This window comes from Cibotium barometz, chromosome 26 (genome assembly GCF_041138505.1).
Source record: "Cibotium barometz isolate CiBa-2024 chromosome 26, ASM4113850v1, whole genome shotgun sequence".
NCBI lineage: Eukaryota > Viridiplantae > Streptophyta > Polypodiopsida > Cyatheales > Cibotiaceae > Cibotium > Cibotium barometz.
In genome coordinates, this window is record NC_141071.1 from 39414345 (window position 1) to 39539951 (window position 125607).

General features: G+C 41.4%; 2 protein-coding genes across 3 annotated transcripts; one reads left to right on the top strand and one right to left on the bottom strand.

The window, feature by feature from the left end:
• The first annotated feature begins 48208 nt into the window (after window positions 1-48208).
• Window positions 48209-51248, top strand: LOC147623950 (Peroxidase superfamily protein). Its single transcript, XM_086820909.1, has 4 exons — window positions 48209-48486; window positions 49118-49306; window positions 50040-50205; window positions 50444-51248. The coding sequence occupies exons 1-4, from the start codon at window positions 48268-48270 to the stop codon at window positions 50842-50844; spliced, it is 975 nt and encodes a 324-aa protein (XP_086677035.1). The 5' UTR covers window positions 48209-48267; the 3' UTR covers window positions 50845-51248.
• Window positions 51249-52358: 1110 nt separating this feature from the next.
• On the bottom strand, window positions 52359-105920 carry LOC147623951 (KH domain-containing protein At4g18375-like). Of its 2 annotated transcripts, XM_086820598.1 has the most exons (7): window positions 105344-105920; window positions 103787-103891; window positions 103475-103672; window positions 103294-103352; window positions 73905-74076; window positions 53015-53077; window positions 52359-52834 (listed from the first exon to the last, which is right to left on the bottom strand). In XM_086820598.1, the coding sequence occupies exons 1-7, from the start codon at window positions 105845-105847 to the stop codon at window positions 52775-52777; spliced, it is 1161 nt and encodes a 386-aa protein (XP_086676724.1). In that variant the 5' UTR covers window positions 105848-105920; the 3' UTR covers window positions 52359-52774. The 2 variants fall into 2 exon arrangements, with proteins under 2 accessions (XP_086676724.1, XP_086676725.1); XM_086820599.1 differs by lacking the exon at window positions 103475-103672 and having other exon boundaries at window positions 105344-105909.
• Window positions 105921-125607: the final 19687 nt, after the last annotated feature.

The following is a 125607-nucleotide window of genomic DNA, read 5'->3' on the forward strand; positions in this document are numbered from 1 at the left end:
GCAAGCCATCTGTTGGCCATTTACGTGTTTTTGGTTGCCTGGCATATGCATTAGTGCCTGTGCAACATCGCAGAAAATTGGATGACAAAGCTGTCAAATGTATTTTTGTTGGATATAGTGCTGAGAGCAAAGGCTATCGTTTGTATCATCCACAGACAAAGCGCATTTTGGTTAGCCGTGATGTTGTATTTGTGGAAGATGCAGTTCAGCCCTTGGTTTCATGTACTAAGGAGACAGATATCAGCTCACGTGATGTCTATGATACATTGTTGCCTCTTTTCAGTGGTGCACAGTCAAGTGCAATACCTCATGAGGCAGTTTTTCAGCCTATGCAGGTTTTAAATGATGGCACAGATCAGCCTATATCTGATGCAGATGTGCATGATGCACTTGAGGATGAGAGACAAGAGATTGAGGGCTCTAGGAATATGCCTAGATGGCTGGTGCAGACTTTGCGTGACAGCAAGTTGGATGCCCCTTTGTCTAGTCACACTCGTTCTGGCTCTCATGGTGCCTCTTATGCGTCAGATTGTTATGCATTGGCTATTTCTAGTATGTGCGATGAAAGTGAGCCTGTTTCATTTGATGAGGCACAAAGTTCAGAAAATTGGATGGCTGCTATGCAAGCAGAATACGATGCTATTATGAAGAATGGTACATGGTCTTTATGTGACTTGCCCCCTGGCAAGAAGGCCATTGGCACTAAGTGGGTATACAAATTGAAGCGTAAGCCTGATGGCACAGTGGATCGCCATAAGGCTAGGCTTGTTGCAAAAGGTTATGCTCAAGAGAAGGGCATTGATTTTGATGAGACTTTTGCTCCCACATGTCGTATGACCACTGTTCGTAGCATCTGTGCATTAGCAGCTCATAATGGTTGGAATGTACATCAGCTGGACATAAAGACTGCGTTCTTAAATGGAGATTTGCATGAGGAGGTGTATGTATCGCAGCCTCGTGGTTTTGTTCAAAGAGGGCAGGAAAACAAAGTGTGCAGGTTAAAAAAGGCTTTATATGGTTTAAAGCAAGCTCCACGAGCTTGGTATGAAAAAATACATGCATATTTGACTGCACATGGGTTTCAGAATAGTCCAACAGAAAGCACTTTGTATGTTAAACGTGTGGATGGTGTACATCTAATCATTGCTCTCTATGTCGATGACATGCTGCTCACAGGACCAAATAAGAGTCATATTGCTGATTTTAAGGCTGATTTGAATGCCTCTTTTGAGATGTCAGATTTGGGGCATTTGCATCATTATTTGGGGATACAATTTAAGCAGTGTGATGGAGGTATTGCTTTGTGTCAGACAAAGTATATTGAAACATTGTTGCAGAGATTTGGCCTTGAAGACTGCAAGCCTATTGCTACTCCAATGGAGACAGGTTTGAAGTTGAGTCTTCATGATGCTGGAGATCACTTTGATGTCACACTCTATCAGACAGCTGTTGGTTGCCTCATTTATGTATGCATTACGAGGCCAGACATTCAGTTTGCAGTCTCACAGGTGAGCAGATTTATGCATAGCCCAGGCATTAAGCATTGGCAGGCAGTGAAGCGTATCTTTCGCTATTTGAGTGGTACTCGGCATCTTGGGTTGTTTTATCCCAAGGGGGGATCATTGCCGCCAGATTTACATGCTTTTTCAGATTCTGACTGGGCTGGTTGTTATGACACACGCGTGTCCACGAGTGGTTTTTGCTTCATGCTTGGAAGCTCATGCATATCATGGTTGAGCAAGAAGCAGCCTACTGTGGCCACTTCTAGTTGTGAAGCTGAGTACAGGGCAGCTTTCACAGCTACGGTTGAGTGTGTGTGGCTCAGACGCCTTATGGCTGATTTGGGTGTTGGGCAGCCATCTGCCACCACCATCTTCACTGACAGTCAGAGCGCATTGGCAGTTGCGCGGAACCCAGTGTTCCATGCTCGTACGAAGCACATTGAGGTGCACTACCATTATGTCAGGGAGAGACTCTTTGCAGGAGAGATCAGTTTGGCTTATGTGCCAACACAGGATAACCTTGCAGACCTTTTCACAAAGGCTCTGCCTCGTGAGAAGTTCGAAGCTTTTCGCAAAGCTTTGGGCTTACTCCCTTTTGTGGATTCGTCCACATAGCTAGACACTTCCCTATACATGAGTGCTAGCTCTTGTTCACCGCATCACTCCAGGGGGGATTTGTTACCATATTATAGTAGTGATGTGTGTGAACACACTTAGGACCGCCGGGGCACTTTTTCCCTCACTAGGAGGTTTTTTCCCCCGTGCATTGTATATACGCCCATTATCTTCTAGGGCTTGTTATCTTTCATTTTTGGCACTCATAATACACTACTGTGTTGTGCTCAAGCTTCCTCATCTTCTTGAAGTTGTGTGTGCATTCCTGCAACCCTAATTCCAACAGTTGAAAGCTCCACAAGTTGTTGTCTCCACGAGGAGCTGCTAGAGCTCCTCCACTGGCAGGAGATTCAACTCCACAAAAGAAAAAGGGATAAAGTTGACCTATTCTACACCACAAAAGTGACCTAGTCTTGCCAAGCTCTAGATACCATGTTACAATTCGTGGTGCTCATGCTATATCAACTATGTGGAGGAGAGAGACTCACAAAATACAAGAAAATATCTTGCTTATTAAGTTGCTCAAATACAACTAGACTTCTTGCTCCATACAAAATGCCTTCTAGCTCCACCTTTAAATAGATGAGCTAGTGGACCTTAAGTCCCTTCACACACACACCCTTCTCCTCCCCTTTTACATAACCTTAGTCTCTTAATACTCTTGACCCCGTTAGATAAATTTTTGTTTAGAAGATTTTCTTGGAGGAATCACCCGTGCTTTCTGGGCAAGGAAAGCTTTTTCCGGTCTCGATTTCGGAAGAACCACCCGACTAGTCTCTTGCCTGGACATCCGTGGGGTGAGGCCCCGAGTGGGAAGCTCTGCCCTATGCAAGAGGTTGCTACTTCCACTACTAGCCCCGAGTGGGAAGCTCTGCCCGCCGATGCACAGAGGGGGCAGGGGTCTCACACTATATATGCAAAGAAGGTGGCATCCAAAGTCTCCTCCCAATCCGCAAGGTCATGCCAAGTCCACTCTCCCGGGTCCTACTATATGTGCGTGAGAGGTTGGCACTCCCATACCCATAGTCGCAAGAATCTCTCCCTGGCCACCTTGAACAGTGGTGGGTCTATGTGCCACTTATGTGCCCAAAAACCAATCACCCTCACCATCTGCAAGGTGCAGCCACTGAAATACTCTAAGGGAAGCTCAAATCTCTTTAGTTTGCCATGGAATCTAATAGAAAAAGTGAGTAGACCACTGTCTTCATCTGCTCCATGGATTGCCACGAGAATGTCATGTCTTGTAAACACACCTAGCCACACTGGGGGAGTCAAGTCTAGGATAGGGGTCAGCCACTCCTCCTGAGGGATAGCTGAGTCAATGTCAATGTTGAGCCTAGTTCTACCCCAGACCCCTGCCAACCCTCTCTCTCCTGCACCTTCGAGGGTAGCTTCCTATGTACGCTCTAATCTCCAAGGGATCTGGTTGGTTCTATGCATAAGGCTCCCCATGATACATTAGGTCGGACCCCTAACATGTGGCCATTGGGTAAACGAATCAGGGGGTTCTAGACCAAAGGCTGCCGAAGTCACTCCTCTAAGGCTGTCCGAGCTATCTACCTAAGGGCCGACCTGAGGTGATTCTAAGCTCAAAGCAAGCTGCTGCAAATCTGTCCCTCAAAAGTTGGGCTAAAACCTCGGGCCTGCATCTATATGAAAATCCATTTGATCCAAGGGCCCTAGACTCAAGGTGCGGGCTGAAATCTGGGCCAAGAGGAAATCCTTCTAGGGCTCACCATGAGGAACAAGTCATCTAATGATTAGCTTGCCCAACAAAGCACGCCTTTGAATAGCGGGATCCATGAGGCCTAGCCTCCCTCTACTATGTGGCTAAATGATCACTCGCTATGCCACCTTGCTAGCCTCCCATCACTGTCTGCCCATAAGAAGCTCCTGATCAACCATTGTACCTAGCCAATACATGCCCAAGAGAAGGCCTAGCACAAAGTGATGTACCACATGGTGGCAAGAAGAACTTAGTTTGCCACCACCACTCTACCTGCTAGGGAAAGCCTCAGAGAACTCCAATATAAAAGTTTCTTCCAAATCTTCTTGATCATGAACCAAATCATGGAATTTTTCATTGCTTCCCCACTAATTCAGAGTACCCCCATCAACTACAATGCCATGTCATCATCTGTCCATATGACTGTACAGACATGTACGGACTTAAAATTCAAAAAACCTAAAACTGCTCCAAAAATCCTAAAATTTTTCTTTTGGAGGTTTTTATTGCCCAAAAACCATTTTAAACAGGTTTTATATCAGTTTTCTTGCCAGAAAAAGCTTTTCCATGGTTTACTTCATCGACAATGATGTAGGAGGTGTGGAGATTACTCATGGGATAAGCAAGTGATTCTTGGACTTGGATTTGGACTTAGACTTGGACTTGGACCTGGACTTGGATATGAACTTGGACTTAGACTTAGACTTGGACTTGGACTTGGACTTGGATTGGATTCATTGGATTTGGATATTGGATTTGGACTTAGACTTGGACTTGGACTTGGACTTGGATATGAACTTGGACTTAGACTTGGACTTGGACTTGGACTTGGATTGGATTCATTGGATTTGGATATTGGATTTGGTATGAGCCCGGTGAGAGATACTTGTGGGTGATCCCCATGGTGTGCTTGACATCAGAGATCTTGTGCCTCGACATCGACATTGACTTGGATATCCTACATTAGCATATCTATTTGTTTTGTATTCAATAATTGTTTTGATCCTGGCCAGCATGCCGGTGGATTTGGACTTAGACTTGAACTTGGACTTGGACTTGGATATGAACTTGGACTTAGACTTGGACTTGGACTTGGATTTGGATATTGGACTTGGATTTGGATATTGAACTTGGACTTGGACTTGGATTTGGATTGGATTAATTAGATTTGGATATTGGATTTGGTATGAGCCCGGTGAGAGATACTTGTGGGTGATCCCCATGGTGTGCTTGGCATCAGAGATCTTGTGCCTCGACATCGACATTGACTTGGATATCCTACATCGGCATATCTGTTTGTTTTGTATTCAATAATTGTTTTGATCCTGGCCAGCATGCCGGTGGATTTGGACTTAGACTTGGACTTGGACTTGGACTTGGATATGAACTTGGACTTAGGACTTGGACTTGGACTTGGACTTGGACTTGGACTTGGATATTGGACTTGGACTTGGACTTGGATATGAACTTGGACTTGGACTTGGACTTGGACTTGGACTTGGATATTGGACTTGGATTTGGATATTGAACTTGGACTTGGACTTGGATTTGGATTGGATTAATTGGATTTGGTATGAGCCCGGTGAGAGATACTTGTGGGTGATCCCCATGGTGTGCTTGGCATCAGAGATCTTGTGCCTCGACATCGACATTGACTTGGATATCCTACATCGGCATATCTGTTTGTTTTGTATTCAATAATTGTTTTGATCCTAGCCAGCATGCCGGTGGATTGTTCCTGAATAAATTCTTGAAAGGGGGTGGGGCGTGTTCCACTGCAGTGTGGTGTATTGTGTGCAAGATCCCTATTCCCTTCTCTCTCCCCCCTCTCTCTCAATATATCTTTATCTTTTGGACACGTGGTTGAGTCTATCACTGCACGCCCCACTCAGCTTACAGTGGTATTAAAGCAGGATTTCTCTCGAAGAAACTTTCTTAGTGAAAGATACATGTCCCCTCCGCGCAATGAACTCAGGGGTGCTAGCAGCGGAAGTAGCACTTCTTGCACGGGGCAAGGTCCCTCACTCGAGGCCTCGCCCATGGATATCCAAACAAGAGACTAATCCATCGGTTCCTCCAAAACCGAAACTGAAAAAACTTCCCTCGCCCGGAAAGCACGGGTGATTCCTCCGGAATAAATTTACTCTAATGTAGTCAAGAGTCTTAAATAACTGAACTGATCTGACCGAACCCGTAAGTCCCATAGTCAGATCAAGGAAAAGACTTGTACTTGGATCATAAAGACCAACGCTTTTTTCCTCATTGAGAGGCACAGCCGTTGATTCTTTTCCATAGAATAATTTTTATCCGGGATTTACTTCATCTATCGTACCATAACAGAATTGAGTCTCATTTTAGGGATCCATCAGTCCAGCCTCACTCCCGTGGGTTAGCCAACCGCCCAACCACTGTAGTGATGGGATCCATTTAAGAATTTGGTTAGGTTTTGTCGCGGGTGTACCAGGGAAAAGAGTTCCCAGGTCCCCTAGTCGGATATTCATACAAATTTAAAACTAGTCACACCACTTACACACCCAATATGAAATTACCTTTTTCACAGATTCAGCTGTCTTTAAAATAATCATTTAATGAAACTATAGTATCACTGATTATAATCCTCCAAAATATCCGGTTGAATCCTAATTTTCAATTTTTCCTTCATCAGTGTACCTATGGCATCATTGGCAACTAGAACGCTCCACCACTTGTCCACTCAAGGGCCTTTTCGATAGTTCCTAGCTCATAGTACCCAACAATATATTCACTTATAAAAATTAAAATTGAATCTCTGTTCAAGATCAGCAAGATAAACCAACAGATCCATATAAAACAGCCATGGACTCATCCGTTGATGAGGACCAGCAAGGTCAATCAACCAGATCCATGCCCGAATTCAGAAAACAACTCTTACTCCTTGTTCCAATATCTTCCACGACATACATGTGGGTATCCTCGAATGACTCAGAGCTTAGCACCCTCTAGGATCCTTCGCACGTTACCTAGCACTTCACTCATAGGCCGCTTCCTTAGTCCCTCATCCACCGTACTGGAAGCTCACCATTTAAATCGAACCGAGGCTAGTCAAGACCTCGTCTCTGATGCAAAGGACAGGGCTAAAGGAAATGCTACGAGTAAAGACGGGGGTGAGGATGGAGGAGGAGGGGGCGAGGGTGGAGGCAAAGGAGGACAGGGGATTGAAGAGGCCGGAGAGGAGTGCTACTAGGAGAGATCCATCAAGGCTGCTAAGAGAGGCTCACCAGGGGCACAGTGGGGTCTACTGGCCTCACTAGGCACTGAGAATTTGGGGAGGGATCTCGACGGGGAATCCGTCCGCCAAAATGAAGGGGGCCGGAGGGGCCCGCTCCACGATTGGAGGGGGCCCATCACCAACGGGTGGGTTCTGCGACGATAAATGCTCATAACAGTTCTCTGACACAACTGAATCCTCTTGGGCTTTGCTAGCCTGGTGCACACGGCGATGACACTCAGCCCTAGTAGTCAGCTGATGCCCCGAGCATGGGCCAACTGTCCCCCACTCTCTAGCAGCTATGTCGTCCACCACAGTCGGGACCTAGTGTTTGGCTGTTTGAGAACCTCCCTCTCTCTTTACCCCCCTGGTGAGGATTTGAATGGGATATGCCGCGGGGGGGGTTGGGACTTGAGGCGGTCTCCAACATTGATGGTGGTGAGGGAAAGCTTTGGCTAGATGGCCCATCTGCTTACAAATGAAACATTGGCCTAGAAGGCCTGAATACTCCACTCGCTGAAGGATGGGGTCTCCCCAGAGGCATGGGATAAATATAACATGTGGCACCGAATCCAGCAAGGCAACACAGATGCGGAGGGAGGGAATCCCAGCTGCTTGCGCAAGGGCCTAGGAGTAGTGGGGGGATTCCATCACTCTCCCAATGGCACCACCAATCAACCAGAGGAGAGGAAGGGATTCCTTCCTAAGGTGTGGGAAGCAAACTATCACACACGCCAGTAAGTGGGTCAGATGCTGGGTCGAAGCTGTGCTGCCACCATAGCACAAAGATGGCATGCGTCGTACACAGTGCTAGGGGGCTCAGCTAATGACTCAGTCTGACGCCAATGGTGGTGAGTCGAACTCCACCTGGTAGTATCCATGCCCCATAGGATGAATGTTTGTGATCTTTGCAGGCTCACCAATGAGGCTCTCTTGTAGTAAAAGATATCTGAGTTGTCCGTGCATTGGGCAACTACCGACAATTTTGCAACACAGGGTAGAGGCCTCTAAGGTTGCAAACGGTGTCGTGTGGCGAGAATCTGAAGGTCTGCTTTGAAAAAGGATAAGCAAGCAACAATGGCCTCAATTAGGGATGATTGAGCGGCTGCCATGGAGTCCTCCTCTACAGGTGAAGACCGGAAAATGCCGAAAACTTGCCGAAAAGAGAAACACCCCAAGATCCTAAAACTCAACCCATGAAGAGAGAGAGGAAAGAGAAAAAGAGACAAACACTAAGGCGAGGAGGCGGGGAGATGGGAAGAAAAAAGGGGAGGGGGGGAGGTGGAAAGAGAAAGGCAAGGGGGGGCTCAAAGAAGGGAGGGGGATGGGGGGCAGCAAAAAAGGGGAATGGGGAGGGGGGCGAGGCAGCAGACACAAGGGGAAAAAAGGGGTGGGGGCAAGGCAGCAAAAGGGGCAACCAAGGGGAAGTGGGTGAGGGATGACAAGGGGGGTAGAGGAGAGTCGGGTGAAGCTGGTGAAGGGCGGGGGGTGAGGATGGCGAGGGGGGTGGGGTAGGCATAGGGTAGGAAGGGGGGCAAGGTGGCAAAGAGGGAGGGGGAGAGGGAGGTGGGAGAGGTTGGCGAGGGGAGGCGGAGAAAGGGCAAGGAAGGGCGTAGAAACAAGGGGGGACATAGAAAATGAGAGCGAGGCGGGGAGGGCACAACGTGAAAACGAGGGGGGGAGGGGGGGTGCAAGAAACGAGCAATGAAGTGGGGGAGCTCAGAGAGCGCTCACAACTTATGGGCTTCTGACTTGTATGGGATAGATTTAGGTTTATCTTATGGAGTAGAAAAGGATATTTATCTTTAGTACCAATGATGTTACCGGAGGAAGACTGGTTATGTAGATATGTGTACAGATGTGTAGTATACATAGCATGACCTGCATGCTAGGTAGCATGTGGTATAGCATGATAGTATGCCCTATGCTAGCTTTTCCGAATGCCTTTAGCTCACGTAGGTACTCTAGCCCAGGATCATAGCAAGTGTACATGATTTTTGCTGTAGGATCTTGCATGCTATGATGATAGCAGGATTTCTTAGGCCACATTTTGGATGCACCTTTGTTTCATCTCAAATTTTGAGATGAGAGATGCTATTACTTATTGTATGAGCGATAGAGTCCTTTGATAGAACTTGATCATCGAGAGATTTGATTTGTTGGATGGGCCCTATGTTTCTAGTTTGCAGGTACAAAGGTGGAAATGAGTGTATGGTTGATTCCTTGGTTGAGTTTAGCATCTTCATATTGGGATTATGGTCGATTCCTTGGGTGAGTTTAGCAACTTCATATTGGGATTATTGTTTCTTCATGAGATGGTATGATTATAGGTAAAGGAAACATTCCTTGAGAATATCCTTCAACATTGTGTATTGAGGTTCACAAGATTTAGTTGTGGTAGCCATGCTCAGGATCTGGCTAGCCTTATGTAGGTATAAGTTTATGCCAGTGAGTTGCTACAGACATAGTGTTACTTGAGGGAGGATTGTTATGGATGAGTTTTCCACACTTATAATAGCCTCAAGAACTTATTTGGGGCAGGATTGTTGTAGACGAGTGTTTTATACTTACGATAGCCCTAGGAGTGTGGGGGGAAGTAATGGGAAGTGTTATGCAGGGTAGATTGGTGTGGTGGGCTAACCTTAAAGTCAATGTCCTTCAAGTGAGAGTCTAGTTGTGTCAAGGCAGGATTGAGAAGGGTTTGATCACTCCGACAATCTTATTTCTAAAGGGGGTCTTGTATAGAGTATACAATCCTTCTTATTTCTAAAGGGGGTCTTGTATAGAGTATACAATCCTTCTTGCCATGCCCCATATGATAATAGTAAAAATATATGTTCTCTGCTTGGTACCGCTTCTGCCTTGACTTGCTGAAGGTAACCTCTTGTAATGCCCTCCTTGGCCTTCTCCTATGGTGTCTTCCTATTCTTAGAAATTTGGTCCTTCTTACCGCCCAAGTTGGAGCTACTTTGGCTGTCCTTCTTATTGTCTTTATTGGTGGCTAATTCCCCCTTACCTTACTGGGGGGTTGAAGGTTGCTCTACATGGGGGATGTATGAGCGGTCTTGGGCTTTCCTCTGTCATCCTCTTGTGATTCCATGCAAGAGTCAAAGCCCATCATAAGACTAAGGCTTGAAGTTTTGAACGGAAATCAGAGCTAACCCTATGATAAATTGTTTCAACTTTTCCTTCTTTGACTTTCCCAATTGCTATGCTAAGGTAATGACTTTGTTGGAATGTTAGCATGGGAGACCCATTTTGAGTGAGTTTGTAGAACACATCTTTAAGATTGGTTGGGTATTGGGGAGGGAGAAATCCGGTCTTGAGGTCCGACAAAAAGGTATCCCATTCATAGTTGAGCGTGTTTGTGAGTGGATACATATAAATATGTGACCAATGTTGCCACCAGGTAATGTTTAACCGCTAAAAGGAGGTTGGTTTATAGATTAGTCAGCATATTGATTTACATATCCTCTTGGTCTTGATGGCATGGGCTTCTTCCTCCTCATGTTTGGCTTTCTTGGCTCATTGTTTGTCATCCGGTTCTTACCTTTCCCGTTGTCTCTTCGTGAAGTACAGTCTTTTTAATATTATGGTTCTCTTTCTTTAGGCTTCAAGGCCTCTTGTTCTTGTAGTTGAAGCATGTGCATCTATGATTTGATGCTTTGCTTGAGATTTCTAATAATGAAAATGATAAATGAATGGACTACTTATATATGGTGTCATGTGCATCTATGATTTGATGCTCATGGACATGCTTATCCTTGTTAGCAGATATATGGGCAAGATAAGAGATAGAATATGGTCCGGTCTAAGAAGTTTTGGTATGCCAAATGATGTTGAAAGTTGGACACATTATAAACATGAAATATGAAGATTTGGACACAGAAAGGGGATGGCCAACTGGATTATGAATTTCTCTCTTTTCCTTATAAATAAATAGGATCATCGAGCATTCCTTAGAATCATCAAACAAAGATTAAGAAGATCCATTTGTGAGAGTCTACAAAGGCAGCAAGGACACAGTGGTGGATAAGCAAGAGCTTCTTTGTTTGTTGCAAGTAGAGGATTGTAGGGATCTTTGGTATGTATCACAAAGCTGTGAATCAATAAGGTCATTTGCACAAAGCTATGAATTAGCAAGTTCTTTGTATATGTAGCATGTTTTGGCAATATACACTAGATTAGATCTTTCTCTCCTTCCCTTATGTGTGTTTGCTAAATATAGGATTAGTATTAAGCTTTTTTGTTTAACGTTAATCTAGTGCACATTTCTGCACCACATATCACATATGGACAAATGTTCTTGATGGGCCATGTATGAGGTTGTCGGCCTGCTAAAATTACCCAATAGTGACATAAATTATAGCATTTAATGCTAGGTGAGCTGAGCTTGACTGCTGTTATATTTGATTGACTAGCATTTCTTGCCCAAAACAAGCTATCGAAATGATATGTGCTGACTTCTATGCAAGTGTGATGACCCAATGCTTATAAGCATGGGTATGGGTTGGCTATGGTGCTGGCCCATGGGCTATGGCATAAATAAACACTTATTGTGCCCATGAATTCTCTACATGTACTGAATGCATCTACAAACTTGACACTTAGCCTAGTATGGCCTACATGCCCTGTTGTCCAAGTAGGTTAAGGGACTGACACTACATAGCTCGTGCCTGACATGTCCCTAGATTAGGGCTCACAATGGAGTCACGACATACGACAAAATATGTCCTATTGGGTACTAATATTGTACATGAGTTGCACTAATGATGATGAGCCATTGCCACTCAACAACAAAAGCGGACTCATAATAAATCCTTTCTTCCTTGGCTACATCATAGTCAAAAATCTCTAACCTATAACTACAGGCTACAGCTATCTTAATTGGGGCTAGATTATGTTCAAGATTTCTTAGAGGTGAAAAAGCTTGACCTAGAGTCACTACTTTCCTACCAAAATCAATAAGAAAGTCTTGCATGTTATGCTAAGAATTATGTAATAGTGGAGTAAGGGTACATGCACAAGGCACATCTCAATCTCTACATCAACTTTGGAGGTTTCTAAATTGCCCATGGAGATGCTGGTCACCTTTTCCTTCATCAAGCAAGGAAAGTCCACCTGTGTCAACAACACTAGAGTAAGAGTACATGCACAAGGCACATCCCGATCTCTACATCACCTTTGGAGATTTCTAAATTGCCCATGGAGATGCTGGTCAGCTTTTCCTTCATCAACCTCCTAGGACTCATTCTCTTCAGAGTGCTCAAAGATCTCAAAGATAGGGATTGCTGATCCAAAATTGTGTATTAGAGGAAGATCAATGGTCACCCTCCTTGACTGAAAGATCAAGCATGTCATGTTATCAAAAGATTAAGACACTAACAATAATAAAGACATAGTTAAGGGTCATAGCACCACCAAGAAGTATTTTGAGAGGGGAGGAGAGACAGACAAATAGACACACTTTTGCATGGAATTCTGTAGCATCTTTGAATTATTGGTATGAAGATAAATGGTCTATCACACAAGCATGTATTTTACGTGAGTTAGCTCCTAGCCATATCTAAAAGCGCAACGCTGAGAGGATTAACCAATACCTTACTTGCTGCAAGAAAACAACCACATGGGCGTAAACAACATAAGGACTTATACCAACTATTCCAAAGCACAAATTCTAACGAGACTTGGCATAGGATCTAGGAACAATACCCACCCACCCCCATCATAGACACACATATTTGACACTCATATGCACACTCATTATACCACATACACCACCAACCCCCCTTCCCACATCCACCTCATGTACTCTCACCACATCCACCTTCTTCACAATAGACATGGTAGTAGTGAAGGCTATACACAACCTTCAAAATGGCCGATCACACGATCATGAGAGACTTATAGGGGCTACTATGCACCTCTCTTATGCAGGCAACACCCTGGCGCCCCTCCTAGTCCATATGTTTATAGGGCCCTCTCAGAGGACTTTCCTCCACTTGGTCATCACACACTATTGCACCTATCCATAAGGTGGGAGACTCCATGGATCCTAATAGCTACAGAACCATCATGATCACCCGTATCTTGGCCAAACTCCATGGACCTATACTTGAGTCTGAGCTGAGTACATTGGCAAGGAGAGAGGATATAGGGCACCAGGGAAAGCAAGATTCAAGAGGACCTTCTCTACCCTAGATCACATCTTCACACTTCATGCTATCATCAAGTAGGCTAGACAAATAACCTCTGACTATATTGTTGCTTTGTGGACTTCCACAAAGCTTTTGATATATTGCCTCGAGCCAGTCACCCTTGATTGAAAGATCAAGCATCTCATGTTATCAAAATATTAAGACACTAACAAAGACATCGATAAGGGTCATAGCACCAAGAAGTATTTTGAGAGGGGAGGAGGGACAGACAGATAGACAGACTTTTGCATGGACTTCTGTAGCATCTTTGAAGATCTTCATCATCTACATAGACTGCACCCATATCTACGTCTATGTCGCTAGATGAACCTTCTTCCAAAAATTCAAAGCTCTAGTGTGAGATCCCTGTCCCCACCATGCGACGGATTCGGGGTACTAGCAGCGGAAGTAGCACTTCATGCGCGGGGCAGGGACCCACACTCGGGGCCTCGTCCACTGATATCCGGACAAGAGACTAATCCGTCGGTTTTTCCAAAACCGAACCCGAAAAAACTTCCCTTTCCCGGAAAGCACGGGCGATTCCACTAGGATAACTTTTTACTCTAACGTAGTCCAGATCACGCTGATCCGACTGCACCTATAGAGATACTCGGTCGGATCAAGGAAGAAACTTGCACTTGGATCATTAGGATCAACGCTTTTTTCCCCATCAAGAGGCACAGCCGTTGATTCCTATCCATGGAACAATTCCTATAGAGATACTCGGTCGGATCAAGGAAGAAACTTGCACTTGGATCATTAGGATCAACGCTTTTTTCCCCATCAAGAGGCACAGCCGTTGATTCCTATCCATGGAACAATTACTATCCGGGATTTATTTTATCTATCGTAATAACAGAAATTGAGTCTCGATTTACGGATCCATCAGTCCAGCCTAACCCCATCCAGTCCCATGGGTTAGCCAACCGCCCAACCACTGTAGTGATGGGATCCAATTAAGAATTTGGTTAGGTTTTGTCCCGGGTACCAAGGAAAAGAGTTCCAAGGCCCCCTAGCCGGAAGTTCATGCAAACATAAAACTAGTCACACCACTTACACACCCAATATGAAATTGTCTTTTTCTTAGCATCAACTAACTTTAAAACAATCCTTTAATGAAACCATTATGTCACTGATGACAATCCTCAGTCTCTGGTTGAATCCTTATTTCCAGTCATTCATTCATCGGTATACTTATGGCATCATTGGCAACCAGAATGCTCACCACCTGTTCGCTCAGGGGCCTTTTCCATAGTTCCTAGCTCATAGTAACCGACAATATATTCATATAATAGAATGGAATCTCCGTGGAAGATCAGCAAGATCAACCCATAGATCCATATAAAAGAGCCATGGACTCATTCGTTGAGGACCAGCACGGTCAATCAACCAGATCCATGCTCGATTTCAGAAAACAACTCTTACTCCTTGTTCCAATATCTTCCACGACGCACGTGTGGGTATCTTCGGTGACCCAGAGCCCGAGCACCGTATGGTCAGCACCCTCTAGGATCCTCGCAGGTGACCTAGCGCTTCACTCATAGGCCGCTTCCTTGGTCCCTCATCCACCGTATACTGGAAGCTCACCATTTAAATCGAACCGAGGCTAGGCCGACCTTGCTACACGAGACGTCCTCCATTGACTCTCCGTCCGCAGTTGCAACTTTATCAGTTAGGTCTCCATGACCTTAGACGATCAAAATGCTTCCCTAGCATTCTTGACATAAAACAGTCATTTACAAACAGTCACAAAATACAGATTCTATATCAAACTCTCGTCTTTCCACATTATCCCTCCTCGGTCCACATTACTTATTCCACATTCCATTCATATGTGTACTCATTCTCATCCATTCACTCATATCGACAACACATTATTTCATATACACATTCACATTCATTATTCTACATACACATCCATGTTCGTACATCCACATCATACATCCAATCCCATATCTGCATTCATACATACACATCCATATCCACATCCATACATCCACATCCACATCCACATTTACATCTATACATCCACATCCACATCTACATCCACATTCACATTCATACATACACATCTACATGCATACCTCCACATCCACATTCATACATCCACACTTCCATTTCCACATCCACACATCCACATTCACATTCATACATCCACATCCACATTCACATTCATACATCCACATCCGTATCTACATCCATACCCACATTCATTCATACATCCACATCCACATTCAATTTCATACATCCATTTCCACATTCCCATTCATATAACCACATCTACATGCATACATCCATTTCTACATTTCCATTCATATTGCCTCATACGCCTTCACATCTATTCTTTTACATCACATCCATTCTCGCCCTATCACAACCCATATACATCTTATCTCATCTCATACACTTCTTATCTCATCCCATACACATCTTATCACATCTTAACTCATCTTATCACATCCTAACTCATCTCATATGCATCTTGTCTCATCACATACACTTCTTACCTCATCCCATACACATCTTATCACATCTTAACTCATCTTATCACATCCTAACTCATCCCATAGGTCTCTTATCACATCTTAACTCATCTTATCACATCCTAACTCATCCCATAGGTCTCTTATCACATCTAACTCATCTTATCACATCCTAACTCATCCCATAGGTCTCTTATCACATCTTAACTCATCTTATCACATCCTAACTCATCTTATCACATCATAACTCTTCTCATATACATCTTATCACATCTTATCACATCTTATCACATCTCATACATCTCTTATCGCATCCAATCCCTTCCCATATCTATTTATAGAATATAAGGAAATTCTTATATTTGATATAAAATTTCTTTACGCATCTAATTATACATAAATTCCATTTAAGAATACTAACACTTTCGAAATAAAAATCAATCTTTTATGCATCTTCCTATGCATAAATTCATTTTAAATGAGAATGACACTTTGAATTAAAATTCAATCTTTTATGCATCTTCCTATGCATAAATTCATTTTAGATGAGAATGACACTTTTGAATTAAAATCAATCTTTTATGCATCTTCTTATGCATAAATTCAATTTAGATGAGAATGACACTTTTGAATTAAAATCAATCTTTTATGCATCTTCTTATGCATAAATTCAATTTAGTAAGAATTATACTTTTAGAATAAAAGAATTTCTCTTATGCATCTAATTTATGCATAAAATCTATTTATGATGAAAATCACACTTTTAGTATAAAAATATCTTTTATGCATAACTCTATGCATAAAAATATCTTTTATGCATAACTCTATGCATGAAATCCAATTATGATAAAAGTAACATTTTTACAATATAATAATCATCTTTTATGCATACCTCTATGCAAGAATTTCAAATGTGATAAAAGTAACACTTTTACAATAAAATAATCATTTAAAAAAACATTTTTATAATAAAATAATCATTTTTTTTCATATCCCTATGCATGAAATTCAATATGCTAAAAGTAACACTTTTGATATAAAAATTTATCCATTATGCATACTTCTATGCATGAAAATAAAAATGATAAAAGTAACACTTTTGATATAAAAATTTATCCATTATGCATACTTCTATGCATGTAAATAAAAATGATAAAAGTAACACTTTTGATATAAAAATTTATCCATTATGCATACTTCTATGCATGTAAATAAAAATGATAAAAGTAACACTTTTGATATAAAAATTTATCCATTATGCATACTTCTATGCATGAAAATAAAAATGATAAAAGTAACACTTTTGATATAAAAATTTATCCATTATGCATACTTCTATGCATGTAAATAAAAATGATAAAAGTAACACTTTTGATATAAAATTTATCCATTATGCATACTTCTATGCATGTAAATAAAAATGATAAAAGTAACACTTTTGATATAAAAATTTATCCATTATGCATACTTCTATGCATGAAAATAAAAATGATAAAAGTAACACTTTTGATATAAAAATTTATCCATTATGCATACTTCTATGCATGTAAATAAAAATGATAAAAGTAACACTTTTAATATAAAAACTTATTCTTTATGCATAATATAAAAATTTAATTTCTCCATGATTACAATGAAATTCTTTCAATTAATCTAGGATGATAATTCCTAGAATATGGTAGGAAGTCCTCTTTTTATGCTTTGAATGAAATTATTTTATGTGTAATTTTTATAAAAATTTTGCCATAGCTCCGCTGCTATGACTGATAAATCTCAATTTTTCTAAGGGATAAAGCTTATCATTAAGGAAATAATTAGAATGGTCTCTAATTGGATCATCAATCCATAATGGATTGAATCATCAATATACATAAACTAAAAGCATAGAAAAAAGCCATTATTTTGGCCTCAAGCATAGCTTAATCTTGGATTAAGGAAAAGCTTTATGAAAAGCTTCATTTGGATTGAGAATGTGTCATGAGTATGACCATTTCTTGAGTGAGAGAGAGAAATTACATAAAAACCATTAGAATTAAGCATAAATGAAAATTTATGCAATTCTTAACTATCATTAATTAATTAACTTCAATAGCATTCATGAAATTATGTAACTCTTCACTAACATTCATCAATTAACTTCAATAGCATTCAAAAACCATTCCAATTAAGCTTCTCAAGCTTGAGAGGGGTTGAGAAGAGAGAAACATTGAGGAATTATAGAAAAGATCAAAATTCACCATTTACCTTACAAATTGCTTGATTCTTTATTCACGGTAGAGGCCCCCAACCAATCAATTGGTTAAGTATGTTGATGGAGCCACTAATGGGGATTGAAGAAAGAGGGAAGCTCCAAAAACTAGTGAATTATTAATGAATTCACAGTTCTTGGCTGCTTAGGTGGAGTAGAGTAACGATGCATAAACACTATATATCTTTTCAACAAGGGGGAGGCTTCTATTTATAGGAAAAAGTGAGCTCCTAACCAAACAAACTGATTCTAGAATTTTCCAACTCAGTTTGGTCAATTTTTGACCATTTTTAGGTCAGTTAAGCTAACTTTTTGGAACTAGACTTGAATGAGAAGAGAGGAGAGATTAAATATCTCAATTTTTATGAGTTTAAAACTCATTCAAGCATGTGAATTATGCACCTCCTTTAAAGAACTCCCCTTCCTTACATATGTGTCAAAATGGAATCATTATACCCAAAATATCTCATATTTTTAATATTGCTCATAGTTTTTTACTAATAAACCTTGTACATTTTCAACTCTTCATCTTGTGTGAGCATTTACTCATTTTTGGATACCCAAAATATCTCATATTTTTAATATTGCTCATAGTTTTTTACTAATAAACCTTGTACATTTTCAACTCTTCATCTTATGTGAAATATGCACCTCCTTTAAAGAACTCCCCTTTCTTACATATGTGTCAAAATGGAATCATTATACCTAAAATATCTCATATTTTTAATATTGCTCATAGTTTTTTACTAATAAACCTTGTACATTTTCAACTCTTCATCTTATGTGAGCATTTACTCATTTTTGGGTATCTTCTTTTACAAATTGGATTTATCTCCTCCCTACACATGGATTGATGCTATTGGTCCATAAGAACCTTAATTGGACCATAATCCAAAAATTTCTGAAAATCTAGACCCTTAGGCTAAGGTCCTTTATACCCATTTCCAATTAATTCCAATTGCACATTGGAAATTTCCTTTTGAATTTTTGTTTCAGGGGAACTTATTTTAATAAGATGAGATAATTTTCTATCCAAAAATATTAAAAATCTGAATATTCTCTCTCTAGAATATTTTCTCTCTCTAGGTTAAAACAATTAGAAACAAGTCTTTTATATTTCTGAAGAGGGATTGATTACAGGGGAAGATGCTGGACATTTTGAGAGGCTGGGGAGGAATCTTACATTCTCTCCCACTTGAAAAATGCGAGATGCCCTCATCTTGCAAACTGGGGGTAATTTCGCAAGATGCACAAGTATGAGACTGAGAGAAAATTTTTAATTAAGATTAACCACCAAGAAAAGTCTCAAAGAGAGTAAGAGTCAAGACAAGAACAAGATTTAAACTTTATTCATTCTTGGAACATATACAGTAAAGATAGAAGAACTCTTTACACTTCCATAAGCCCGTCCATCATATGATCACAAAAGCAGCCCTCACAAGCTGCGCATGTATAAGGTAACTCATCTATGGAAATAATTCTGTTGGTTATTGCCGCACCTATCTCAGTGGTATGAGGTGATCTAACAAAAGGACCTCTGAAAGGCAAGCCAAAAACGGGGTAAAGGCATATCTTCTGATGAGGAAGAAAACATGCCAGTAAGAAGACTCGCTCAGAAAACCCAAGATGTCTTGATCTCATGACGCAGTAGTATCGGGGACCCAAACCCAAGGCTGCAATAACCATGGCCAAGCGGACATTGTTACGAAAGTGCTGCTGACTCCAAGGTGTTACCCTAGTTATGTCTTGATAGGTCCGCCATTTGGTCTGAGCTACAGACGTTCCCAAGTAAGGAAAAAGTGAGCGCTCATACTGTTCTATAAAATCCTTCTTCACAGACTCGCTTGCATCTTGAAGGTGAGAAATCATCATGGATAAAACTAATTCCTGTTGCCAAGCCATGAAGGAGATTAAGAAGAAGGGAGATCGTCGATGGAAGTAAGATTACTGTGAGCGATAAGTAAAAGTTACGACTTATATAAAGGAAGGAGTTATCGTAACCTAGAAGCCAACGGTATCTTGCCACTGAAGTTTTACCGTCTTTCCATGATTTGGTTTTGGCACATATTTGTATAAGAGGCATTAAGAACTTTGAGATGAGGAGATAAAAGAAGTTCGTAGGCTAAGTCACCTACTTTCTTTGATCCACAATAGCTGGGGGATAACTACTTATACTCCCCTAGAGATAAAGAAATTCTTTTGGTCCGTATTAAAATGAAGACTATAACTGCTTCTTTGAATTCTCTGACTGTCCTCTTCTTATCTGTATATTATCTCTGTCGATCCTGGGCAGCGTTTATATCTTTATGAATTGCCTGCATCTGTTGCTCTAAGTCGCCAAGCATTTGACTGGTCATCTCGACCCTAATCAATGGGTCGGACCTAGTTAATGGAGTTAAGCAATCTTGTCCGAGAGAGACGAACCCTGATTAGATTGGTATGAAGGAGTTGGTCTCTAAATTTGGGTTCTAGACTTCCCTGTGCCCTTTTTATGGTAGGAGTCAGGCAGTCTTTTAACTGATGGTCAAAACCTTGGCATCCAAAACACTGGTTCTCACTTCTGAACTCATCGTTATGAATCTTTAAAACAGGTGGGCTCTTGAGAAGGTATTCTGGGTAAAGTGTCTTCCCTTTTTAAACAGAATCTTTCTTTTATTTAGAGAGGGAATAATTATAAGATCAGAAAAGGAGATTCTTACTCCTGTATACCTCGAAGGCTGGGGGAGGAATCTTACATTCTACCCCACTTAAAAAAGTGCGAGATATCCTCATCTCACGAAGTAGAGGACAACTCTTTTTCTTAAGATCCAAATTTATTCTGGGGTTCCTAATATTCTGGTCAACCCAACAGAATATGGGGATAAATATCCCTTATATAGAACTCATCATTAAATAACAATTCATTCAGATCATATCATTCATATCTTTAACACGATAATGGTCCATTAGACTAAAAAATTTCCTTCTCCACGGGAATTTCAGTTAAACAAGTTCTCAATTTGTCATCCCTTAACTTGATCTACCGTGTCAAGTATGAATAGTAGCAATTTGACAGCACAATCCACTAATCTCATAGTGATTTTCTGAAATCATTATCATCATTTATCATCACAGGGACTCGTCCCAATCATCCACATTGTGGTTTCGCTCAGCTTATTACATTTCAATCCATTTTCAGGGATCATCATTTTTTTCAACTAGAATCCAAATCAATTCATCAGTTCCCAAACAGAATTAAAAATCATATCAAACCATATTCGAATTCATCAACTGGATAGCATTAATGCTTATAATTTCAAGTCTTAGATTTACTCGTATATACTGCCGGTAAAGAGCTGCAGTTATACCCTCGGTATATACGGATAGTCATGAAACTCGAAACTATAAGGTAAATACCATCATGTCTAGGCCTTAAGCAAGTCAGGGTTCCATACAATTGCGGTACTTCCAATTGAAGACCCAATTACTAATTTATGAATTTCAATTTGAATTAATAATTTGTATGAATTATATCACACAATTACAACCTTTTTGTGCGTCTTGATAAGCTTTTGACATAATTGGCTCCTCAGTTGATCTTATTGGAGATCTATGACATAAGTCTGATAAACACATTTTTCTTTATCCGATCATCCGTAAACACTCTAAATAAAAAAACATTTGTATATTTATATACAAGTGGCAATAAGTACATAGAGTGGCTCGGTTTCAAAATTCAAAATCTCCTCGAGAGACGCATAAGACGACGGTACTGGGCCATAGTCATGCCCTGCTATATAATTTCTCTAATTGCGAAGGGAGCTATTATTTTCTCCTTAGGGATAAATCGACTAAAGAGTCTATAAACTCGACAAGCAAGTCTGAAATTTTGAGGCGTTGAATGATATAGAATGACACCACGCGTCATTTTCAGCTTTATCAAAATCATGGCCAATGAGAGGTTCTGCCTCAGCAAGAGGCGTGGATATATAGCCCTGCATTCCACTTATGCTGTTGTCTCTCCACTAGGTTAGGAAAATATAATTCCTCGAAATGGCGTGCGAGTCTTGCTCGGCTTGTTCGAGTTGAAGCGGAAGAGATGAGATGCTCGAAGACAAATGCAATCATATCTTGAGACTGGGTGAGGTCGGGAATACCAGATAAATGGGAAACTTCCATCTATAAAAACAATTTCTTTGATTAAAATTTCTTCATTAAAGAAGCTTACGGAATGAAAATACATTATGAAAATGCTATTTCTGAATTCTTATTACCAGTTTCAGATAAGAATTTAATTATCTTTATTAGCTTTCAATTTCGCTCTGATACCAACTATGAGATCCCTGTCCCCACCATGCGACGGATTCGGGGTACTAGTAGCGGAAGTAGCACTTCATGCGCAGGGCAGGGACCCACACTCGGGGCCTCGTCCACCACTGATATCCGGACAAGAGACTAATCCGTCGGTTTTTCCAAAACCGAACCCGGAAAAACTTCCCTTTCCCGGAAAGCACGGGCGATTCCACTAGGATAACTTTTTACTCTAACATAGTCAAGATCATTACTGATCACGCTGATCCGACTGCACCTATAAAGATACTTGGTCGGATCAAGGAAGAAACTTGCACTTGGATCATTGGGATCAACGCTTTTTTCCCCATCAAGAGGCACAGCCGTTGATTCCTATCCATAGAACAATTACTATCCGAGATTTACTTTATCTATCGTAATAACAGAAATTGAGTCTCGATTTACAGATCCATCAGTCCAGCCTAACCCCATCCAGTCCCATGGGTTAGCCAACCGCCCAACCACTGTAGTGATGGGATCCAATTAAGAATTTGGTTAGGTTTTGTCCCGGGTACCAAGGAAAAGAATTCCAAGGCCCCCTAGTCGAAAGTTCATGCAAACATAAAACTAGTCACACCACTTACACACCCAATATGAAATTGCCTTTTTCTTAGCATCAGCTAACTTTAAAACAATCCTTTAATGAAACCATTATGTCACTGATGACAATCCTCAGTCTCTGGTTGAATCCTTATTTCCAGTCATTCATTCATCGGTATACTTATGGCATCATTGGCAACCAGAACGCTCACCACCTGTTCGCTTAGGGGCCTTTTCCATAGTTCCTAGCTCATAGTAACCGGCAATATATTCATATAATAGAATGGAATCTCCGTGGAAGATCCGCAAGATCAACCCACAGATCCATATAAAAGAGCCATGGACTCATCCGTTGAGGACCAGCAAGGTCAATCAACCAGATCCATGCCCGATTTCAGAAAACAACTCTTACTCCTTGTTCCAATATCTTCCACGACGCACGTGTGGGTATCTTCGGTGACCCAGAGCCCGAGCACTGTATGGTCAGCACCCTCTAGGATCCTTCGCAGGTGACCTAGCGCTTCACTCATAGGCCGCTTCCTTGGTCCCTTATCTACCGTACCGGAAGCTCACCATTTAAATCGAACCGAGGCTGGTCAAGACCTTGGTCGACCTTGCTACGCGAGACATCCTCCATTGACTCTCTGTCCCCAGCAGTTGCAACTTTATCAGTTAGGTCTCCATGACCTTAATCCATAAGATGGTCAAAATGCTTCCCCAGCATTCTTGACATAAAATAGTCATTTACAAACAGTCACAAAATACAGATTCTATATCGAACTCTCGTCTTTCCACATTATCCCTCCTCGGTCCACATTACTTATTCCACATTCCATTCGTATGTGTACTCATTCTCATCCATTCACTCATATCGACGACACATTATTTCATATACACATTCACATTCATTATTCTACATACACATCCATGTTCGTACATCCACATCATACATCCAATCCCATATCTGCATTCATACATACACATCCATATCCACATCCATACATCCACATCCACATCCACATTTACATCTATAAATCCACATCTACATCCACATTCACATTCATACATACACATCTACATGCATACCTCCACATCCACATTCATACATCCACACTTCCATTTCCACATCCACATATCCACATTCACATTCATACATCCACATCCACATTCACATTCATACAACCACATCCGTATCTACATCCATACCCACATTCATTCATACATCCACATCCACATTCAATTTCATACATCCATTTCCACATTCCCATTCATATAACCACATCTACATACATACATCCATTATCACGTCCTCATTCATATATCCACATCCACATCCATACATCCATTTCTACATTTCCATTCATATAGCCTCATACGCCTTCACATCTATTCTTTTACATCACATCCATTCTCACCCTATCACAACCCATATACATCTTATCTCATCTCATACACTTCTTATCTCATCCCATACACATCTTATCACATCTTATCTCATCCCATACACATCTTATCACATCTTAACTCATCTTATCACATCCTAACTCATCTCATATGCATCTTGTCTCATCACACATACACTTCTTACCTCATCCCATACACATCTTATCACATCTTAACTCATCTTATCACATCCTAACTCATCCCATAGGTCTCTTATCACATCTAACTCATCTTATCACATCCTAACTCATCCCATAGGTCTCTTATCACATCTTAACTCATCTTATCACATCCTAACTCATCTTATCACATCATAACTCTTCTCATATACATCTTATCACATCTCATACATCTCTTATCGCATCCAATCCCTTCCCATATCTATTTATAGAATATAAGGAAATTCTTATATTTGATATAAAATTTCTTTACGCATCTAATTATACATAAATTCCATTTAAGAATACTAACACTTTCGAAATAAAAATCAATCTTTTATGCATCTTCCTATGCATAAATTCATTTTAAATGAGAATGACACTTTGAATTAAAATTCAATCTTTTATGCATCTTCCTATGCATAAATTCATTTTAGATGAGAATGACACTTTTGAATTAAAATCTTTTATGCATCTTCTTATGCATAAATTCAATTTAGATGAGAATGACACTTTTGAATTAGAATCAATCTTTTATGCATCTTCTTATGCATAAATTCAATTTAGTAGGAATTACACTTTTAGAATAAAAGAATTTCTCTTATGCATCTAACTTATGCATAAAATCTATTTATGATGAAAATCACACTTTTAGTATAAAAATATCTTTTATGCATAACTCTATGCATAAAAATATCTTTTATGCATAACTCTATGCATGAAATCCAATTATGATAAAAGTAACATTTTTACAATATAATAATCATCTTTTATGCATACCTCTATGCAAGAATTTCAAATGTGATAAAAGTAACACTTTTACAATAAAATAATCATTTAAAAAAACATTTTTATAATAAAATAATCATTTTTTTCATATCCCTATGCATGAAATTCAATATGCTAAAAGTAACACTTTTGATATAAAAATTTATCCATTATGCATACTTCTATGCATGAAAATAAAAATGATAAAAGTAACACTTTTGATATAAAAATTTATCCATTATGCATACTTCTATGCATGTAAATAAAAATGATAAAAGTAACACTTTTGATATAAAAATTTATCCATTATACATACTTCTATGCATGTAAATAAAAATGATAAAAGTAACACTTTTGATATAAAAATTTATCCATTATGCATACTTCTATGCATGAAAATAAAAATGATAAAAGTAACACTTTTGATATAAAATTTATCCATTATGCATACTTCTATGCATGTAAATAAAAATGATAAAAGTAACACTTTTGATATAAAAATTTATCCATTATGCATACTTCTATGCATGAAAATAAAAATGATAAAAGTAACACTTTTGATATAAAAATTTATCCATTATGCATACTTCTATGCATGTAAATAAAAATGATAAAAGTAACACTTTTAATATAAAAACTTATCCTTTATGCATAATATAAAAATTTAATTTCTCCATGATTACAAGGAAATTCTTTCAATTAATCTAGGATGATAATTCCTAGAATATGGTAGGAAGTCCTCTTTTTATGCTTTGAATGAAATTATTTTATGTGTAATTTTTATAAAAATTTTGCCATAGCTCCGCTGCTATGACTGATAAATCTCAATTTTTCTAAGGGATAAAGCTTATCATTAAGGAAATAATTAGAATGGTCTCTAATTGGATCATCAATCCATAATGGATTGAATCATCAATATACATAAACTAAAAGCATAGAAAAAAGCCATTAATTTGGCCTCAAGCATAGCTTAATCTTAGATTAAGGAAAAGCTTTATGAAAAGCTTCATTTGGATTGAGAATGGGTCATGAGTATGACCATTTCTTGAGTGAGAGAGAGAAATTACATAAAAACCATTAGAATTAAGCATAAATAGAAATTTATGCAATTCTTAACTATCATTAATTAATTAACTTCAATAGCATTCATCAAATTATGTAACTCTTCACTAACATTCATCAATTAACTTCAATAGCATTCAAAAACCATTCCAATTAAGCTTCTCAAGCTTGAGAGGGGTTGAGAAGAGAGAAACATTGAGGAATTATAGAAAAGATCAAAATTCACCATTTACCTTACAAATTGCTTGATTCTTTGTTCACGGTAGAGGCCCCCAACCAAGCAATTGGTTAAGTATGTTGATGGAGCCACTAATGGGGATTGAAGAAAGAGGGAAGCTCCAAAAACTAGTGAATTATTAATGAATTCACAGTTCTTGGCTTAGGTGGAGTAGAGTAACGATGCATAAACACTATATATCTTTTCAACAAGGGGGAGGCTTCTATTTATAGGAAAAAGTGAGCTCCTAACCAAACAAACTGATTCTAGAATTCTCCAACTCAGTTTGGTCAATTTTTGACCATTTTTAGGTCAGTTAAGCTAACTTTTTGGAACTAGACTTGAATGAGGAGAGAGGAGAGATGAAATATCTCAATTTTTATGAGTTTAAAACTCATTCAAGCATGTGAATTATGCACCTCCTTTAAAGAACTCCCCTTTCTTACATATGTGTCAAAATGGAATCATTATACCCAAAATATCTCATATTTTTAATATTACTCATAGTTTTTTACTAATAAACCTTGTACATTTTCAACTCTTCATCTTGTGTGAGCATTTACTCATTTTTGGATACCCAAAATATCTCATATTTTTAATATTGCTCATAGTTTTTTACTAATAAACCTTGTACATTTTCAACTCTTCATCTTATGTGAAATATGCACCTCCTTTAAAGAACTCCCCTTCCTTACATATGTGTCAAAATGGAATCATTATACCTAAAATATCTCATATTTTTAATATTGCTCATAGTTTTTTACTAATAAACCTTGTACATTTTCAACTCTTCATCTTATGTGAGCATTTACTCATTTTTGGGTATCTTCTTTTACAAATTGGATTTATCTCCTCCCTACACATGGATTGATGCTATTGGTCCATAGGAACCTTAATTGGACCATAATCCAAAAATTTCTGAAAATCTAGACCCTTAGGCTAAGGTCCTTTATACCCATTTCCAATTAATTCCAATTGCACATTGGAAAGTTCTTTTTGAATTTCTATTTCAGGGAAACTTATTTTAATAAGATGAGATAATTTTCTATCCAAAAATATTAAAAATCTGAATATTCTCTCTCTAGAATATTTTCTCTCTCTAGGTTAAAACAGTTAGAAACAAGTCTTTTATATTTCTGAAGAGGGATTGATTACAGGGGAAGATGCTGGACATTTTGAGAGGCTGGGGAGGAATCTTACATCTAGACCCTTGAGGAGTGATCCATGGGAAGAGAATACCCCTTTAAAAAAATATCACATTATACACATCAAAGCTTAACAATGTAATTGATGTTATGGAAAGAAAAATATTATGCCGCCTACATAAAGTGTCTAGAGACTAATGTCCTTGATAAAAGATCACATTATAAACAAATCAAAGCTTAACAATGTAATTGACGTTATGGACGGACAAACCTAAAGTGTCTAGAGACTATGTTTAGAAATTAAGGATAGAACTGTTATAGTGACAATAGCACATTGTTGTTGGAAGAATAGTAACAGGGATTACTATACTACCTTTAATTCTCTCTCTTCTACCAGACAGATGTCTGCAAATCAAAATTGCACGAAGGTAACTTTAGCAAAGGTTATGCATGGAAGGGCTCCTCTATGAATGGTAGTCCATGCTCTACCCATGGAGATACCATGGATGCTACCACATTGCACATTGACAATGTGCATGGAAGGCGGCAGTACAAAGGTCCAGTTTTCCAGAAAGTAGTACTATTCCTCCTTCCAATGAGCTTTCCTTCCCAAGAAGTTTGGTAGTGGTATGTCGATTGTTGTGGGACTACTTTCCTTCCCAAGAAGTTTGGTAGTGGTATGTCGATTGTTGTGGGACTGCTTTCCTTCCCAAGTAAGTAATAGTTAAAATGTGCTATGTTCCATTGTTTTTTACTTAATGTTATAAGGTTGTGGTCTATTAATCATAATCTATGGTTTTCAGAGTTCTTAGATGTTTTGAGATCCCCAAAAGACAATGCCAGAGAGAGAATATTCAACTAGTACAAAATGGGCTTTAAGGATTGGTAGAAATGGTAAGTTTTCATGTTTCTTTCTTACAAATACATTTTTATGAAGAGAGTTAACAATTGTGTTTTCGATAGCTTGCTGTTGAAGAAAGAAATGAGGGGGTCCCTATACAAAAAAGTTTATCGATCACTCGCAGTTTAAGAGCATGAAGCAAATGCTTCATAAAAAGATTAATCAAGTATTGGAGGACACTTTCATTAGATTTAGTACTGGTCAATTGGCTTGCAATATTGAGAAGTGTTGCGTGACGAGTGGTGATCAATGCAAGGATGCAACAAAAAGATGCAAGCAGGAAAACAAGTGACATTCTTATTTAGGGCTCTTGTAAAGAGTTCCAAGTTGTAGATGAGTGTGGGAGTGGGCTTAAGAATAATCCCACATGGGAAGTTTTGGGAGTTTTAGAGTTTTTGTATAAAAAGTGGCTCATTTGAGAGCTTATGTACACTTTGGGCTAAGTTCATGCAAGAGCTCCTTTGAGAGAGCTACTCTCCCTCTTCTCCATAGAGGTGAAGACTCTTCTCTCACCCCATCTATATCTTTGTATGAGATAAATCTCTTCATTGAATCAATAGCAATGTCATGAGTCTTTCTCATCCTCTTCTCTAATCATTTTACTCTTATGCATGCTTTTAGTATTTCGTTTTTATGTATGTGGGCTGATTTGAAGCTTTCATGGAAGCTTGATGCTTGAGTGTGTGCATGCTTGTAGGAAGATAGGAGTGGAGTGAGGTCTTTCTCTTTGCTTGTGTGCATAGTGATTGTGTTCCTCTTGCTTGTATTTGTGAATGAATGGGTGTGTAAGAATGAGGGCAAGTTGAGCTTGTGTGTGTGCTTAGTCTAGTGTCATGTGATGGTAGCTATAAGCATTCTCTCCATTTGTGGATAAGCTTTTGTGCACCGATACGGGTTGAATCCCTAGCTTCGAAAGGGATGCAAATCCCATTGGATTGAGCTACACACGGATCATACTACTCATGCTACAAGTGAGAGAGTTTCCGTCTCTCCATTGGCGCCGCTGCCGGGGAGAAGACTCAAAACCGATTGAGAAGCTTGCATTACTACCACTATTTCATTTTATTTTTAGGTTTAGGGTTAGCATGAGTGTGGAATCTCGGAGCTAGTGATTAGAAGAGAAAAAATAGATTAGTACTTACTTGTGCGGTTGAGATCTACTCCGGCTAATGTTTTCTCATTCATGTATATGCTTTCCATGGTTGTTTTCATCGTTGTGTTCATGTTTTGTTCATAGAATAGAAACGAAATTTGCATAATACATTAAGCTCAATGCATTATGTGTGAGCTTATGTATTATGCATTAAACTTGTGCTTAATGTAGTAATGTGTTATGGCTTAAGCTTAATGCATTATGCAATAATGCAATAGATTAATGCTTAATGCATTATTGCATAAGCTTTATCCTTATTACATTATGCATTCATGCTTTCAGCTTATGCACATTACGTATTATGCATCAATGCATTAAGTGTATGCTTAATGCAATATTAGCCGCGCGGCGGCTGCGAAGGTGGAGAACTAGCCGAAAAAAGAGAAGCGAGTGGGCTGGCTGTAGCAAGAAAAAGGCGAAGGTGACGGCAGCAAGAAGGCTAAAGCGAGAGCACATTGCGAAGGTGAAGGGCCGGTAGTAGGCGGCCGTGTGGAAGCGTGGAGGCGACTGGCCGGTGCAAAGTTTTTTTTTTTTTTAACACACAACCGGAGTTGACTGGCGGCTAAGAGGTTTAAAGGCGGCTATTGGGCTGACTGGTTCGAAGGCGGCGAGCTTCAGCTACTACTGGCCGACGTGGAGGCGACTAGCCGGTGCGAAGAGGCTGGCTGCAGCTGGGAGGAACGAAGCGCGAAGGGCCCGTTACTGGTACGCACGCGAAGAAGAAGGCATAGGACATGCGTCGCTGACTGGCCGGTGCGAAGGCAGTGGTGGCCGGGCCACAGCTGAAAGCGAAGGAAGCAGTGGTAGAGGGCGGCTGCAGCGGTGAAAGGCCGCGTGGGAGGCGAACACGTCAGTTCACCCACGGGCGGTGGCGCAACCACAAAAGAAAGCGAAGGAGGGGTGGTTGTATCTGAGGCGGCATCTGAAGAAGCATTGAAGGCGATGGGCTGCAGAGCAAAGTGGAGGTGTGAAGGAGGCGAGCGTGCGGAGGAGCCAGCTCTGGCGGTGAAGGCTGCAGAGAAGACGCAAGGAAACGTGCGACGCAGAAGGAGCCGGCGCACGATCCGGACACGATAAGGAAGAAAAAGGTTAGTATTTTTTTAATTTTTTATTTTTTATTTTTTTTTTTGTTAATTTTCATGTTTTTTATTTTTTTTTAAAAAATAAAAAAAAGAAAAAAAGAAAAAACAATAAAACAATAAAAATAATTAAAAATAATTTTTAAAAAAAGAAGAAAAGAAAGAAAATAAAAAAAATTTATAAATTATGTGTTTTATTTTGAGTCCATATTTCCTGCATATTCTGTAATTTTTTTTAAACTTTTGTAATTTTTTTTTGCATAATTAGTGTAACTTGCATTTTTTTAAAATTTTTGTAATTTAAGTGCATAATTAGTATTTTTGTGTAATTAGTAAAAAAGTAAAAAAATAAAAAAATAATTTAAAAAAAATAGATAGTTACACACATATTCATGTTAGATGCATTTAGTGGTTAGGTAGGGTTTAAATATATATATATATATATATATATATATATATATATATACATAAATATATATATATATATATATTTAAAAAAAACAAACAAACCTTAAAATTTGACCTTATGCACTTGCAGTCGGGACGTCATATAGACACTGCCATAGGGCCTAGGGCACCTTCTAGAGTACCTACGCAGGAAAGTGGGACCCAGTCGGTAGGAAATTTGGCAGATATTGCTGAAACCTTTTTCGAATCCCAATCTGATACCCTTTCCAGTACAACTAGCTCATTGTCCATGGACAATCTAGGGCCGTCAAATAGTCATCCCTTAGCCCCAAATAGGACACCCACAAGATCTTTTAATCCATTTTTGAAGCCGACACCATGGGGTTACCACTCAATGTGAGACTTCAATATGTCTACACGAATGCTCAAGGAGCTGAGATCTTTAGGGATCCATATCTTGTTAAGATCGCAGACTTTTTCTCAGAACTTAATAGAGCACCTCTAGTCAATGACCAGGGTAACATGTACATGGGTGGAGATGGTGTTCGCTACGAAGTCACCTATCATCCAGAGAATGTAGACAAATTAGGGGAGCTCTCTAAAAGCGAGTTCTTAGATCTATCAAAGCTTTCCAGAGCAAGGGAGTCTAGAGATGATTGGCTCATTGAGCCGGACATGCTTGGACCATCCAATGCCCAGTCCTCAAAGCCATCCACCATAGATGATTTACTTCTTGTAGATCTAAATTTGGAAAGGGATAGGAAAGGCAAGAGCAAAATGGATCAGGGGGCTGAGAACCAATGGGAGTTTGTACGACAAATTCCAGTGACAAAGGTCTTACAGGATGACCCACTTCAAGAGGTCTATAAGGACTCTTTAGAAGGATATTATGCCACAACTAGATTGCCAGAGCTAGATCTTCCTCTAGCACTTGTGGTGGTAGTCGAGAAGCTTGCAGGACACATGAACCAAATCGTTGATAAATGGGCCAATGAATACCGAACCTTAGATTGGAAGGAGATTCAGGAGCTCACGTGGAAAGGACAACCATTATTCATGGAAATGTTCTCAACAAATACAGCTAAACCAGGAGAGACGGCCTTTCCTGGAGAAACTGCTGCTCCTCCCCTACGAGAGTTCATTAGAGAGGGACCCTCAACATCAAAGTGGACCACTGCAAGTAGCCCAACTCTAGCACCAAGATATTATCCTACACCAAAAGTGCGACCATAGATCACACCACAACAACGTTTCTCTCACTATGACAATCGGAGGGTAGGGGAGCCAACTCATTCTCCCATAAATGCACCTCCTGAAATGCGGGTAACAAGATCTTTGGAGGGGGTTGGTGAGGCAAGTAATAGGGGACCCACACCAATTTGGGATGCATGTGGACCATCTTACCAAAGAGAGGAACAATTCCCACTGAGAGTGAGAGGCCGTAGGCCCTATGATGAGTATTCAAGACAAGTAAGGCCATCAACTCTTCAGAAATTGGTAAAGAAGTACGAAGGGTCGGGAGATCCATATGACCATGTAGCAGCATTTAGACAAGCAGTTCGAGCTGACAAGCATACACAAATTGAAGGATTTGGGTTCACTCTTGAGGGAAAGGCCCTTGCTTGGTTTCAGGCACTAGAGGCTTCAGACAAATCTTCTTTACGAGTTCTGGAAGAGAGATTCATTGCTGCTTTTTCCTTGATGGGGATTCAACATGACACGGTAGCAAACATCTACTCTTTCAAGCAAGGCGAGACTGAGAGTGTTAGAGATTGTGTAAATAGGATGAAGCAGTACATTAATCGTTGCCCAGAAGATGAGAAGCCCACCCAGAGTCGATTAATTTCTCTCTTCTTAAAAGGACTCAAAAATTCAACACTGCCAAGTTCTTATGCTCTCGAGTGGTAGTTATCCCTAGTGGTAGCTACCTCTTAGGTATGGGCTAGGTGCTAGGATTAATAAAAAATTTACGAAAATCATGCCCTAAAAAATATATACAAGTGAATCGAGACATGACGTGTCTATAGCCATGTGGAATGCTTGGTAGGACCTGGGGTTGCCTTAGCACCTTGGGGCTGATGCCTTGGTTTCCATGGGGTGAACACTGACGTCTAAAAGATTCAGAAAAAGACCTTCAAGGACTCTATCGCCTTGATAGATGTTGGTAGGACTCTGGGGTACATTATGGGCCCTCGAGACCGATGCCCTCATCTTCATGGGGTACTCCTTATGTCAAAAAGAAAGAAAAGGGTCTGTCACCCTTGAGATACTTAGCGGCCTTTAGATTCTCTTAGCGGAGGTCTCTTGGCCATTGCTTGGGTCTCATTGGGATGGAACCTTCCTCTTTATCATCTTTTACACACACACCAAAAAAAAAAAAAGAGAGAGAAAAGAAGCAGAGGTCCAATCACCATTGCTCATATTTAGGAGTAGGTTTGCCACTTAGGAATAACTTAAATACTTTTAGGACATTGAGACTACGGTCATAACCTGCGGTGTACAAGCACACTTGTCTTTGCATAGCACTATCTACCACCTAGTCTCACTTTGACAAGTCTTTACTCACCTCTTTTAGCACTCTTTAAAACTCTAATCAGCCTTTCACTTGTATGCTCACGTGTGAGATTGTCATTGTTGCTGGTTTTTTTTCAATAAAAGGCTTTACTTGTATCCATTGTTTTTTGCAGCTTTTGCTTCTACCGCGCTCGAGGACGTGCGCAAAATAGGAAGGGGGGAGTGTTGCGTGACGAGTGGTGATCAATGCAAGGATGCAACAAAAAGATGCAAGCAGGAAAACAAGTGACATTCTTATTTAGGGCTCTTGTAAAGAGTTCCAAGTTGTAGATGAGTGTGGGAGTGGGCTTAAGAATAATCCCACATGGGAAGTTTTGAGAGACGGAAACTCTCTCACTTGTAGCATGAGTAGTATGATCCGTGTGTAGCTCAATCCAATGGGATTTGCATCCCTTTCGGAGCTAGGGATTCAACCCGTACCGGTGCACAAAAGCTTATCCACAAATGGAGAGAATGCTTATGGCTACCATCATATGACACTAGACTAAGCACACACACAAGCTTAACTTGCCCTCATTCTTACATACCCATTCATTCACAAATACAAGCAAGAGGAACACAATCACTATGCACACAAGCAAAGAGAAAGACCTCACTCCACTCCTATCTTCCTACAAGCATGCACACACTCAAGCATCAAGCTTCCATGAAAGCTTCAAATCAGCCCACATACATAAAAACGAAATACTAAAAGCATGCATAAGAGTAAAATGATTAGAGAAGAGGATGAGAAAGACTCATGACATTGCTATTGATTCAATGAAGAGATTTATCTCATACAAAGATGTAGATGGGGTGAGAGAAGAGTCTTCACCTCTATGGAGAAGAGGGAGAGTAGCTCTCTCAAAGGAGCTCTTGCATGAACTTAGCCCAAAGTGTACATAAGCTCTCAAATGAGCCACTTTTTATACAAAAACTCTAAAACTCCCAAAACTTCCCATGTGGGATTATTCTTAAGCCCACTCCCACACTCATCTACAACTTGGAACTCTTTACAAGAGCCCTAAATAAGAATGTCACTTGTTTTCCTGCTTGCATCTTTTTGTTGCATCCTTGCATTGATCACCACTCGTAATGCAACAAGAAGGTTTTAGCCTTCAATGAAACGAGCATAACCTTAACTTATTCTTGTATTAGTGCCTCATGTGCAATAATGGTAAGTATTGGTTGTATTCTTCTTTTTCATGGGAAGTTATGGTGGTATTCTATTTTATCTTGCATGTTCATGTATATATGATTTGGTTAGGGTATTTGATAAAACTCATTGTAATAAGTTCTAGTGGTATTCTTTATTCTTTGTTATGTGTATGTGTGCTTCTTATTATGTTAGGGCTTCTAGTGTAATTCAGTCAACATGTGTTGTGTTAGATTGCTCCAGATATAGAGTTTTCAAGAGTGTTTCTTGGAGTCCATAATGGACCTCTGGAACGTGAGGTGCATATAGTTAGTCACTCCACACTCTTTCATTGTTTTGTTTTCTTTAGTCATTAGTTAAGTTTAATCTCTTCAAAGCAAATTTTTACCAAATTTGGAGAAATTTATCATGATTATAACATTACCACAAGTGTGGACAACCAAGATTTTGTGAAATACTATTTCAAGAATGTACTTCCGATCCTTCCACATCCGTCTTCTTTCAAAGAAGATGATAAAAAGACATTAAGAGTATTTTCCTCATTGTTGGTAAGCTCTATACATTCACTATTTTAGATGATAACTTGCACATGAGTTTGATATTGCATACATTGGATTTATCTAAAGTTTTGTCATGTCAAAATTGTAGTTGAGACATTTTAGTCTCATTATCAATTCAAACATCGGCGGATGGCAAGTGGGGGGAAGAATAAGGAAACTGGCTTGATTTTATGCACAAACAAATGGACAACCAAAAAAAATGTTTGCTTCTGAATTGTAGATACGAATCGTTTCTCTTTGTTTTCTAAGTTTATAGATTTGTTCAACGCAAGTTTATGTTATCTAATTTTGTCTATCATGGTGTAGGATTATGAGTTTGAAAAATTTTCTACAAAGTGCATGCAAATAAGCAAGGAATTATTTACACTTAGCATGCACTATACCACCGAGAATGGCTACACATTGCCTATTAACATTGAGGTACATGCCTAATTGATTGTTCTTGTATTCTCTCTCCTTTCTGGTATCCTCTCTCCTTTCTTGTATCCTTTCACTAGAGGAGACACTAATGCTTGATTTTTTTTTGTCTTGGATCTTGAGGATAGACTTGTGGATTCTCTCCATTTCACCCTCTTTTTAGATGTTATAAGTGAGACCGTACGTAGTAGAGGGTTGAATATTATCTCATGGAGTTTTCCTAAGCATTTTACGGTTCACAACATCAAAGTACTAGTGAAGTTAGCCTTAACATTGTAGTTACACACTTTTGGATTCAATTTTTGGTTTAATTTAAAGAGAATCATGTGAAAGTTTGTGAGCTTATAAAAACTAGAACTCCTAAATCTATGTGAAATCATCTTTTAGGCTAGATCAAGGAGGGTTAAGAAATTATTTTAGAGAGTAAAAGGAAAATTAATGTGAAAGAAGGACACACTCATGTAAGAAGGATCTAAAGCATGCCTCGGGTTATGACCTTAGTCTCGACACACTATCTTTTGGTGAAACCATCTCTAGCTAATATCTAGCCTCCTAAATGGAACCTCTAAGTGATTATTATAAGGTTTCTTTTTAATTAAAAAATATAACCCAAGCAATGGTCCAGAGACCTCATACAAGAGCATCTAAGGTATCTCCACATCGATGGGTTTTGTTTTTAAAGACCTTTATTGATAGATTTTTAGCCACAAGGTTCCATCCCATGGAAATCAAGGCTATGGTCTCAAAGGCTCCATCACTAAGAGCCAAAAGTCCTACCTAGATTGCACATGGCGATGGTTATCTTCTTGTGTGTTTTTTTTATTTAAATTATTTATGGTTTTTTTATAACCTCGTGTCACCTTACAATTTACCTAGGAGGCTCTATTCTAACTAAAGAGGATACACTAAGGAAGGTGGTTGGCATACTCTAAGGTCAATCTCAAGATAAAAGGAAGTAGGACCAATCCCTAAATGTTACCACGTAATAACTAGAAAATGGATAGACTAGAAGATAACTAGCAATGCATGCAAGCACTCAAACAAAAAGTAAATGGAGAATCACAAACAGTAAACAAAAGGTGAGGATGGGTTAGAATACACCTTGGCAATGAGGAAAATTATGTCCATAGCGAGGTTTCATATCCACTGCATGTTGTAATTATGGATTTGGTCTACATGATGGCACCTCAATAACATGTAAATCATACTCTTTAGCAAGCTCATCTCATTAGATAACCATAGTGTATAAGCATGCTCTGATTCATCATCATTTTCTTCCTCACGAGGGTGTGCTCCATATATATATATATATATATATATGCATCCTCCGGTCTAAAGGGTAATGGTCTGAGTTCCCCCTCACCGAAAAGGCATGGTGACTATAGGCAAGTTAGCTAAGTAGCTACCGTGAGCTAAGCTATCTAGGAAATTAGACACTATACCCGAGAAGAAACAAGGAAGTGGAAACGAATATGCCATATCTAATGGTGTAAGTCCATAAGTTCTCGGCCTCCACCACTGCTCTGCAAGCTATTCCTGTTCAGTTCTATGTTGCTGGGGTCCTCCCATTGGGTAATGAACACTCTTGTGAGCTTGTCGCTATGGTGTTTCTCCTACCATGGACTATGATAGTCCTATCCTATAGTGCCTAAAATAATTTCTACACTGCCAACATAAGTGGGACACTACGCACAACATGCGATGCCTACAGGTAATGCATAGTGCAAGGGGATGAAATTGTAGGTAAAACAGGTCCACAAAGGTGGTTCTGCCAACATCTCTCCCCTAGTGGTGCATAAAAATAGCATAAGTGGGTTTGGAAAGGGGGAATACTCAGCTATCCTCGCGCGATAGTACCATTCCTAGCAATGTGGGTCCAGGATACTCGTGTCGGTCCACAAAAAGTCCATGCTCATGGCCTGTAGTCACAGCAGAGTCGATTTCATTCTTCTATTTGGTATGTGCCGCCATTCTCATCATCTCTTTTTTTCTTTCCCTTTTTTTGTATGGTTAGTTGGTTTTTTAGTATGTGTATAGTTGCTATATTGTTGTACACTATTGGTTCTAGCTAGATTGTCATGGGCTTTTTCCAACAGACTCTCTCTTGATATGGACATAAACTTTGTTGGGGAGCAAAATACGAAGAACAAAAGTAATGATATTAAGAGAAGTCACCCCTTCCTATTGTTGATTATACCTTGACCTCGCGGAAGGTATTGTAGGTTTTTTACAACCATTCCTTCCAACTTTGCTTCATCAATTTGTTGGCTAGGGCTTCCTTTTGTTCCTTGGTGTGTGGTGGTAGGTCAACTTCCAGCTTTAACAGCGGTAAAGGGCTCTCATAAGACTAGATGGAGCTTATGGTTTCACCAATGTTGAGGAGCAATGGGGTTGACACTTGCATAGTGGGTCGCTCATCTAGGGAGACCGATGGGGTTGGGACTTGGATAGCCATTAATGGTTTTGTAACCTTTAGCGATGTAGAGGCTTCACCATCAACAATCACTGTCTTGTGTGATATGGTTTCTCTTTGGGATCCAGACCGTTTTGGGCATTGGTGGTGAAGGTTCTATTACAATATCTTTTCCTTTGTTGGCATTTAAGCTATTGAAGCCTTTATCCATCATTGATGAGGAGTTTTGGGAATTGGTAAGTGGTGTAGTGAGACTAGGGGTATACTTTTATGTTTTGGTATCCAAATACAATGGCTACCCTCGTACTAGCCTTGAGCTTTTAATAAGCGTTTGGGGATCCATTTTGGGGTAACTTGTAATTTAGACATCCTGTGCGTCGATTCTTATGTTGTGGTCCTCCTTTCTTGGTCGGTTGAGGTAGTATGGATTGATAATTTTTGGGAACCCATTTCTAGGTAGATTTGTGTTGCCACTTTGTAGCTCATTGACTCTGCTCGTTCTTTTCATATGCAGGTGTCTACTGTGTGGAGGTAGAAGGATTGAGAATATTTTGGATATTGGATGCTAAAGTGGAGGGAGTTAAAACTTCCATAGATTTTGTGGATGTTGAATCTTCCTCCTCTTTATATATGACCCTCAAGAATAGTGAGATGTGGCAAGGGTTTATGAGTAGATTGTTCAATTGTGGTGTCACCCACAGAGACCCTCCCTGTCAACCAGTCAATCATACATCCCACAGCCTTCATCCATGTACGACCAAGTATTATTGGTTCAAGTAATGTTCTAGTAGGCATAACCAGGATTTTTGCCCCCACCAGTTGCTTGCTTCCATCGTAGCATATCTCTGTTTGTAATATCTCAAGAACCTATTTCTACCATGGATACCTTTCACCTTTAAGGAGGTATTTTGAGTTGGGGTTTTCCCAATTGGTTCCATGCATTGAAAGAAATTAGATTGTGACTAACCCCCATATCAAGTAATGCATTATAAAGCACTTTACCATAAGGGCTATGCAATTTAATGGATGTTCATAGGGGCGCTATAAGCTCCTCTGTGTCTCCTTCAGCTTCACCCACAAAGGCTTGTGCAGTAGGTGTAAGGTTTCTTTCTTGTCGTTTTTGCAGTTTGGCTCATCTTTCTCTTGCTTCCTCTTGGGCTTATGTCTTCTTTTGAGCAGCCCTTTCCTTGGTGGCTTTCTTGTCATGTGAAGCATGTAAGGATTCTTTGATAAGAGGTCCATAGTATTTTTTGAACTTACTTCCATTAAGGAAACCAACAGTTTCAACTCCATCAAGAGTCTCAACACATATATTACCTTGTGGAGTAACTTCATAAACCTTGAATGGTCCCTTTCCAATACATTTAGGCTTTTTCTTCTCACTGCAGACTCCATACATAAGTACAAGATCCCCTACCTCGATCTCCTTGTCCTTGAGATTTTTTTCAAACCACTTCTTTCTTCGGTCCTTTTCTATTAGCATGTTTTGCACTACAATTTGTCGCTCCTCCGTGAGTTATTCTAAAACAAATATCCACTCAGCCAATTCATTACCATCAATCTTCTCACTTACAGCTACTCTTAAGCTTGGGATCATGAACTCCCAGGGCATTACTGCTTCAAGTCCATACACCATCTTAAAAGGCATGCAATTAATTGCAACTTTGTATGATGTGTGATAGGCCCATAAAGCTGCTGTGAGTTTAGACTCCCAATTAGTGCGTAGAGCTTCAATAGTCTTTGTCATTATTAAAATAAGAACCTTTTTTGTGCTCTTTTCTTGGCCATTTTCTTATGGGTAATATGGCGTTAATTTACGATGAGCAATCATGAATGTGCTAGTGAGAGTTTTGATTACATCATTATGTGTAGTTGGTCCATTAATTTTAAATAATAGGGATAGTTTTGTTTTTAATGGTCAATTGATTCAATCTCCTTTATTTAATACATAACCCAAGCATCTCATTTTTTCCTTTTGCAAGACAACGGGTGCTCACCATGGTGGTATACATCGAGTTGTATGAACCCTTATTCTAGAAATTACCTCAATTGCCCCTTGAGTCCTATTGGTTTAGGAACATCCATTTATAAGCTTACTTGGCTGCTTTAGGTTAGGCTCGAAGTACCAACTCTAATTCATGGTCTACATCACAACAAGCAGGTGGCACCTTGATAAATTCTTCTAGGAACACATTTGCATATATTGACTTAACCATGCTAAAGGATTTCAAGCTTTTAATTGATTCTTGTAATACGTGTTGATTCATATTATGTGAATGCCTGTGCAAATTAGTTCTAGATGATTCAAACGCCCAAGCTATCAAGCTAATTTTAATTGATTATGGTAATTGATTCACATTACATGAATGCCTATGTAAATTAGTTTTAGATCAAAGGTAAGGAAAACCAATGCAATTGGAATTGGCTAGTGGGAAATTTCTTTTCACCTGCCATGAGACAACCAAGATTTAGTTCTTACTTGGATGGGAACTCTACCCAATGAAAATTCAAGGTCTTACCCTTAGGATTGTCTAATGATATAATTTGGAATGGATTCGCTCACTCGGAACCAAGCTAACATCCATTATCACAAGGGAACTATTTGCTTTCCATATATTAGTCGAAGGTGTAAGTGATTGGGAAATCACGATCTCCACTACTATAGTTGGTAAAGTATGTCAAATTGCCTGAAAGGAGTAATATTAAAATAGGTTAACCCAGTAGTAGGCAAAGAAGCACATACCAAAGAGGCCCCATTCATGCTACCATAGAGCACCAAGGATAGAAGCAACAATTCTAAATGATTCAAATGGCCATAAGCTATCTTCTTCCTCTACCTCATCAACAATGGTGATAGCTTTGGAAGTGGGTGATTGAATAGGTGCTCTTCCCCACCTTTGAGGAGCAGGTCCTTGATTTCTCTATGTAGAATTAGCGGATCCTAATTGATTTGGGCAATCCTTAATCTGATGGCCCTACTACTAGTATCTAAACCATCTACTCCCTTGAAAAAAAATTTCAACATTGCTCAAGAGTCAAAAAGGGCATATTCATGGAAGGCGCTTAAGAAAAAACCTCTCCTCCTGATCCAAAAAGAAAGGTCTCCCTCCTAGTCCAATTCTTCCTAATCCCCTCGAATCTAACTTTGACTTGGCCCTAACCCTAAACCCACGATTCATTTTAGGCATGGGAGGATTGGGTGCATTTCCTAAATCCACGGTTCCTCTAGGCATCGGAGGATTGTGTGCATTTCTTGAGTAAAAGGTCTCCCTCCTAGTCTTGTTTTTCTTGATCCTCAGATCTGGCTTTGACTTAGCCCTAAACCCACAGTTCCTCTTAGGCATGGGAGGATTGGTTGCATTTCTTGAGACAAGGGGCCTCTTTGATGAAGTTAAAGGGTTCACATTTCTCTGAGTTTCTTCCACCGAAAATACCTTGGCAATTCTTTTTTCCATGGGGTCATAGCTTCAAAGCACAAACATCTAATTCACTCCACCTTAGTAGCCATGAACCTCATTCAGAAAAAGTCAAGTCAACCTACCGCCCCGCCAGCTAAGCTATATGCCTACAACTAGTAAAATCCACATGGCATTCTCTGACTATATCAAATAGCCGACATATACATCGAGAAAATCCTCACAACCAAAGATTTGAACCATTACAAGACAATATAATAAAAATTTCAATATACATAAGAGAAGCATCATAATTTCAATGGAGTGTAAAATACAAGTTCACTTTAATGATGCAAACCATCAATACTCTAAGAATCATGAGAGACACATCATAATTTCAATGGAGTGTAAAATATAAGTTCAATTTAATACAAACCATAAATACTCTAAGAGAATCATAACATGCATACATGTTGTAAATTGTATATGAAAATGTGACTAAAGGGCCTAGGTTGTTTTTAAACTATGCTAAAAGATGTGCTCCAAGATATACACATGAGATTCACACACTTATGTCTACATTGGTCATATGAGTCATACGTTCAAAGCACCGAAGAATGTGAGTGGAATATACACACTACCCTAATTAGAGATAGAATGCACACACTAATCCGAAACAAGCACACCAAGGAACAAATGTGTTCATAGCACCAGAAAATATGCACAGTAGGCTAAAGATCGAGCATATGGGATGGGCTAGAATTTTCATATTACTCCATTACAAGACACGATGTGTAGAATATCCATCACAAGCATGCATACAAGATAGGTCTTATAGTATCCCTAAAAGGATTGGGCATATGGGACAGGCTAGAATATTCATATTGTTCCATTACAAGACATAATGTGCAAAATAGCCCTCACTAGCATGCATACGGGATAGGTCTCACACTATCCCTAAAAGGATAAATTACACACACTAACCTAAATGAATCAAATAAAAAAGATCCAGAATGTTCACGTTGTCCTATAAAGGGATAGAATATGCCACACTAGCCCAATACAATCAAGCACAACGGGCTAGAATATTCACATTGCAGTGCCAAAGTGTGTATGTTTGTAATGCCTTATTTTATAAACAGCTCCATTCCTATGGTATCCCTATTTTAAGTCGAGGAGGGATAGTTCTGAAAGCTGAAGAATCTTATGTGTGGTCAAGCAAGCTCCATTTGCAAGCTTGACTACAAATGGGGCTTGATTATGATTCGTTGAATCACGTTAGGTATGGCCAAGCTTCATTTGCACCCTTAATTGCTACAAATGAAGTTTGATTGTGATTTGTTGTATCACATTATCTTTTCATGACATAGTGCCAGTGAGCCCAAACCACCTTTATGAAGGCTATAACACCACCCAGAAGGGGGGATTGTTTAGGAAAATCGGAGTTCATGTGTGTGAAGACCTCTTAGAGGTGAAAGTGTGTAAGTGCATGTGAATAGGGGCTAATAGAAACTAGTGTGCTTGTGTGTGTAAGCAGTGATGTTATTGGTTTAGCCAACTTTCATTGCCTCATGAGTAGAGTGTTGAGAAAGATAAGGCATTCAACCTATAAAAAGGCATTATACTTTGAAATAGTAACATATCAATCATCTGCTGAGTTTATTTCATCTCTCTCCTACTCATAGCGTGGAACACTTCCACCCTCCATATCCCTTCCATCGTGAATGCTAACGGCTCACAGCTTCCCCCCCCCAAAAAAAAACACCATCAAACCTCTGGAGTCAGAAAATTAATGTTGTTTTAACATTGGCCTCTCCATACTTTAAGCCAACATCGTCACTTGCAATATTATGTTAATAAGATAAAAACACATAAAGCATTGCATATCCACAGTATCACATAAATTAAAGGTTTTGATTAGAAGTTATTCATTTATACTTGCTTATTTTGATAGCTAACACAAAATTTTCACACAAAACCTTATAGGGTTTCCTCTGGGAAGGGAGACATGGAAACCTAGTACATTATGTGCGTTCACTATTTGGTCCGTTAAAATCACATATTTGTGAATTTTAGTTTTTTATTATGGTATTTAAATGCACCCTTATGTTAATAAGTTATCCTAAGTAACTACCCATTGTTTTAGTGGAGCATCTAATATTGTTTATCCATTGTACTCTTCTAGTGCCCATTGAATAATGATGTATAAAGCTTGTCTTCAAAGCTTTTCATGAAACTTCTTTGTCTTGAAACTTTTGTCTCCAAAGCTTGTCTTCAAAACTTTTCATGAAACCTAAAACTTTTGTCTCCAAATCTTTTATTGAAACTCCTTTTTTTTTAACTTTTGAAGATGCTTGAAACTTCAAAAATTCAAAAAGAAAATGAATTTTTGGTATGCTTTGTCATGTGTGTATATGTATGTATGTATTCATACACACACTCATGCACTTTATTATAGATTTATTACTTATGTGTTTTCTTTAATAAGAATCAAATTTGTGAGGCTACTCTTGTAATTTACTTCACCCCAAAAAGAAATGTAGATGTAAATTAGGATAGACTATTGTGGAAAACTTTATATGAAGACTTGTGATATTAATAGGGACCACAACCATGATGACATTTGCATAATAAAGGGAGTGTGTGACACCAAATTTTCAACATCAAAGTGTGTGTGGTAGTTATTGGAATACTCAATAATGTATAATTTATAACTTTATGAATCTTGTCATTGTTCTCATGATGATAATTACATGATAAAGGGAGTGTGTGACACCAAATTTCAACATCAAATTGTGTGCTTGAGTTCCTAGGTAGTTATTGGAATCCTTAATAATGTATGAGCGACAACTTTATGAGCCTTGTCATTGTTCTCTCTTATTCCACTAGCTTATGTCTAATGTCCATGGTTGGCAATTTGTGATGAAGGGTTACCTATGGCTTTGATGGCTAAACTAGAGCACTTTACGAAAAGAAGTGGCACTTCAGTTTCTTGAAATAGCTGTTATTAATCTTTATGTATCCAAAGTTACTAGAACTTTTATGTACTTGTGAGATGGAGCATATAATTTTAATTGAAAACTATAAATTATTGGTTGTATACTCTATTAAATATTCAATTTTGATTGCTTTATTTAGACTGCCAACAGTACTCTACATACGATAAAGGCACCAGAACAAGTTCTTTTTTCACTTTTTGCATTTCGCAAAGGAGGTAAACATGTTTTCACTTGGTATTTTTATGTTTGCTTTAGATGTTTTTGAAGAAATATCCCATCATCACATAACTAATCTAGATTATAATTATGGTTCAAGGCCATAATGATGGTTCAAGGCCACTCCTAAACCACTAATTAGAATGCATTTTTTTGTCTTTTTGAACTGATCAAAATGCAAGAATAGTTTTTGGATTAATTTTCAATGGTATGAAAGTGGTTATGGTGTTCTAATGTTGGTGCATTCACTCTTACCATTTGCCTAAATTTTCTTTGAAATATTATAATCTGTTGTGAGTGAGATAATGTTCTATTACAAAAGTAGGGCAGTGGTTGTTTCTTGTTTTTTTTAATGTGTTTAGCCTACAATTGCAGGACTGAAAAAAAAATGCCATCATATAATAGTCTTTGCATCTTCCAAGTTTGGTGGGCAAGGATTGAACCAAGGACTTCAACATTCATAGCATTCTCCCTTAACCAACCCACCACAGCGTCGTGTGAGAAGCCATAATGTTGGTAACAAAGGTTTTTTTTGGGTGAGAAGCTTATTAACAAAGGTTTGACAAATTGAAATTTCAGCATGACGTGTGTAATGCTTCTTTTGTATGAGTGCATGGGTTGATGGTGGGAGGATCATGTATGTAATGCATGGTACAAGGCACTTGGGCAAGATAGTGTGTTTTGGATAAGCAATGGATAATGTGCTCACATAAACTACACTCTAAAAGTTGTAGATTGATTGAATTATGGTGGTGATGGTGGTGGTGATGATGATGATGATGGTATACATCCTCATCCTCATTTGAGACCCCCCACCACCATGTATCTTGCCATGTTGTGAAAGTCCATACCCTTCTGTCAAATCATCGTTGATACAAGAAAGTCAAACACACGCACGTGCGCACACACACACACACACACACACACACACACACATACAAACCAGTGTTTGGGAAACTATTTTTATTAAGCCCTATAGCAATCCTTCTCACCATGGATTGAAAAGGAAATTGCAAATTTGGAACAAGTTTTTTTCTTTGTATTTAAATCTATGAAATTTTGAAGAGGTATTTTTCCTTCTCCTTAAATTTGAGAAGGATTTTTTAGAAATTGAACAAGTTCTGCAACCTATCTTTTCCCTAACCTTTGACACAAATACACACTCTCTTTAGAACTTGCAAATTCAGTAGCTATATTTTAATTGCAATACTTTAAATTTCATAGATTCTTTCAAACTTGAGAAAATAACTTTTGTAGATTAAATTAAAAATATTGCAAGTCCTTTTTTTTGAGTACACGTCCACTTTATTTTTTTTATTTTTTATTTTGAGAGTTTTCTGTAAACAACTGAATATATATCCTTAGTATTCGGGGGAAAAAAAGGAGGAGGAAATTGTCTCATCACATTGTTGAGCCCAATTTGGAACAATTGAGTAATTCCATTGAGCCCACTTTGGAACAATTGAGTAATGGAATTAGTCAATGTTTCTAAGAACTCCAATTTCAGTCCATAGCTTAATCAAGAGCTTCTTCATGATGTCTCTAATGGCTGCTTAATGAAAATTAGAGGTTCAAGTAAGGTTGATGAAGCTATAAATTGAGTGGATGAGAACTAAAACAGAGCTTAATGGAAGCTAAACAAGCTCATCCAAGGATCAGAATTTTGTAACTGAAATGGGTACTTGATTAATTAACTCTAGTTAAAGCTAAAGCTAAGCAGGAGGTTGAAGATGAGGAAGGTTTCAAGTTTCAACTTGGAATTATTATTAATGGGTACTTGATTAACTCTAGTTAATCAAGTACCTTAATAATGGGTACTTGATTAACTCTAGTTAATCAAGGTTTCAAGTTTCAACTTGGAATTATTATTAATGGGTACTTGATTAACTCTAGTTAAAAGTGAGAGCTAGGGCACTAATTATAAAAAAGAAGGATACAAATTAAAGGGTGAGAAATAATACACTGTTTATTTATTTGTTTGTTTTTTTGTGCTTTGCCGGTGGCCCTTGGGCGTGATGGAAAAGCTGGGAAAAAAAAAAAAGTGGGCTCTAGAGTCTAGTCTACAGTTGCATGGGTTAGTTGCCACGTGCTAATTGACCATGGGTTAGTTGCCACCGGCCCTTGATGTGCGCCATTACAAGATGCCAGCCTGTTGCCTGCATCACACGTCTTGGCGTACACCTCCATAATTAATTAACCTCTAATCCTCTACTTACTATGCTTAATCACACTCCAAACGGTTCACATTGGAATCCTAAGCTCCTCTAGCTTCCCTTGTCAGCATCATCTATCCACACGTGTTGCATGAACTCTTTGAGCGTAATTTAAGCCCATATTTTGCTTACTTTTTGTCATTATGTAAGGGGCTGTTCCCACAGGACTGAGCTTACTAGGAGCTTCTTCTTCTTTTTTTGTAATGCGAGATTTTTATTTGTACCAAGCAGTGTCCTTACGGATGAGAGCTAGAAGTAAGACTCGATCACGAGACCTTACCCCAAACATACACACGCTTCACCAATTGCTCTACCACATTGCTAGTGAGTGTACTAGCTTCTTATGGCCACCACCTCTTCACACACACACAACTCCCCCACCACCACCACCACCCCATTTGGTTCATACAATGAGCTCAAACACAGAGAGTATGTGGAAGGAGACAATGGAGTGCTCGTTCGACTCGAGCTCCTCACATGACCATGTGATTTTTGAACATGGTTCTTGTAGTCATAAGACCTACAAAACACAAAAACTACTTGCACTTCTCTGAGATGGAGTTTTTTCACCTATAAATGAGAAACTTTATTTCAAGCATCGGACAGGGTGGGTGCGGCGGCAGCGACCGGATCAAGGGTAGGAACCCAACACCCCCATCTGACCACTACAAAGGGGGATGAGTCTAGAAAGTCTTGAGCCAAATTATCAGCCACCACCAAGAGCAAAGCACACACAACCCCATGGAAAACAACCCCAAGTGTGTTTGTTATAACCCCTGGGTAGGGTACACAAGTTCAAAGTTGACCTAATATGGATGGTAGGGTTTCATCAATCACAATCTAATTGATACATCAATTTACTCAATATAACATAAGGTGAAAGCACTTAACAATCTATTTGAATGGTAGGGTTGCATCAATCACAACCTATTTAGTAAACAGTGGGCCTTGCAAACATGATCCTATGTAATAGTACATGGGATAGTACTGTAGGTGTGCAAAAGGAGGGCCCTTAATCAATTATAAAAGGGCAATCAAACATCAAATTCAAGACACCATCCAAAACATTCCCATTGATATAGTTAATCCTTCTGCTTTCCTTTCCTGCTCTCCTTTGTGGACTAATGGCTGGATTAATGTCGTTAAGTATGCTTATGGGCATCTTGGCTTGCTCTCTGTGTGCGACCCACGTTGCTGCAGCAGGCCTTAGCTATGATTATTACAACGGGACTTGCCCCAGGGTTGAGGAGATTGTGCAGCAGGAAGTTGAGAGAATCTACTACATCCATGGAAATGCTGCTATCTCCTTCTGTAGAAACATCTTCCATGACTGTGCAGTTCAGGTACAGAATTTTTCTTCATTTTCTGTTCAATTTGAGTTTGCAAAGGTTAAATCGATGCAAACAAGTGTGCTTTTCTTTAATTCAACACTCTAATTTCCTCTCGGCTCTGTTTAGATGAGCGTAGAAAGCATGGATCAATGTACAAAATCTCTATTTTCAATTTGATATGTCTTTTTTTTTTCTTCCAATTTGCTTCTAATCGATTGACGCTTAGATAGATCGAAAGCATGGATTAGAATATAATGCTAGACCTTTAGAAATTCATATAATCTAAAATGGGTTCTGTTTGTAGTTAATTAAACTGCTGTTATGGTTCTCTACAAGGAATGTCAGTATTCCTAACAAGATAGAAGCATAATTTGACGCGAAACAGTTACAACATTGTTGATTATGGCACTTAATTGGGATAATATGCGTTCCAACGCAAGGCTAACTGCTAATTAAGGGAGCCAATTATGAATGCCGAACGATGTTTTGCACTAATGGAGCTTATATGCAAAGCTAAATGATGTTTTCTGGCAAGCTAAGTGATGAAAATGCTCGTGTAGATGACAAACGGCGTCGTTGTTAATTATTTCTCATTGGGCATTTAGTGGTTGATTATGGTGATTAATTTCTGTTTTAATGGCAGGGATGTGATGGGTCACTCTTGCTCGATTCCACACCTGGGCACCCAGGAGAGAAGGAGTCGGACAAGAATTTTGGGCTTCGCAACTTCAAGTATGTGGAGGTGATCAAGGCCGCTGTGGAGAAGGAGTGCCCGGGCGTCGTCTCCTGCGCCGACATCCTCATCCTCTCCGGACGTGATGGTGTCGCCATGGTATACTTAATCCCTTTCTTAACCCACCTCTAATCACCCCTTCATTCATTCCGCTCTCCTTAATCATCCCATGCATGGTATACTCTATCCCTCTCTTAACCCACCTTTAATCACCCCTTTACTCCTTAATCATCCCATGCATTGTATACTTAATCCCTCTCTTAACCCACCTCTACTCACCCCTTCATTCATTGCGCTCTCCCCCTTCATCCCATCCATGGAATTAGTACCACTAATCAACTCACTCATAACTCTTCTTCTTGAATTATAACCACCAACTAAACTATTGTATACCACTAATCTTTCAGTTCCTTATCAGTTCTCTTTATTTACAGCCTTTAATCATCACTGTTAGTCATCCCCCACAACGACAAAGCCCCAAATTATTGTTTCTTCTGTATTATCTTCACTAACCATTAATTATCATTGATGTTTTCTTGAACTAGCATCACTGCTCATCCCCATAAATCATTGTTTCTTCAGTATCAACCACTAATGGGCATGCCATCACTATCATCCCACACCTTATTGGGCTGTCTTTTTATTGGTAAATAAATTTGTAAAGTATTGTACCATATTACCCATCAGATGCATGCATTTCATTGGTATATGCACGCACGCGCGCACACACACACACACACACACATAATAGAGGTGTGCGCGCGCACGCACACACACACACATAATTGAGCTCATTTCAGTTGGTTAATTTGGTGGCCTTCTTTTTCTGAAGCTTGGAGGGCCGCAATTTAAAGTGAAGACTGGAAGGAGGGACACTAGGCAGTACAGCGTTGCTGTTGCAGATGCCAGTCTCCTATCACAGGATGCAGATATCACCACCTTCCTCAACACCATGGCAGCCCTCAACATCAACACTCCTCAAGCTGTTGCCCTCTTAGGTGTGTATAATTATCTCTACAAAAGCTTCCCTTAAATCTCTGATTACTGCCTTCAATTTGGATTGTTTTGCTTAATCCTGAATTATAGTTTGCCAAGTCCATGTTTGGTCATTTTGCCATGGTGCAATTTTGTTGGTTTTGATGTGATTTTGTTGGTACATGTCACAAGCGAGCCATTAATTATCACTTAATAACCCTTGAGATAACGGTTGATTAAATTGGAGTTTACTTAATGCAGGAGCTCACACAGTGGGTAGAACCCACTGCAAGCATTTAGTGGAAAGGCTATATCCAACTGTGGACCCTACATTGAATGAAACCTACTCATATTACTTGAAGAAGAGGTGCCCAACACCCCACCCAGATCCGAAGGCAGTCAAATACTCAAGAAATGATCCAATAACCCCTATGAGGTTTGACAACAATTACTACAGGAATGTGATGCAAATGAAGGGGCTGCTTACATTGGATGATGCCCTCTACTTGGACCCAAGGACTAAAATCTATGTGGAGAAAATGGCCTTGGACAACAACTACTTCTTTGAGCAATTTGTGGAGGGTATGTCTATCTTAACTGAATACAAGGTGCTCACTGGCTCCCAAGGAGAGATTAGAAAGCATTGCAAATGGGTCAACTGATCGATGGATTTGCTTATCGATGGATCATGATTTAATCATGGGGAAATAACATCACAACTATTGCTTTCTTGAATGATTATTTCTTAGTGCTAGTGAGCTCAGCTTTAAAATGCCAATATTACAGCCTGCTCCTGCTTTCCTTATATTGGTTTGTATATATAGTAGTAACTACTGAAAATGAATAAGGGCATCTCCACAACCTGATGGCACATTGCCATCCCTTCAGTATCCTCCATATCAGAGGTGTGTTAACCCCTCTCTTTGTTATTTGTCCAAATAAATTGAGTGTGTGATCAGGGAGCAGTCCAACCGAAACACTATTATCAGACCATTACTGTGCTTTGTTAACATTGTATTTAGATGTGGTGGTCTTCTAACCATGGTAAGGGCTTTAAGACTTTTTTTAAGTACATGCTCAATTAAGTTTCTCTAAACATGAAATTAGGTAGCTTGAGGAGCAAAGATGCTTGATTATCATAGGTTTATACACTAAATCCTCACTTTGATGCTTCTTTGCATCTACATAAAATTTTAGCATTGGCATGTCATAATGACAAGCACTTGAATATATCAATATTAACACCCAATCTAAAATTTGATAAATAACCTTATCCTTCACAAGGCCTCTTGATTTCACAATTTTGCCTCCATGCAACCATTAATGAATTTTAATTCAACGTCTGCAACCCCTTTGCTATGATTGGCCATACCCACCAACACCACTAAGAGAGGTTATTAATTATAGCTTTAAACTGTTCTAGGAGTTAACAATAACTAATTGAACAGTGTTTGTATGCACTCAAAGAAATGTAGAAGCTTAACAAGACACAAAAACTCTTCTGCAAGGAAAATCAAAGAGTACTTATTATGCTTCATCTCCATGCAACCTCTTACTTTCCTTCACCAATCCATCCATCATTCCAACATGCATCTACACAATTCAGTTTTTCTACTAGCATAACTTACTTGCAACCTCATTGACGGTTAGCTTTCATAGCTCACTTAAAATTTTTTGACGATAATTATCCCTATTCTCGATTTAATGAGCGAACAAAAAGATTAATTAATCCATCACATTGCATCCTTTTACTTCCAGAATTCATACCTACAAGGGAAGCGTTGGTTCAATCCAAGGACTATATATACAATTTCATGTGGATAAGTGCATGACGGAACTCGTGTGCCTTTTTGTGTTGCCTTTTTTTTTTTGCATCCAAGGACTATATATACAATTTCATGTGGATAAGTGCATGACGGAACTCGTGTGCAAGAGTAGATGCATATTCTGCTTACATCGTCTCTTCCTAGTTTCAAGCAACATGCTCCAAATTCAAAACACTTCATCAATGACTATGGACTTTGATTTGGGTGCTACTAGAGGTTATCAAATCTTTACCAGCAGGACTTAGGATGCTAGAAGTTCTCGACACTTCACTATTCACTCATTTGATTCTACAGAATTCTCTAAGCTTGTATGCAACTTCAATAAAGCTTATTGAGAACACAAGCAAAAGATCAATGTGCTATCATGGAAGCATCACATTTTTGTTTCTGTAAACGAAGATACAAAAGCCCCTCTCAAATGAAAAGGATCGAGGAAGAAGCCTCCATTACATAAAGCTTCATAATCCTGGCATTTAATATTGATCTCACTGATTTTGTGAACCTTAAGCATCCATTAAGCATCCATTAAATTGATTGTACTTGGGCAAAAAGCATTGTATTACTCACAATTCAGTACGTTGTATCCAAAATGCATTCATGCATATACTTATCAACCATCTGGCTGGACCAAAAACATCACTAAACAAGACATGGAGAAAACCCACTTTGCGATCTATTTAAAAAAGAAAAAGAATATATAGAAAGCACAGGTGGATTTTCCGTGACTTCATCTGTAGCATGCATGTGGATCAAACAGATGCAGTTTTCATCCTGCCTTCTGTCTTGATACCAAAAAGGCCTGCATAAGCGTTTGCGCCGCTGTTACCTGCAGCACCCACTCAAGAATTAAAACAATCAGGCAAGTGGGTAGTGAGAACCAAAGTAATATTATGGTCTGCTTGTGCTCAGAGAACTGATATTGAAGGAGACACCCCAAGTTCTTCCAATCAGTAAGCGTTCATTTCTTTCTAGACTGAAGGAACTGCTTTCATGAATCACACCAGACCTGGGATAATGTGCCTTTCAAAAGGACGGTCCCCACCTGAGCACCATCTTCTGATTCATTCAGCTGCCCAACAAAAAAATAGCTAAGCAAAATTCAGTTTACAGTAGTAGACCAGTGAAACAACAATCTATCTTGCATCAACCAAGAGAAGTTTATGTTCTTTGAAGGACCAGAGGAGCAACATAAATCCCACTTAAGGTCAATCAAAACTGATCATTAGGGCTTTTAAGTACTTTGGCAGGCCAACAAAGTTACTAGATAAACAGATGAGTCAAGTAAAATTTCCTATGCATATTTCATTTTCAAGTGCTTTATAATCCTTGCGGTAGAAACGCAGCAGCTGAAGCTCTTTCTAGGAGATAAGTTCATTCAATGATAGTGGTGTATCATCACAACCTTTCTGATATGAAATTCCTATCATCTTGATGATGGCTTTTCCCTTGTATACACAGCCAGCAAAGAGTGAGAACCTCATCTCACAAAACCAAATGTGGTTAGCTTCAAACAGAGGAACCCAAGAAGTTGGGCATCTTGCTCACCGCCCAACCATAGAGTTCCTCAGGCTCACCCCCCAACTAGAGGTGTAGAAGCATGTAGGGACATAGCTCACACGTGCAGTAAGCCCTGGTATCCCAAGACACCCCTCCGGTATCGTCACACAGAGTAGTCCCAAATAGGCCAAATAGGCCCCACCAGTCCATTACTCATTTGATCAGTCCCCTCAACTAGCCTCAATGACCAACTTGTATAGCCCCACCTATAACGAGGAGCTATTATTAGCCCAATGCCTTTTTTCATTTCTGGACCTCCCCTTTAGATGCCAGGTCTCACTCCCAAGTTAGCCTAAACTAAAGTTATACATGTTAATCTATCTCTAGCCTTGAGGCATACCATACTTCCACCCTAAAGAACCATTGATGTCCTCAGCAATGAATCTAGAGAAGCGACTCTTTAGACTCTGCACACTTTCCCAAGTAGCCTCAAGGACAAAACGACCTTTCAATTGATCAAAATAAACAATATTTCTAGACCCTAAGCTGCTAACATCAACAGTAGCCTCCCTCGAAGCCTCAACATTGATTAACAAGATTGTCACGCAGCCAGCTTCATGACTTGCTCCAGGCCAGCCTCCTTGGCAAGCCGAGCAAAACCATAGATATCCATACCCTCAGGCACAGCTACTACCAGGTGGAGTTCGACCCCAGCAGCTTCGGACCAGCGGCCAAGAAGGCCTGAGTACTCCACCTTCTGAAGGATGGGGCTCCCCTGGAGGCATCGAAGAGAGATGATGTGCGGTATCTATCGCCGGAAAAGGAATTGCTGATGTGAAGTGAAGGAATCCCAGCCACCGGCGCAAGCATCAAGGCGGCTGTTTCCGGGAGTGTTCCATTTGCCATCAGCTGGGTCACCTCACCAGAGCTTGCCCTCGTTGCCAAAATAGTCGAGCTCCGCACCCCCCCCCCCCAATAGGTGAGAGAGCGGACCGAGCGCCACCTCCCCCCTCCGGCAGACACAGCCCCAACACTCTGCCCCTGAGGACAAGGATGGGGGTAGGTGAGAGACAACTGGGCAGAGGCAGAGCTCATGCCCAGCTAGAGCCGCTGGCCCAAAGGGACCCAGACAGAGATGGTTGTGTCAAACACTGTTTCGAGCATTTATCTCAAGATCATCCATAGGCTCCACCCGCCCCCGGAGTGTCCCAGCATCAGGTCCAGCTTGGAGACCGTTCCCACGCAGTGGTTTGGTATCAGTCTTGTTGATTTTTCACAATCCCCCCCCCCCCCCCCCGGGGCGATGCCTCCAGGGGGGCCCCATCCTTCAGCTGGTGGAGTACTTAGGCCTTCTTGGCCAGTGTTTCATTTGCCATCAAATGGGTCACCTCGCCAGAGCTTGCCCTCGTTACCAAAATAGGCGAGCTCTGCACGCACCCCCCCCCCCTCCCCAATAGTCGAGAGAGCGGGCCGAGCGCCACCTCCCCCCTCTGACAGACAGCCCCAACACCCTGCCCCTGAGGACGAGGATGGGGGTAGGTGAGAGACAACCGGGCAGAGGCAGAGCTCATGCCTGACCAAAGCCGCTAGCCCGAAGGGACCCAAGCAAAGATGGTCATGTCAAACACTGTTTCGAGCATTTATCTCAAGATCATCCGTTTAGAGTGGAGGCTCCACCCGGCCCCAAAGTGTCCCAGCATCAGGTCCAGCTTGGAGACCAGTCTTGTTGATTTTTCACAATTCCGCACGCACATCCCCAACACCCTGCCCTTGAGAACTAAGATGGGGATAGGTGAGAGAAAACCATGCACAGGTAGAGCTCATGCCCAATCAGAGCCCCTGGCCCGAAGGAACCCAGGCAGAGTGTGACCGCTCCCTACAGAAGGCCTACAGATCGGAAGACAATATACACACATTTAGAACACTTAATCTAACTGATATTAATCAATGGAACAACATAAGCAACACAAATACTGGAAATACTGAAAAATACAAATGACACCAGCACTGGGGCCGGAAAGGGTCAGCCCCCCACTCAATACTTATTGTATTTCTTGGAGTATTTATATTTGTACAAGTGTCACGCGGGCCTGAAAGGCCAGATTTCTCCATTAGGGAGTGAAAACAACCAAACAGATTTGGTTCAAGTCGATGAAGAAAGTGTTGGTCGGAGTAGCCTCAAATCACAAGCTCATTCCCACCTTCACTGGGTGCACACTTGCCTTTCACTGGTCTTCTGGGACCGTGCACAAACGGGCACGCCCGTACTAACGCAGGCAACAATGTTACACCGCAGTGGGAACGTATCCCGGTTCTCCCAATTAAGCTTTGTACCTGGTTTTTCCTCGTACTCTCTTGACCTTCACTGGCTGATTAGGGCAATCATGGGAGAAACCACTTCCCAATGATCTTCTAAAGTGTATGCAACTAGAGAAAAAACTTGCCTACACAAAGCTTGAAATAACAGCATTTAACTTTAATTGTTATCTGAATTTGAGATAAAATATTGAAATAAATACCTGGCATGGATTTTAATTCATATCTCAGCAATGAAGACCATTTCCCTTTGTATTATACTCCAAATGGAAGCATTCAGCTGCTCTAAACAGAGCAACCAGCCGGTACACGGGGTAGGTATAACAGGTACACGTGGACAAGTACAACAGGTACACGTGGGTAGCCAACAATCCAAATTATCCATACACCTGGAAAGAAGAATGTGGTTGCAGATGATGTATCAGGTACATTCAATGACCATTGCCTATCATAGAGAGTTGGAGTCCATGAGAGATCACTATGTGCATGATGAAACTTTGGTGGAATTATGCGGAAGCTAGAGGATGGTCAAACACTTAATCACTATTCCTTGAAAGAGGGATATTTGACGATGGATACACAGTTATGCGTAGGATTTGAAGTAACAAGTGAATGAAGACCCGGACATAGAGGTATTTCTTCTACTACGCAAGCATCGGAACGGTACTTCTATTGGCCTAGCATGAGAAAGGATATTGACAAGTATGTATCCGTGTGTTTGACTTGTCAAAAGGTTAAGTATAATCGTCAAAAGACTCCAGGACCGCTTATGCCTCTCAAGCCCAAGTAGAGGCGATGGACTTCATTTTTAACTACCAAAGTCAGAGTTTGGGAATGATGGTATTTGGACCATCACAAACAGGTTCAGTAAGCAAGCGCATTTCTATTGGGTTGGGGAAGCAACCTTGCATACGCACACACTCAGAGAGCTTGAGTGACAGATACGTGAGGAAGAGTCGTGCTACTGGAAATGTACTCACTTAATGATAATGTAAAAGTACAAAGGATGAGCACTAAAGTACTCTAGGGCAAAGTGCCCACACACAAGAGTGTGTTCCCATAGGAAAAAAACCCGTGTCCAGTCACGGTAAAAAGTGCCCGAGGATAAAGCGGGTTCACACCATAAACGGGCCAAGCAGACATGACCACATTGTATATGGTCGTGATAACTATAAAGAAAAAGAAAAGATCAAGTTTGTAGCTCTTCATTTGATCGAATTAGCTCATGAATGGGAGAGTTAATTAGGGTTAGAGTTCATGTGGGAGACATACACAGAGAAACAAGAGAGAGAGAGAGAGAGAGAGTTGTGGGGATAAGTCAACTCAAGCATTGAGTGTGTGACTCCCCTATCACACATGTATATTGCACTAGTACACATAGTGCACTTAGTACATTAAAAGTACTAAGTGTACTATGTACTATAACTTATGGGCTTGTACACACTATAAGGGTGGGCATAGTGCCTTTACCCCAACCTAGGCAAAGTGCCCTTAAATGAAGGAAAAGAAAAAATCAGCATGTACATGATAATATACAAGGCCATATCAAGGCTGAAACTGGCCTCATCCAATGCCCATCAAGTGTCTGCAATGAGCAAACCGCTCCGGAGGCAAACTCTTTGTCAACAGATCAGCCGGGTTGTCATCCGTATGAATCTTAACAAGCTGAATTTGCTTGTTCTCTATCACCTCTCTGATGAAGTGATACTTCACATCCACATGCTTCGTCTTTGCATGAAAGACAGGGTTCTTTGCCAATTGGATGGCACTCTGACTGTCACAATGCAACAATGGAATATCCCTTGTATAACCCAAATCAACCACTAACCGAGATAGCCATAATGCCTCCTTGCAAGCCTCTGTGGCTGCAATATACTCGGCCTCTGTAGTAGAGAAGGCTGTGCACTTCTGCATCCTAGATATCCATGACACAGCACCTCCTGTGAATGTAAACACATAACCGGTAAAAGACTTCCGGTTATCTGGATGACCGGCATAATCCGAATCCGTGTAACCATGCACTAATGCATCCTGTTTGCCAGAACATATGCACATGTCCTGTGTGCCCTTCAGGTATCTCATGACACCTTTCACTGCTTCCCAATGCTTCTTGCCAAGGTTGGCCATCATGTATCTACTAACCACTCCCACTGCAAATGCAATGTCCGGCCTAGTAGCAACCATGGCATACATGAGACTGCCACAAGCTGAAGCATACGGAATCTTGGCCATATCACCCCTGCCACTATCTGACTGTGGGCTGTCCATAGCACTGAGTTTCACATATGGAGGCAAAGGAGTACTAGTCTTCTTCCCCCCGTCCATATTGAACCTCTGCAAAACTTTGCCAATATATTCCTTCAGAGACAAATACAACACATGCTGATTTCTGTCCCGAAGTATCCGCATACCCAAAATGTGATTTGCATCACCCAAATCCTTCATATCAAAGGTTTGATGCAGCCTCTTCTTCAAGGCATCCATCTCTTTACGAGATTTCCCGGCAATCAACATATCATCAACATATAAGATGAGGATCAATAGACTGCCATCCAAAGCTTTCTTGGTGTATAAGCAGTGATCTATGTCACTTCTCCTGAAATGCTGTGATTTCATGAATGTATCAAATTTATGATACCATTCCCTTGGTGCCTGTTTGAGCCCATAGAGACTCTTTTTCAGCTTGCATACAAGCTTCTCCTTTCCATTTACTGCATAACCCTCTGGCTGTTGCATATATATCTCCTCATGGAGATCACCGTGAAGAAAAGCAGTCTTCACATCCATCTGAATCAAGTCCAGATCATCATGAGCAACCAAAGCTAATACAGCTCTCTAAGTGTGGTCATTTTGACCACTGGAGAGAAGATCTCATCAAAGTCCACACCATATTCCTGCTTGAAGCCCTTAGCCACTAGCGTGGCTTTGTATCTTGGCTTTGCATCTGATGCAACTTTGAGCCTGTAAACCCACTTGCAAGGCAAAACCTTCTTGCCTGTAGGCAAATGCACCAACTTCCATGTTCCATTTTTGTGCAAAGAATCCATCTCTGACTTCATGGCACGCTCCCAAAGAGCCTTGTCTGCCCTCTGTAAAGCCTCCTTATAACATGAGGGCTCCCCACAGTCAGTGAGCATCAAGTAGTCAACCCCTGGAACAAACCTGTCAGGGGCTCTGGAGGGTCTTGTGGACCTCCGTACCCAATGACCATCATTTGCAGGTTGCTGTCCAGCCTACATATCACCTATTGGTGGCTCCTGTTCCATGCCATAAGGCTGAAAAATCATGCCCGGTATCTCCTCTAACTGTGGGATATCCATAGGGATATCTTCTGCCATCTTTGGCTGTCCATTTGGACCATTTTCAGCACCATTTAAGGGCTGGTTTTGCTGCTGTAATGGCTGATTTATAGCCCTTGGTTGTTGTCCATGATGTCCATCATCATCAAAGATGACTCTGCCACGCTCCTGTTGCCTTGCAGGCTCCTTATACATGCATGTTTCATCAAAAATGACATCATTGCTGCGTATAATCTTTCTATTTACTGGATCCCAAAGTCTATACCCCATTTCACCTCTGTCACCATATCCTAGGAATATGCATTTGTGAGACTTAGGATCAAGTTTGGTGCGCATTTCCCTGCGTATGTGCACGTACGCAACGCAGCCAAACACTCACAAGTGCTTGTATGACGGAGGCTTCCCTGTCCATACTTCCTCTGGCACTTTTCCACCAAGCCTCGTGTTAGGTGACCTATTTATAAGATGAACGGCTGTCATAACAGCTTCAGCCCAAAAACCATGAGGTAACGCAGCATGTGACAACATAGAACGGACCTTCTCCTGTATGGTCTTGTTCATCCTCTCTGCTGTCCCGTTTTGTGGAGGATCATAAGGAGTAGAGAGCTCCCTCTTGATGCCTTTAGCATCACAAAAGTCCTGAAACTGTTTGGACATATACTCTCCACCATTGTCGGAACGCAAAGCCTTCAGTGTTTTACCAGTTTGATTCTCAACAAGAGCAACAAACTTCTCAAACACTGAGAATGTATCACTCTTCAGACGAAGAGGATAAACCCACACCTTGCGTGTGGCATCGTCAATAAAAGACACAAAGTATTTTGCCCCTCCCAAAGAAAGCTGAGGCATCTCACATACATCTGTATGCACAAGCTCTAACTGAGCATCTTTCTGTCCAAGAGCTTTCTTGTGGGGGCACTGTAGTTGCCTACCATATATACAATGCTCACAAAACTGAAAACTTGAAATTAGAGAAGGCAAGTAACCCAAACGAGACAATTGCTCCATTCCTTTGACACTCATGTGTCCCAACCGGCTATGCCACATAGAGATTTCCGGCACCTCGGTTGCATTTACATTAGCATGGTGACAAACACCTGCATGCATGAAGTAAAGAGTGTCCACCTTAGAGCCTCTGGCAACAACCAGTGAGCCCTTACTAATTTTCCACTTTCCACGACCAAATGTGGTAACACAATCAGCATCATCAAGTTGTCCAGTAGAAAGCAGATTCTTCTTGATCTCAGGCACATGCCTGACATCATGGAGCATAAGCTGTGACCCATCTGAAAACACAAGCCTCACATCACCTCTGCCAAGAATCTTGCATGCATGGTTATCACCCAAATAAACTACTCCTTCATTGCCAGCAGTATACCTGACAAACAAGTCTCTGCAACCTGTGACATGAAAGGAGGCACCTGAATCAATGATCCATGAGTGCATACCATGACCATCTCCTGTAAGAAGTGAATGGGCATCAAGTGAAGACGTGAATAGGACCTCATCCTCACTGTCACCTGCATGTGACACATTGAATTGCTTTTTGATGTGTCCCTTCTTGCCACAATAATGGCATTCCAAGTCCTTTTTGGAGCGGGACTTGTTCCTTCCCTATTCTTGGCTTTTACCCCTTTGCTGGGATCTCCCACGTGCATTCATTGCATTGGACTCAACAGAGTTGTTTTTCCTGTTCATCTCTTCTTGAAGAAGAGCACCCTCAACATCTGCATATGACAGCATAGCATTCGAATTGCTAGTGGCTGTCCTGAATGTGTCCCAACTCTCTGGCAAAGTGCATAAGAGAAAGGTGGCTTTAAACTCATCGTCCATTGCCAACTTTTGATTTATAACTTGGCTCACAATACCATTAAACTCATTTAGATGGGCTGTCATAGACGCCCCTTCCTTCATCTGAAGACCTATGAGTTTCTTCAACCAATACACTTTGCTTGAGGCACTTTGCTGGGCATACAAGTCCTGCAATCTTTGCCACATTCCCCAAGCTGTCTTCTCTTCACGAATGCTGAAAAGTAAAGAGTCTGACACAGATAACATGATAGTAGATCTTGCCAGCTCATCCATATCTTCCCACTCTTCAGCAGTAAGAGAAGCGGGCATTACACCCCTTTCTTTGATAGGCTTGTGCTGCTTTTTCTGGAGCAACACATTATAGCACTGGGTTTGCCAAATATCATAGTTATGTGAGTCTTCAAGCTTCTTGATGTGAAGCAATGAAGAGCTCTCACCTGTGGTTGCCATAGCAATATGCAACCTGTCAATGCCTGACTCCCTGCAAAATGTGCAAACACTGCACCAAAAGCACACAAAGTGCTCACAATTGTTCTCCCAAAATTTATCTCCCACTGCGGAAGCACGAATGCAACTTTTCTCCCACTGTATGTGATGAAATCACCAAAATCTGGTTGCTGCAGATTTAGGACAGCACCTTAAATGTGCTCTGTTGCCCTTCCAAAGTACTGTACAGCAGTACTAAGTGCTCACCAATGATGTACCAAACCTGTACCGGCAAGTACAGCAACTGAAATTGAGATTTTTGCTCACTCAAATCAATGTGCAGCCATGCCAAAACTTGTACAAAGCTGTACCAAATCTGTACCAGCAGGTACAATAGCAATAAATGCTCTCCTGGCTGTCCAAATGAGTGAAAATCAGACTTTTACAGTCCCGAACACTGCATACAACAGTCCCGAACAGAAATTGGACAAAAGCCCCTTGACTGCAAGCTGATTTCTGAGGATTCAAAGCATAAAAGTCTTGCTAGCTGCTTTGCCAAGCTCAACAAGCATAAAATCTTGAAAAGCCCCTTGATTTAAGATCAATTTCTGATCATACATGGTACATTGACGCACATGAAGGCATCCAGAGTCTTCACAGTGCTTCCCCCTGGCCACATATACATCCAGTACATAAAAGCCCCTTGATTTACAAGCACATTGAGTGCTTGACAGGCATCAACACATTGCCCAAAGCATCAAATGCGAGTGCCTGCATGCAAATCAACCCAATCGGCACAAAAGCCCCTTGATTTGCACTGCAATTTGCTGCAATTTTGCCCGAATGTGCGATTTCTCACATCATACAGCATGTATGAATGCTTAATTGCACAAATACATCAAAAGCCCCAAATTTTGACATCCAATTTCCTGCAAATTGATCCTGATTGTGACCAATGTCACCCAATTTTGCCAATTTTGCTCAAAAATTGAGCAATTTGGCACCTGTACCTACTCAATTGATGATTGTACTTGCTCAATTGCAAATCCCAAAAAAAAATTGAAGCAGAATACCTTGTAATTTCTGATTTTTTTGTTGCAGGAAAGGGGTTGATGATGCTGCTGCTGTTCTGGTGAAGGATTCCTCAGGCGATTTCTGATTGCAGGAAAGAAGGGGATCGTGTTGATGCTGCTGTAGCTGCAGATGTACGGATGGCTGGGCAGCCCTCTGCGCTGCCTGGTTGGGTAGCGTGGCTGCTGCTGGGCAGCTGCTGCTGCTGCTGCTGCTGTAGGCGCCTAAGACGCAAGCTTGGAGGTAGGCGCACGAAAAACAACGGGCAGAGCTGCCGATTGCAGAGGTGCCCGCACTTCGATGCGTATGTTGTCTTTCTCCACGTCGCCTACTCACGCGGACCACTACCCGACGCCAGGGGAGTGCTACACGCTTCCCCACGTTCACACAGCCTTACGCTCACACAGACAGCACACGCCTTGCTTTGCTACCTAAGCCAGGAGAGAAAAATCAGCGCCTGCACCTTCTTCTCCTCTACAGCAAATTCGACACCACCATTGTTGGAAGTTCACGCTCTGATACCAGTTGAATGGGAGAGTTAATTAGGGTTAGAGTTCATGTGGGAGACATACACAGAGAAACAAGGGGGAGAGAGAGAGAGAGAGAGAGAGAGAGAGAGTTGTGGGGATAAGTCAACTCAAGCATTGAGTGTGTGACTCCCCTATCACACATGTATATTGCACTAGTACACATAGTGCACTTAGTACATTAAAAGTACTAAGTGTACTATGTACTATAACTTATGGGCTTGTACACACTATAAGGGTGGGCATAGTGCCTTTACCCCAACAGCTCACACTTGGTGGACGGGGTTGGAATGCGGCCATGCTACCCCAAAATCTTTTGAGGTCTTTTATTCGAATGCTGAAGGCCCAATTTCTTCCCGTTCATTTCAAAAGAGATGTGAAGATGAAGTGGGATCGGTTTTGGCAAAGAAAGGTTGAGTCTCTTGATGATTATACGAAGAAATTTTGGGAGCTACTCTTGAAGGTTCAACACTTCAAGAAAATCAGTAACTCCGAAAAGATGAGGAATTTCCAAGGTGGCCTACACTTCAAACTTTGTACTGCTCTCAATCATTATCGTCGCTCCAATTTGAGATAACTCATAGACCATGCACAGACATGGGAAATGGAGGATGGCAACAACAAGGTACTTCAAAAGAATGAAAAGAAGAGGTCCTTTGACAAGGAGGATAATTCAGCCACTAAAGAAGGGGGAAAACAGCAGCAAAGGCAGCTACCAACTCAAGAGAAGATGAGGCCTTATGGACCTTCCAATGCCCCTCAATTCTGCTCCAATATGTGGAAGCTGAGAAGGCAGCCTTCAAAAGGCTGAAAAAAAAGCCCTCACTTCAAGGCCCGTACTCATCATTCCTGATTCGCTAAAACCATTTGTGGTGGAGGCAAATGCTTGCAGAAATTGCATTGGAGCAGTTCTCAATCAAGAAGGCCATGCTGTGGCTTTTTAAAGTCGTCGACTAAATGATGTAGAGAAAAGGTATGACATTTATAAAAAGGAATTATTAGTTGTGATACATGCCTTAAAGATTTGGAAGCATTATTTGTTAGGCAACGAGTTTCTGCTTAGAACTAGTCATCAAAGCTTAAAGTATTTCAAAACTCAAAGGCAGGTACTACAAGGAAAACATGCAAAATGAGAAAACTTCCTATCCATGTTTAATTTTCAATTTATGTATACGCCTAGAAAGCATAATACAGTGGTGGCAGATGCACTTTCTAGAGTCCCTCAAATTTCAACCATGACAGTGGCCCATCATGAAGAGTTTCAAGAGATGCAGAACACATATGAGAAAGATGTTGATTTTGCAGCTGTTTGGGCAAAGTTACAACAAGGAGGGTCTCATACAAATTACTTTATCAGAGACGGTTATCTTTTGATGAATAGTCACCTCTGTATCACTCTTCCTCTTCGAGAAAAAGTGCTAAGAGAAGGCCATCAGCCTCCATATGCAGGTCATCGAGGAAGGGCACTTTGAGTGCACTAGAGCATTTCTTCTACTGGCCCACACTTCGAAGAGACACTCATGACTTCATAGAGTCATGCTTGGTTTGTCAAAAATCCAAGTATGACAGACAAAAGACTCCTGGATTGCTGGAATCCTTACCAGTTTCAGATGTTCCTTGGGAATACATCACTATGGATTTCATCTCAGGTATTCCAAGAACCCCACAAGGTCATGACATGATTTGGGTTATTATTGATAGATTCAACAAGCAATCACATTTTATTCCTTATCATAAAACACTGAAGTTTGCACAAGCTGCACGGCTCTTTATCCAGCACATTTTTAGATTACATGGGATGCTTTCTGAAATAATATCTGATAGAGATTCTAAATTCACAAGCAATTTTTGGCAGGCTTTATTTGAAAACTTGGAGACTACCTTGAAGTTTTCTTCTTCTTTCCATCCTCAAACTGATGGGCAAACAGAGGTCATGAATCTCACACTCCTTGATATGCTCAAAGCTTATGTTAGTGAACATAAGACCCAGTGGGAGAAATACCTTCCTTTGCTGGAGTTTGCCTACAACAATACAGTGCATTCATCTATAGAAAAAGCTCCAAATGAGGTTATACAAGGTAAGGTGATTCCACCACCAATTGTTCGCACCAAAGATAAGATTATTTTTTTTTGCTGATGAGTTTGCTATAGATTTGAAAACAGCAATAAATCAAGTCCGCTCCAAAATCAGGTCGGCTCAGGAGCGACAAAAGAAGCACGCTGACAAGCATTGAAGGCATTTGGTCTTCAAGAAGGGCAACTATATTGTAAGATTCCTCCCCCACCCCCTTTTTGATGTCTAGTATCTTTCCCTGTAATCAATCCCTCTTCAGAAATATAAAGACCTTGTTTCTATCTGTTTTAGCCTAGAGAGAGAAAAATATTCTAGAGAGAGAATATTTAGATTTTGAATATTTTTGGATAGAAAAATATCTCTTCTAATTCAGATGAGTTCCCCTGAAACAGAAATTAAAAAAGAATTTTCCAATGTGCAATTAGAATTAATTGAAAATAGGTATAAAGAACCTTAGCCTAAGGGTCTAGATTTTCAGAAATCTTTAGACTATGGTCCAATTAAGGTTCCTATGGACCAATAGCATCAATCCATGTGTAGGGAGGAGATAAATCCAACTTGTAAAAAAGAAAATACCCAAAAATGAGTAAATGCTCACATGAGGTGAAGAGTTGAAAATGTACAAGGTTTATTAGTAAAAAACTATGTGCAATATTAAAAATATGAGATATTTTGGGTATAATGATTTTATTATGACACATATGTAAGGAAGGGGAGTCCCTTAAATGCTCACATAAGATGAAGAGTTGAAAATGTACAAGGTTTATTAGTAAAAAACTATGAGCAATATTAAAATGATTCCATTATGACACATATGTAAGGAAGGGGAGTTCTTTAAAGGAGGTGCATATTTCACATAAGATGAAGAGTTGAAAATGTACAAGGTTTATTAGTAAAAAAACTATGAGCAATATTAAAATGATTCCATTATGACACATATGTAAGGAAGGGGAGTTCTTTAAAGGAGGTGCATATTTCACATGCTTGAATGAGTTTTAAACTCATAAAAATTGAGATATTTCATCTCTCCTCTCTCCTCATTCAAGTCTAGTTCCAAAAAGTTAGCTTAACTGACCTAAAAATGGTCAAATATTGACCAAACTGATTTAGAAAATTCTAGAATCAGTTTGTTTGGTTAGGAGCTCAATTTTTCCTATAAATAGAAGCCTCCCCCTTGTTGAAAAATATATAGTGTTTATGCATCGTTACTCTACTCCACCTAAGCCAGAAACTGTGAATTCATTTAATAATTCACTAGTTTTTGGAGCTTCCCTCTTTCTTCAATTCCCATTAGTGGCTCCATCAACATACTTAACCAATTGATTGGTTGGGGGCCTCTACCGTGAACAAAGAATCAAGCAAGTTGTAAGGTAATTAGTGAATATTCATCTTTCTATAATTTCTCAATGTTTCTCTCTTCTCAACCCCTCTCAAGCTTGAGAAGTTTAATTGGTATGGTTTTTTTTAAATGCTATTGAAGTTTGAATAGTAGTGAAGAGTTACATAATTTAATAAATGCTATTGAAGTTAATTTTCATTTATGTTTAAATTCTAATGATTCTTATGTAAATTCTCTCTCTCACTCAAGAAATGGTCATACTCATGACCCATTCTCAATCCAAATCAAGCTTTTCATAAAGCTTTTCCTTAACCCAAGATAAAGCTATGCTTAAGGCCAAATTAATGGCTTTTTCTTATGCTTTTATTAGTTTATGTATATTGATGATTCAATCCATTATGGATTAAGGATCCAATTAGAGAATCATTTTAATTATTTCCTTAATGATAAGCTTTATCCCTTAGAAAAATTGAGATTTATCAGTCATAACAGCGGAGCTATGGCAAAAATTTTATAAAAATTATGCATAAAAAATTTTCATTCAAAGCATAAAAAGAGGACTTCCTACCATATTCTAGGAATCATCATCCTAGATTAATTGAAAGAATTTCATTATAATCATGGAGAAATTGAATTTTAATATTATGCATAAAGGATAAATTTTTATATCAAAAGTGTTATTTTTACCATTTTTATTTTCATGCATAGAAGTATGCATAATGGATAAATTTTTATATCAAAAGTGTTACTTTTATCATTTTTAATTTTCATGCATAGAAGTATGCATAAAGGAAAATTTTTATATCAAAAGTGTTACTTTTATCATTTTTAATTTTCATGCATAGAAGTATGCATAAAGGAAAAATTTTTATATCAAAAGTGTTACTTTTATCATATTGGATTTCATGCATATAGGTATGCATAAAAGATATTCTTTTTATACTAAAAGTATGATTTTCCTCATAAATGGATTTTATGTTTAACTTAGATGCATAAGATAAATTCTTTTATTCTAAAAGTATAATTCCCTACCAAATTGAAATCATGCATAAGAAGATGCATAAAAGATTGATTTTAATTTCGAAAGTGTTAGTCTCCTTAAATGGAATTTATGTATAAATAAATGTGTAGAGAAATCTTATATCAAATAAAAGAATTCTCTTTTAAAAAAAAGAAAGATATGAAATGTGATAAGATGTGATAAGAGGTGTATGAGATGTGATAAGAATTGATAAGATGCGTATGGAAAGTGATAGGATGTGATAAGAGGTGTGATAAGAGGTGATAAGATGCTTATGAAATAAGTTAGGATGTGATAAGATGAATTAAGATGTGTATGGGGGGATGAGGTAAGAAGTGTATGTGATAGGATAAGATGTATATGGGTTGTGATAGGGCGAGAATGGATGTGATGTAAAAGATTAGATGTGAAAGTATATGGGGTTATATAAATGGGAATGTGAAAATGGATGTATGTATGTGGATGTGTGGATATGGAGATGGGAGTGTGGATGTATGAACATGAAAATGGATATATGCATGAAGATGTATATGCATAGATGTAAATGTGGATGTAGATGTGGATGTATAGATGTGAATGGATGTGGATGTATAGATGTGAATGGAAATGTGGATGTGGATGTATGTGAATGTGAATGTAGATGTGGATGTATGTGAATGTGAATGTAGATGTGAATGTGGAATGTGGATGTATGGGAATGTGGATGTGGATGTATGTGAATGTGAATGTAGATGTGGATGTATAGATGTGAATGTGAATGTGGATGTGGATGTATGTATGTATGTGGATGTAGATGTGGATGTATGGATGTGTATGTATGAATGTGGATATGGAATGTGGATGTATAAATGAGGATGTGAAAATGGAGGTAAGCATGTAGATGTGGATGCATGTATGTGAATGTAGATGTGAATGTGGAATGTGGATGTATAGATGTGGATGTATGGGAATGTGGATGTGGATGTATGTGAATGTGAATGTAGATGTGGATGTATAGATGTGAATGTGGAATGTGGATGTGGATGTATGTATGTATGTGGATGTAGATGTGGATATATGGATGTGTATGTATGAATGTGGATATGGGATGTGGATGTATAAATGAGGATGTGAAAATGGAGATAAGCATGTAGATGTGGATGTATGGATGTGGATGTGGATGTGGATGTGGATGTATGGATGTGGATATGGATGTGAATATATGATATGTGATGTGAAGGAATCTGAAGTGAAGAGATGGAAAAGGAGGTGATTGGATGAGTACACATATACATGGAATGTGGAATAAGTAATGTGGATTAATGAGGGATAATGTGGAAAAATGAGAGTTAATATAGAAACTGTATTTGTAAACTGTTTGTAAATGCTGTTTGTAAATGCTGTTTGTAAATGGCTGTTTTATGTCAAGAATGCTGGGGAAGCATTTTGACCGTCTTGTGATTAAGGTCGTGGAGACCTAACTGATAAAGTTGCAACTGCTGACGGAGAGTCAATGGAGGACGTCTCGCGTAGCAAGGTCGACCGAGGTCTTGACCAGCCTCGGTTCGATTAAAATGGTGAGCTTCCGGTACGGTGGATGAGGGACCAAGGAAGCGGCCTATGAGTGAAGCGCTAGGTCACCTGCGAAGGATCCTAGAGGGTGCTGACCATACCGTGCTCGGGCTCTGGGTCGCCTAGGATACCCACGCGTGCGTCGAGGAAGATATTGGAACAAGGAGTAAGAGTTGTTTTGTGAAACCGGGCATGGATCTGGTTGACTGACCTTGCTGGTCCTCAACGGATGAGTCCATGGCTCTTTTATATGGATCTGTTGGTTGATCTTGTTGATCTTCAACGAGAGTCCATCTTGATAAGTGATTATATTGCCGAGTATTATGGGCTAGGAACTATGGAAACGGCCTCTGTGTGGACAGGTGGTGAGCGTTCTAGTTGCCAATGATGCCATAGATACTCTGATGAAGGAATGATGGGAAATTATGAATCAACTGGATAAATTGGGAGATTGTGATCAGTGGTACTATGGTTTCATTAAAGGATTGTTTTAAAGTTAGCTGATGCTAAGAAAAAGGCAATTTTCATATTGGGTGTGTAAGTGGTGTGGCTAGTTTTATGTTTGCATGAAATTCCGGCTAGGGGGCCTTGGAACTCTTTTCCTTGGTACCCGGGACAAAACCTAACCAAATTCCAAATTGGATCCCATCACTACAGTGGTTGGGCGGTTGGCTAACCCATGGGATCGGATGGGGTTAGGCTGGACTGATGGATCCATAAATCGAGACTCAACTTTGTTTTTACGATAGATAAAGTAAATCCCGGATAGAAATTGTTCTATGGATAGGAATCAACGGCTGTGCCTCTTGATGGGGAAAAAAGCGTTGATCCCAATGATCCAAGTGCAAGTTTCTACCTTGATTTGACCAAGTACCGTTAAAGGTACAGTCAGATCAGTTGATCCGTAATGATCTTGACTACGTTAGAGTAAAGAGTTATCCTGGTGGAATCGCCCATGCTTTCCGAGTAAAGGAAGTTTTTCCAGTTTCGGTTTTGGACAAACCGATGGATTAGTCTCTTGTCCGGATATCCGTGGGCGAGGCCCCGAGTGTGAGACCCCTACCCACGCATGATGTGCTACTTCCGCTGCTAGTACCCCGAATCCGTTGATCGGTGGGGAACAGGGATCTCACATATATTTTGCTAAAATTTGATAAAAGCCATTTGAAGCAAGGAACAAGCCAAACTTCATCTTTTCCAAAGCCATTTGAAGCAAGGAACAAGCCAAACTTCATCTTTTCCAAAGTTGTCCAATAGATATTATGGGCCATTCAAAGTTATTGATAAGATCAATGAAGTTTCTTACAGGCTTGATCTTCCACCTCATTGGAAGATACATAATGCTTTTCATGTAAGTTCGCTCAAGCCTTATGTTGGACCAGAACCAAAAGAACCCATCATTAAAGATCCACCTTTGGTGGAAGAAACTGAACAGGTGCTAGAACCAAAACAAATATTATTTCACAAGCACCAAACCACCAGAAGCGGCCTTGTGACTCGGATGTTTTTGCTGAAATTCAAAGATCTACCCTCAACGAATGCAAAATGGGTAGATGAAAAGTTCATGCAATCTTATCCAAGGATTCTTCAATCATTCGAAGAATCTTTTCGGCTAAGGACAGCTAAATGAAAGCCCGAGGGCTGTCATGACTCAACACAAAATGAAAGAAAGGATTCTTTGTATCCTTTGTAATAATTATACTTTCTTCTATGTTTTTCATGTTTTCCTTTGAATTTAGAAAAGTAAGAAAATCCATTCATTTGGATAGATTCGTGCATAGGAGCTGGGTACTGGTGAGTGGCCATAGGTCATGGTGGGTCCAGGCAATGGGCTAGAACATGGATAGTACACACTACTTCCACCTATATGACCTCATTGGGCGCCTATGGCCGGAACTCAAGCATACTAGGATCAAGCTCGCACATAGAAAGGATTGATGCCTGGGAGTGTGGACTATATCCGCCAGAACAGAAAGTTACAATCGATAAGATGGCATGACCAATTAAAGTCTATGTTAGAGTGATTGCTTTATTTTCATTTTACATGAGTTGGATGCATCAAATTGAAAAACCATTACTATTTTGTGAATGTGGACGGAAAGAGCTTTCATTTGACTCCCATATTGGGAGGTCCCTAAAATCTAGGATCGAGGCCTTAAAAATAGAGATCTCAATTTGCCCTAAGAAGGCTAACCCTAAAAAATATAGATTTCCTAAAATGTAGTAATCACTTACTGTATTTAGTAATTTTTGCATCCTAACTGGGCTTGCTAAATTTGGAGGTTTCTTTTTTTATTTTTTTGGCAGTTAACACCTCACCACAGAAAGTTCTAGAAGAATGGACAAGTGTCCCAACACTTGTCACCTGAGCTCCAAGTGTTCTAGAAGAATGGACAAGTGTCCCAACACTTGTCACTTGAGTTTCCAAGAATCCCTCCACTTGTCCCACCTTCTAACATGTGGCTAACACTTGTCTTTTTCAAATTTACTTTCCCTCTTAAGCCTTGAAGTTCTATTTTCCTATAAATACAACCCTTTTCCTCTCATTCTACACACAACTCCCTTGCTATAAATCAGTCCCTACTCACCCTAAAGCAGCCCACACCACTTGGGTACACCCCTACCTCTCCATCAACACTTCCACATGATGTAACTACTCCATCTTCCACCTTTTCCTATATTGTCCATTATTGCAGCAAGTCTGTAAATAAGGTTTCAGCTCTCTTATTACTCCAATTTCAGCTTTATAAACTCTCTTTTCTCTTCATCTTTGGATCAAGTACAAAGTTGCAAGCATTGTACAGCTCTACATCAACAAGAAGGTTGATTACTCTCTCTCCCATTCGGGCTTCTCACTATCTATGTATTGTAAGAAAATGCATTTGCATACTTGCTTGTTTTTGTATGTTCATTAGCATAAACTTTTGCATGGTCTGTGTGGGAGTGAAGATTACTTCTTCTTCACTCTCAGGTTGATTGTAACTGAACTCAATCCTAAAGTACTTGGATTGAGTAGAAATAAATTCCCATCTTGGGGGGGGGGGGGGGGGGGGGGGGGGCATTTTCAACACTCACTATGGCTCCATCATATGTCTCTCAACTTTACTTCCAATATGTATTGCTATCTTATGCACATGTGTTGTAACTAATTTCAGCATTGAGTTATTTGGAGTTAGTTTTGTTATTCATCTCTAATTACAAGGTAAATATGCACTTGTGTATCGCAAGGTTAGGGGAGCCCTAGGATTAGGAGAAAGCAGGGTACATGTGGGCAGGTAGACAAAGGGGCAGTCCAGTGGAGCTTAGGACTCGCAAAATGCTAAATGCTCATCTTTTATTAAAAGGTAAATCTGCACTTGTGTATCGCAGGGTTAGGGGAGCCCAGGACGAGTCAGCCACACAGACCCACTCTAAGCATCCAAGGTCATGTGTACAAGTCCCGTACATGGTCATGGTCAGGTGTGCACGTCCCACACACACAGTGCCACTCTGTACAATGAGTCACCCTCTACAAAGATGTAGAGGTGTATCGGGCTTTGCTTGGGACACCAATATACGGTATTAGAAGTCTTGTTGTGTACACACATGTGGGCAGGTAGACAAAGGGGCAGACCAGTGGAGCTTAGGACTCGCAAAATGCTCAATGCTCATCTCTAATTAAAAAGTAAATATGCACTTGTGTATCGCAGGGTTAGGGGAGCCTTGGGATTAGGAGAAAGGAGGCTAATACGGGCGGCTGAGGTTATTATTAATAAATCCATGTGTACTGGCTATTTATAACATTTTAGTTATTTATAGCAACAGTGGGCACTATATAAGTGAAGCTGTTGTTGTTGTCATAACCTCTCTTGGTCAGAGTTGACCAAGACTCCGGCTTCACATGTGGCAGAGCATAGGTCGGCATGCCGAGGCCCGAAGGACTAGCATGGATTTGTGTGGGTCAAACCTTATAGCCCCTGGCTCCGGGATAGTTCGAAGCATAGAACCTACAATTGGGAGGTGAGCTAGCCTACACCCCTCTTAGGGGGGTTTGAACTAATCACTCATGTTTTGAGTTTAGATCTCTGGGGTTGTAACATGTATAGATAACTTTAGTGCAGCCGGTGCACATGACAAGACCTGGTTTAATTGGGTAGAAAAAATTAACTTAGGAAAGCCCATCTTAAATTATTATTAACTCATAGGTGCTTTTTACACCACATTTTAGAGTTCAGAATCACTAGGGTTACTAAGGCCCTTTGACGTTGCATATTGTGACTCCCAAGGGAGAGAAGGCTTCCGTTTTGTTTGCGCACAGCCATACAACTGCTGTACAGACTGCACCACATACTTGCTGCAGTACAGCCTCCTTTGGGACACCTACAACCATTAGTATAGCTAGTTGAGAAACGTGTGCTTCCATATCAGTATAATGTCTCCTCTTGAGAGTGCCCTTCCCAGTTATTTTTAACAATATCTCCCTTAAGGAAAAGGCTTAACCAGCATGCCCGGAAGACTGCCAGTGCACACCTCTGTTCTGGAACTTGTCACTCTCAGCTTTTTTACCTTGATCCCTCGTGGACTAACTTCCAATTTTTATGGGAAGATAATAGTCAAACTCTTTATCTTCACCGGGCAGTCTAAACAGATAATCAAAGGTTCCATTATTGAAGAGGGTGGATGCTTCTTGTTATTTTTTGAGCTGCTTTCAATGTGCCTGAATTATTTTTTTGTTGCCAAGGACAGCCAGCAAGTTTGTGTTGACTTTGAGACCACTGTAACGAGATCACTGCATAAAAGGGCTGCCCTTTGCCTTTGATGGAATGAATATTTCAGAACAAAGAAAATAAAATTTACTTATCCGCAAGCTCTAGAAATACATATGGTGTGTGCCAATGATAGGTCAGCTTTTCACAATATCAACTTTCTAGGCAGGGCAATGCCTTCCATCCAAAAGAAAAAACTAGAATAGTATTTTGCATACCTTTACCAAGGCACCACATTGCTGCCTTATTTGCTTGATGTTAACACCATTTTTCCCAATAAGCTTGCCAATCAGATCACTCGGAATACTAATCTCAACTGAAGTCTTCGATGCTCCACCACTCGTAACACCTACACGTGGCTTCACATCCATTTTATGTGGAGGGCTCTCTCTGAATCAATATGGTGCAAACAAACGTCATTACAAAATTGGAAACATGATATTCCTATGGTGTTCCAGAAGTCATCATAAACAAATACATCAAACTCATTTGATTACTCCTTTGCCTCAACACACACTGGTAGTTCAACATAGAAAACAAAATGAAATGACTTTAGATTGAAGTTGACGAATCAGCCAAGGATCCACTGTAGAGCATCATGGTCAAGTGTACAAGTCCCGTACATGGTCATGGTCAGTTGTGCATGTCCCGCACATGATGTCGGTGCATGTCCCAAACCTCTTGATAACCCTCTGGAATGATGTAGAGGTGTTCCGGGCACTTATTATGCTTGCGGCCGGGTGTACAGGCACCAATATAGGTCTAGGAGTCAGTAGCCAAGAGTATGGTGTGTTAACCCATATTTATATGATAGCTAGCAACACCAATAAGGGGATTGCGGACAAGCTATACCTTGAGGACAAGGTGTGGCACCTTGGGCAGCCTTGGAGGCTTGTCTGGGGGCCCACAGGAGCAACACGCCCTAGGACCCATTGGGGGCCCACAGGAGCAGCCAGCCCTAGGCACCCAGATTTGTGGGGCCACACATGAGAGCCCATCATTAAGGGGATTGCGGACCAGCTATGCCTTGAGGACAAGGTGTGGCACCTTGGGCAGCCTTGAAGGCTTGTCTAGGACCCATTGGGGGGCCACAGGAGCAACCAGCCCTAGGAACCTTTGGGGGCCCACAGGAGCAGCCAGCCCTAGGCACCCAGATTTGAGGGGCCACACATGAGAGCCCATCATTAATGATTATTTTGTCCTCTTTTTGCTGGTCAGCCAGGCCTACGGTAGGTCAGCTAGCTTGGATCAGCCCCATACACCTATATATAGATCGATCTAGCCCTTGGGTCATTCATCTGAGATTTCTACAAGTTGGTGAGGCTTGTGCATAGCCAATCGCATGGTAGAGGCCATGATACAAGGCAGCCAGCAGCGTTTCCAGAAACCCAGCAAGAAGGTCTCCAAGTCATCATCTAAAAGCTGTTTACATCCAGACAGTCGGTCCTCTACACATTCAGCAATATAGCAAATACACCATTCATTCAAAGGGTATTTGGGACCCAATATTGGTTAGCTTTAATTTTGATGTGGTCATGTGATTATCACAGAGCCATGCCCCAAATAGGGGTGCAGAGCAGGATCTATGAGACCAGATCAAAATTAAAGCTAACCACTTGGAATTGTATTGGTACATTGTGATCCAACCCTAGCAGCTTTGCAAATACTTTCACAAGGAGGGCATTATGTTCTACACAAAGATGCATGAAAGCCCTTTAAGGGTTGCCATGGGTCTCCAAATACGAGAGGGAATCAGTATACAAGGGGGAGACTAGAGCTTATGAAGGAGTATGGGGATCAAGTCAAGTCACAACTCTACTCCAACCACATCTTCGTAGGATTCTCATTGAGGTCACGACTCATGAGAGATGAGGAATCCTGTTAAAATGTGGATGAAGTTGGGCCTACCATGAGGCAGATTATAGTTCATATCACATTTTGCTATTTCCCGTCGTATTCAAACATATCGCAATTAGTAGAGTTTGATGGGAAATCACCATACCTACCTTTGTATGATGACATCACCAAGTACTCCAAGCTAGGGGATATTGTCCTTCTAGTTCATTAGCCACACCTTTGACATGGCAGATGTATAGATTAGGGGCCATGCCTCTGACCTGGCATTTATCCAAATTATCAATTTTTATTATGGCTGTTATCTAGAGCTGTGTAGCGAAGTATTGACTAGTGGGTCTGTATTAGTTCGACCCAATTCCAGTAGAGAGTGGTGATTTGGGAGATTTCACTTGCATCTTCATAGGAGCACTTTCAGAGGTCATTTTTTACGAGAGTGTTCAGATATCTGATAGTTTTGTGGTTCTCAAAGAGGATAGGTATTTTTATCTCCTAGGTACGAGGAATTATCCAATCTTAATAGGATAGGTAATTTGATTAGCTACGACAATTGTCTTTATGATGTCAGATTATCTAATTCCTCCAGTGTTGGATTGAGGGATTGTTGTGTTCCTCACAACTCTGGTTTGGGTTGGTCTATTTTTTGTTCCACTGAGATAGTTAAGGGAACAATGACTACAATTTTAGCCAGTTCCTATGGCAGAGCTATGAGTGGAAAGAGTAGAATGGGAACCAGATTATGGAGTCAGTTGTCAGATGTAGTTTGAGTTTCCTTTGTTTATTTCCAAGATTGGGAATATCTTCAACTTGGGAGTTAGTTGCTAGTTTACAACATAGACTTCCCGGTATTCTTTCTTAGACAGATTTTGTTTCCAAGAGTGGAACGTCTAAGGAGGAGAAGTATGTTACGTACCTAGTACTAATCTTTAGGATTAGTGGTCTAATCCAGCTAGGTTAGGGGAGCCATGGGATTAGAGGAAGCACACTGATAAAGACGGCTAAGGCTCATGGTTAATAATACCAAGTATACTAGCTATTTATGACCAGACAAATATTTATAGCTGGACCAAGATTACCGTCAAGAACATGATTGGATTCGACCGATCACGGACGGTCATGCCAAAGGCCAACAAGCAAGTGTTGGTGGTATACCAATACTAATTGGCATGGTTCGTGGGATTGGAGCCTTAGCTTGTGGCTCGGGGGAGGTTTGTGAACACAGTTGGGTGGTGAGCTAGCCTGCACCCCACTTAGGGGGTTTGTACTAATCACTCGTGTTTTGCATTTAGGAGATCCGTGGGGTTGTAACAATGTCCCCCCCTATTCACTCTCGTTGGTTTAAGGTTCTCTTGTATGCTCAAGAGCTCAATTTGTACTCACATACCATTGTGTATAGGTAGCTATTCTTTTCCTCTACTAGTTTTTTTCCATGACTAAGTATCCTCATGGATTCTTTGTAATACTTTTTGTCACACATAGACCTCTTGGGTCTTTTGAAGACATTAATACAACTTTCGCTCTCAATCTATGTACGTATATACACACATACATATATACATGTATGATGCATGCACACACACATGCATACATATAGGTATATAAAGGATCCAAAACTGCAATTGTAGAAGTTACGGGAGATGAAAGATCTCCATCATGGAGAGAGAGAGAGAGAGAGAGAGAGAGAAATGTAATGAAATGAAATAAAATGAAATGTTATATTAGCGTCTTCAAAAGGCCATAATGACCTATAAGACCAAAAAGTTACATCATGGTGGATCTGATACAATGTCTGGATAAAAAACTAGAAAATGAAAAAATAAAGATGATACTACTGGCAGTAGAAACTGAAACTGGAATTGCAAAGTAAACAGAAACCCTATATCACTTTGGTCTCATAGGCCCATTGGGTCTTTAGTAGACGCTTAATATATCTTTCTTTCTTTCTTTCTTTCTTTCTTTCTTTCCAGAGTCATGGGGTACCAGGACCAGAGGTGTTTGGGATTGTTCTTGCTTGAGCTGCGGAGATATAGAGATAGCCTGCTTAGGCGCACAGAGAGCCAGACTCAGAGGCACATTACAGACTTCTTTAGTCCAGCCATCACTGCGCCAGATGGACCACAGCAGCAGCAGGACATGGATACCGCCCACACCAGCGGTACACTGATTGATCGTGCGATTGAGCTTGGGTGGTCCAGATGCCCACGACTACGGAGGAGGGCATCCCAGCATAGAAGGAGGTTGCAGCGGCGGATTCGGATTATTCTTGTGAGACATGTAGGACACCCAGTCAGGGTGGCTGACCACAGAGGATATTGAGGAGATCCGCCAGCGTCCGATGCGGCACATATAATGAGATGGAGGCACCTCCATAGTGTACCCCCCGTCCCACATGATATTGTATCCCCTCACTGTACTCCACTCACCTCCATAGCGTACCTCCCCCCCTCACTATATTCACACCCTAGAAGCTCAATGCCTCCTCTAATAGAGAGAACATATGTAAGCCCAACGGGGCGTGCCATGGCAGACTCAACCACGTGTCCAAGACAAAAAGATATAAAGAGAGAGAGGGGAGAAAAGGGAATGGGGATCTTGCACAGTACACCACATTGAGCAAGGAGCAGGCCCCATCCCCTTTCAGGAATTTATTCAAGAACAATCCATGGGCACGCTGGCCACGATCAATACAACAATGAATACAAAAGCAAACAAATATGCCGATGTAAAATCCCAAGTCAAAGTCGGTGTCAAGGCCGGAGATCACTGATGCCGAGTACACCACGAGGATGACCCACAAGAATCTCTCACCAGGCTAGTACCAGATCCAAAACCCTAGATCCAACCCAAATCCAAGTCCAAGTCCAAATCCAAGTCCAAATCCAGATCCAAATCCAAGTCTAGATCCAAGTCCAAGTCCAAGTCCAAGTCCAAGTCCAAATCCAAATCCACATCTAGATCCAGATCCAGATCCAGATCCAAGTCCAAGTCTAAAATCCAAGCTCCATGTCTAAGCTCTATGTTCCATGTCCAAGCTTTATGTCCAAGTGTCACATGCACTTTGCACTGTAGTGCATGGTGACAAACTGGCTCATCATCATCAGTGCAACATTGCAACAATATTAGTACCATTTAGAATGATATTTATCGTACGTCGTGACCCCATTGTAATCCTCAGTCCAGGATAAGTCAGGCACGAGCTACGTAGGTCATTCTCAGCCACAGCAAGTCAGTCAGTCAGTCTAAGTCCCTTAACCCACTTAAAGAGACGCATTCATGCAGTCAGTATAGAAACCTTAGGGTTTGCGTCAGAAAGCATCCTGCATATTGCACATCATTCATGCATAGCATTCAGACCATTGCAGGAACCCCAAATATCATCCAATATTTATCAAGATTTTTTTGGTATTTTTCCCATCATTTTCAGCATTTTATACACATTTATGCATTTATTATTGGACATGAGTAGCCAACTCAGTAGCCAGCCGACTAGCTCCATGAGTCCATATAAATAGAGTCCTTGCATAATCATTCATTCATTCAATCATATTCAGCCAAGGAGCATTCAGGCGCTTAGCATCTTCAGCACAAGGAGCATAGCGATTGCAGTTTTCAGCCGCCTCCTCTCAGCGTTTTCCTCCTACAACAGTAGGCGCCTCCACACATGAGCATTCAGCCATCTAGCATCAGCAAAACGCATCAATTCAAAATTCAGCCTTCAGTCCACCTTGCGTTTTCTGCATCCGTACAGTTTTCAGCATTCATCGATTCATCGTTTTGCTCCAGCCACTTGGTGAAGGTAAAACGCAGCATTCATATTCATTTACAGCATTCATACCCAGTCTAGAACAGTCCCAAACAGCCCCTCTCTCAGCCCTAGCTTTGCATCCCTCCCTCATTCCATTGGAAAGAGTGCATAGGCTCAAGATTTGACATCTTTGGTGCTTCTACAGCACTGTACAATTCAGCCCAACACTTGGTCTTCAGAGGTCTTGCGTTTGGCTTATCCTCAATCACACCGTCAATCTCTTTAAAGATAATAAAGCAAATACTATCTCAATAACGGGATAGGGGGCCCTTCAGTGGGCAATTCGGGACCCCATACGGTGTACAATTCTCTCTCTCTCTCTCATATCTCTCTAAAGTTTGAAATATTAAAGTGGATTGCTAAACTCGCGAAGCTCACGATACAGAAGACGGTGTGAGCATGTGTGTAACAGGATCCTCCACAATACGAATGCTTCCGCTGCATGTTACATTGGTATCAGATTCAGCTTGTCCACACACACCGTATCCTAGCGTGAGGGCATCCTTGGATGGTCAGATTGCGTTCCGGCACGTCCACAGACTTCAGCATCATGTCTACAGAAGAGAGTACTCATTAGCCGGAAGACGACTCCCCCGAAGGAGACCTTGCTCATCTGACTACCGCAGACACCATAGCTCTTCTTAGAGCTCAGAACCAGCTGCTCATGGAGCGTCTCCAACTCTTAGAGGTAGTAGCAGCACGTCCTCCTCCGCCTCCAACAGCCCCCGACTACATCTCCCTCTTCTTTCAGATGGAACAACAAAGAAGAGAAGACGAGGCCCGAAGGAGAGAAGAAAAAGCAGAAGCAGAAGCAAGAAAGCAACAAGAAAAAGCAGAAAGACGGGACTATGAGGAAGCCCAGCGGAGGATCGACGAAGACCGGCGTCAGGCTGAACTCGCCGCTCGGGAGCACCAACGAGAGCTCGATCGAGAACGTATGTTACTCAAGCACCAAAGGGAAAAGAAGGCCATTCATCTTAGATACCAGCACCTCTCTTCAGTGCCACCAACCAACAGTCCACAACATCAACTACCGTCATTCGCAGTCAACCTAATTTCAGTAAGTATGATGGTCAGTGTGATCATTTAACAGTGAATCAATTCATTCATCAATTTACTGCTCATTTTCCATTAGCTAGGATCACAGATCCTCGGGATAGAGTCCACGTAGCGGCTCCCCATCTCACTAGTGAGGCAGTCACTTGGTGGTAGCATTGGTCTAATCTTTATACAGACCAAACCACAGGTGTCACAGCTTTTAGCCGGGATACCTTTGTCCATGACTTGAAGACCAGATTCCGCCCGCCCCAATACATGACCGGTTTGGCAGACGAGTTCTATGGACTCAGACAAAACAAATCCCTAGTGCTTCACTTTTCCGGCAAGGTTATTACTTTAGCACAGCAGTTAGGGCTATCTGCGCAGGCCAAGATGGAGCAATTCATTCGTGGATTAGATCCTAACGTTCGGTTCACAGTTCGTAACTTTGAACCCCCAGTACATATGACCGGCCTTTGACTCTCACTCAGAATGAAGAAATGAAGATGAACAGAGGCAAGCCCAAGCAGTCATCTCAGTCCAGTACCAAACCCCAGCACAGCAGCAATCCACCGCACAGCCAGGGAAAGGTAATGCATCTTCTAAAGATGCTAAGAAGGACACCAGTAATAGCTCCAGTTCCGGGGCTAAGAAAGATAAAGGATCTAAGCTTAAGAAAACCCCCGATGAAAAGGCTAAAGCAGGCATTACTGGAGGTTATCTTGCTCCAGAGGAACAAAAGAAGTATCAGTCAGAAAACAGATGTTTTTTCTGTCACATCATAGGGCATGGTAAGAAGGATTGTCACAAATGGCAAGCGGAACAAGCCGCTAAATCCCCTTCTGCCCCAGTTGCCACAACCTCCCCAGCTTCTCCAGCCTCGCCTACTACCACCAATGCGGTTCAACTTTTACCTTCTATGCATCCTATGCCATCCGTGGTATTTGATACTAAGCCGAAGGGTGAGAGTGATGCTGCACAAAAAAGCCTCATCCGAGCTTATGGCTCTGCCTAGGGGCGATAGTTTGTAGTCCTTTTCGATATGGGGAGCTCTGAGGATGCCATCTCTTCCCAGTTGGCTAACAAAATGAGCTGCACATTGGTCCCATATCATCTAGATTGGACGGGTTCACACATGGTCTCCGCAACCACATTTCTCAAAAGGCACAGCAATTTGCCTTTGACGTTCAAAAGGCCTCATTCCAACGAGATTTCATTATCTTGCCTCTGTTGGGGTGTGACATAATCTTAGGAATTCAGTGGTTCCGTCAGTATGAGCCTATTCCCGATTGGGAACAGGACACTTTTACTATCTGTAAAGGTTTTCCTGAGCGTGTCATGATTCATGGGGATGGAAGCATTCTTAGTATCCCATTGATTTCGCATCTCCAAGCCAGACGAGCTATCCACAAGGGAGCAGAAGGAGCACTACTTTATGTTCGTGCTCAAACAGCCTCCACCTCATCGGTAGCATCCATCTCATCCTGAGTCCCTTAGTTAGCAGACCTCCTGTCCAGACATCAGGACATTATGCTCACGAACGATCTCCCACCCTCTCGCCCTGAGGACCATCACATTGATTTGATCCCTAGATCGGATCCTCCTAGCAGGTTTCCCTGTCGTCTTTCCAAGACTTTAGAGGGCGAGTTAGAAAAACAGTTATCTCAGCTCCTCTGAGCCGGATTTATTCGGCCTTCTTCCTCACCATTTGCTGCAGCCATCCTATTTGTCCAAAAGAAGGACAAGTCTGCACGCCTTCATGTAGACTACAGGGCATTAAATAAACTCACCATTAAGAATAAGTTTCCTATGCCAAGGATAGAGTACATTTTGGAGCGTTTAGACGGTGCTAAATTTTTCACTAAGATCGACCTCAAGAGTGGTTACCATGAGGTTTGCATTTTTGAAGCTGACATTCCAAAAACAGCTTTCTGGACAGAGCGTGGTCACTACGAGTTCGTAGTCATGCCTTTTGGGCTTACAAATGCACCGACAACCTTCAATAAAATGATGTCTAGGATTTTCGCAATCCACATTGGGAAGTGTGTTTTCATATTCCTTGATAACATACTAGTCTTCTCAACCACTACGGAGCAGCATGAGAAAGATGTGGAGAAAGTCTTGCAACTTTTGCGAGATAATGAGCTCTACATAAACGCCAAAAAGTCTGTCTTTGGTGTTAAAGAAGTTCAGTATTTGGACTATATCATCGATTCCAATGGGATTAGACTCGATCCATCAAAGGTTCAGGAAATCTTAGATTGGGACATTCCTTAGACCGCCCAAGAAATCTGCTCATTCATAGGTCTTCGTCAGGCCTAGAGTACCCATGTCCATCAGTTTTCCAACCTTGTAGCACCTCTTACCGACTTGCTCAAGGGAGTGAAGACTCGCAAGCAAAAGTCTCAGTTACAGGCAAGGCGCTTCATGCATTCCATGCACTCCAGAAAGCCGCCTTAGAAGCGCCTATATTAAAGTTAGCATCTTGGGATGAACCTTTTGAGGTCATTACCGATGCAAGCAATGTAGCCATAGGTGCAGTTCTCCAACACGACAATAGACCCGTGGCATATTACAGTAGAAAGTTGGATGTCACCGAAAAGAATTATTCGGTATATAACAAACAGCTTTTGGGTGTGATCACAGCGCTCAAACATTGAAAGCCTTTTCTTTATGGACAGGTTTTCAAAGTGAAAACTGACCACCAAGCACTTAAGTGGCTTCAAACTATGCCAAGTGCCCAGTGGAGTGATCGACGGGCTAGGTGGAGTCAACTCTTCCAATAGTTTGGAGAAATGATTGAATACATTCTTGGTAAGCATAACCCAGTAGCAGATGCTCTGAGTCGAAAGGCCAACATCCACGCAGTCCAAGAATCTACCATTCTCGAAATCACGGGGAAGGACTTAGATAGTATAAAAGACCAATATGTCGACTCCCCTGAGTTTGGTACTCAGTACAGTTTGGCCCTCAATTCTAAGCCGGGCCATCATTCAGTCCAGAACGGTTGGTTGTTCTTCAAGAACAGCCTCTCTGTCATTCGGGAAAAGCGTTCCGCTCTTCTCCATGACTCCTTAGTTGGATGACATAGGGGTATCAACAATACCCTCGAGAAATTAGAACGGTCCTTTTATTGGCCAAAGATGAGGCGTGATGTATATTCACATGTTCAAGCCTGTAAGATTTGTCAAAAAGTAAAGGTTCCACATACAAAGAAGGCTGGTTTACTTCAACCTTTGCCTTCCCCCACGGACCTTTTATCGACATATCTATGGACTTTGTAGGGCCTCTACCAGCATCCACCGGATCCCGTAACACTCAATGTTTCACCATTGTGGATCGCTTTAGTAAATTCTTCATGCTCATCTCATGAAAGCATATGGCCACAGCCGAGGATGTAGCCCGTCTGTTTCTCAAGCGCATTGGTACCCAGTTTGTGGTTTGCCTAGCACCATTACATCCAATAGAGATTCCAAGTTTACCTCGCATTTCTGGAGGACATTATTAGAAAACTTCGGAACTAAGTTACAATTGTCTAGTGCATTTCATCCGCATACAAACGGCCAAACAAAAAATTATAACCATTTGGCCTTTGATGTTCTCAAGTCATATTATCATGACCAGCAATCCAAATGGAAACATTATCTTCCATTGGTCCAAGCTATCTTAAACGACACTCATTCATCCAATGTCCGACAGACTCCATATAAAGCAGCCTTTGGTCGTCGCTTCTCTTCTCTTTTGAGGAGATTGGTGTCTCCATCTCTAGAGGCCAATAAAACCACGGAAGCATTTTTCGAGATCATTGAGTATGTCAAGGATCACTTCACCAAAGCACAAGAAGTAAATAGCAGATAGGCGAATAAATCTAGACGAGATGCCCACTTCAAGGAAGGGAATTGGGTCTATTTGCGTATCAAGAAACAAAGATTGAAACAAGCGGGCAAACGTTGTCCCAAGCTTTCATTCCGTAGTTTTGGCCCTTTTCCAATAGTTAAGAAGTTAACTGATGTCTCCATGAAGTTAAAGTTGCCTACAAGTTGGACAATGCATGATGTTTTCCATGTTTCTTGGCTAAAACCATATGTTGGACCAGAAGTGTTTGATGTTTCAGATGAACAGCAGCAGACGTAGTAGACGAGGCAGAAGTCATTGAGCCCGACCAGATCCTTCTTCATCGTTGCAACATTGGTTCCGATCAACGGATACGTCAGTTCTATACGAAATTCCGAGATCAAGGTACCCACGAAGCCATATGACTAGACGAGGAGTTCTTTCAAGAGTACCCCTAGTGCATGGTGACAAACTGGCTCATCATCATCAGTGCAACATTGTAACAATATAAGTATCATTTAGGATGATATTTGTCCTACGTCGTGACTCCATTGTAATCCTCAGTCCAGGATAAGTCAGGCACAAGCTACGTAGGTCATTCTCAGCCATAGCAAGTCAGTCAGTTAGTCTAAGTCCCTTAACCCACTTAGAGAGATGCATTCATGCATATACAGTTAGTAGAAACCTTAGGGTTTGCGTCAGAAAGCATCCTGCAACCTGCACATCATTCATGCATAGCATCCAGACCATTGCAGGAACCCCAAATATAATCCAGTATTTATCACGATATTTACTAGGATTTTTCTGGTATTTTTTCCATCATTTTCAGCATTTTATACACATTTATGCATTTATTATTGGACATGAGCAGTAGGCCAACTCAGTAGCCAGCCGACTAGCTCCATGAGCCCATATAAATAGAGTCCTTGCATAATCATTCATTCATTCAATCATATTCAGCCAAGGAGCATTCAGGCGCTTAGCATCTTCAGCACAAGGAGCATAGCGATTGCAGTTTTCAGCCTCCTCCTCTCAGCGTTTTCCTCCTACAACAATAGGCGCCTCAACACATGAGCATTCAGCCATCTTGCATCGGCAAAACGCATCAATTCAAAATTCAGCCTTCAGTCCACCTTGCGTTTTCTGCATCCGTACAGTTTTCAGCATTCATCCATTCATCGTTTTGCTCCAGCCACTTGGTGAAGGTAAAACGCAGCATTCATATTCAAGCCTTTTTATACTTGTAATAGACCCTGCTTTTTACCAAAAAGTCATCATGCTTTTGCTTTGCCTTTAAACTTTTTATGCTTTTTTTTCCCTTTTTGTCTTTGCTTTTACTCTTTTTACATTTATTAATAAAATATTACTCAACTTTTGGTGCTTTGCTTTTCTAGCTTTAAGGCCTTGCTTTTTGGCCTAAGAGATACTTTTTGAGAAAACGCCTGTTGAAAGAGTGCACAGAGCGGATGCAAGATAAACACTAGAATGTGCTGATCTGAGAAGAGCGAGAGAGAGAGAGAGAGAGAGAGAGAGAGAGAGAGATGAAGAAACTATGCTGAAGATACTGCAATGAAGCAATCCCGAGCAAGAGACATGAAAGGTCTCATAAGTGAGGGATACAAAATAGGACTACACTATGAAAAATGAGGGCAGCAAGCCCGTCTATAAATAGGTCATGAAGGGGCTGGCCGACTGGACAAAAAGACCTGGCCGACAGAAGAAACACCACCCGACCTAGGAAAAATACCAAGAAAATAGGGAAAAATGCCAAGAAAATAGGGGTGGTCAGCCCACAACCAAGGGCCATAAAAGGGATCAAAAGGGGACTCCAAACATGGGCAGCAACTGGGGATGAATATGCTAACACCCCCTCTCAGCACCAGATGCTGAACAAACTTCGAGAAGCTGAAGATGGGGAGCCAAGGAAGCATGAGAAACCGGCTTGGTGAACAAATCTCTTACATTATGTGCTGAAGGACAATACTCAAAACACAAATCTCCAGCAAGAACCCGTTCCCGAACATAGTGATACTGAATCTCAATGCGTTTTGTACGAACATGAAACATAGGGTTCTTGGCGATGGCGACGCTACTCTGATTGTCACACCAAAGAAGAGTAGATCCGGTAGGAGGAAAGCCAAGTTCTCCCAATAATCTCCGCAACCAAATCGCCCTACATGATCCATAACAAACTACACGATACTCCGCCTCTATAGAGGAAAGTGCCGCAGTAGGCTGCTTTTTACTGCTCCATGAAATGGCTCCTGACCCAAGTGAAAAAACACAACCATTCGTCGAACGCCGAGTATCTGGATCTCCAACCCAATCTAAATCAGACCATCCAAGAAGAGTGCACCCTTGGCCATAGAAGATGCCAAAATCCAAAGTACCACGCAAGTACAAAAGAACCCTGAGAGCACACCGCCAATGCTATTGACGGGGTTTGGATGTGAAAGAACTCAATACGCTGACTGTGAAACACCAATCGAGAGTAGGTAAACCAAACCAAACAACCGACGAGAACCCGATACTGTACTTCTGCAAAAGGCCAAGATCCGTCATCTCAAACTCTCCCTCCAAAACATCCATGACTGAACGGATCCTTGCAGAATAAGAACCTGTAAAGATGAGGCTATCAACATAGACCACAATGATAACAATCAACCCCCTCTTAAGGACGATATAAAGGTTCGAATCTACATGAGAACGGCGCAGGCCAAGCTTCTGAAAAAGAACTCATCAATCCGCTAGTACCAAGCCCGTGGAGCCTGCTTCAGACCATACAAAGCTTTCTTCAGTCGGTACACTTGATCTTGTCTGCAAGAACCTCAAATCCCGGCGGCGGCTGATCAACATACACTTCCTGTGTAAGCTCTCCATTCAAGAAACCCAACTTGACGTCCATCTGGAATACGGGCCATCTATGATGTCTTACAAGAAAAAGAACAGTGCGAATGGTAGTCATTCGGGCCATCGGAGCAAAGATCTCATCGTAGTCGACTCCACGGCGTTTGGCATAGCCCTTGGCAACCAACCTCGCCTTGTGCTTATCCAAGCTGCCATCAGCTCAGTACTTCGTTTTGAAGATCCACCACACACCAATCACCTTATGTTGTTGTGGCGTAGGCACCAAAATCCAAGTGCCATTTCGTTCAATGGCATCCGGCTCTGCTTGCATAGCACAACGCCAAGGCTCATGTGAAAAAGCCTCATCCACGGAAGTGGGATCAGAAGGACCATGAATAATAGAGGACATAAGAGCATAGTTAACAAACATGTTGCTGTCATAAATTTGTTTCCCTTAAACTTTGGAAGATCACCAGAGAGAACCAGGCGGAGGAGCATAATGAAGCTCTCGTAACCCAGAATCATGAACTGTCTGAAAATACCATCTAGGCACCGATCTGCTCGAACTCGCTGGAGGAGGAGCAGAGTCATCATCATCATCTAACTGAGAATCCACAGTTGGAGGTGTAACAGAAGCAGGGGGAGGAGGAGGAGGCGGAGGAAGAAGAAGCTCACTACCTCCCTCAAAAGATGCACGAGTCTCATCGAACACCACATCACCGCTCACAACTTTGCCGACCTGCTAATCATACAGAGAATATGCCTTGGACACAGAACTGTATCCCAGAAAAGTCATGCACTAAGACTTCGAGTCCAACTTGGAGCGATGCTCCTTAGGCACATGTACATACACCGAACAACCAAATAGCCGCAAATGAACAACAGAGGACTTCTCACCATGAAAAGCCTCATATGGGTTTTATCTGGAAGAGTAGCAGTAGGAGACCTATTCTGAATATAGACAACAGTAGAAGCCGCCTCAACCCAGAAACATCGAGGTAACGAAGACTGCTCAAGCATAGCATGGGCCATCTCCATGATGGTCCTATTCTTCCTCTCTGCAACTCCATTCTGTGATGGAGTATATGCTGTAGTAAGATGTCTCCGAATGCCATGATTCTTGCAATATTGCTAAAACTCCTGGGATGTAAACTCACCCGCTCTGTCAGTCCTGAGAACCTTGACCGAAGAACCGGTCTCTTTTTCCACCTCAACCCTCCAATCACAAAAGTGTTGAAAAGCCTCATCCTTGGACTTCAAAAAGAAGGTCCATGTAAATCTGGAGAAGTCATCCACCATCACGAGCATGTACAACGCCTGACTCAAAGACTCGGTACTCATAGGACCACATAAGTCTGCATGAACAAGAGCAAGAGATGTCGAAGATCTGTGTGTTGCCTCCTTCGGAAAGGCCACTCGGTGATCCTTCCCTTGTAAACAAGAGGAATCAAAACTCTCTGGAAGCTTGGAGAGGAGCTGAATAGCCATATCCTGTGTAGAGATATCCTTGCCACAAACAGCAAGCTTGTCTCAGAGAGTTCCCCAGATGGCCCGTGGATTGAGAGTCAGCTAGCTGCCACCCATACAAAGCTCAAATCCACAGAGGAGAGGAGGGTGGAGTACAGATACCATGCCAGAGCTTCCTTCTGGACCCAAGCCAGAGATAGAGTCACTCGGGATTTCTTTGAGATTCCGGCCCCCGCAAGCGGAGAGATGGTATTCACAGGCTGCAAGGCCAAGATGGATCTATCATTTATGACCCACCTCACGTGAGAGCCATAGCCATGATTTTTTAAAATTCCTTCTCATTGGTGCCCCATTATCCTCACAAATGGTGGATGCGCGAGAGAAGGTCTGGCGGCACACGAGAAAGGTGGTTCCCCCCACTCTTCGGACCTTCCTATTGCCTCTAAGGAGCTGGCAAAGGCCTTGACGGCTCTTCTTAGGGACAAATGCCAGGAAGCGGATGGACTTCCAATTTCCTTTTTTCTTCGTCACTAGGATCTCAACCTTCGAGCAGCCTTCAACGAGATTATGACCACAGGCGCCATGCTAGAGAGGCTTTTAGAGGGTTTGATTCACTTGATTTCTAAAGAGGGTGGTGACAAATTGGAGATTCGACAATGGAGACCCATCACCCTCCTTGGGCCGCCTACAAGATTTTGGTCAAGGCCATCAACCGGAGATTGCAGCCTTTCCTCTTGGACTTGATCCATGACACTTAGACAGGTTTTGTCCAGGATCGGACCATTCTGGACAACATATATATATATATATATATATATATATATATATATATATATATATATACCTAGATGAATCCAGGAACGTGCCCAAATTCATCTTTTAGGAACGTGCATGTTATATACTCATGGTAGTCAACCCACAAGACTATATAACCATTCTGGACAACATCTTTACTTTTTGGGATGCAACAGCTTCGGCCAAGATGCGGCAACAAGATCTCATTGTGCTCCTTTGGATTTCGAGAAAGCCTATGATAGAGTTGACCAGGGCTTTTTGGAGGGCACAATGTACCGGATGGGTTTTCTAGTGGAGTGGATCCGTGGTGTTTCCGGAATCTATTTGACCTCCCACAGTTAGGTGCTCATTCAATGACCCACAGGTGACAGATTTCCCCTTACTCGCTTGGTCCGACAGGGCTGCCCTCTAGCACCATACCTCTTTCTATTCGTCGCCGAGGCCATGAGCAGTTTTCTCTCAACGCAAGAGATTGGGCTCTAGGGATTGCGTCACCCCATCTGTATTCAGGAGGAGCTGCTAGTCTCAGAGTTTGCAGATGACACAGCAGCATACTTATCCGAAGACGACGGGAATTTTCAGAGATTTGCAGAGGCGATAGAGATCTTATGTCGCGCCTACTGGGCAAGTTGATTGTTGAGGACTTCTCCCAAGCGGAGAGGCATGGAAGGATTTCCTCTTGGCTTGGATTTCAGCCCGTACACGGAGCCTGGGGGGCCCTTGGCTGCAGAGCACTAGATGGATCTTCACGAAGATTCGGGCCCATAGCTTTAGCCCAGCTTCTGAGGTCAGATTTACAACCAACCTATTACGAGCTTGGGATCACCTCAGGCCGGCACTCCATCAATTAGTTCCGGTAGCCTTTAAGGAGCGTCTTCGACTGCCCTGATTTGGAACCCCCCAAATCCATTTACCTAGTGGCCACAAGCTAGGGACCCGGCCTCATGTATCTTGGGGAATGTTTAGCACGGGACCTGGTCAAGGATAGGGGTCAGCCACTCCGGTGGAATAGCAAAGTCCTTGTCAAGGCTGAGTTTGTCTCTGCCTGATCCTCGTTAGGCCTCTCTTCTGAGCCTCTGGTGGAAGTTGTCTGAATGCAAGCCAATCTCCAAGAGACCTAGTCTATTCCCCAGCAGTGGCTAGGAGTGTTTACCAAGCATGATATTCTAGCAGTTCATGCAACAGATGAGAGCTCCAGAGATGGGAGATTTGAAGCAGCATTACCGCATGGCACATCTGGAGAGCTCAATGCAACGAAGTCATGGAAGGCACCCACACTCCGCCTACGGAATCCATGAAGAGCATTTGGCTCAACATCATTCATACTCTTCGCGGCCAGTGGGGGAAGCTTCTAACCGTATGTGTAAGCGTCGGGAAGCCTTCCTAAGGCTCTAGCGACCTAGCCCTTTTCTCACAAATAGAGATGGTGAGCCCACTTGGCACTACAAACCACCGGTGTGGTTATTCCCTCCCCCACCCCTTGTATGAGATACCTTTCTCCTCATAGAGTAGTCACCCAGAGGAGAAGTGCATCCTTCCTCCCCTTTTGTTCTTTGGTCCTCGCTCCGTACATGGAGGCGAGATCGTATTTAGCCCTTCAAGGCTGTTATTTGTTAGCTAATAGAAGAATCTTGTTTCCGGACAAAAAAATCTGTCATCTCAAATGAGGTTTGCAATTCAACTTTGAAGGTTGAAATTTTCTCCTTATCATTCCTAGTTAGCAACATGTCATCCACATATAGAATGAGCATAATCAAAGTGCCATGATCCTCTTTCACATAGAGGGTGCTCTCTATTGGACTATTGCGAAAGCCTTGGCTCGTCAAATAAGTATGTATCTTCTCATACCAAGCTCGGGGAGCTTGTTTGAGACCATACAATGCTTTTCAAAGCCTGCATACTTTGCTTTCATAACCATGCATCTCAAAACCAATGGGTTCATTTACATAAACTTCTTCCTACAAATCCCCATTGTCATCCACATATAGAATGAACATAATCAAAGTGCCATAATACTCTTTCAAATAGAGGGTGCTCTTTGCTGGACTATTGCGAAAGCCCTGGCTTGTCAAATAAGTATGTATCTTCTCATACTAAGCTCGAGGAGCTTGTTTGAGACCATACAGTGCTTTTCGAAGCCTGCATACTTTACTTTCATGACCATGCATCTCAAAACCAATGGGTTGATTTACATAAACTCCTTCCTAAAAATCCCCATTGAGAAAAGCTGATTTAATGTCCAACTGATGCACTTTCCATCCATGATGGGCAGCCAATGCAACAACGCATCTAATTGTCATCATACGAGAAGTAGGTGCGAAAGTCTCATCATAATCAATGCTCTTTTTTGGGCATACCCTTTGGCAACAAGCCTGGCCTAGTACCCGTCAATGATACCATCAGAATTTCTTTTGAACTTGTACACCCACTTTGTGCCAATTGACTTCTTGCCCACAGGCAAGTCTACCAAATCCCATGTGTTGTTTTGGTGGATAGATACATTTTGCATGGCTTTCACGCAATGCTCATCCTCATGAGCCTCTTCAAATGAATCCGGCTCATCTGCATCACAAAGTGTACTCATGCAAGCAACATCTGCATGTTCTCTTGCATTACGTGAACCAACCCATGTCTTGCTACCAAGTGGAGCTGAAAGCTTGCTTTCCTGAAAGGTACAAAGCAGCCAACGAGGCACAACTCTAGCCTCTTCCGACACTGTCTGCTCTTCCTCCACTGCTTCCTCAAGATTTTGAGGTGTCATGAGCTCATTTATGGGGTGATTTTGAGCACCTAACAATTGTCCATTAGGTAAAGTTGATGGCTGATCTATTGTGCCATAAATTCTCAATGGGAGAAGTCCTTCAAACATGTAATGTGGGGGCTGTCCAAAATATTCAGCCAATGGCTGGTCGGAATTTTCAGCAAACACGTCTCTGCTGTCCAAAATCCTTTGTGTGGGAGGATTAAAGAGACGGTACCCTTTACTACCACTATTGTAACCCACAAATATGCACTTAGTAGCTTTGTCATCAAGCTTACCTCGCAATTGCTGAGGTACATGTGCATTTGCAATACATCCAAAAACTCTGAAGTGATCAACTTTAGGTTTCCTCTCATGTCGGGCCTCATATGCATAGTCACATGGGTCGAGGGATGGGAACGGGGATGGGGAACGCCTAGAGGCAGGGAATGGGAACATGGGGTGGGGGTGGGGGTGGGGGGACAGTACACAAAAAATGCATCAATATATCCATCAAATGTTAAGTATTTATATTACATTTGAGTACTTTGAAAGAAAGCACACAAAATGACACAATTCATGATTCATATTACAAAAATAGTGTACTGCTAACTGTGTACACAAAACACAATACAACTGTCGAGACTCATGGCTGAAGCATAGTCTACTGTCTCTAGAATGCAGATACTAGAAAATAAACCATGTCTACATAAATCTAGATTGGGTAGAGGGCCCTAAAGGCTGAGCTACACATGTGACATCCAAGGTTGAAGCCTACGGCGTTGCGCTAATCAATCAGAATCCATATTGAAGGAAACACTGGCCTCATTGTCATGAGCATCAGCCTTTGTGACCTCAACCGGCTCATTCTCCTTCTCTTGTTGCTCCACAAAAGGATCAGCTTTTGCAATCACCCCCTTGCCCAACATACGCAGGTTGGCACTTACAAAAACCAAACCACATGCCTTTTCCATGCCAAGGCGGTTTCTCTTCTTTGATGCAATGTGACTATAGGAGCTCCACAGTTGCTCCAAACAAGAGGAGCTCACAGCCTGGCTGAGAATGCGAATAGCCAATTGTTGCAACTATGGTCCATCTGATCCAAAATCCTCCCACCACAAAGCTGGCCCAAACCGAGTCCGATCCTCCTGCGCATCGCGGCAACCATACATGCCACAAAAAGATCTATACTATGCAAGTGCGTCTCTTATTTTGCGCCTTGTACTACCAATCTCTCTAAGATAGTCTGCCAACCACTATTCACCTCTCAATCATTTTCTTGACCCTTGCCTTCAAACTCAGGGTCCAAAATGTATGTTGCTGCATGCAAAGGAGAATGATATGCATTCCATCTTTTGACACAAAGATCCTGAACCATCTCATACTTGCTCTTAAGAGTGTCCTCCTCATCCTCGTCATCATGATCAAATTGCTCTTGCTCTTTAATGAGCTCTTTCAATTGCTCAATCATCCTGTCCATGGCCTCATACACTTTCCCAATGCATGGCTTCATGCCATCCACAAGCCTCAACAAATGCATTATGGGCTGCACCATTGCATCAATGCGACGCACATGCTCCCAAAACTCAAGATCTTCAACATCATGTTTGTATTTCCACCCTCCAGTAGTAGAGGCTAACAGAGATGTAGTGAACTCATCACTAATGAAAACCTGCCTCAATGTGGCACTACATGTACTCAACCGGCCCAACATCAGAAAGTTATACGCAAACCGTGTCTCCAAGTACTTCAAGAGCTGCTTGCTTGATTTCTTATTAAACTCATGTAGTAAGAATTGATGATTCAACACAAAAGTGACAATGTGACTTGTCCTCTCAATGATGGGCGCAATCCAAGGCAACTTCCCTGTATCCTTCAGCAAATTATTGAGGCAATGTGCCATGCAAAATGAGACTGTCACATGTGGATACATCCCTTCAACAAAGGCCCCTACTGCCTATTGGCGGCCTCGCCATCCACAACAAATCCCATAACAACGTCACTACCAACAAACTCTATTGCCTCTATCCACTCTGATGCAAGCACATCAGCACTCTTCCCAGTCCCTGATGCATCATGCGATGAAATGAAATACATCTCTCCTCGAAAATAGGCCACTACCCCATGGATAGACCTCTTTCGTTTATCGCTCCATCCATCAATGATGAGAGACACTCCATCTTTTTCTACATATGCTTTGTGTTCTCTGCAGCTTGCTCTACAGCACGCCTCTCTTTCTCAAGAAGAGTGGTACACAAGGTCTCTAAGGATGGGGGAGTGTAAGATGGACCATACTCGCCAATCTTCCTCACCATAACCTTGAAGTACTCAGATCTGGCAGCATGGAAGGTAATATGATCATGAAAAAAGAAGCGAGCCACTGCCGTATCAATATCCTCCTTTCTCTTGGGATCCCATTTCTGATCAAGGGTGCTCTGTCGACATGCAAGAACTGTGGATGGCATGCTAAAGGACGCATGTGGTGTGGACGATGTATGGCTAGCTGATGCTAATGTCGAAGCTATAGAGCCTCTACTACATGCCTCCGATACAGGTGGCCTGACAAATGTTGCGGGGTTAACTGCCACAGGTCGTGCCGCCCTCCGCCCTCCTTGCTGTAAAGTGAGACGCTACATTTGGGCAAAACTACACCTCGTGCCCAGACTCATGGAGAAGGTGTGTGTATGGGCATAACTTGCAATGCCATTGACGTGAACCTCCCCCGCTTCCTGGTCTCTGGGCGTTCACCTCTTCCCACCAAGACCAATTTGAACCCTTGCCCCCAACACGGGCTGCTCGTGCTCGCGAGGAAGAGGCCATTGTGATTGAACTTTGAGCTTTGAAGGCTGGCCGTTGATGGTACTGGGGCCTAGGTAGCTTAGATGGAGTAGTGGGCCATGGCAAGAACTTGTGCTGCAGCCTGCTATGCAGTCACTGCACACTGCAGAGCAGAGATGGAGGAGCAGAGACGGAGGAGCAGAGACGGAGGAGAGGCTGAGAGCAAGTGTGCACAGGTGCCAACAGAGACGGAGGAAAGCGCAAAACAGCACAGATAGAGGAGAGTAGAGATGGAAGAGCAAAGACGGAGGAGAGCAAGTGCACAAGTGACAGGTCACAGCAGAGACGGAGGAGTCTGGACTCTGGAGAGCACTCGATCGCACACAGCAGAGACAAAGGAGAGCAGCGATCGCTCGACGCTCGCACGACTGGACCTTTTTTTTTTACCAAAAAAAAACAAAAAATGAGACGAATGCCGAAGACAAAACATCCCGTTTTTTTCCCTTCCCATCCCCAACCAGTCGTCCCACAAGTTTAAGGCATCCCTGACAGGGGATGACCGTCCTCGGACAGGGGACGGCCATCCCCTAGCGAGGGACGGGACATGGGACGTCCCCTTGCTGCGTCCTCGGACAGGGGACGGCCATCCCCTAGCGAGGGACGGGACATGGGACGTCCCCCTGCTGCTGTAGAGGGACGTGTCCCCGTGTGGTATCACTGAAAGATAAGAAAGCTTTGGGTAATTTAGCGAGGAGCCGATGAACAAAGCCTTCATTAGTAGCCTTGCTCCCCAAAGAGACCAACTACTTCTGGATGGTAACAAACTCCGTGATGGAATCCATGATGTTGGCAGCATCGGAGATCTTCATGTTGGCAAGCTGAATCTCCAAGGAAATCTTCTGAGTAGAGTTGTCACCCGCTTGTATTTGTGAGAAATCCCCAATCCAAAACCCTAATCAGCTTACAGGGAATTTTGTATCAAGAATTTTGAAGTTAATAAAACTTGGACATGTTGTCTGACCTAGCATGGCAGACTTCATGATTGGACATGTGTTCTTTTCCAAGGAACCATGATTGGACATGCTTCTATTCCGAAATAGGAGAGCATAATATTGCATGCATGAATGGACATGCTTCCATCCCGAAGTGGGGAAGTATGATTGGACATGCTTCATAAGCATGATGGACTATGCACTCTTACCATTATGGGAGAGCGTATAGATGGATACAAGTGTATGGAACGGATGGTACTCACCTTAGGCACATGCACAATAAGCTGTTTGAAGATCTTGCATTGGATGCTGATTTTGAGAATGCTTGAACATTTAGGCATTCATCTTAAAGCATCGAACTTGTGCCTAATACTGGTTGCTGATCTAGTGACTTGTATTTTGCGGGACGTTAAGTATGTTACTTACTTACACTACTTTCAATTTTGATAGTTTTACAAGATATGTACCTTTAAGTTGGAGGTCGATTTTGAGACCTTTCCCTTCATCTTTTAGGAAAACAAAGGCTGGAATTGGAATCAGAGCGGTCGAAAACCCGTGAGGTTTTTTTTTTTTTTTGGAGGTGACGTGGCGACTCGCCCAGGCCATGTCAACAACTCTCTCTTCAGTTGCACATGCAAATTCGTTTTAGAACTTGAGTTATAAGCATCTCTTTCTATTTTCCGAAGAGGGAAAGAGAACATCTCTTTCTATTTTCCGAAGAGGGAAAGAGAACTAACTCTTTGTATTTGTTGACAAAGGAAAGTTTCCCATGCAAAACTAAACATGTGTAAAATTTTCCCATGCAAACTAAAACATGTGTAAAAGTTTCCCATGCAACCTAACATGTGTAATCTTTTTCTATTTTGAACTAAGAAAGCTTTTTAGAGACTCATGCATCTCATGGCTCAATAAGAAGCAGCCTACAGTGGCCACTTCTAGTTGTGAAGCTAAATACAGGGCAGCCTTTACAGCTACTGTGGAATGTGTTTGGCTACGACGCCTTCTAGCCGATCTTGGTGTTGGACAGCAATCCCCTACCACCATTTACACTGACAGTCAGAGTGCTTTGGCAGTTGCACAAAACCCAGTATTTCATGCCCGCACAAAGCATATTGAGGTTCACTATCACTATGTCAAGGAAAGGCTCCATGCAGGAGAGATTGACTTGGCTTATGTGTCTACACATGCCAATATAGCAGATGGGTTTACAAAGCCTCTTTCGAGGAAAAAGTTTGAAGCTTTCCACGAAGCTTTAAGCTTACAGCCTCTTCCAGGGTAGTCTGCTACACCCTGTCCCCGTTCACACCATTCACTTGAGGGGAGTTTGTTGGTCATGACCACTCCCGGCTAGTTCAGGTGTAAACACAGCTTACTCACGGGCACTTTTTCCTGTGACTGGACATAGGTTTTTTCCTCGTGTGTACACACTTATGTGTGTTGGGCACCTTGCCCTAGGCTACTTTATGTACTCACCTTGTACTTTCATAATACATAGAGTACATCTTTTCCAGCACTCTCACGTTTCGCTATGCTTGAGGTTGTGTGCATGTGTATGTGTGTGCAGGCTAGCTTCCCTCCTACCCGACAATACTCTGAAGGATTGCATGGAGTCTGCATTGAATGTAGAATCTTGTGACACGAAGTGGATGATAAAGAGGAAGGGGTCTTCTTCGGAGGAGCCACACTTAAAGAAAACAAAGAACCAAGAGAAGCCAGAAAAGAAGCCGTATGTAACCTCCAAATCATCCAATTCCAAAGATCAAACCAAAAAGCCTAAACCAATCTTCAAGAAGTTGTCAAAGGAGGAGCTAGGGCAACACATCAAAGAAGGAAGATGCTTCCAATGTGGACAGAAAGGGCACATGACCTGGGAATGCAAAATGAAGGATGTTGAGAAGAGGACCGAAGAAGAAACATCAAAACCTAAGGTTGGTACCATAGCTGATGTGCATGTTCGAGAAGCCAACCATGACACCAAAGAAAGACAACCATGGAAGGCATTTGGTAAGTTGAGAAATCAGTCTGTGGTAGTTATGATTGACTCTGGGTCTACTCATAACTTCATCTCTAAAGAGGTGGCCAGATCCATTGGCCTAATGGAGGAAGACCAAGGTATACCCACTATTGCTGACACACTTTTTGGTCAACAAGCACAAGTTGTCCCTGTGAAGGATCCTTTGAGGATTCACATAGGAAACTACTTGGATCATGTGGATTTTCTCATAGGCCCTACTCAAGGGTGTGATGTAATGCTCGGAATGCCTTGGATGGGCAAGGTCAAAGCTGTACCTCTGTACGGCCCAAATGAAGATAAAATCAAGATTACTCACAAAGGAACGAATATTGCATTAGAAGTACGAGTTCGGGGAAACTCCATTCCTCTTGTTGGTCATGTACAGATTAAGAAAGCAATGAAAAGTTCCATTTGCATGCAGTTATTTGCTTTTTGCACAAGAAAGTAAATCTGAAAATGATGTAAATGTTGAGCATATGAATTTTGTGCAACAATTCAAAGATTGTTTCAGTGAGTCTCTTCCAGGTGAACTCCCACCTGAAAGACGTGAAGACCACAAGATAGATCTCATTCCAGGAAGCTCGACTCCGAATCAAGCTCCTTATCAGGTGAGTGCTTCACAACAGGAGGAGATCATGAGACAAGTAAATGAACTGCTGGAGAAGGGCTTGATCCGACCTAGCCACTACTGCTCGCTAGTCTTGCTGGTACAAAAGAAGGATGGCTCTTTCCGCATGTGTGTGGATTACCATCCCCAAAACAAGGTCACTGTGAAGAATAGATACCCTATTCCAAGAATCGATGATATCTTGGATACACTCAGTGAGGCTTCAATCTTCAACCGCATTGATCTGAAAAGTGGGTATCATCAAGTTCGGATTGCACTGGAGGACATCTCAAAGACTGCATTCCGCACCACCTTTGGTCTCTATGAGTTCTTGGTCATGCCTTTTGGTCTGACGAATGCTCCGGCGACCTTCAACTGAATGATGGGTCGGATTTTCAATAAACACAGAAAATTTTGTGGAAGTTTCTTTGATGACATTATTGTCTTTTCACAAAATGAAGAGGAACACAAGAAGCATTTAGCTATAGTATTTCAAGAACTCAGAACACATAAGTTGTATATAAATCCAAAGAAGAGTGAGTTCTTTTTGCAAGAAATCAAATTCTTAGGGCACATTCTCCGAGTAGGTGTGCGAATGATGGATCCAGCCAAAGTCAAGGCCATTGTGGAGTGGCCAACTCCGAAGGATGTCCATGAAGTGAGAAGCTTTCTTGGACTTTGCTCCTACTACCGGCAATATGTGCGCTACTTTGCACACATTGCTACACCATTGCATGTCTTGTGCAAAAAGAGGGCTATTTTCAAGTGGACTCAAAGAGAGGAGGCTGCCTTCAAAAGATTGAAAGAAGAGGCCAGCAAAAATATTGTTTTGCATTTGCCAGATTTAAATAAAGATTTTGTAATACATTGTGATGCTTCCGATGTAGGCATTGGTGTTGTCTTAATGCCGGAAGGAAGACTGGTTGCTTATGAAAGCAAGAAGTTGCATGAAGCTGAAAAGAACTACTCCACCTATCAAAGGGAATTGCTTGCAGTGGTTCATGCTTTGACCATCTAGAAGCATTCTCTCTTGGGTACTACTTTTGTGGTCAAGATTGATCACCAAAGTCTAAAGTACTTTCTTACCCAGAAGAAGCTGTCACCTATGCAGATGAGATGGCCAAATTTCTTGTCCATGTTTCACTTTACAGTGAAGAGCATGACGGGTAAAAACAACTTGGTTGCTGATGCTTTATCCAAGAGACCTAAAGTTGGTGCCATCACTATTGGCTACCACACCGACTTCACAGTAAAGCGTGATTTATATACTACAGATGCAGATTTTTCTGAGATATGGCACTGCTTACAAGAAGGAAACATTAGGATGCCTTTCTTCATAAGGGAAGGTTTCTTAATGATGACGGATAAGCTATGCATAGTGAAAGATTTAAGGAAAAGAGTTATGGCATTTGTTCGTGAATGTATCACATGCCAAAAGGTGAAGTTTGATCGAGGTAAGTCGCAAGGCCTACTACAGCCCTTGCCTATTCCAAGCAAACCATGGAAAAGCATTGCCATGGACTTCATTACAAGATTGCAAAAAACTCCCAAAGGGAACGATGCCATATAGAAAATTGTGGATAGGTTCAGTACTTCATTAAAGTAAAGATATCAATTGGAGCCGAACAGATAGCCATTACTTATTTGGCTCAAATCTTCAAATATCATGGGCTTCCAAAGTCCATAGTGGGAGACAGAGATCCGAGGACTACCAGTTTATTCTAGAGAGCCCTCTTTGAGAATGTGGAAACTAAGCTTGATTTTTCTTCTTCTTATCACCCCCAAACAAATGGACGAAGTGAAAATGTCAACTTACAGCTTTTAGATCTTCTAAAGTGCTTTTGTGCTGAAAAGAAAGCAACTTGGGAGAAGTATTTGCCTCATTGGCAAATTCATAACACTTTTCATGTAATCTTGTTAAAGCCATATCATGGAGAGATACCTTCTACTCCAGTGATGGCAGATCCACCTGAAGTACATGAAGAGACTATAGATGTATTACAGCCTGAATAGGTTGTATATCATAAAGACAGGAAAGCACCTAAAGCAAAGATTATCAGGAAATTCTTGGTAAAGTTCAAGAACTATCCACCCCTTGATGCTCAGTGGATGAATCAAGAAGACCTTCAAGATTATCCAAATGTATTAAATCCTTATCTGGATGCCTTTCATTTGAGGACAACTGCAATATAGAGGGGAGGTATGTCACCTACCTGTATTTGTGAGAAATTCCCAATCCAAAACCCTAATCAGCTTACAAGCAATTTTGTATCAAGAATTTTGAAGTTAATAAAACTTGGACATGTTGTCTGGCCTAGCATGGCAGACTTCATGATTGGACATGTGTTCTTTTCCAAGGAACCATGATTGGACATGCTTCTATTCCGAAATAGGAGAGCATAATATTACATGCATGAATGGACATGCTTCCATCCCGAAGTGGGGAAGTATGATACGGATGGTACTCACCTTAGGCACATGCACAATAAGCTGTTTGAAGATCTTGCATTGGATGCTGATTTTGAGAATGCTTGAACATTTAGGCATTCATCTTAAAGCATCGAACTTGTGCATAATATTGGTTGTTGATCTAGCGACTTGTATTTAGCAAGACGTTAAGTATGTTTCTTACTTAAACTACTTTCAATTTTGATAGTTTTACAAGATATGTACCTTTTAAGTTGGAGGTCAATTTTGAGACCTTTCCCTTCATCTTTTGGAAAAACAGAGACTGGAATTGAAATCAAAACGATCAAAAACACCCGAGGTAATTTTTTAAAAAAAATTTTTTGAGGTGATGTGGCGACTCGCCCAAGCCATCTTAGCAACTGTCTCTTCATTTGCACATGCAAATTCGTTTTAGAACTTGAGTTATAAGCATCTCTTTCTATTTTCCGAAGAGGGAAAGAGAACTAACTCTTTCTATTTGTTGACAAAGGAAAGTTTCCCATGCAAAACTAAACATGTGTAAAAGTTTCCCATGCAAACTAAAACATGTGTAAAAGTTTTCCATGCAACTTGACGTGTAATCTTTTTCTATTTTGAACTAAGAAAGCTTTTTAGAAAGAAATTCACCTTGATTCCCTTCATTTTGGAAGAGGAGAGTTTATGTAAACTTGTGCATTTTTGAGAGCAGGAAGGCAAGAAAACTAGCTTCGTCTCTACCAAGTGTAGAGAACCATTTTTTCAAGAGAGAAGGCTATCATGTGAAGATGGAGGTGCTACTCAAGAAGAGGCTTTGAAGAGTTGAAGAAGAGCTTGCTGATTTTCTTCATCAAAAGACTTCACTCTTGTGAGCATCCTTGCCACAAGAGAAAATAACCGGTTGTGTGACCCATTGGTAGGCCATTGGGGTGGCACACAGACGGGTGAGTTTCTCCAACACTTGTGTGTGTGTGTGGTAGGCCACCACATACAAACTAGGAGATTCCAAAGGCTTTGTTTTCTATCTTGTTTGATGGCGGTACCATGCTGATTCAAATCAGCCCATACACTTGTGGAGAAATAATTCATATTCCTGTGAAGGGGCCCGACCGTTCCGGGTCTATGCTGTGTCGTCTCTCTCTCTCTCTCTCTCTCTCTCTCTCTCTCTCATTTATTCTTCCATCTATTTGGCTCAAGTATTGTTGGTTGAAAGTTCACAAATTTTACTTCAATTTTCAGCCATGGTTACAAGTGGATTAATGTGATTTAGCAGTGATAAGCTTGTTACGCAACCTCAACAAGTTTCAAGAGTTCTCTCTATGATACCTCCTTTGAATGGCATCCCATAATTCTTATGCGGTCTCATCATCATTGTCATTCAAATTGACGAGCAACAGATAGTTTAATGTTGAAGATGATGAGCGCATGTACCCGAGCATCCTTATCAAGCCAGGCATCAATCTCAACCCGAGGAGAAGTTGCAATTGACTGGGCGTCGGCCCCGGTAACAATATCCCATAGTCCATGATACCGGAGTAGAGTCTTCATCTGCAAAGACCAATCAAGGTAGTTGGTCCCATCTAGGATGGATTCCTTCGGAAGTTGGGAAATAGATGAAGAGATGGCAATCGATGTAGAAGCCACGGAATCCTCCTCTTGAATTTACAACAGAAAGGCTGCAAGTAGGTACCTGGGGGCTGCCCACTCCTCCCTAAACAAAGATGTAGAATTGTACTCCTTCCGAAGATCAAGGCACACGGGTGAAGACGAGAGCCAACTTGATGCGCGATGAAGTAAGGGAGGGAGAGGCTAATGGAGCAAGTGCACAGTGCTACCACTAGTCCGAGGTAGGGACAGCATACAAAAATTAGGGATGCTGCAAAAAAAATTGTGTTAAACTATAGGGAGGGAGAAAGGGCTGGAAAAAAAGAGAAGAAAACGTTGGCTAATAGTGTTCCTGTAGAGTGTAGAAGCAAGAGCCTGAGAACCTCAGTGCTCAGTGCTCTGCTAACATGAGAGAATGGTTGAAGGCAGCAAGCGGAAGCAAAGGAGAGAATTGAACCAGCCAGCAATGTTCCAACACTTGAGCAAAATGCTCAATGAATTAAATGGCAAAAAGCCTGATCTTATATACATCATGAAGGGGCTGGTCGGCCAACATAAAAACCCATGACTGAGAACTGCATCAATGTTGGGTATTATAAATGTTAAATGGAGACTAGGAGAAATATCGTAACATATACCAAAATTTTTGCAATCCCCGTCCATGTACATTGCAAAAATGCATACAATATCATAGCTATAAGCTATGTAGATTATGTTTTCTGGCAAGTCAGCATAAACAAGACACAAAAGTATTGCAAGAGAGAGCACCTAGCATGAAAAATTGCATGCATGAAATCCAATCCATACCTTAGCCTCACAATGATAAGCTCCAATGCCCTTTGCACTTGAGAAGTTTCACCCTCTATCTGCAAAAATCCATGCAAAATAAATATTAAGAAAATAAAGCACTGAGAATAATATATGAAGGAACTTTGTGATAACCCTATTGTGCAAACGACATAGCATTCTTCAGGTATCTTGGTCATGCCTGCACAAGTCTGTCAGTTTCTGACACAAACGCACATAAGGGAAAATGCTCTTTTGTTAAGATACGGATATTGGCTCCTGAGCTCTCCCTCATTTCGTTGATTGTTGCCCCAGCTTTGCCAATCACACTGCCAGCTTGGGATCCTGCAATTAGAAGGCGGGCCTTGGCTGCAGCAGTCTCCTCACCTTCGGTTTCTGGCTGAGCCGCCACCAACAATGCAAACTCAAGAGTTCAATAGAGGGAAACGTTTGCACAGAATGGAGTTGAGATAGCAGAGCTAAAGACTAAAAAGCATGCTCACAAAGCTACTACCTCAATAAGAAGGGTGGCAGCTCGTAACAGTGCCCGTTCTGCAGCACTTTGTGATTCAAGAGATTCCTCCTTCGATGAAATGGATACTACACGTTCATCAACATACTGTGGGCATAGGAGTAGCTTTATTAACATGCTGCACAAAGTTGGTGAGCAAAGCATACACACAATCACGTAAGGACTTCGCACAAGCGGCATTGTAGTCTATTAACATTGGGATCCTTGTGTTAGTGCGTAGACCTGAGCCTTAGAGCTACCTCAAAAGTAAGCTTCAGGCTAAGAGAAAGTCCACCACGTCTTTCTATGATGTGAAGCTCCTCACAATCAAGCTTGAAAGAAGAAACATAAAGAATAGTGGATAGCAATCACACACATCCAATACCTGAAATAATTGAGTATGCTAAATTGAAGAGCGTAAACAGATTTACAACAAAATACAAAGTGGCTGCACCAATCTCTCTCTCTCTCTCTCTCTCTCTCTCTCTCTCTCTCTCTCTCTCTCTCCCCCCCCCCCCCCCCGTGAAAGACTGTCTCACAACTCCAAAGAAAATTCCAAACCCTGCAATTGGGACCCCTGAGAAAGACGAAATTGTTGCAAAGGTGAAAGAAGGTGTGAAACAAGACCTACACAAGACCATCAAGTAGCATCAAGACGGTGGTCAAGGAAGATTTAAGAGAACACATCAAATCAAAAGTCACAGCATAAGTCAAGAAAACGAACCAAGGCAGTCGAAGGCCCTTGAGATCCGGGTGGGTGGTTTACTTAACACATGGTAGGTGAGCAACTATGTGCCAAGGTGCCAATGATTGATTGGGAGCTAGTACTTGCCTCAGTTTCCAAGAAAAGGTAATCACTCTGTCACTTATTGTTGTTAAAACAATAAGATTGTGGTTCTAAAATAATCAAGCAAACTTTAAGGATACAAAGATATGGATTGCTGAGGAACTCACCACAATGCAGCTCATGGATAAGAATACAAAATCAGCCGAGGTCAAGGCAGCTTGGAAAGAAGGCAAGTGGTCAGTCTATCGTGAAGGTAGATCACTGAAGCCAAAACCCCAAGAAAAACCCTTACTATGTGATTTTTAGCGAAGGTGACTATACTTGATGCTTGACATTTCAGATTTACTAGTAGATTCTTAGGATGTTTCCATGTATGTTTCTTTTCTCCCTCTTGGACCATAAATTTAGGTCAAGACCGAGTCCCGACATGGTCTTTCAATTATGTATTAAGTCTCATAGGTCATTTTGGCCTTCCACAAATGCTAATACTACTCTCTCTCTCTCTCTCTCTCTCTCTCTCTCTCCATTGGCCCCTACATATGGAGTTGCCATGAATTGTGCAAAGTCCCTCCAAAGATCCAGACACCCCCACCCCGCCCCCACCCCCCCAAGATCCACAAATGCTCTCGTCAGCTCCAGATCCGAGATAAGTATGTTTGTGCATGCATCCATGAGGTGTATGTATGTGTGCATGCATGCCTGGAAGCGTAACACAATACATAAACAGAGAGAGTCCTGGTAATTTCATGTCCAAACCCAGAAAAGAGGCTGACATTGATGGTGTCTCCAATCTCGATGTGGGCACCAGACTCCTTTCTCAGCTCCTGGATGCGCGAGCCCTGTTTGCCAATGACTTTCCCTAGCTTCCTGGAGGGGACAACAAGCCGGAAAAAGACATTCCGGGCCTTGGCTTGCCGCTTTGCGGGCCTCTCCTCCTCTGAATATGGGTCCTCTTCGCGCTCACTTCTCTTCCTACTAACAGTGCTGCTAGAGTTCACCTTTTGTTTCTTCTTCTTCTTGTTGGTCCTCTTTGCTGGCTTCGCTTCTGAGGCTTTCTCCTCTCTAAGACTGCTTTTCTTCTTCTTATCCTTCTTCTTGCTGGAGCTTTCTTTGAGGTCTTTCCTTAGCTTCAATGGCATCTCCTCCTCTTCTGAGCTTTGCATCTCTCCACCCTTGGCTCGCTTCTTCTGTGAGTTTTCCGGCTTAAGCTTGCTTTTCTTCCTCCCAGAGCTTCCGTTGTTGGGATCTCGCTTCTCGTCTGGCCCCTGAGCAGGCATTTGGAACAGGTTAAGGCTTTGCGAGAACAAGAGTTAGAATGTTATAACCGAGAATGTGCTACCTAGTGCTGCCAAAATAGGCCACCAAAATCTTTTTTGGTTTGGCATTAATTAATTAATTAATGCAGGTTTTTATTTCTGTAACTTTTGATATGAAATGAGAAACCCTATTTTAGTATGAAATCCAATAAAATCCCTATTTTATCAACATGACTACTATGTGCTTGCTCTGCCAAGTTCCCCACACCGTCTCAAGCATACAACATAGGGTAACGAGTTCAAGTCCCAGTTCAAGTCCCACTGTTGGTCATATATGCCCTCGTGTTGCATTCTATCGACGTTAATACCTCTCTCTCTCTCTCTCTCTCTCTCTCTGTGCACACAAGGTCAATGCCCTCCCTCTCTTTCATCTACACACCCCAGCGTCTCTCTGTCTCTCTCCCCAATGTGCTTGCACACAGGTTGCCTCTCTTTATCTGTTTGTAGAGTAGGCACGAGAGGCAACCATCGCCCCTCTCTCTCTCTCTCTCTCTCTCTCTCTCTCTCTCTCTCTCTCTCTCTTCAACTCTGCTCACGGAGGCAGACGTCTGCTCTCTCTCTAAAACTCTGCTCAATCTCATTGCTTGTGAGGCAATCATCGCCTCTCTCTTTCCAATAGCACGAGCAAGGATTCTCTCCTCATCTCTCTTGCCAAACACTTTGCTGTTGTGTGTGTGTGTGTGTGTGTGTGTGTGTGCACACGCATATATGTATATACTTACGTACATATGAATGTATATATGTATGTATGTACACATATATACATTCATATGTACGTATGTATATACATATATGCACACACACATACATGCATATATAAATTCATATGTACGTCTGTATATACATATATGCACGCGCACGCGCGCACACACACACACACACATATATACACCCACTTCTTGCAAGGAATTTTATTGTTCTCGCTCCATGGTTGGCTTTGTAACAAGCCTTTTTTCTTGGTTGGCATTCTATTTAACACTATTAGCCTTCATCTCATGACCATGTGCACCTCATCTTTATTCATCATCATTGCCAAACTTCATCTCTTTTAACTCTGTTGGCCTTCATGACCATGTGAACCTCATCTTTTGGTCAATTATTCATCATCATTGCCAAACTTCATCTCTTTTAACTCTATTGGCCTTCATGACCATGTGCACCTCATCTTTTGGTCAATTATTCATCATCATTGCCAAACTTCATCTCTTTTAACTCTGTTGGCCTTCATGACCATGTGAACCTCATCTGTTGGGCAATTATTCACCATCATTACCAAACTTCTATCAAACATGAAAAATTATAGGTGTGTGCACTTAGGCTCTCTTGCTCTATTGATGGCAACATACACTCTGGATATTGTTGCTCCCTAATTCTGGCTAGTGCCTCCATTGGCCTTGCATATGCATCAATTAACCCCTTTGATCACTTGATCAAATGATAACATCCTTGAGCCCATGTCTTTCTAGGCCCCTATTCCTTCATAATCTAGGGCACCATTTGATACCAAGTTTAAATCAATTGCTTTGGTAAGTGCATTAGCCACATTTTTACCATACCATGAAGAGAGAAGGGAAAAAAAGCAAGCTTAATGCTTTGATTAGCCAATCGTTGATGAGCAGAACATGTATATCCAATTATTAGATAACCTTGTTGACCCAAATTTGCATATTATTGGACATATGTTTGGTTTATATTTACAGGACTAGGGCTTAGAGCAGCATTGACTTTACATAAGTTGCAATATTAGAGAAAAGCACATCTAACAAGGTTTTCCCACAGCCCAAGTAACTAGGCCATACCAGTTGATTGCAAAAGCAATAAATGGGAGCATAGCATTCACGATTCCAAAAGCTCACATTAGTTGGAGAAGGAAAAACCAATTGTGTCGATTTTAGCACCATTGCATCACTTGGTCAAGTTCCTTGAAAAGAGGGCATGGGAAGAAAGGTGCTGGAAGCTTTTAGAGGCAATTTAAGTGAAGATTTGACTATATAGTGCCAAGGCTTATGCCTAGCTATGCATGTGTCTGGGATGCACTTGGACTTACAAGACCATAACATTATGACTTTTCAAGAAATCATATCTCATTTTAGAGAAAATTTTGAAAAAGTGTAGACCAAAATTATGAAATCCTACTCCAAAATATTATGCTTTTTCAAGGAAAGTACCACGTTTTTAATCACTATTTTTAATCAAAATTATGACTAAGTTTAATTTTAAGTTTTGTAGACATATATATGGTGAGAGAGAGAGAGAGAGAGAGAAGGTTACCTTACATGGAGAGACAAGGGTATGGATCCCCTTTGTATACCTTGGACTCGTTGCAAAATATCAAGTTAACTCGGGTTGGAGTAAACTCAAGCACAATGGGGTCAAGTTCAATTAACTCCAATTATCCTAGGTTGAGCCAACTCAAAATTTTACATTGAGTATAAGGGATTTACAAGGAGGTTTTAGATGTTAACCCTAGTTGTGTTAATGTGTTTAGACCCTCTTCAAAAAAAAAAAGCTTCTTAAAGGAAAAATACCATGTTTTTCATCACTATAATATATGGATCAAAATTGTCTCTTTTTTATTATGGGATTTTATTTTCAATCACTATTTTTTTAATCCTACATGATTTGGTGGACAAGATGTCATGCTCATCGTGGTATGATCTATTATAGTAGGTAGCATGGATTTGGTGTACAACATTGTGGCTTTACGAGTAACAATTGCTTGGCTCTTGCAAGATCCTGTAAGGTAATCAAGTATTGGCACCAAACCCTAGCTTCAAGAGTGTGGTGACCACTTTTGCTATTACATGGCATTCCTAAATCCCATCTTTATGCGTGGCCACATATTTTTCTCTTTCATGGCATCTAAATCCCATCTTTATGCATGGCACATCTTTTGCTCTTAAATGACATTTCTAAATCCCATCTCTATGCTTGTCACTGTGCAATCTTCCTTGACTTCACTTATCTACCCACAACCACATAAGACAACATGCCCACTCGTTCTATTGGTCGCTTAAACTCATGGACCCATGATATAAAGTCAAATATCTCCACCATGTGAAAGCTATTACTATCCATTCTCATACGGAAATTTTCTCTTGATCCTAAAAATTCTACATAGAGAATTGAAGCTGATTTTAATGCTCTTTATCTTGTTATAATATAGCAATAATTGATGACACATGTGCCTTTACGATTCTCGCATATGTAACTTTTTTTTCATTTTCGTTTTCACGTCTTTGAAGCCATGGTTTTACTTCAATAACATGGACTTCTTAGGAGATCCTTCAAAAAAAATTTAATGATTATGGTACAAAGATTAAGAAAATTAGAAGAACATATTGAACTTGATGAGCAGATTAATTTGTCTTTATATATACTAGTGCTTAACCCGTGCGTTGTTGCAGTACGTAAAAGACATTAAGAAGTGAAATGCAAGAATGGAAGCCGGAATACAAAGGGTCAATCGAAGGGATTTTTTCCTCTTATTTTTTAGAAATCCAAGATTTCTTTTTTTTTTGTCTTATTCTCCTTGTGCCTTGGTTGTCTATGGTTAATATGTAATATGTGTGTGTGTGTGTGTGTGTTGTGTGTGCGCTGTCGAAGCTAGGGACTTGCCAAGCACCATGTGCGAGCCACGAATGGCTGCAAGCACACAACCAAGAAACCAGCAAGCTCAAAACAGGGAGCAATGGTGTGTCACTCACCGCTCAGACTGCCGTCACATGAAGGATTCTCACGCCACGATGAAGAAGGAGCCGCCGCCGCCGCCGCCGCTCTACCGTCTCTCCGCCACGCCGCCGTGCTGCCATGCAATGCTCAATTGCTACACACACACACACTCTCTCTCTCTCTCTCTCTCTCACACACACACACACGCGCGCGCGCGCGCGCGCTGGAGAAGGAGATGGAGAAGATGAAGCAAGAGCACTCCTTGTATTCAACACTCAGAGAATGAGAGGTTTTAGGTTACATTTGACTTTTATATGTGACCTGGCCGTTCACACATGGGCGCCCACACATGGCCGGCCGATCCAAACCCTTATCCTGAGATGAAAGTCAAGGTGCGCCTCTCAGCGATCACCCAATCCCCTTACCCTTTACATGTGGTGCCGACAAGCCCGGCCCATGACTCAGAATACGTAAAATAATTATATGACGTAAAAAGTAATACGTCTCAATGTCCGCCAGTTAACATGTCCCCCTTCCTGATGTAGATTCCGTCCTCGGAAGCTATGGTATGGTAAGCTCAACAGGGTTTGTTGTGGTAGACTGTATCTGCAAAAGTAGAGTGAAAGCATGCTTGGTCTTCAAAAGATAGAGAGTGTATCAAAAATAAAATCAAGCATGTTAGACCACAATGGAAGTATGGAAGTATGCCATGAGAACCTAGTTTAAGAGGTCACATTAAGGAGCTAGCGTAGCAAATTAATAGGAGTTGAAAATTATTGAAAGTAATTCAAGAGTTAGCAAGGTGTCGAAGGTTAATCAAGGTCTACAACTGGCCTAAGTCAAGGAAAATTTACCAAGCTTAATAAATAAACAGATGCCCACGATGTGTCTATTCTAAGAACAAGCTAATCCCAAGAGCCTAAGGACACAAGAAATATCAGAGTCATAGGAGTCTTTTACCTTTATTTCTTTTATGCTGTGATAATTTTTACAAACAATGGCAACCTCCCTAAAGCAAAACTAGCATCGACCCTGGTGCCATGTTTACCACAAGGCCTTCTCCAGGAATCTACTAGCTCACCTTAGGCAAAAGGCCACCCCCTACCAACCCAAGGCATCGGTCTAGAGTGGAATACTCCTCTCCTACCAAGTGTCAACAGGGCGATAGGCTGACATGAAAGCACATAACAAACATACATTGCCATTTTTTGTAGGCCTTTCTTTTTATTTATTTTTTCATCTCTTTGGATTTTCGCTCCCAAATTATCATGCGTTCTTACATCCTTTCAACACAAAGGAGTAGAAGCTGTGTCTTAGAGGTCAACACACATGGCCAGGTTGTTCAAGCATTAAGATAGTTTTAACCCTAGACCTAAGATAACCATATTCCAAGGTTAACTAAAGACATCATGCATTCCCAAGAATTTCTAAAATAAGGTTAAACTCAATTAATAATTTACACTAACACCTTAGGTAACTTCAAAAATTCCATGTGGTCATGCATTATAGTTCATGCAATTAATTGAATAGTAAAAATGAAAGAGAGTAGGCATGGAAGAATTACACCTGTATTTTGGAGATCTCCTTGATTCAATGAGATGCCCGCAATTTGATGTAGATATTCATGTATGAACATTGCGGCAGTCCCAGGACCATGAAAGCGATCCCGCCTCCAACTTTTCAACCTGTACAATTAACTAACAAGCACTATACCTCGAGAGGCACATCAGTGGGAAAAAATAAGGACTCATTTAAGGACACAAAACTACAAACAATTAACCTACCTACTAGTCACCACACTAATACTGAGGATCAAGGTAAGAGGATGTTGTAGAGTTCTGGTTGTAGCCCTAAGGCTAAGCCTCTATCCGCATCATCCAATTAAATAAAATCAGCCTCAGTAGTGCCATGAGTCTCATCCGTCCATTCATCATCAGATATATCTTCTTCGTCCTCCCATCCACATAGACTCGTCAAGAATGTAACTATGTGAGGATAGTCATCCTGTGGAAAAGTAAAGACTTGGGCTATCGGGGATATGTCCTCTACGGAGTAGGGGTCAGTCGTGGTCAATAGGAGAATTAGCCATTCTAAGTCCTCAACATTTCCCTCGCTGGCTAGTACATCTATATGACCCGATTTGGTTTTAATTACAGGATAGCACATGTGAAATATCTGAGAAAGGTACAAATGATACCTCTCACCAAAGGTGGGAGTGGATGAAGTGTGTGATGCTCGTGCATCTGCCATATCTGCAAACACAGATATAGCATCAGTAGGTTCATGAAGACAGGTCAATCTTGTTTCTAATTGTGTGTGGATAACTCTCCTCTTAATGTGCTCTTGCTCTTTTTACTATATTTTTCTTTTCTTTTCTTTTCTTTTTTGTGTATGAAGCTATATATATACATTCTCTCGAATTCGGGAGTTACATGGTCAGGGGAGAAGGTTAGGGAGGAAGCAATAGAATGTCGAACGTGAGTACATGCTCCCCCCTTCCTTGGGTAGATCATTTTTTTTGCAATGATGTTGTAGCCCCTTGGAACCAATTTGTCCAGTGGGTTATAGGTGGTGATATGGGCAGATAGGTTTTTATGACCCTTATGGCCACATCAAGTTGTAGAGATGGTAGTGTACGCTCCCATGAACGAACGAAGGATATGGCTTTTGACGATACATTTACAAGGGGAGACATAGACTTATTGGTTTCTTGGTGGGTATTGACAAGGGTAGGTGTAGAGTGTTCAGAAACTTCTATATCAACGTGTGAGCTTCCTGTGACTCCCCCCTTCCTGAGCTAGGTCCTGAGCTAGGTGGTATCGATCGATATCATTTGGGAATCCAAACTAGCTCTGGAACAAGTGGTGTGGAGTACTCCGTTACCTTTCCCTTACCACAGTCTTGAATTGTCGTTGGGGTGGCAACATTTGGCTTACAAGATTTTACAGAGGATGCAGAGGAATTCAACTTATGTTTAGGGACCCAAATCTGGTCATTCCCTTCGTAGTACCCTTGGGCTGCTAATAATATTTCAGGAATCCAACGTGATGTTACCTTGCCTTTTCTAGGGCGGGTAGCTGCTTTCCTACTATGAGGCTTCTTGTCTGAACGAGATTGAGTAGTAGAGGTAGCCGTTAACAAAGCTTTTGGGACCCATTTGTATGTACTCTTCGGTAAAGTAAGCAGAGCCTTGGGGACCACACTGCCTGTCTCCACTCTTGGCATTGAAGCGTTAGAGGGGTGGCAAACAATCAAAGATGGTGTAGCCACTTGACTTTGTAATTTTTCCTTATTTAGCGTTTTGTCCAGAGTTGATGGCTTAGGTGCGGGACCCTGAGTGGTCAGGCTGAGAGCTGGTTCTTGCGTTGTAACTCGCTTGGTTGCCCAATCAATAGTGGACTTGGTGGCTAACATCCATTTGTGCCCTAAGTTTACAGTTCCCTCCATGGTACCAGCAGGCATAACCAAAAAGCTTTGAACCACATTCCCCTTGTCATAGGCAACAGGAGTGTGCAGAATTCCCGAGAGAGTGGTTTTCTTCTTATTGATACCCTTAACTTGGATGGTACTCTTGGATAAGGGTGGTTTTCCAAGTTGACACCACACTCCATATGACAACAAATTGTGTTGAGCTCCCGTATCCAATAATGCATTATATAGCACCTTCCCGTAAGGACTCTGTAGCTCAATTGGGTATCGTAGAGGCAGGTCAGATTCTAGTGAATCCTCCTGTGCCTCCTCGAAAAATGCTTGCGTAATCCCCAAGTTGGCCTCTCATTGGCGCCTAACACGATACTGACGTTCTTTAGCTTCAACTCTCACATGTATCTTCTTAAGCTCAGCCTATTCTTTAGCTGTCTTCTTCTAATGGATTGCATGTAATTCCTCTTGGCTTAGGGGGTCATAGTATCTTTTGAATTTACTCCCATTGAGGAATCCAGCAGTTTCAACTCCGTCAAGAGTCTCCACTCGGATGGTGTCTTGCGGGGTAATTTCACATACTTTCTACGATCCCTTACCAGCATATTTTAGTTTCTTATTTTCGTTACACACTCCATACATCAGGACTTTAGCCCCTACTTTGATGTCCTTGTTTTTCAGGTGGCGATCAAACCATTTCTTCCTTCTATCCTTCTCTACAAGGGCATTGTACACCGCCAATTGTCTTTCTTCGTTGTCAAACCGCTCAAGGATATACAAATGCTCTACTAAGGGATTACCATCCCAGCCCTCTTGAGTAATAACACGAAGACTAGGAATGACAAATTCCCACGGCATGATTGCTTCTTGGCCATATACCATCTTGAATGGTGTGCAATAGCCACTTTGTATGTAGTACGATAGGCCCATAAAGCTGACGTCGTAAGCTTTAGATCCCAATCCGTGCGATGAGCCTCAACTGTCTTTGTCAAAATAGAGATTAAGGTCTTGTTGGTACTCTCGGCTTGGCCATTCTCTTGCGGATAATAAGAAGTAGATTTATAATGGGATATCATGAAATTTGTTGTGAGCTCCTTAATCACTTCATTTATAAAATGCGTACCATTGTTGCTCACAAGTTCAAAAGGACAACCGAAGCGTGTGATTATATTTTCAAAGAGGAACTTGGCTGTTGTCCTCGTATCTGCCTTACATGTCACTTTCGCTTCAGCCCATTTGGTCACATAGTCAGTGGTGGCCATAATAATATAGCGAGATTGTGTGTTACGGGCCGCTAGGCTAATTGGACCTACAAAGTCTAAACCCACTTTTCAAACGGTTGGTTTACTTTAATTGGATGTAGGGGCATCTGAACTTTTCGCTGGGGTTTCTTGTAGCATTGGCATTCATCACAACCCTTCACAAAAAGTGATGCATCTTGGAACATAGTGGGCCACCAATACCCTGATTGCAACATCTTTCGCGCAGTTAAGTCTCCTGAAAAGTGACCATCGGCTACGCCCATATGTGCCTCTTGCAAAATATATAGATACTCATCCTCTCGGGCACAACACCTAAGAACGTCATCCTTTCCTCTTTTATAAAGAGTCCCGGCCATTAGGCATAGGGTTCACACTCCTTGATCAGCTTTCGAGCTAGATCTTTACGAAGCTCTTTGGGTGGAAAACCATTAACCAAGAAGTTAACAATCTTCTCACTCCATTTAGGCATTGTCTCCACCATGAACAAGGAAGTGTCAGGTAAGTCATCATCAACTCCCGTAGGAGCTTTACCATTAGGTATGCGAGACAAATGATCAGCCATGACATGTTTTTTGCTAGGTCTCACAACAACAGTGAAATCAAACTCAAGAAGAATCAACAACCATCGTGTGATTCTTCCTGTGGAGCATGGTTTGTTCACCATATACAAACTCAAGAAGAATCAACAACCATCGTCTGATTCTTCTTGTGGAGCATGGTTTGTTCACCATATACAACAATGCTTGATGATCCACATAGAAAACAAACTTGGTGGTAGCAAGAAGGTAATAACAAAATTTCTTTACTGTATATATCATTGCCAACCCTTCTTGCTCCGTAGTGGTGTAGTTCATTTCAGCATCGTTCAACTGGCGACTGGCAAAGCTAATGGGGTAGTCTAGTTTATGTTCTCTAGGTTGAGTTAGTATATACCCAATAGCAAAGTTTGATGCATCAATATGCACATGGAAGATTAAATCCCAGTTAGGCATTTGCAAGATTGGAGCACTCGTCGTCGCTAGGGCCTTCTTTAATAACTCATATGCACGGTCACAATCTTCGGTCCAAATAAACTCGATGAGAAGCTTGTACAATGGTCGAGCTATCTCAGCGAAAATAAAATAAATCTTCGATAATAACCAACATGGCCCATAAAGCGCTGGACTTCCTTATATTTGGTGGGTGGCAGAATGACCTTGATTTTACTTTCGTCGGTGGAAATCCCATTTTTGAACACTATATGCCCTAGAATAACTCCGTGTTTAACCCAAAATTGGCATTTGAAAGGATTCAATGAGATGCGATATAATCTACATCTTTCAAATACTTTTCGTAAACACATCAAGTGCTCGTCCCAAGAGGAATGAACACAAAGATCATCTAAGAAGGCTTCACAAAAGTCCCTTAGATATTCCTTAAAGGCTGTGTTTATCAATCGTTGGAATGTTGCAGGTACATTGGTTAAGCCAAAGGCCATGACGCGAAAGGCAAACACTCCAAACTCCGTTATAAAAGCTATTTTAGCTTGGTCCTCTACTGCAATTATGATGTGATTATAACCAGAGTACCCGTCTAAAAAGCTATAAGCCTCCTTGCCTCCAACTCTTTCAAGAACATGTTTCGAATACGGCAAGGGGTAATGATCTCTTTTGGTGGCTGCATTAACCTTTTTGAGGTCGCACACTCTGAGTTTCCCATTCTTCTTTGGTACAATGACTATCGGAGAAACCCATTCTTAGTGCTCAATAGGGTATATGAATCCACATTTTATAAGCTTTTCAATTTCCTCTTGTACAATCTTTGCATACTTAGGATTCATTGGGTAGGGATGTTGCTGGACTGGTTTAGCAGTGCTAATCATTGGAATTGTGTGTTGCACCACAGAGGGTGGAACACCCTTCATATCATGGTATGTCCAAGCAAATATGTCCTCGGATTCTTTAAGAAGCATCTTAAGTGTAGCTTCTTCCGTCTTGGTGAGGTCTTGAGCAATAAAAACTGGTTTAGACTCCTCACCTGGATCTGCTAGTTCTATCTCCTTAATTACCGCCGGGCCATCGTAGACATCGCTACTCCCATTGGTAGGCGTTCAATGGGCTTTTGTGTAGACAACTTTACGTTTCCCCGTGGTAAAAGATTTGAAATGCTCGGGTGCGGGGTGTAAGTCTACCGATTCTTGTTGTGCCATGCTTTTTTCTTTAAATTCCGCTTCCTTTTGTTGCTGAGCTAACTCTTGATTTTGACGCCTTCTCGCAGTACGACTTAGTTTCGACTTCTCTTCGATTTCTAATTGGGCGATGTCATGAGGTTACGGACTACACCACATGAGACTTTGGAGGTATTCTCCCCAATTATCCTCTAACTTTCGATGAGCGTCATATGCTCCTACATAACTAAGCCATTCTGCAGTGGATCTCTCTTTGTTTATTCTAGCTCGTACATTAGCTCGATAGCGTTGTCGCTTATGTCTCGTCTTCTTCTTACCTAGTTTCTGTTTTTTGTTTATATCAGATTCAGACTCACTTGATCAATCTTCACTTGTGCCCCCCTCACTCTCCGATGAACTGCAAGAGGTTACTGTCCTAGGCCTTGAGCATGTGGCTTCCACACGGGTGAATATTCAATTCATACCCCCTATAAGGCTCAGAGTCAGTTTCTTCTTGAGATTCAAACTCGGAGTCGCATTGGTCAGAGTCTCGCTACTTTCAGTGTCAAGGGAGTTTGCCACTTTCTTGCCACCAGAAGTCAAGTGCATAACACCTATCATGTTTACTGGCACTAATGGTGGCATATCTTGCCCCCTCAGGTGTTACCCAACTTGTGCCTCTATTTCCCCATGTGTCTATGGTTGCCGCTAGGTGTACCCAATCTACGTTATCTGACTCAGTCATACTCGGTAGGACATCCATATAGGGAGAATCTTCCCCATCATCGATCTCTTTTTTGCATGTATAGCAATACTTTAATGGGGCTGAGTGAATAGTGGTATCCGATCGATTATCAATGATAACCTTGCTTCCTAAAGGATGCGCGCGACCATTCTCAAGATCAACTCGAATGACAGAGTCCTAGAATTGTAAGGAGACATGGTTTTTCGACCAGTCATGCACCATTTGTGCTTCCCTTCTAAAAGAACGTCCTAAGATCATTTGATATGACATAGGATGCTCAGAGAAATCCATTACAATGAAGGTATGCCTTACCTTGTATCATCCCAGAACCTTGATCTTAAGGTCCCTTAGCATTCCAATAGGTTTAGCTATAGTTCCGTTTGCCATCTTAACCACTATGTTTGTGACTTCTAGGTGAGGTCTTCCCATAGATTCCCAGCAGTTTTTAGTCACAATGCTCACTCCAGCACCACCATCAAGGATTCCCTTTAGAGTTAATCCCTTGGTAGTAATGGGGAGGGTTGCATTAGATTCGTCACCTTCAAAGTACTGTCCCAACTTGTTAGCAGGTATTTCAACGATCAAGTCTTCATTTAGGTTGGGCTGTAGATCCAAATGTTCCTCCACATCTTGAAGCGTGTCGAGTCTATCCATATTTGCAAATTGTGGTAACCCCACCTTCAGTTCTCCATTGAGAAATGCCCGAAGAGCTAAGAATAGCTTAGGATCTCCGTATAACTTGGATATGATCGTGGTTCTGATTTCAGAGGACATGAAATCCATTAGTTTGGGCACATTCAACTGTAATTTTTGAGATTCGGCCCTTGACTAGGGACTAGTGAAGATGGAATCACTTCCTCTTCGATGGGGTCAGGCATTCCCTCACTAAACATTCTTTCAAGCAAGAAGGGTGTCTGCCCACTTCCTGATGTCCTATTCTCACTTTCTTCCCGAATGATACTAGGTATAGCTAACTGTTTATGGCTCCTGTGAGGCTGAACTCGTGTAGGAAACTCTGTGTCTGGGATCTTGATTTTTCTAGGTTTTGGCTCCAGTTCTCTTTGTGTTTCTTCCACCAAACCCCTTAAGTGTTGCACTCGTTCAATCTCCTCTACTGGGTTTGGGTAAGTCCCAATCTTTTTCTTGAGGGTTTTTGGCCCACGTGGCTTGTCTTTGAGAGTCTCAGTCAATCTGGGTAGCCGAGAGGGCATTAGTTGACTTGGTTGTGGGACAGGAGGAGTTTCCTTTTGTTTCCCCCGATTTATGTCTTTGCTTGATTCTCCTTCGTTGCGCTCCCGAGTGGGTTCCTCCCTTAAAGTAGTGGCTTTGGTCTCCATGGTTTCTATTGAATCAGAATCATCTTCAGGATCATTCATATACACAGGGTCATCTCCTGTCCTTATATTAGTCTTTGAACTAGGTTTGGAGTTGTGGCATTAACTAGGTTTGGAGTTGTGGCATTAAGCGATCTCTTCCGTCGTGTTTTCTTTTTCTTTGTTCGAGCAGTTGATGCAATATCCCTCTCCTCAAGAATGTAGTTTTGATTTTGAAGCATTGACCGTGTGACTACATTTGCGGGTACAACAAGTGTGGTTCCTAGTGCCTCATTGGTGACCTCAACCAAATTCAATGGCGTCATCTTGGGTGCACTTGGATTATGTGGACATTGATTTTGAAGCATTGACCGTGTGACTACATTTGCGGGTACAATAGGTGTGGTTCCTAGTGCCTCATTGGTGACCTCAACCAAATTCAATGGCATCATCTTGGGTGCACTTGTATTATGTGGACATTGAGCAATCAAATGAGCTATGCCGCCACAACGATTACATGTAAGTACCGGCATTCCCAACGTGCTCCCTTGATTTGGTTGCATTTGAGTAGCGATCTTCTGTAGCCTATTAGGGCACTCCGCTACACGATACGGTCCACCACAATCGTAGCATTGAAGAGGTGGTCTCCTGGCAAAGGTATTAAGGCTTTGCCCTCTTGTGGCGAGAGCAGCCGCTTGATATACAGGCTTGACTTGCCTGAAATGATCCTCCATGTAGTACTGTGGGGAATCATTTCAAGCATATCAATCCCATATGGAACATTGGGGTCTATATCCTCTTCATATTAAGGCTTTGTCCTCTTGTGGCGAGAGCAACCGCTTGATATACAGGCTTGACTTGCATGAAATGATCCTCCATGTAGTACTGTGGGGAATCATTTCAAACATATCAATCCCATATGGAACATTGGGGTCTATATCCTCTTCATAATCCCCACACGCACTATGTGACTCACAACCCATCTGGTTTATAGGGGTAACCCTCGGATGTGGAGGTTGTGGTCCTAGCACTGGCGGTGGTAATAACGACACCACAGACTGGACTAAATTTGGGTTCCTTGGAACTATGTGTTGTGACAGTTGCTCGACAGGTGGTGCAGGCATCAGTGGGGTACTTGAGGTGTGTTTGACCAGGCTAGTGGTGCCTGGTTTGCTAACATACGCTTAAGTACTAGGCAATCCTTAGATTGATGGCCATACTTACCACATGTATTGCAAGTCCCATTGAATTTAACTGTGAATGTGGGACATTCACTCGTGCTATGTGGTCCTAAGCAAACCGAACACCATTGTTGATCTCTTCTTGGGTATATATGGCTATTTTGAGGAGCTCGATTACCCCTAAAGTAATCTTGGAGAGCCTTAGTAAGGTCAGCTATAGACATTTCGGATATCTTGGGCTCCTTGGCAATAGGTTTTACAGTCATTGGCTCGTGCCCAGATACTTGCGAACTAACAGACTTTGTCTCCGAAGACACCTTTTTACTTGCAATCATCAAGTTGTCTTCTAACTGGATTGGCAGTGAGACTGCTTCCCACGTCATAAGACCTCTAATGACTAGGCCATTGTATATGTCCTCGTGGCATAATCCTCGGATGAATCTATCAAGAAGTTGGTTGTTATTGAAGCGCTCATCGGGAGTACAATGAGAATTTAGATGCTTTAGTCGACTAATAAAGTCTCTCACTGACTCTCCTTCCTCGCGTTCAGCTTTTTGGAGTTGAGATGCTACACCCCAAAGCACACGCTCACGTATGTATTCTTTCAAGAACAATATCTTGAGAGTGGGATAGTGAGTACGCTCTTCAACCCTTAAAGTTCGATACCAATCTCTGACTTTTCCACTCAAGGTTAAGCCTAAGGCTTTACACTTATGTAGCTCATTGTGCTCTTCCAAGGAATCACACACGTGTTCAAAATCTTCAATGTGCTTCCTAACATCTTCGTTTACCACTGAAGTTCTGAGTGAGCTTGACAACTTGTACTGCCTTACTTCTAGACTCTCTCTAAGGTATGCCACGCATGTTTTTTGCAATAGATCATCTGATCGTTTAAGCAAACGCTGCTAGATCACCTAAGTGAGCAGGCATAGCTGGTGGAGGCACTTCTGGGATGGCCTGGTTGACAGGAGTTGGCATTGGTCTCTTGGTATGTATGCAGCTGACGCAGGATATGATATGTGACTAGGCATAGCTCCTCTTGGATAAGGGTTCTGATAAGATATTCATGGAGCATACGCCATTGGCATAACAGGAGGTGTAGGAGGAGCTACATGAGCATGAGTAGCGATAGGTACATATGTGGTCGATATGCACTGGTACGTACTCTTGTAGGTACTGTACCACTAGGTAGCGGTGTTGTACAATGCCAATGGGTGCACTTTCCGTCATGCTCATCATCGGAGTAGGAATTGTGGATTCCCTAATGGAAAGTTGAGCCAAAGTTGGAAAGCTAAAGTTACTACTCGTGGGCTCAACCTGCATTGAGACTCCAGGAGGCGAAACAACATACGAAGGATCTACGGGACTCACCGAGGGAGTCTCCACCAATTGCGACAGGGCTGGTTGTTTAGCCTTGCCTGTATCCAAATATCTCATAGGGCCAGTTGAAACTAGGTTCACTCCCCTATTCTGCCTCTCGAATTGGATAATTCTATGGATAACTTCACATATCATTTGTTGTTGTTCATCTAGATTGGTGGCACTAGTAGATGTAGATCGTATGACTTCTAACCAACCTACATGGTATGTGTAGTTTGTGTATGGGTCAGTCAGAGTCTCCGTGTGTAGGTCATATTTCCAATTTTCATTGAGAAATATCCCATCTAAACTTGGCGTGCCAAAAGGTTCTCTCGAAGTGGACGCAATGTCACTTCTTATGGTTTGACTTCTGGGGGCCTCTACTTTAGGAAGAGTGTCAGAAGGTGGTAGCTCAGTAGGGCCTTCATTAAATGAAGTGGGTAGAATATCCACATGGACACTCTTTGGGAGGGCAGGGTCTACATGAGATGTGAATGGCGAATCTACTTCCCCACCTTCGTCGTTTACTTCACTTGTCGCTCGCAGGTTTAGAGCGCGTAGCTCTACTAAAAGTCTCTATTAGACGACTAAACATAATAGATCCGGGTTGTGGGGCACAAATTGGCACGTTTTGGCTTGCTTCCTCAGAGTTCTGGGTAGGATGCCCTTCCATGACTTCAGAGTCAAAGGACGAGTCACTAGCCGCTATTCATGGATCTTGGGTTGCACTTCCTTGGGTTCCAATTGAAGGCCAAGATGCTAACGTGGAGAGATGGTGTGAGCCTGCGTAAACTGAAACGCTTTCTAGTTGCTCAGACTCTAGCACTCGACTAGAGCGTAGGTACATGTGACGTGGGTATCCTACGGGCGTTGGTAACTACCCTTGAAGCCCACACAAGTGGTTTCTTAGGTGTTTCGCACCCCGTTTTTACTTGTTTTCAACCCGTTTTTGCCCCTTACTTATGGTCGAAACTAGACTAAGGCGTGTGATAGCTCAAGAGATGAGCGTATCGTTCAAGGGGTCCTAGCATGCTTTACAGCACAGTGTTCGCCTATCTGGAGCTCCCGTGGCCCTCAGAGCACTCTATTTGTGCCTAGGTGTAGGCTCAAATTAGAAAATCCAAGGGTGCTTGTGGGGGAAAAGGTGAAGGCTTTGTCCCACATGCCCACTTCACTCCTTGGGGGGGTAGACTCTATATAGAGCTTCACTCCCCTTAAGCTTTCACTTGAGAGAAAGCTATGGAGGCTCACTCTCCTATATATATATATATCAAAAGACCGAGGTCGGGGTCGGGGTCAATTGGGGGTTTTTTCTTTTTCAATTTTTTTTCAATAAAAATTTTCTTTCCACGCGGTTGGTTATTTATTTTCTTTTTCTTTTTTAATTTTTTTTCAATAAAAAATTTCTTTCCAAGAAGATTGGTTTTTTTAATTTTTAATTTTTATTTATTTATTTATTATTATTATTTACTTGGAAAATATTTTTAAAAAAATCTTAAGGGTATTGTTTTAGCTCCTGTGCACCTAGGGCTGGCCGCTTGTCGCCGCGGCACCCTGCGCGTGGCATCTCTTCTGCCCTCTATCTACATGCACGCACGCACTCACTAACCCTAACTAACTTACTGCTCTAATAACTCACAAAACTGAAATGTGCAGAAAATGAAGAAAACAGAACTGAAAAATGACTGAAGAACAGTAGCAAACACACAAACACGCCTCTCTTTGCCTTTCCTACAGGATAAAATAGACTTCAAACAGCAACCCGAGCTGCATCTGGAGAGAGCTTGGTGCAGCAACGGTGCCAAAAATGTGCGCTCTTGCTGCACGTGTCGAAGCTAGTGTTAAATCCCTAAGATCTCTCTAGATAATTGTTATGCATAAACATGCATAAATCAGGCATAAACTCAACCACCCAACCACTCCCGAGCCCAAGGGATGCTCACATGAATTATAAATGAAATACATCATACCTCTACCTTGATGTCCCATACCATCAAGAGGTATAACTCCAATCCAATAGCATGTAGCTATAGTGTGAAATGGTAGATGAGTAGATATGGACCTCTACACAAGAGACCATAGCATAAACCTCCAAGCCCCCTTGAGTGTGCCCCATGTCCCTATTATATAGGAGGGCCCTCAAGTGACTCTTGACTTTCCATTCCATGTGTGACCCTTGGATGCCTGACCCTAACCTTAACCCTTAAGGTTAGTCCTAACCCATGCTCCACTAGAGCTTGTTCCCATGCTCCCATACTCACAAGCCTAATGTGGGTTAGCCTCCTAGTATATGCACACATAATATGCCTATAACATAGCACACATAATGTATATATAACAGCTAGGGACTTGCCAAGCATCGTGTGCGAGCCACGAATGGCTGCAAGCACACAACCAGGAAACCAGCAAGCTCAAAACAGGGAGCAATGGTGTCACTCACCGCTTAGATCGCCGTTGTGAAGGATTCTCGCGTCGCGATGAAGAAGGAGCCGCCGCTTTTGAAAAATTACTTACTCATTGGGAAGAAGTTTTTCTAAATATAATTTTTTTTAAAGGGAACCTTTTGAAAATGCCAAATGATTCTCCTTAAAAGGTAATATTTTTAATTCAATTTGTAATAGTGTTCCCAATTTTTAGAGGTGATAGGGCAAGATTTTTCAAATAAAAAACAGCATACCCCTTCTCCTTGTGTCAAGTCTATGAGCTGCCATTAAGAGAAGCTTCTATTGGGCATGATATTCTGAGAAGAATGTTGTGGTTGCTAAGTGGGGACGTTGAGTTGCAATAGAATCATGCTTTTTACAACTGTATAAACCACCCTTGTGCAAAAGAAGTAATGATGTTGCTACAGCCTATAATTTAGTGTTGTTGTTGAATCAAGATATTGAGTTACTAGTGTTGTTGTATGGACATGCACTTGCTATAGAGGAGCCTATGTTAGATGTCAAACAAGCTTTGGATGCCCGATGATGTGTATTATTGAAGTAAAGATGCATAGCATGAGCTCTCTCTCTCTCTCTCTCTCTCTCTCTCTCTCTCTCTCTCTCTCTCTCTCTCTTCTTAGTGCTACTATTGACTTCTCTTTTGCTATTGCCACTTGAAGGTTTGAATGAAGCTACAATGCAAGTTTAGCCTTTGATAATTCAGGGTTAATACTTGAGCTTGCCCTTAATCAAGCATTATGGAAATAAAAACTCTCTCTACTCTGGTACAAGGAAGGGGAAGGGAGAGTATCGTAATCCTACCCAACCTTGCTCAGATACTAACACATCCAAAAACTAAGAAAGATCAAAGCAAACCAATGACCTTTTGATGAATTAGTAAAATTAATAACACATTATTTCTAATTAAAATAACATAAACACAAGTGTAAATCAAAATTCTTATTCATTGCAAACTCCTTACATTACAATGTGTCTCTTAGAATATATAGCTCCAAATATGCACAACCAAGACTACCCCCACGAGAGATCTCAATAAGTGTCCACATTTACTTACACATCCACACTTATTTGACTTCTTCTACACTTTCTTCAACCCTTTTATACTCACAATGCAAATTAATCTTTGAATAACACACCATACAAATGTGGAGGCCTCTCCCCTTGATCATGAAGTTCACATGTCTCCCCTTAAGCATAAACTAGAGAACTTCCTTAAATACATAGTGTTAAGAACCTGCCTTTGACCAAAACACAACAAAATTGATTTTAAGAGCCTTTGACAATCTAGAATAGGATTGACGCATATCATTTTATTAAGGAATACTAACAAATATTTCTTTATTTAATACAAAACGTATATGAATCTTTCTCTTTCCTTCAGTCTTCTTTATCCAATGGATGTATCTTCCTCCTTCATCCAATCCCCCTCAAGGTCACTGAAAATCCATTAATTGAATGAATCTAGAAAACTTGGTTTACATTAAAATACGTAACTTGTTGGGGAGGCATAAGCCCTTGAAACATTGAAAATGCCAAAGGCATATTTCATGACTCTCTTTAGTTTTCTAGAATTTTTTAGTCTTAATTATCGATGGATTGCCTAAAACAACCCTAAGGGTTTCTAGCATACCATATGGTATCCTTGGAAGAAACTATAAAGAATGTATAACCTTTATAGAAGAGACTAACTCCATTTGGACAAGAGAATTATTGATTACGGTGACAAGGTCTTTCTCGAACATGATGTTCCATGCTCAAACCATGTTGGCCTCTTAACGTGGTAGATTGGAAAAATAGATCAACTATGCCTATCTTAGCATTCATAATTTATCTTGTTATATGCATGTAATCATTGAAAATGCCTTAAGTTAATGATGTGGATGATTAATATTAGAAATGTTCAAACTTGCTCTTATAGGCCTACTAGTTGAAAGATGTTGGAAAATCCAACTAGAAATGTGTGATTGGCGAGTTGTGTTCAATGGTATATGTAATCACAGATTTTGTAATCTCTAAGTGTTATTTTGTTTCAGCAAATCAATGTCACGCTTTGTAATATACGGATTCCATTGATGGAAGGTGCACACGCACTTTCTTGTAAACATACAAATAATATATTTGTGTATATGTCTAAGAGTTACAAGATCCATGAAGTTACCCTTCCATAGAAGAATACTTT

Coding starts and splice junctions, on each gene's coding strand:
- LOC147623950 (XM_086820909.1), top strand. CDS start 48,268: ATGGCTGGATTAATGTCGTTAAGTATGCTTATGGGCATCTTGGCTTGC. Junction 48,487..49,117: donor TCCATGACTGTGCAGTTCAG/GTACAGAATTTT, acceptor TTTTAATGGCAG/GGATGTGATGGGTCACTCTT. Junction 50,206..50,443: donor TCAAGCTGTTGCCCTCTTAG/GTGTGTATAATT, acceptor TACTTAATGCAG/GAGCTCACACAGTGGGTAGA.
- LOC147623951 (XM_086820598.1), bottom strand. CDS start 105,847: ATGCCTGCTCAGGGGCCAGACGAGAAGCGAGATCCCAACAACGGAAGC. Junction 103,673..103,786: donor CTGCCACCCTTCTTATTGAG/GTAGTAGCTTTG, acceptor GTGGCGGCTCAG/CCAGAAACCGAAGGTGAGGA. Junction 103,353..103,474: donor AAACTGACAGACTTGTGCAG/GCATGACCAAGA, acceptor GGATTTTTGCAG/ATAGAGGGTGAAACTTCTCA.